The sequence below is a fragment of the Cyprinus carpio genome, chromosome A6, assembly GCF_018340385.1.
Source record: "Cyprinus carpio isolate SPL01 chromosome A6, ASM1834038v1, whole genome shotgun sequence".
Taxonomy (NCBI): Eukaryota; Metazoa; Chordata; class Actinopteri; order Cypriniformes; family Cyprinidae; genus Cyprinus; species Cyprinus carpio.
The window spans coordinates 24,836,233-24,977,876 of NC_056577.1; the positions used below are offsets into that span (position 1 = coordinate 24,836,233).

The window sequence follows — 141,644 nt, forward strand, 5'->3', positions numbered from 1 at the left end:
CTGGAGGGAAATGTAATAAATCAAATTGAAAGTGACTGTGTCTGTGTATTTTGTGTGACCCTCGATTTAGAGTGTATTAGCTATAAATTAGGCTGACTAGCTCCGGGTCTTATTCTTTAGTCAGTGTGTTACGAGTGCTTCTGCATCAGCTACAGGTCGTATATTTGAAGAGCACCTGCAGAGACAGCTCGGTCCATTTGTTTCCTTGGCAGGATGTCTGCTTGGTACCGATAATTTTGTGAGATCCAAAAATGCTTCCTTTTGTGGTTGTTTTCTTGCTGTATTTTCTTTTGGCATGTTGAGAATCTACTATTTCTGTAGTTCTGTGAATTTATGGTGTTTGAGGGCGTACTTCTGTTTGACATGTGAGTTTGACGGACAAGTTAATGTAAAGATTCTGAAGTCAGCATCATCCTGCTTCTTTATACATTTTCTTATTTCTTAATTATTATTAAGAATGATTATTTCTTATTTCTTATTTCAAATATATATATATATATTTGTATTAAATAAGAAGAATATTTTTTATAATACTTAAGCAATACACAGGCTATACTCTTACTTCTTACTTCTCTTACTGTATAACACAATGCTGCATGCAGTTTGTTAAAATTGCTCATAGAGTCTTGAAAAAAGAATACTGTCAAGAAAGACCAATAAAAAGATATCTTAAAATGCCATTGTATTGGGTTGTTAGCTGTGCTAGTAACATTAATGTAATGTTGTCACATTATAAAAGAACATTTTCTGTGCATCTTTGTGGTCCAGTCTATGTCCAAAAGAACAGGACAGAGCGGTATGCTTGTCTACATTTTCTGACAGCAATCTTCATATTATTGTTATAGGGTCTTTCATTATGTTTTAATGTTTATAATGTGTAAAATTATTTTTGTAAATCTTAAATGTTATTGTATAATTTTATAATATCATATGTATAATTTCACTGACAGAAAATATTTTTTTAATGTCAGTATTTCATTAGACAAATATAAACTTTTACAGCATCAGAACCGTAATTACACCTTTAATGCCAGAGCGACCAAATTTTGCATAGCTTCAGGCTTCGCTAATTTTGATTTTTTTTTCCCTTTCCTTCCTGTTCAACCATATTTTCATTCACAAGCTTTATTTTTTTCTCATTGCTCAGTTACTTCCCATCAACCATGTGTTTTCATATTTCTTTTTATGTGTTTTTTATCTTGCAGTCAGCATCTAGACGAGCAGGCACCTGTTGTTCCAACTGCCAGACAGGGACCACCACACTTTGGAGACGTAATGCCAATGGAGAACCTGTCTGTAATGCCTGTGGTCTATACTACAAACTACACAATGTGAGTAAATGTTTATGTCTAGCCTTACCATAACACTTCCTTTATACAGACTACACCAAAATGAATGACAGAATGACATTTCTGCTTACATACATGTTGAATTTCCACTTGTAAGGAGTCTCCATGATGTATCAATTGTTTGCATTAAAAATGATCATAATATTTTTTTAAATGTTGAATATGCTTGCAGTCCATCCTCCTAACATTAAATAGAATAATTATTATATAAATGGCTGACAGTGTTTATATCTTTTTGTGCATTCAGGTGAACCGTCCACTTACTATGAAGAAAGATGGGATACAGACACGCAATAGGAAAATGTCAGGCAAACTTAAGAAGAGGAGAGGAGAACATTTTCAGCAATTTGACAGTTGTGTGCATGAGAAACCATCCACCTTCAGCCACATGGCCAACATGCCCCACCCCTTCAATATGACCCAACCAATCCAATTACATCCAGCATTCAGTCACAGCAGCTTAGTCACTGCTATAGGCTGAGAGACACTTGTAGAAGATACCATACTTAATGAACACATTAACTGCATTCTTCAGTTTTAATGTTCAGGTCGAGGACATTTCATTAATGTTTCAGGCTCAAATATTCATTATGCAAATCTCAAAATTCTACTCATTCTTGATTTAAAATGTTGCACTTTATTTTGTGTTTTTCTGAAATGTGATGTAAACCAACCCAGAATCTGACTGTTGTACACCAAGAGTTTCAACAGCTTATCATGAATAAATATCCCCTATTTATTTAAATATAATCACAATTACAAAATGTTTGTCACCTATAGCACTGAACCTTATGGAACTGAAGTAGAAGCAGCCCTGCATTTAAAAAAATCATAATATAAACCTGTCCCTAAACCATTTGTCATTATATAACTATATATATTTTTTTTTCTAATTTATTTTTTTCTTTTTTCTTATTTTCAAGCTTTAAACTAGTATCCACATCAATATTATCAATAAATCTTTTCTATGCATTAATACATGTTATACTCAAAACACTTTTACTGTATGCTTATTTTAGTTAATAAATGATTTAAACAGTGTTTTCTATGTGAGTTCTTGCCTTATTTGAAAAAAATATCAAACTGAGATGTTACAAGCATATATAAACAATCCAAATGACACGTGTGGCCTTACACTCCAGTGGGCTTGCAAACACTTATCAGCATGCTGACTGGACTGATGCAGTAAATGAAGAACAGGACTCCAGAGAGACAAAAGAAAATGGAGAGAGGAGATAAAAGTGAAAAAGCAGAGAAGGTCTTAAGGGTTTGTTTTTAGGTGTACATCATGTCTGGTGCTTAGATTCCAATATGTATGCAGCTTGCCAATAGCTCAGGCATCTTGTTTGAAATCACTTCCCTAAACTGCGAGTCAGGATATTATACATTTTTGAAGATCTAAAAAAAAAAAAAAAGGTTGGGATGATGTAATACAATAATGCAACCAGAAGCTATACAGCTTGATAATATGAACTATAATTCATTACACTAACTATACAAACATTAAACAAGACAAGTGTTATGCGAACCATGTAAACAAGAGCACAAAGATGGAAACAAGAGTTTAGAAAGTCTTTAAATCCAACACACAGGTAAACATTGACTCACTGAAGTAACGGACGAGACCGTGCCACAAGAACTGAAAAGACAGGAATTAAATACACATTCTAACAAGGTAATACAGAATACTGAACATGATAGCAAATCAGATCAGTAACCAGAGTGACAAGGGTTGAGATGGAGTCGAAGAGCCAGGGTGACACCATTGGTCAGGAGGGCCAAGGCGGAGTCGACAGCTCCTGCAACGGAGGCGGAGGCAGGGATTCCGAAGACTGCAGTGGCTTTTCAGTCACGGTGGGCTCAGACAGACGCTCCATGCAGATGGGTGATGATGGGCTGGGCTCTGGAACTGGCGATGCGCTGGATGCACTGGGAAAGATGCTCTCCAAACACCTAATGATGGACTCCTTTCAGTCAAGTCCTGTGGTGTCTGGGAGGTCTACGGGATGATGGTAATTCACCCGATCCAGAGCAGTGATTTCAGGGTCTCGTCGTCGAACGGTGTGTTGATAGCGAGATGATAAAACCCTTCAAAATAGTCCAATAAATTGTGGCTCATTTGAGTCACAGCAGCGAATTAAGCCGCATAGTCCATTTGTCTTCTGTCAAAGACAAGGGTTAGAAAGACAAACCCTAACCTAACCACATGAAGATGAAGGATTAGAAAGTCTTCAATCCAACACACAGGTAAACATTGACACAACAGTTAAGAACCATCAATAAGACCGGACCACAAGAACTGAAAACACAGGAACTTAAATAAACAGGCTAACGAAGTGACACAGCTGAACATGAAAGCAAATCAAATCAGTACCCAAAGTGACAAATGTAGACAGGGGAATGGTGCAAACAAAAACAGTCCAAACTGAACTAAAAACATGACAACAAGTGAAATCAAATAAATCATCAAATTAGATGCTACAATTTAACAGATCTAATGGAATTCTCTCATTCAATTTAAATCTTTTTCTTTGTGCATGTCTTCACTTTTTAGAGTGTTTCTAATGCAAGGTTTATATTATTTATTTTCTAGGCCAGAGTAAATATCCATGGGATATGAGATTAAATGCAAAAGAGATTGTATCTCTGATTCTTCAGATGTATTGTAACACTATCGTTCTTTCTGTATCTCATCACTCAATCAAAATTCAGCACTGCCATCATAGGAATAAAATATATTTTAAAATATATTAAAATATAAAAAAGTTATTTAAAATAGTAATAATATTCACAATATTTTGATCAAATAAATGCGACCATCGTTAAAAAATGACCTCTTTCAAAAAACATCTTTCCAAATCTTAATAACCCTGATCTTTTGAACACTAGTGTGTATATAGTATATTATTTTACTGTATAGATATTTGTTAACAGCATTAGCACACTAAGTTTGTACAATCTGACCTAACAGATGTAGCTGTTTGCAAACATTCTGTTTGAAAACTGGGACACAACAGAAGCCTCCCATACAACAGGCCAAGCCACATTCAACCCCTTTCAGTCTGTCTTTTCTTCTCCTGATCTTCCTGTATAGCAGGTAAATTAATTCATCCTCTGTCTTAGAACAATCACTTATTTTAAATGACAAACCAACTGTGAGCGCTCAGTTCCCCTCTCCAGGGACAGTTTGTGTGGTGTGAGGTGGTTTGTGTGAGAGTGTATGTGTATTACTGCCATCCTACTGGAACGGGGTAACAGATCTGCTTACTTCTCTTTCCCTGCTCTCTTTCTCCACTCTTTTATTTTCCCTGTCCTATGGTTTTGTGCTGAGAGAAACCTTAGAGGCAGGAAAGTAGGCCGGAGGCAGGAGGGGACTGAGTCTAAATACACTGTTACAAGTTATCAGGCTCAATAACAGTAAATACAGACATACTCATTAAATCAAGAGGCTATGATCAAATTATAACATACTGAAGGCCTGAAATCAATATAGAATGTATTATATCGCAATAAAATAAGCTAAATCTGCAAAAGTTTACATGTCTAATGAAATGACATTTTAAACAAAAATTATTACATTATATCAAGCTACAGTCGTGGCCAAAAGTTTTGAGAATTACATAAATATTGGAAATTGGAAAAGTTGCTTCTTAAGTTTTTATAATAGCAATTTGCATATACTCCAGAATGTTATGAAGAGTGATCAGATGAATTGCATAGTCCTTCTTTGCCATGAAAATTAACTTAATCCCCAAAAAACCTTTCCATTGCATTTCATTGCTGTCATTAAAGGACCTGCTGAGATCATTTCAGTAATCATCTTGTTAACTCAGGTGAGAATGTTGACGAGCACAAGGCTGGAGATCATTATGTCAGGCTGATTGGGTTAGAATGGCAGACTTGACATGTTAAAAGGAGGGTGATGCTTGAAATCATTGTTTCTTTCTTCCATTGTTAACCATGGTGACCTGCAAAGAAACGCGTGCAGCCATCATTGCGTTGCATAAAAATGGCTTCAGGCGTGCAAGGATATTGTGGCTACTAAGATTGCACCTAAATCAACAATTTATAGGTTCATCAAGAACTTCAAGGAAAGAGGTTCAATTCTTGAAAAAAAAGGCCTCAGGGCGTCCAAGAAAGTCCAGCAAGCGCCAGGATCGTCTCCTAAAGAGGATTCAGCTGCGGGATCGGAGTGCCACCAGTGCAGAGCTTGCTCAGGAATGGCAGCAGGCAGGTGTGAGCGCATCTGCACGCACAGTGAGGCGAAGACTTTTGGAATATGGCCTGGTGTCAAGAAGGGCAGCAAAGAAGCCACTTCTCTCCAAAAAAAACATCAGGGACAGATTGATCTTCTGCAGAAAGTATAGTGAATGGACTGCTGAGGACTGGGGCAAAGTCATATTCTCCGATGAAGCCCCTTTCCGATTTGTTTGGAGCATCTGGAAAAAGGCTTGTCCGGAGAAGAAAAGGTGAGCGCTACCATCAGTCCTGTGTCATGCCAACAGTAAAGCATCCTGACACCATTCATGTGTGGGGTTGCTTCTCATCCAAGGGAGTGGGCTCACTCCTCCCATTCTGCCCAAAAACACCGCCATGAATAAAGAATGGTACCAAAACACCCTCCAACAGCAACTTCTTCCAACAATCCAACAACAGTTTGGTGAAGAACAATGCATTTTCCAGCACGATGGAGCACCGTGTCATAAGGCAAAAGTGATAACTAAGTGGCTCGGGGACCAGAATGTTGAAATTTTGGGTCCATGGCCTGGAAACTCCCCAGATCTTAATGCCATTGAGAACTTGTGGTCAATCCTCAAGAGGCGCGTGGACAAATAAAAAACCCACTAATTCTGACAAACTCCAAGAAGTTATTATGAAAGAATGGGTTGCTATCAGTCAAGATTTGGCCCAGAAGTTGATTGAGAGCATGCCCAGTCTAATTGCAGAGGTCCTGAAAAAGAAGGGCCAACACTGCAAATACTGACTCTTTGCATAAATGTCATGTAATTGTCGATAAAAGCCTTTGAAAACGTATAAAGTGCTTGTAATTATATTTCAGTACAACATCACAGAAACAACTGAAACAAAGATCTAAAAGCAGTTTAGCAGCAATCTTTTTGAAAACTAATATTTATGTAATTCTCAAAACTTTTGGCCACGACTGTACATATATAAATAGCACTTTAATCAAATTGATGTGGAACAGAAGTCAGTCAATTACCAGATTTGTGAGCTAAATCAAATTAAATTTTAGCAAACCTCTACGGAAAGTTTGTGCCAGAAGAATACAGAAAAAAAAAAAACATGATGGACAACAAATAAACATGAAGCCAGTGCGAAAGTTAAGAAGAAACTTAACTTAACTTAACGAGTCATGGATAGATCTGTGTAGGCCCGGTGAAGAAAAAAGTAGAAATTAGAAGAAAAAAAAAAAGAGCAGGCAGAGAACAGGCCTGCCATAGATTTAAGATAAACTGGTTGACAGTCAAATATTTGTAAAATATTCAGAGAAAGAAAGAAGATACAGATTTATAGAAAATACTGATACTTTTGAGAAACCAAATAATGCACAAGCAAAATCTGGACACACTTTTTAGACAACACAAAGGCGGCTCTGTCAGTGAGTTGCTATTGTGTCTTTATTGTTGAGATTCAAAAAACCCAGAGGCTTATTGGTAGAATAGGTCTCTCATTGCTACAGTAACCCAAGAGATTTATTGAGTGACAGCTGGGTCATTAGAACATCAACTATAATTAGCATAATTGTGCTACACTTATCTATTAGTTAAAAAAAAAAAAAAGTTTAAATACATGCAGATCCAGACCTCGCAAATGTGCCACAATAATATTTAGGATTTTAGTGTACATTAAATGTAAAATATGTGTAAGGATGGGAAATGGGTTTAAATGGAGAGCTTGATGGTTGTTCTGCTCTGTTATTATAATGTACTGATGTTATCGAACTAATTCAAGCCATTACACATAACACTTTTTTTTTTTTTTTTTTTTTTTTTTTTTTTTTTTTTACAAGTAAATGGAACCATCATGCTCAAAAGTCTGCATGCATTCATAAACTCTTACTCCCTTTTTACCCATCCCACACTTACATTCAGGTAATTGTTTGTTTAGAGACTGTTTCTAATTTAATAGCTGTAATCTAATAGCTGGCTGTTTATCATTAAAAGATAAGATGGAGGGCCTGCTAATTTTATTAGTCTCTTCAGTAAGGGATGTGGGAGGCTTTTACCGCCCTGCTAATTGGAACAATGAGTCGGACAGTGGATGAGCGTAACCTGAACTGTTCAAGACAGAATGACCTCTGTTACTTCCTTTCTTACGGTCTAGCAATTCATATTGAAGTGTCTGTCACTTGTGTCGACAAATTGATCCCAAAACATAAAATGACAGTTTGATGCATTCCTAAACAATTGCATGTAAACCTCAAAGGGCAAAGGTTACAATCTTTAGCCTTTAACACTTATTGGCGGCACACATCTAAAACAATAACTTTTGCATCTACTACATTAGATGGACTGATATTCTTATAAATTTATTATTATATATTTATTATAAGACTCATATGCATCGAATGATCTAGACATACACAGCACACAAAATACCTGTGTGACAAAGTTAAATTCTTCAGCAGACAGTGACAATGCTGCTGACCTGGAAGAAAAGTGCAGAACAAAGAAAAGGAAAACAAGAGAAAGGGAGGTGTGGGATGAAGGTTGTATGGACATAAAACCCCGAACAAAGAAAACATTAAGAATAGGTGAGAGAGAACAACAGGGTGACAGAGATAAAGTGCATTCAAAGAAAGGATGGAAAGTGGGATAATGGACTGGAACAAAGCACCCCTTTGAATGTGAATGTAAGTGAGCGGTTTACAATATCTCAGCCTCAAATCACTTTCTTTGCAGGCTTTAATAAGACCTAAATAAAATATGTTGATGTGTTTAGTTCCTGCAAAAGTGAACCTCAGATGTCAAAAATAAATTATATATATATATATATATATATATATATATATATATATATATATATATATATATATATATAAAAGTGAAATGCACTAAAATGCACTTAACTTTTCATTCACCCAGAGACTTGAGTAAATCTATAAAATGCAGGGACACTAGTCTATGTTCAGACAAAAGCTCAGCTAAGGGAAATTATGTGATTAGTAGTACAGATTTCTCTAGCGGTAGCCCATTGATTTATAGAAGGATTGATGTTTTTTGCTCAAGTGATTGATTCATTGAGAGCTTAAAACCTCTATGCAAAAAAAGACTGATGCATTTTGACAACTGTGTGCCATTACAAATCAAGACTAAACAGAAGATTTTCATGGTTTGCATGCATCTCCATGACGTACTTACATCATCAAGAAGTAAAAACACTGAGGACTGAAAAATCCATACATAATTGTCACAATTAGCTTACCAAATTCAAGCAAATAATATATTTATATGAATTATGAAATATGGATAATTTACAATCAGGTGAATTCAGGTAAATTGGGACACATCTGGAATTTAGATGACTGGGAAAAAATGTCTCAATTATCGTACTATATAATACTAGAATATAACCCACACCTAACAGAAAACAGAAAAGTTTTAACTTAATATAACATGTATAACGACTGGTCAGTTAATAGCTGGGCAGCATGAAGACAATAATCGAGAATTTGTACCCATGTGTTTACATTTTCTGAACAAAACATGAGTTGCTTGCCTGCACAAAAAATGATTGCTGTCCTGTTGCTGTGTTGTTTTGGGTTTCTAGGGCGTTACTAGGTGAGAGCTGGTTACTTACCTACTGTCTTAAGTCAATATAAATTAAAAAATGTGTACAGTATACCTGTCCACCTATAGTAACACTAGTCTGGTCACATAGAAAGGTAATAGCTTAACTCTGTTCAGTTCGCTTCACCATTTGAGGTATCCAGGTACACTGCATGTCCATCGCACAAATACTGAATGGAAGTAGCAAGGAAGTAGTTTCGGTTTTTATTTATTTATTTAATTAAAACGAATAATGACTATGACTGTACTGACTTTGGGTATACTTATGCCCTCTACATGTGAGCCAGTGCTATTGCAGGGTCCACATGAACACTAAAGAGCACGCTTTAGGAGGGAGAGAAAATACTCCTTAAGGAAACAATCCATGAGATCAAAGAAAATAATTAAAACCGTACACACACAAACGCCAACTGCCCATGCTGATGAAGCTGATAATGATAATGTTAGTGGTAAGTCAAACACAGAGCGTGACTTTACCCCTTTTTGGGCTCATCTCAAGCTCAGTGCAGGTCCAGGGTCAGGAAGGAGACAATCTGCAGCTTCTACCTCATGGGAGAGTTTATGTTTTTATTTCCTTTTTTCTCTACTCCCTTTTTCAGTCCCTCTTCTCCCCTCTCTTTCAATTTATGAATTTTAAGCAAGCACTCTGAAAGACCTTTCTGATGAAGGACCCTGATTAGAGAGGTTAACAGACTCAAGCTGTCATATCAAAGGCTTGTACATGCAAGCACTCACACACAAAATAAAAGTCTGAGATTCCTATCTGAGTCACTGAAGGGAGAAGGACAGTAAAAGACTGTGTGTGTGTTGTGTTTAGAGCTCTAGAGTCAATGTCACAAACACTGAGCAGGCCGAACATGGCATAAAAGCCATGTTGTGTTAGACTCACTCAGAGTTCTAATGCCTGCAGCATTTAACTGAGTGTTCTGTCTTTTCCTGCTGTAATTAATCACAGAAATTGGCTTCATTAATATTAGTAAAACACACACATACAATGAACTTCTGATCCTTACAAAGGAGAAATGAGTGGTCAGTCAGTCAGTAGACTGCATCAAGCTATTTTTTTCGGCATTTATCACTGTTCAAAAGTTTTGGGGTCAGAAGATTTGTTTTTATTATGTTTTTGAAAAGTCTCTTATACTCACCAAGGCAACATTTGTTTGAACAAAAATACAGTAAAACAGTAATATTAGAAATATTATTGCCATTTAAAAGAACTGTTTCGAACTGTTTTATATATATATATATATATATATATATATATATATATATATATATATATATATATATATATATATATATATATATATGTTACAAAATGTCTCTATTTCAAATCAAAATTGTTCTTTTGAATATATATATATATATATATATATATATATATATATATATATATATATATATATATATATATATTTGTAACATTAGAAATGTCTTTACTGTCACTTTTGATAGCGCTTTTTACGATACAAATCATTGCAAAGCAACTTTACAGAAAATTAAGTTTCTACAATATTTAGTAGTAGCTTATCAGTGGTGACTGTCAGTTTATGTGCATATGGCAGAAATGTTCAGAAAAATCAATAAAAGACGTAAACAAACAGACGATTAACACTATTAACAGCAATTATGCAATCAAATTTATAGCAAAATGTGGTAGTTCTGTATGTTGTCTCTGGGTTAGCATCATCTGAGGTCCTCTGAGGGGTTGGCATCATCTCTTCTCAGGTGTTCTGGATCCAGACTGGAGCTTGTGTAAATCCTAGTGCCCACGGGATGTAAATCCCGTGGCAAAACAGAGAAACAAATAGAGACATAATTAGCGTAGCTGCTGTTACAGCCAAGTAAAATTAATTAGTTTAACCCAAGTTAAAGAATAATAATGCGCATTTGATCAGATATAACTGCAAGTCCCAAATTATGAGATGCATTATTTGAATGCTTGGCCAAAGAGGTGTGTTTTTAATCTTGATTTAAACAGAGAAAGTGTGTCTGAACCCCGAACATTATCAGGAAGGCTATTCCAGAGTTGGGAGACCAAATGCGAAAAAGCTCTACCTGCTTTAGTGGACTTTGCTATTCTAGGTACTATCAAAAGTCCAGTGTTTTGTGACCTTAGAGAGCGTGATGGGTTGTAGCGTGTTAGAAGACTAGTTAGGTATGCAGGAGCTAAGCCATTAAGGACCTTATAAGTAAGTAATAATATTTTGTAACTGATACGGAAATTAATAGGTAGCCAGTGCAGAGACTGTAAAATTGGGGTAATATGATCATATTTTCTTGACCTGGTAAGGACTCTAGCCGCTGCATTTTGGACTAGCTGTAGCTTGTTTATTGAGGATGCAGGACAACCACCTAGAAGTTGCATTACAATAGTCCAGTCTAGAGGTCATGAATGCATGAACTAGCTTTTCTGCATCAGGAATAGGTAACATGTTTCGTAGCTGGCAATGTTTCTAAGATGGAAGAATGCTGTTTGTTTTTGTAACATGGGAAATATGATTTTCAAAAGACAAGTTACTGTCTAATATAACACCCAGATTTTTGACAGTAGAGGAAGTAACAGTACATCCGTCTAATTGCAAATTGTAGTCTACGAGATTCTGTGTGATGTTTTCTAGTCCAATAAGTAATGTCTCTGTCTTATCTGAATTTAATAGGAGAAAATTATTGGTCATCCAATCTTTTACATTTTTAACACACTCTGTTAGCTTAGATAGTTTTGAAGTTTCACCTGGTCTTGTTGAGATATATAGTTGAGTATCATCAGCATAACAGTGGAAACTAATCCCGGATTTTCTAATGATATTACCAAGGGGCAACATGTATATTGAAAAATAGCAGAGGACCTAGGACAGATCCTTGTGGCACTCCATATTTTACTGGTGATAAATGAGATGACTCCCCATTTAGATAAACAAAGTGGTAGCGATCGGACAGGTAGGATCTAAACCATCTTAAAGCCTGCCCTTGGATACCTGTATAGTTTTGTAATCTATATATATATATAGGATCAGTTTATAATCTAAAAACCCTTAAGAATCTCATAAAGTGACTGACCAGTTGCTAAAATTGCCAATCTGTCCTTTCTAACAAGAATACAGTCAAAGGTACCATACAAATCTATTAAAAAAGCTTTAGTCAGTTAGCTCAACACATCTTCCTTATAGAGTAATGTGATGCTGTAAATTAACCCATGACAGCACATTTGCTAGTCAAAGAAAGAGTGAGTAAGAGAATGAAAGTAATAGGCAGTTACCTGTATATGCACTTCTTCAGTTAATGGCAATAATAATGAAAAACAAATAAAGGCTTTGTTTTTTATCTGCGGTGTCAGGTACGAACAGGGAAGTATAACACAGATGGCATTTAATATTTTAGTACAGCTGCTATTTGTATTCTCGCATATTAAGAACGAATTTGCCTACAGATTCCCCAAGTTGCAACAACGTAACTGGAATAGATATTCAAATCCATGAAGCAAATCGCTAAACAATGATGAGACTTATCATGGCCCTTCTTAACGTTTTTTTTTTTTTTCATACATACATACATAAACAGTGGAACAAACAAATGGAAAAAAGGATATTTATAAATGTAGAGTAACTGATGGTGAGGTGTGTGAAAACACATTTTGCCTCTGATTTGCCAACAGAGATATTTGCCTATACTCACAATGCATTCTGCCCTAAAGCAACGTCCCAACCACTCTCGATATGCCAAACACAAAAACACAAATACTTTCCACACACTCTTGCAAACAAAATGTAAATCTCAAAATATACAGTACACTGCAACTACAGCAGTTTAGCTATTAGAGTTGTTTTATTAGCAGTCATATTACAGCATTTATTAGTCTTGAAGGAATATTCCATCTTTACTTTTTTGCTGTTAGCATTTATCAGGAATGATTGGACTGATAGTCAGGACTGAACCATCTTTTTGTGGGGATCATATATATAGCGTTTGAAGTTCAGATGTATGGTGACTGGTTGAGCGTCGGGCTTAGTTTCCTCCAATTTGGAGGATTCATTTTTTGCCCCACCCTTCCCCTTCTTCTTAGAGGAAGAGGATAGAAGCTGCTTGGTTTCTTCTTTCAACCCCTCTAACAGAAGAGAAATCATGAACAGGTATTCATGGACAATGCCTACACAACATGACTAGACAGAATGTATCCCTCATGTTTTGGCCACACTGTAAAAAATCCAACTCGCAAATTGTTAACTCAGTTTAAAATTATAAGTTAGGTGGACACATTTTTGAGCACAGTGTTGAGTTTACTTATAAAAATTATTTAACTGCATGTTTACTAATGTTTTGTGCAATGAAAATAAACAATTAAGTTGGGAAAACGTAATATTTTGATTTCTTCAGTCGAGTGCTTCACTTACTGTCATTGCGCATGCGCAGTCTGTTTCCCGCGGCATTTTTGCACGGGGGTTTCCCCTCATCAACTGCATTTGAGAAGGGGCTCGATGTTCTCTTGTTCAGGTAAGTAGTTCTTTTAGTTTTATTATCGAAAATAACCTAAATAAATTACACAAATGCTTACCGTAAAATGTAACGTTGTGTTTTGGAAAGACTATTCTAAGGAATGTAATGATTTAGCGATCTTCTAGTTTGCTTCACGTGCTTCATTTGAAGGCGATGTTCAGTTCGCTTTGTAAAATTTGAATTAAAACACAAATAAAATACACGAATTTATTGTGTAAGTTATAGTTATTACAGTAAACTGTATTTAAATGGAGTGTGTTGTTGTGGATGGAGTTAATAGAGTCGTCCAGTAAGGTTATTTTTATGTAATCAAAGAAGCATACGAAAGCCATACTGAACACATTCATATGCCTAATGCGAATTACAAATGCTAAATTGAGAATTAATCTTTCTTTGGATGCTTGATTTGCGTTAGAGGAAGGCTTTAAGACTAAGCAGAATCCTCTGCCTGGTCCAGTCCTCGTTTTGATTTCTGCAAATCGGTTTTGGCAAACGTTAATGCAAAAAACGTGATTATTGTTCGTCAAGCCACGCCACAAAACAGAGCACTAACGTTAAGTTACTTGGAAAAAAAAATCTGAGTGAATAACGTTACACGATTGACAAAAAAAGTCGTCACTATTGTAGTACTGATAAATAGAGGGAAAAACAGCATTTACATTTAAGTTATAGGGTATTCTTAACCTTGTTAACCGTGTGGTTGTTTATGATCTTAGACGTAGAACATAACGTGCTTCACATAACATCTGGTCTAAAACACCGAATATATATAATCATGTTGAATTATCAGCAAATGTCTAATATTTCAGGAGCTTAGTTTTTTTTTTAGCATACCTCTTCTTAGCACTATTTAATTGGTTAAATGTAATTTGGCATTGTTCTTTTGCATTGAATGTGATTTATCTAATATTCTCCTTTTTGTAATACTTATGTTGTGTTTTAAAACAATTCATGTCATTTTAGTTAGAATGTAACACTGCATGTCAAACTGATTTTGTTTTTTCTTTTTCTTAGGTTTGGAATGCAGTGTAAGCTTTGCAAATTTTCCCACAGTAGCAGAGAGGTCCTCTTGAAACACTACAGGCTTCGGCACTATCAAGGGCGATCCTGGCAGCATCCTTGCTTGTATACTGACTGCGTCTGCACTTTTAAAACTGTAGGTGCGTTAAAAACACATTTGACAAGATCACACAAACACACTGCTGCACTTAATGACCACTTTAATTTTTCATGTGAGTTATGTGATTTCAAAGATGTTTGTCAGCCATCCCAGTTTTTAAACCATATCAGAAATCATTTGAGGAGGCATGACACAGTCAGTTGTCCTTTTAAAGATTGTGAGCTGACAACTAATGTCCTTTCAACTTTTAGTAGCCACATATCTCGGAAGCATAAATCTCAAGGTTTTGAAGATTTTAGCTCTTCTGTTACATTGCGAACTGATCGTTTGGAAAGCAATGAAGAGACAGGGTCGGAAGAGTCAACAGATCCTATGCAGAATCTGCAGTCAAATGTTAGTGATGTCACTGTTCCTGCAGTTCCTTCTGAACATGAAACAAACGTGTATTTAGAGCCTGTAGAGTATAGAAGTCTGGAGCACAAACTTGCATCATTGATCCTTTACATGCAGACAATTTTGCATGTTTCAAAAAGTGCAATTCAGGAGATATTAAGTTGGATGTGTGATATTGTTTCGTTGTCTAGGTATACAGCAAAACAATCGATCAGGGATATTTTAAGAAAGTATGAAAGTCACATTGATGAGTCATTGGCAGAAGAGCTTGCTGAATTGTTATCAGCAGAAGTGCTCAAAACAAATCCTGTTTTTACAGCCACTGCAAAGAAGGGTACTCTCTCAACAGAATACAGATGGAATGCTTATTTTAAAGAGCATTTTCAAGTAATTGATCCTGTGGAGTACCGATTTGATAGACTACACCAAAATAGCTTTGTGTATGTCCCGGTGTTGAAAGTTCTTGAAGTGTTGCTGAACAGAGCAGATGTCTTGGAAAAAGCTGTTTTTGTTGAGGAGGATTTACCAGGACAGTACACATCAACTCGTAGTGGGATGTATTACAAAGAAAACCAACTTTTAGGGGTACAAAGTGATTGCATTTCAATGTCGATGTACACTGATGAATTTGAGGTTTGCAATCCCCTGGGGACTTCAAAAAAGATTCACAAAATCACAGCAGTTTATTGGGTGCTTCTGAATTTGCCTGCCAAATTCCGTTCTACACTTTCCTCAATACAACTTGCTATGCTTGGAAAAAGCAGTGATATAAAACAGTTTGGCTATGACAAATTTTTTGATCCACTGTTAAAAGACATGAAAGACCTGGAGCAGAAAGGTGTGTTTGTTGAAGCACTGAATGCACATCTCAGAGGAACGGTGTATTGTGTATGTGCTGACAATCTTGGGGCTCACAGTCTTGGTGGCTTTCAAGAAAGCTTTCAGGCTGAAAACCTGTGTAGATTTTGCCAAGTCAGCAAAGATGACATACAGACACAATATGCTAGTTGTTTTCGGCTTCGAACCGTTGAACAGCACAACTCCATTACAAATGAACTGAGAGACCACCATGAGCTTCAGAGCAGACTGGGTGTAAAAAAAGAATGTGTTCTCAGTAAGCACCTTTCTTTCTTTCACCCAATAACTGGGTTCCCTCCAGATGTCCTCCATGACACTTTGGAAGGAATTGTTCCATCTGAGTTATCAGTGTGCTTAAAAGAACTCATCACAAAGAAATATTTTACTCTTGATACTCTGAACAAATGTATCAAGTCCTTTCCTTACAAGGACTCAGACAGAGTAAACAGACCCCAAGTAATTTCCCGGTCCAGTTTCTCAAAGAAAACCATAGGTGGGAATGGGCATGAGAATTGGGCATTACTACGCTTATTACCATTATTGATTGGTAATCTTGTACCCAATTCTGAGCCTGCTTGGGAAATTTTGATGGACTTGAGGGAGATAGTGGAGTTGGTTATGTCAGTCAAGTTCTCAGAAGCAATGCTATGCTTTTTAGAACGAAAAATTGTAGAACACAGACAACTACTCCAAGACACATTCCCAAACCTGAAATTGCGCCCGAAACACCACTACGTGGAGCATTATCCACACCTGATTCGCTGTTTTGGGCCATTAGTCGAGCTTTGGACATTCAGATTCGAGGCAAAGCACAGCTATTTCAAAGGTGTTGTGCGTGATGTCCACAATTTTAAAAACATTCCACTCACCTTGGCAACTAAGCATCAGCTTATGATGGCCCATTATCTCAATGGTCCAAGTCTCTTTTCGTCACCTTTGTCTGTGCAGAAGGTAAAAACTGTAAGAACATGTACATTGGAAGAACTGCAGAAGACTGCAGTTCGTAAAAAATACCCGCACAAAGAGGTTTTGTCACTTGCGTCTGATGTGCATTTGCATGGAATTCACTTCAGTGAAGGCATGATTTTGTCCTCAGGTCAATGCAGTGGCTTTCCTGATTTTTTCAGAATACTTAGTGTACTTGCCAATGCTAACAAGGTGGCCTTTCTTTGCAAAAGGCTTTCATCATGGTACATTGAGCACTACAGGTGTTATGAGTTTTCTGAAACAAGTGCAATTGAAATCCTTGAGCCAGATGATCTTAATGATCCTCATCCTCTCACGTCGTATACAGTTCAGGGAAGGAACATGATTGCGCTAAAGAGATTCCTTCTCCATTAATTGTTCTTCACAGTCACACAATTTACATTAAAAGTGGGTCATTGTATTCTGATTTGAACTTTAATGTAACAAAGTATGTCACAGGTTGATGGAACTGTTCCCCAAAATGTAAATTACATTTTAGACCTGTATGACTTCCTAATGCAGAAGACAAAAGTGGTTGTTTTAAAGGGTAAGTTCACTCAAAAATGAAAATTCTGTCAATAATTACACACCCTCTTGTCAGTCCAAACCTGTAAGACCTTTGTTCGTCTTCGGTACATAAATTAAGATATTTTTAATTAAATCCGAGAGCTCTCTGACCCTCCATAGACAGCAAGGGTCCAACCACGTTTAAGGTCTAGGAACTGTACCAAGAACATCATCAAAATATTCCATGTGACATCAGTGGTTCAACCCATAATTTTATGAAGCTATGAGAACACTTTTTGTTGGTACTCTCCAAAATGCCACTAGGGTGACGTTGATGAGAAGAATTGTTGAATAAAGGTATTTTTTTTTTGTTTTTTTGTTTTTTGCAAACACAAATAATACTCGTAGCTTTATAAAATTACAGGTGAACCTCTGATGTCACATGGACAATTTTGTCAATGTTCTTGGTACCTTTCTGGACCTTGAATATGGTAGGACCCTTGCTGTCTATGTAGGGTTAGAGAGCTCTCGGATTTAATCAAAAAATATCTTAATTTTTGTTCTGAAGGCGAACAAAGGTCTTAGGGGTTTGAAACAACATGAGGGTGAGTAAATAATGATAGAATTTTCATTTTTGGTAAACTATTCCTTCAGTGAATTTTTGCTTTTTTTTTTTTCTCAATAGAGCCATATATCTAACTTTAAAGATTAAAAAAGACCCGGAAATCTCAAAAGTACTTCATTTTACTTGTGCATTTTACTTGTGCATTATATCCCAAGTTTTATAATGTTTTTGGAACCTTTCAGCAAGTCAGTATACACTGCTGTGTGGTTGAAAAGACAGATATTCGTTCTAAAAAATTTTTTTTTTTTCTTCTGCATTAGAAAGTAACACAGATTTAGAATTATGTGACTTGGCAAGGCTTAGCAAATTATGAGTTTTTATTTTGGAACTACCCCCTTAAGTAATTTTACATGTTACCACATATTAAGCTTTGCCATATACTTAATGTACTTGATTTATTTTTAATCAGAATTTTGTTTTACAGAATATGCGGCTCCGTGTTGTGTTGGCCCCTGATAATATTAGGAGGCTGGATATTTTGGAAAATCTCACTTCGGTTGAACACTTGAAAACAATTCTTAAAGAAAGGCTTGAAATCAAGGATGATTTTCTGATTCAGTTTGAGGATCCTGAGTTCGGAAATGAACTCTGTAACTTGACCAATATAACAGAGCTTCCACCAGAAAGAGCAGTGCTGAAGATACTCCAGAAAGTACCTGAAGACTCAGAACCAGAGACCTCGATTTCCTCTTTAGACACTGCCAGTGTGTCCTCTCCATCTGATAGCTCAAACCAGAGTTTCCCCTTTGTGTCTGTGAGACAGCATGGAAATTCTCAGTGGCCATCTCCTTTCCCGATTCCCAAGTTCTCTTATGATGTTGAGTTGCGGCTTGAGAAAGGGAATGGGAATTTTAAAGAAGATGGAACACTGCTCACTGTACCAAGAGAAATGAAAATGGACATCCTGGACAGCATAGCTCAGGCAATTTTTTCATTCAAAGCTTACCCAAAAAATCAAGAGTTGGAGTCTGTGTCTGCTGCACTGATTGAAAAGTATCCATGTCTAAAGGACCCAGGCTCAGGAACAGGTTATCACAGCTGGACTATGAGCATCAAATATAAGGTTGGAAACTACCGTCAGAAACTTCGAACAGCAGGTTGCTCTGAAGTCACTGTGAACCAAAAAAGAGTGAACAATGACTCTAGATGTTTAAAGAAAGCAAAGAGATGTGAGATAAACTTCCTCCCCGGACAACCCAGTAGGGCAGACAGATTATTCCTTACAAAAGGAAAAAGATGCACTACAGGAGGAAATGAAGAAGAAACATTTCAGCATGGCAGTTGTTGACTCCAAAATGGATCTGACGTTCTCTCTGAGAAGGAAGGAGATAGTTGATGAAGAACCTCTTGTGGCTGATGTTCTAAAACAATGGCCAGCATGGTTTTTTGGAAGATCAGGTGAGTTTATGTATTCGAGATGATTTATTTATTTAAAGATTAATTAACTTGTGTGGTCTTAATTCTTACTGTTCACTCTGTGTGTGTGTGTGTGTGTGTGTGTGTGTGTGTGTGTGTGTGTGTGTGTGTGTTAGGTTATTTGTTTATTTTTACAGAATTACACAAACCAACCTGAAGAGTACCTTTTTGTCTTCTTTGGATGAATACGCATCAAAGATGATTATGTTGTACCGATCACGTGGTGGAGCCTATGGAGATGAAATGAAGACCCTCCTAGACCAACTTGATCAAGTAATAATTTAGCAAATTAAGTAATTCTTTTGTCAAATCATGTAAACATTGTAAAATTTGTAACCTGTGAGTGAGCATAATAGGTTGCCCTTGAACACTCCACTTTTTTGGAAATGGGCTCATTCTCCAACTCCCCCAGAGTTAAAAAGTTGAGTTTTACTGTTTTTTTTTTAATCCATTCAGCTGATCTCCAGGTCTGGTGATAGCACTTTTAGCATAGCTTAGCATAGATCATTGAATCTGATTTGACCAGTAGCATCGTGTTCAAAAATGACCCAAGAGTTTGATATTTTCCCTATTTAAAACTTGACTCTTCTGTACTTACATCGTGTACTAAGACCAGCGGAAAATGAAAAGTTACGATTTTTCTAGGCCGATATGGCTAGGAACTATACTCTCTTTCCAGCGTAATAATCAAGGAACTGTGCTGCCCTACCATTGGCCAGCAGGCGCAGTGATATCACGCAGCGCCTGAAAACAGCCAGATCCTCTTGCTTGCACAGGGAGTGTGTGTTGCACGCTGTGGACTATTTCCACAGGCGCTGCATGATATCAGTGCACCTGGTGCGGCCATGTTACGGCAGCACAGTTCCTTGATTATTATGCCGGAATGTGAGTATAGTTCCTAGCCATATCAACTTTTCATTTTCCGCCGGTCTTAGTACACAATATAACTACAGAAGATTGAAGTTTTAAATAGGGAAAATATCGAAACTCTTTGGTCATTTTTGAACACGATGCTACTGGTCTAATCGGATTCAATGATCTATGCTAAGCTATACTAAAAGGGCTATCCCCAGTCCTGGAGATCGGCTGAATGGATTCAGAAATGGTAAACTCAATTTATTAACTCTGGGGGAGCTGGAGAATGAGCCTATTTCCAAAAAAAGTGGAGTGTTCCTTTAAAGGTAAGCCCTAAGCTTTTGGTTGAATATAACATGCATATAACTTTTTTCTGTGTCATTCAGGCTTCTGATGTGCTTGCTCAAAGAAAAGCTACAGCTCTCAAAGGTCTACCTTTGTTTATGAGGGAAAAGTCTAGAAACTTCCTGGAGTCATGCCTGGTAAGCGTGTTATCAGTCTGTTGTCAACATATACACTCATACCTGAGGTATGACCAGATGCTGTAAAGAGAAAACAGTTTTGTCTGGTGTCCGAAACTAATCTGCTAACTGTTCTCTGAAAGAGTAGAATGGAGGAGACAAAGTGTTGGCAAAAATGTATTTATTGAATAATCCAAGTTGAATCATTCTCAGTGATGAGTCTAACAGCACAAATTAAAAAAGTGTTATATCAAAGCAAACACAATGGAAAATGACCAAACAATATAAAAAACTCTTTGTGGTCCAGCAGAATTTAATCAATTTAAAAATGTGTTTTGATACTGTCTTTGTTGTTTTTTTTTTTTTTTTTTGATGCAGGACACAGACCCAGAAAAAACACTCGCACAAAAGGGATGAAGATGGGTATCTTAACTGTCATTGAAGATGACGTTGCCACCATCCATTCAAACCCAAATGTAAGGTGCCTGTCTGTAGTTCTAGAGGAGCAAGTTGTGTTGGATAATGTTCAAGACCTCCCTACAGCTGTTGCTCTCCTATTTGGCTTGATTTACGCTCTCAACATTAGCTATCCTAAAGAACTAAAATACACTTTTGAAACCATTCAGAAAGTGTTTATCGGCCTTGACCCCCAGTGCTCTGCAAGAGCTCCAGTCCTTCAAAAACAAATTGTTAAAGTTTAAGTAGCTGCAGTTCATATGGCTAATCAAAAGTGCAAGTACTGATTTGTTTCTGTTAGTTCAGTAGCTGTATAACAGTTTTTAACATGCCAAAGACAGTTTTGAGTTTTAATGTAAGGTTTTATGACTAAGTTGTGTTTTAACAGTTGTAATACTTGATACCTCTAGCACATGTTGAAACTCTGAAGTCGTTTATTGCTGCTGCATTTTAAGATTGTTATTCTGGCTCTTGTTTGAGAACAATTTTGTTTAGCACTTTAAGAGCATTTGTGTTGTTTTACTCCAGCACTTTAAAGGCATTTCAAGATTGCCTCTCTTTTTGCCTTTTATTTTATTTAATTTTATTTTATTTTATTTTATTTTGATGACTGGATTAGAACTATATCCAAGTCCAAGTTTTGCATTTCATGCTGACAGAAAATGTGTTGCTTGGCAGAATTGTCAAATAAATATTTTTCTGTAAAAATTAGTCTTTATTTGTGTTTACAGTATGGTTTGCAATCTCTGTGTTTGATTTTTAAAGTGAAGGCCATACAGGAATCTGTGGAAGAAGTTTGAATGCAAGATTTAAAGCTGTAAATTAAAAGAAGAAAATTAAGTTGAACCAACTTAAAACATTAAGGTAATTTGCTGCAAAGCTTTTTTGAGTTTAGTGAACTTCCAGTCTATAGTTCTCCCTATTCGTTTCTTAAAGTTCACTCAACCCCCTTTTTAACTTTAAACAAACTCAGGATGACTAGTTAGATGTACTTACTGAGGAAGGTATACCTAACTTAAACTAGCAGTTTCAATCAACTTTCTACAATGATTTGGCAAAACTTTAATCATGGAAGTTGAGTAAACTCAAAATTGCTTTGCAGCAAATTACCTTAATTTTTTAAGTTAACTCAACTTTTTATTTTTTACAGTGCAGATACAATTATCATATGATTATTTGTTTTAAACAGAAATGAACTGCAGCATAAATCAAAATTTCATGGCAAAAATATTTTAAATCTAGACTGACTTACTTTTTCTCAAGCTTGGCAATAATTTTAGGTAATGTATATTACAAAAATGTTAAACGTCTTTACATGTGTGGTTATGGATACATTCATTCTACTCCATTTCATTGGGCCTGAAGTGAGGGGTGTGCAGTAATGTTTGTGTACGTATATTTGTGTGGCTGAGGTCTACCTACACAAAGCTAGCTTTGAGAGTCAGGAAAAGGACGTGAGCTTTTTTTTTTTTGCACTTATATTTAAGATTCAGCATGCATTTTTGGTGTGTGTAACTTTAAAAGAGAGTAGCTTTTACATGATGTCTATGAATGAATAAATGAGTATATGGATGTATAAATATGTAAGTCACCTGACAAGAAACTTAGAGGAAGGAGGTAAAAAGGGGCCAAGAAAGAAGTAAGGGAGAGTAAAATAGAGTGTTTTTGTCTTTGCTTACCTGGAATTCAGATTTTGATTTTGCCACGTTGGCCGAAACCACCTTCAATGGAGCCCATTTCTCCTGTTGACAGTATAACTTTTAAACCCACAAACAGCTGAAGGTTAGTCTCCTTCTTAAAAAGGTTACGACCAATCACAGTGTAGTCATCTGTCACCTGACCAAAGATAAAAAATTGGAAAAGAAAATTGGCAAAACTGCTTAGCTGGAGCCAGAGTACATGAAGTGTTCAAAAGATATTTTTGATAAAGATAAATATTTGTAGTCACCCGTTCCACTGCTCCTTCTTTCTGCTTGTCTTTGCTGATTTTGAGCCGAGGCAGTGCTGTCTCTGTGTAGTTTTTATCCTCAAAGCCTTCCAGAAGCTTTCCATGAAAGGCAAGCCTGCATGTGTTACCATGGATATCTGAGTGCAGTCATGACCCAATCACTAAGCAAAGTGGTGGACATGTGACTGGTCATTCAAACTCAAGTAAAGCCCATTGCTGTGGTTCCCCTCTCCCACCTTCTGTCTGACAAGTCAAATACTCATCCAGGTGATGAAACTCCCAATCAAATGAGAAGAAGTCTGCTCTTTCCTCTTGAGAGGTGGGGCTACAGTCTCCATTTTCGTTCCTGGGAAGCACTTGATTGAAAAATGAGATACATCTGCACAGATTTGACTTTGCGAGTTACCTGAGGAATAAAAAAAATCTTAAATAAGGAGCTGATCTTTGCATGCATTTTGTGCCGTTGCAAGTATACTACTGTTCAAAAGTCTGGGGTCAGTACGTTTTTACATGGTTATTTTTTTAGGCTTTATTTAATTTAAAAAATCCAATAAAAACAGTATTGTGAAACAATATTGGGAAATAATATTACAATGTAAAATAACAGTTTTCTATTTAAAAATATTTTGAAATATAATTTATTCCTGTGACAGCAAAGTTAAATTTTCAGTAGCCATTACTCCAGTCTTCAGTGTCACATGATACTTCAGAAATCATTCTAACATGCTGATTTGGTGCTCAAGAGACATTTGGTATTATTATTGATATTCAAAGCAGTTGTGCTGCGTAATATTTTTTTGGAAATGTTGATACTACAATAAATAGTAAGATCAAAAGAACAGCGTTTATTTGAAATAGAAATCTTTTGCAACATTATAAACATCTTTACTGTCACTTTCGATCAATATAATGCATCTTTGCTGAATAAAAGTACATTCGCTTAAAAAATCATACTCACCCCAAAATTTTGATTGGTAGTGTATGTATTGTAGAGCTTTGTGTAGAAATACATAAATACCTTTAACGCTGGTATCTCCACAGTATCATTGACACTGAGTGACCCTTGTAGGATGTTGCCAGTAATGACTGTTCCCTGGCCACGAATGGAGAAACAGTGATCTACAGCCATCAGAAGAGAGCCTGATGGATCTCTATGAGGAAAGAAGGCTTGGGCCTTCAATAACTGAACACAAAGACAGAAACATCTTCAAAAATGTGATCCAAACTTGCAAAATACAATCATGTCCAAAGGTCTGAAACCTAAAATCAACTCATTGCTAGTGACTCAAGCTAGTATAAACTTCACAAGTTTGGATTTGGGTTTGAAAATGTTCCATTGTGTGTATTAATGGAAAGAAGGAAATCTTTTGCAATGATCTTTTGTATGGTCAATGTCACAAATTTGCCTAAATTTGAATTAGTTTCCTATATATATTATCTTTGACATCATAACTTTTCTTTATTTAGGCATTTTCAAACTCCTTAAACTTTATTCTAATTTCCATGTTTATAGGGGAAAATGTTTTTCAAGTTTAAGTTTAAAAATGGTCTCAGACTTTTGGATCTTGAATCTGTGCTACTGAACACACCCACTAACTCACGTCTATGAGTCCAGGTATTCCTTGTGGCTCGTCTGTTTCTGGGAACTCAGGACCACCAGGCTTTGCTGCAACAGCAATAATAGGGCAGCCTTTAAATATGACAAGTAAAAAGTCAAGTCAATGTTATATGTATAGCACAATACACATTGTTACAAATTATCTTTATAGAAACTCATGATGTTAATGTTTATTACATTTATAGTATCTTGTGACAGATTTGACCACAATATAAACAATCAAGCAGCTTAGATTTGTTATATATGTTGTAAAAAAAAAATACATAAAAAAGAAAAACATCAGCTGAAGATGCCAGAAGTTAAAGAAAAATGACACTATTTTTTTTTTTTTTGTAAATTTCAATATGACTTTTTCTTTTTTACTTCCAAAAACTGTAAATTATAGTTTATATATAGCATTTATAGTTTTTTTTACCATTAAAATTACAATCATTTTTTACAGTCTGAAGACATTGCAAAATGTGTAATATGTATAATACACAGTTAAATGTGCTTGGCAGTGTCTACCTTGTGTTCTCAAGAGTTTTGTGCATCCTCTTGGTCATTTTATCAATAGCTGCCTGTCTCTTGTCACTAGGCAACAGGTCTGTTTTGTTGAGGATTACGATCGTGTGGGAGCAGGTGAGCTGACCAATCAAAAGACACTCTGCTGTTTGTGTTTGCATACCTTTCACAACATTAACCACCAACATCATCAGATCAATGATCTGAGCACCTGAATGCAAGTATACAGATCAGAGTAAAACATATAACTTCAACAATGACAAACATGACAAAGTACAGTCATCGCTGCTAAACAGTATTACAGAAAGAGAGACCGAAAATAAGAGAAGTAGGAGACTGGGCCATTGCCTTTCCTTTCCTTCTTTTTCTCTCCCTCTCTCTGGCACTCATTCTTTCCTGAGAGATCCCCTCTGGGGGGAGAGAGGAAGTCAAGCTGGAACCCCGAACAGCCCCCTTCCGCCTTAATTTACCACATGTGCCATAAATGCTCACACACACATACACCAGTACCATCAATGCAATTACACTAGACATTCCCACTACACTCTGAGTTCTCTGGGTTTGTTTGGACCTGAAGGTTGACAAAAACCCTCTAGACATTGTTTCTCATCATCTATTTCTTCATACATCCCTCTGTGAACATAATACTTATGAGACTGTATATGCAAGAAAATAAGCCATGTGAGCTTTTAGTATGGAGGAATATTGACGTATTGCATGTATTGTACCCATAACTACCAATTAACAAATATATGTGATTCCACTGTTTAAAAAAAAAAAATTTGTAAATAAGTATGTTTTACAAGATAATACTATTTCAGCATTTCTTCTTCAAAATTTCATGTTTAATTCAATGTAACTTGCAATTTCTTTGTAATTATTTGAGAAGTTTACTACCAATTTTGAAGTGAAAATGGTTTCTCCTAAGCCAGTATTTTTTTTTTTTTTAGTGTGTTAAAGACACTTAATTGTGTTTTATAATTTGGAAGTGCATTAAATGACAGAATCTGATCATGATAACATGTTGACAAAATGCTATTCTTTACTGTAACTGTAAAAGGTGTTCTAATTCTAAATACATTTTTATTTTATATTTTGTACCATTACAAGTCTGTCATTAAAAGCAGATGTCTTTTGAATCGAGAGCATGATTTAACTCTATAAAGCCTACAGTATCACGTTTGAAACCTGAATTTTTAATCTCCCTACTCCCTAAATAATCAAAACTTATGAAAAACCTGTTGTACACTCTAAATGATAGTTCATACTATTTAAGCAAATAAAAGTCCTTTTAGTATGATTCTAAAAAAAAAAAAAAAATCCCACCTTTAGGTAATAGTACACAGGTCTTTTTGATGTGATCATATTCTCCTATATCATACTATCAAATTTGATACAAACATAAAACACACATTCATATTTTAAAGATTTTATTTTATATTTTGTATAAAAGTTCAACAAACTTCCATAAAAAAATCTGACATAATATATCACATTTCAGTCTTTACAGGGTTAATTTGAGCACTTCAAATACTATGCATACCACCTACTGATCAAAAGTGGTAGTTCTGGATAGAGTTTAAAATGCACCGACAGGTTTGTTATTCTTCAAGTAGTATGCTTATGATAAATATATACAGGGTGCGATTTGTGAAAAAAACAGAGGGGGGGATGCTTTTGAAATTTTTTATGAAATGTTTTTAATACGACGGAAATTGTATTTAGTGAGATCTCAGTTTAATAAAAACATTGTAAGCCTACATTAGGCCTATTAATTGTAATGATTTAATGTCCACGGTTATTCAAACAACAAATTACATAGAGAAAGCGAGCAAAGAACACAACGGAGCTTTTGAAACTACGAATCAGTTAAACCATTGCGTCGCAAAATGATTCACTGTTTCGAAGCGCTCCAATCGGATCGCGTATCGCGAATCATTTGATTCAGATCGGGACGTCAGAGCGGGTTTGCATGATGTTTTTAACACGATAACAGTTATAACAGGAATTAAAAGACATTAGTAGTGCGTGGTGAATTATATGATTTATACACTGATTCACGCAAACATAAAACCTGCAGTTTTATTCAGCCAAACTAATAAAAACCAACTTATCTACCCACTCACTCCCGATAATGGTGCGTATGAGGGATGCATGTCCCGTGCAGTCCACCAGAGTGAACTGCAGACTGTCGTATTGTCTGTCCCCGCAGGATTCTCTCAAGTGCTCCGGTAAGGGCACCGTGAACGCACTAAAGCCGAGATCCAGCGTGATCTAAAGCTGCGGTGGATGCAGTGCTGTTCAGCGCACGGGCAAAAGACGTTTTTCCGCTGTCCACATGGCCGAGGACACCAACGTTGAAGTTCAGCGTGTTAGGAGGACTGGACTCTGCCATCACTAGAACAGCGTGACTGCTGGGGAGCATAGAATGAATGCGCAGACTTTGAACTGCTGCTGGTTCAACCAGCTCGATATTAAACTGTCAGTTAACCAAGTGTCTCTATTTTGGGTGGTAATATCTTCTAATTAATTCTGATTTGAGAAATTACATAACATGCTAATGTAAATATTGCTGCTTTTACTGTTTTCAGCAAACTTTACTGAAATTTGACAGTTGCTCTTCCTGTGCTATAAATAAACAATCCCTGTTATAACAACAACTCAACTCATAGGTTCCTCTTCAGAGCATTTGTTCTAGAAAAGGCAACTGATTCATGGGTCAAATAATATATAAAAATGTTTCAGTTGTTTACAGCATGTTTGTTACACAATAAGGAGTTTATTTACACTTCATATAGAATAAGAGTTTTGTGGGCAAAAATTTGTGTTGTTCATGGTCGAGGTGATAAACTGCTCGACACAGACAGACAGACAGGAAGACAGAAAAGATCAAAATAATAGTTAAATCAGCAGAAAAATATCTAGGAATAAAAGGGCTTAGCTGTGAGGTAGTGGAAGAAATGATGGTGGCAGGAAGCACAAGCAATTTTTGTTAAAAGTGGGGTAAGATATAAACTTATTAGTAAAGGGAAAGAAAATGAATCTGTTGTAATTGAAATATGGTCAGGGGAAAACAGAATAAAAATAGCCAATTTTTACAACCCTTGCAATAGATTAAGTACTGATATGTTGGAATTGGTTTGCGGATCAATGCAGGGCAAAATAGTGGTAAGTGGGATTTTAATGCACACAGTACATTATGGGGAAGTAAAAACACAGATATAAATGGATTAGCAATAGAGAAATGTATAGATGATAAGGAGTTGGTGTGTATTAGTGATGGAAAGGGCACACGGTATAATAGTTCAAGTAATACAGAAAGTGCTATTGATCTAACACTAGTGTCAATTGAAATTGCAGGTATTAGTGCATGGGAAGTAATAAGTCGACAGTGGGTAGTGATCACTCTCCAATAATTACTAGGATTGGCATAGAGGTACACCAGGATGGGGAAGTGAAAATACAAAGGTGGAAATTAGCTGACTGGCAGACATTTCTAGAAATAAGTGAGACTTAGTGTATGGAAATACTGAGTAGAGATATAACAGATGTGGAGGAAATGAAAAGTGTAGTAGTCGCAGCCATTATACAAGCAGCAGAAGAAACAATTCCTTAAAGTACAGGAAGGGGAAAAAGCATGCTGTGGTGGGATGAGAGCTGTAGAACAGCAGTTAAAAGAAGAAATAAAGCATTTACACAGCTTAAAGCTCATCACACACTATAAACTTTAATTAGCTACAAAAGGGCACAAGCATTAGTTAGGAAAATGATTAGGTCAGTCAAACCCATGTATTGGCAGTATTGCAATAAAATTGGAAGTGAAACTCAGTTGTCAGACATATGGGGAACAATCAGAAGAGTGAGTGGATTAGATAGAAAGGTGGAAATGCCAGTGTTGTGTAGCAATAAAAAGAATGCAGTTTGTAATGCAGAAAAAGCTGAGCTTTTGGTAGAAACTTTTGTGAAGCTTTTGGTAGAGCTTTTGGTAGAAATCCACAGTTCTGGAAATTTATACACAATAGCAGCATAGGAATCAGACACAGTTGGAAAACCCTGGAATAAAAAAAAGTAGATCTGCATCAGGAGGAGATATGGACCTGCCTTTTACTATGTTTGAATCAAAAAGGGTTATCTTAAATGTGTGACAAACAACACCAGGGAAAGATGCTATATGTTATACCATGTTAGGGCATATGAAAGATGTATCACTGGAGGTAGTATTAAGGCTAATCAATATGATATGGAATGCCGGTAGAATCCCGCTTGAATGGAAACAGGCAGTGATAGTCCCAATACTCAAACCTGGTAAGAATGCTTTAGACCCGTCAAGTTATAGACCTGTAGCGTTAACACCACAATTAGGGAAAGTCATGGAAAGGATGGTAACAGATAGGTTAAGTTACTATATGGAAGGTAAGGGTCTCTTTTCAGCGTATCAGTCTGGATTTTGTAAAGGGTAGGGGGACAATGGACTCTGTTTTGTGCTTAGAAGCAGAAGTTAGGAAAGCACAAACTAATATGGAAAGTGTAATTGCCATGTTCTTTGACGTCGAAAAAGCATATGATATGCTGTGGAAGGATGGACTTATTAAACTTGACAAATAAGAAATAAAAGGTAAATTATTCAGTTGAGTATTAGACTTCCTGGACAGAAGAACAATAGAAGTTAAGGTTGGTACAGAGTATTCAAGTAGCCATATAGTGGAAAATGGTACCCCACAAGGTAGTGTCTGCAGCCCCATACTGTTCAATATTATGATAAATGACATTTTTGATCAGGTAAGTGGAAATATAGGTAAGTCACTTTATGCAGACGATGGAGCACTCTGGGTTAGGGGACGAAATGTAGAATATCTAAGAAAGAAAATGCAAAATGCAATAGAGAAAGTTGAACAATGGACTTATAAATGGGGATTTAAACTCTCAATCCCAAAAACTCAAGTTATATGCTTCTCTAAGTGCCACAAAGTAGTGCCACTGAAATTGTATGGACAAGATTTGGAACAGGTTAAGGTGGTGAGGTTTCTAGGAGTTCTCTTTGATGAGAGGCTGACTTGGTGTCAGAATATTGATAAGGTCAGAAATAAGTGTAAAAAGATCAACAACGTGTTGAGATGTCTATCAGGGCGAGATTGGGGAGTGAGCAGAGCATCACTAATAAACATTTATCAGGCTCTCATGAGAACTGCCTCTGACTATAGTTGCTTAGTGTATATGTCTGCATCGGAATCTAACCTTAAAAAGCTTGATGTGGAGCAGGCACAGGCACTTTGGATTTGTACCAGAGCATTTAAAACATCACCAGTAACTGCATTACAGGTGGAGGCATGAGAGATAGTGCTAGTATTAGGAGGGTCAAGATCATGTTGGCATATTGGACTAATTTACAAGGACATAGTATGGTGCACCCCACAAAAACTGTCTTGCAAGAATGCGCAGAGCATAATAAAAGCAATTTTTACAGTTTCGGATGGGTGGGGAATGCTAAGGCTCAAAATGCAGGTCTCAGTTAGTTGCAAGTAGGACCCACTGTGGCAATATCAACGATGCCACCCTGGAAATGTATAAAACCATCAACAAATACTAAAAGAAAACTCAAAAATAATGCCACAGTGGATAATAGTTCAAAACTATGTAGAGCAGTATCAAGAGGAATTATTCATATTTACGGATGGATCAAAGCAGCCGGAAACAGGCTATACTGGTGCAGCATTTTTTATTCCTCGGTATGAAGTAGTATAGTCAAAAAGAGTACAACAGACTACCTGTCAGTTTACACTGTGGAGTTAGTAGCAATTTTACTGGCATTAGGGTGGGTGGAAGAAAACAGTTTATCAGCATTATTAAGCATTCAGTCTGGGAGAGCGTCATGTAGACAAGACCTCATTTATCAAATACTCCACTTGCTTCTCACACTTCATAATAAGGGAATGGCTGTCTCCTTCCTTTGGGTTTCCTGCCCATGTAGGGGTGAAGGAAATGAAGTTGTGGATATGCTAGCAAAAAACTCTACAAAGCATGAAACAGTACCAATAAGTAGAGCAGAGGTCAAAACCATCATAAAGCAACATTCACTTAAAATATGGCAGGAATATTGGAAAACAGCGGATACAGGATGTAATTTATACAGTATACAAAATCAAGTAGTCACAAGCATGAGGAAGCGCAGAAACCCAAGGGAGGAGATGTTAATTACACATCTCAGAATGAGTCACACTGGTTTAAATAAATGGATGAACAAAGCATGACACTTGAGCATTTATGAGGGAAAGCATCTGGGAGAATACACAATTTATTAATTTTATTTTTGAAAAAACACTGGGTTAAGAGAAAGAATTAAATAGGAATTTTTTTTGGAATGTTTTGTTTTGATTTGTATTTTTTCTCTCCACCTCTCCTTTGATGTCGTTCTAATACCCACACTCCAGTCTAGTAGGTGGCGGTAATGCACCTTTGAGATGAGTTGCCAACCGCCATTAAACCTGAAAGAAGAAGAAGAAGAAGAAGAACGACTAAGAAACGTTTCCAGGGCGGTACTTCCTCAAATCGCCTTAGTTACCCACATGGAAACGCGGGTCTGTTGTGTATGATTTCAACGGCCTTTCGTGCGATAGGCTTGAAATTATTTTCCTCACTTTTTAGATTGTTTAAATAACTAATAAGAAACATGAAGATCGAAGAGGTAAAAAGCACTACCAAGACGCAGCGCATCGCTTCTCACAGCCATGTAAAGGGTCTCGGGCTGGACGAGGCCGGCAATGCTAAACAATCTGCGTCCGGACTAGTGGGGCAGGAGACAGCTAGAGAGGTGACTTAGAGATCAATTTCATATTTTGCCAGTTTGTTAATGAATGCAGAATCAGTAAATTTGTAAATACAAAGTGTCTAATTAATGGTATGTGTTAGGATTCAGGAGCAATATTAAAATGCATATGTGTATTTCACCTTCACCAAGAGTATTTTACTGTGGTGATAACCAATCCTGATTTTGGAGACTTTTAATATTTGTAATATTTTCTGGCTAATTTCCTGTAGTTTAGCTACTTGATATTATTATACTATTTGTTTACAGAGGACAACATGTTGCTGTAAATCCTTTCCATTTTCAAAAAATGGTAAAGATAAACATGTCCTGTATTCTTACGTTCTTATTAGGCTTGTGGCATCATCGTGGAGATGATCCGTTCCAAAAAGATGGCTGGCAGAGCCATTTTACTGGCCGGACCACCTGGAACAGGAAAGGTAAGGACTGACAGCCCTTATTTTTTTTCAGTCATTGTCAATAGTTTCAGAGATGCCCTTTGTGAGAGTGTTTGTGGTTTGATAATTGTATTTCTGTACCCTACAGACTGCTCTAGCATTAGCCATGGCACAAGAATTGGGAAATAAAGTGCCATTCTGTCCTATGGTGGGCAGTGAAGTGTATTCATCAGAAATCAAAAAGACTGAAGTGCTGATGGAGAACTTCAGAAGAGCCATAGGTGAGCTCTCATGGAAAGAACCCATATCTGTGCATCATAACCTGTAAAAATGCATTTATTCATTTCTTTTAAGAGACACTTTTTATAATGAAGGTGAAAAACACATTCAGTTAAATTTTAACTAGTCGTGCTACTAGTTAGTAAATAGTTCCCAATGCACACACACTGTAGCTTGATATTAGTCATTAGAATCAAACCTGTGTGATCAAGTGCGATATGCATGCATGCACACATTATTACAGTGCTGACATAGAAATACACTGGCATTGGCAATTGAACACACACAGGTGAATAGATTCACTGGTATTTAATATATAATGAATTCTGTAGGTTTTTAAAAGCGTATAAGCATATGTTAGCATATGTTCTCTTCATTCTTGTACCTAAAATTAAATTTTTTTGATTGTGCAGGTCTGCGTATCAAGGAGACTAAGGAGGTTTATGAGGGAGAGGTCACTGAACTGACTCCTTGTGAGACGGAGAATCCGATGGGGGGCTATGGAAAAACTATCAGTCATGTCATTATTGGTTTGAAGACAGCAAAAGGCACCAAACAGTTGAAGGTAAGGAAGTGAAAGCGCTTTTCTTGCATACTTATATTTAAAAAAAAAGGAGCTGGGTGGAAGCCGATTTTTGTGTCTGTTTGAAGTCATATCTCATAGCGTTTGTTATGCTTATGCAGCTGGATCCCAGTATCTATGAAAGTCTGCAGAAGGAGAGAGTGGAGGTCGGTGATGTTATCTACATCGAAGCGAACAGTGGGGCAGTCAAGGTATGGACGGATTTCCTTAACTATTCTCTCTCCTCCCTATATCTGCTCTTGGCATGTTGAAGTAGTCTTTTGTCAGTGCAGGTGGGCAAGTAGTCAGGCAGCGGTATAAAGGACAAGATTGTCTTTAATATTATTGAAATAAATTAATACTTTTATTTCAGCGAGAATGCATTAATTTGAAGTGACAGTAAAGACATTTATTATGTTACAAAATATGTTAATATCACAAATATAATATAATGTTACAAACGTTGTTATTTTTAGCTTTAGATTTTTTAAATAATTTCTACAAAAATATTAAGCAGCACAACTGTTTGCAGGAATAAGTTACATTTTAAAATATATTCAAATAGAAAACATTTTTTAATTGTCACTATTTCTTTTTCGTTCTTTTTTTAATGTATTTTTGATCAAATAAATGCAGACTTGGTCAGCATAATAGATTTCTTTCAAAAACATTTTGAACAGTAGTGTACACACATATATGGTTGCACAACTATAGTATTTAAACAAAATCCTACATCACATAAAGTGCAGTCCACTTCCCTTGTAAATAAATGAACCCTATTTAATGGTCCTAAAATCTCTCAAGGCTTTTATTGAGTTCATTCATAATCAGTCCTACTGTTTTTGGTCTGCAGAGGCAGGGACGATGTGACACATTTGCAACAGAGTTTGATTTAGAGGCGGAAGAGTACGTACCTCTACCGAAAGGTGATGTACACAAGAAGAAAGAGATTATTCAGGATGTTACACTTCATGACCTGGATATTGCTAATGCAAGACCTCAGGTATGTGCATACAGACATCATGTTTTCCAGCATTTCAATGGATCCCCATAATGGTGATCCTATGAGCGTACTGTGTTTTCCAGGGAGGCCAGGACATACTTTCTATGATGGGTCAACTGATGAAACCCAAGAAGACAGAAATCACAGGTATCATACTTTATATACTGATAATCTTAACAGGATTTTTAATGAAGCCTTGTTTAACTATCTTTGTGTATTCAGATAAACTGAGAGTGGAGATCAATAAGGTGGTGAACAAGTACATTGATCAGGGGGTGGCCGAGCTGGTTCCTGGTGTTCTGTTCATCGATGAAGTTCACATGCTGGACATCGAGTGTTTTACCTACCTACATCGAGCACTGGAGAGCTCCATTGCTCCCATTGTAGTGTTTGCATCCAATCGAGGAAACTGCCTTATAAGGTGTGTTTTTGATACAGTGGGAAATGCAGTCAATTAAATTAGCTTTAACTTTTGTAGGATATTAAGTAATAATTTTACAGAGAGACCAATAGAGATTACCAATAAATGCTTTGGAAGTATTTTGCAATGTTAATTCATGTTAACTATTGCAGTTAACTAATGTTAATAAATGGAACCTTATTGTAAAGTGTTACCGTTTATTTATAAATATATTATTGTTAATTGTTTATTTCTGTTCATTATGTACATTAATGTTAATTTATACAGCTTGTTAAAAATATATTAATATATGTAAAAAGTCACATTTCCCTACATTAATAAAATTATTGTTCATTGTTAGTTCATCATAGTTTGCTGTGACCAGCTATTAGAATGATCCATTTGATTGCTTATGGAGTTGATTGACAAGTTTACTGTTATACATAATAATGTTTTAGGGGGACAGAGGACATCAGCTCTCCTCACGGTATTCCACTGGATCTGCTGGATCGAGTTATGATTATCAGAACTATGCTGTACACTCCTCAAGAAATGAAACAGGTGTGCATAAACTTTTGTGTCAAAACAAGCTGCTTACAAATAAAAAAAAATTCATTCTAAAAGATGAATTAGACATTTCATGCTGTTTTATTTGCATGTTGCTATAGATCATAAAGATCCGAGCTCAGACAGAAGGAATCAACATCAGCGAGGAGGGTTTATCTCATCTTGGAGAGATCGGTACCAAGACTACACTCAGGTTCTACTTTTTACTGCGTTTTGAAAAACACATCTACTTTTTTAGATTAGAACTGAATTGTCATATTTATTTCTCATTTTCATGCGTTTAAAATTTATGCAATTTGGTTATGTCATTTTGGCTAATGTGTGAGTTTGTGTAAATGCAGATATGCAGTGCAGCTGCTGACCCCTGCCAGTCTGCTGGCACGAGTTCAGGGAAGGGAAGTAGTCGAAAAGGAACAAGTGGAAGAAATTAATGAACTCTTCTATGATGCTAAGTCCTCTGCAAAGATCCTACAAGATCAGCACACCAAGTTTATGAAATAACTGTACAGACTGTTTTAGTGTGCTTTACTGGTGGTTTAGTTCACATTTGTCATGACATTCTAACAGTATGACAGCTGTTTTAAGCCAATTCAACATCAATGCATGGCTACTTTATTGTTTTACTCAATTGTGTCAGTTGTTGTTAGTTCAAAAACAGGAAAGAAAGCATTCCCTATTTAACGTGCTTAGACAACCTGATTTCTTTAGTTTCATCCCCCAGTTTTATTTTCCTGTGAGATAAGTGTTCCATCGTCCTGTCTGCTGTTCTTTTTGTTTTGAAAATAAATATTTTTTTGATAGTAATGTGAAATATAAATGGGGAGTTTTGACATATTTCATTTTCACACAAAATCAAATGCTCAATTTAAAACTAAACCAACACGTTTATTTACTTATTTATCCAATAAACCTTGCAACTTAAGTAGCATTCTAGGATATTTTTCAAAAAATGTATTTGTCAGTTTTAATCGTTAAAATTTTTTAGAAAATTGGAAAAAAGTACATTTAGGTACACATTAAAATGAATAATGACAATGTTCAGAGTTGTTTTAATGTTAATGCTTTGGATTCATTTATAAATACATGTTTTAGCTGTATGGTTCAGTAAAACAGTGGTTTCCTAGTGTTACTTTCTCTTGCTGGGTTTGTTAAAGGCAGTCTCAGATCCTGAGCGAACATTGCTGAAGACGGATGGCGCGACCTTCCCAGCCTGTTCTAAAAGCAGAGACAGAAAGATACTCAGGATACACAATAATACAAACTACGACATCCAACACATCTGAATTTCAGTTACCTCATTACAAAGGGCTCCATTTATGTAAATCATACATGCATGAATTGACAAAAAACAAAGTAATTTTAACTAAGAAGTGAATTATATCCCGCAAAAAAAAAAAAAAAAAAAAAAAATCTCATGAATCATGTGTTTCTTAATGATATACAGTCTTTTAATAGTCTGATGATAACTTGCCGACATTTTCAAATTTAAGGGATCATTGATAAATTGGTACAATGTAAAATGTTGCAGCTGGGATCTTGGAATTGAGATTATAAAAGTCTAGAAAAAAATAAGGGATATCTTTCAGGAATCAGAAACAAATTAGTCAATATAAACACATAAGACAAATTTTAGACAATAAACAACATAAAAAAAGTGATTAGTAGAACAATGTCTTCCTGTGTTTTTGTGTTCTGACTTCCTTCTATATATGGAGTGGAAACATTACAAAAGCCACACACACATACACACGGCTCTTCTTTTTTCCTCTTGGCTCCATGTCAAAAAACAAGGACACTTAGATTCAGTGACATTTTTATTTCACACAGTCTTCTAACTGAATTATTGCAGTTGCTGCTCAACTCACCACATTCCTGCATCACTTCAAAGGTCTTGCTCTTCACCTCTGTTCCAGATCCCAGTTTATCCTTGGCTCCAATTAAATCCTCTGCTTTTACCTCAGGCCTCTTAACTTCTTCACCCTGCTGAAGAGTAACAGAAAAATGAATGACAAAAAAAAAAATAACTTAATTTCTTCTATGGTCATCTTACTTGAGACATGGCCAACTCTGAAATCAGTTGTGAGGTCCCACGGTCTTGCTGAAGATTCTGTTTTATACTGGTCGTAAGTGTATATACACAAACAAACCCTTCCCTTACAGAGTCCAATCCCAGATGGACCATAATTCCTTTGGCCAAAGAATGAGTCACTGTTCCTCCTCCCATTTAATCTCAGTCACTGTTCTGTAGGGATATACAATAGTTATTTAAAGATGACGTCTTCAGTACTTCATTTACTTCCAGCAGTTGAGAAATGAAAAGTTCATGGTTTGTGCCTTGTATCTGCTTTATTGCTCATGCTGGAGTGCTTCTAAATGACTGCATATGTTTATTTGAACAGTTGTGTTTGTTCTTTTGACTGTTGCTAAGTGATTGTTTGTGAATTTTAATTTGTCTCGGAGCAAAGAGATATTCAGGAATGACTTAATGTCCTGCTATTCTTTAGTCTCTCTGTTCTAGTGTTTTCATTTTCTTAGCTCTTTTCACTGATTTGCAAACTCAGGAAATATTTTTACAGCTTCATGTTAGAATCTTTGTTCAAAAGTACAAAAGTTTGGGACTGGCAAGATTTTTTAATGTTTTTGATAAAGTCCTTTATGCTCACCAAGGCTGCATTTATTATATATATATATATATATATATATATATATATATATATATATATATATATATATACACACACACACACAGCAAAAACAGCTATAATGGAAGGTTTGTGGAAGAGATTAATATGGACATTTTCCTGTGGTGCACTGCTTTTTTATGATGTATCGTTCTGCCATGTTATTGAAAATCCAAATAAAAAGATTTGAAATGCAAAAACAGCATTAAAACAGTAAATACTGATATAATTTAAAAGAACTGTTATTTCTTTTAAAAATGTTTTAAAATGTAGTATATTCCTGTGATGACAAAGCTGAATTTTCATGTTAAACATTTTTTCAGTGATACATATTTTTAGGATTCTTCGATGAATAGAAAGTTGAAAAGTACAGCATTTACTTAAAATAGAAATCTTTTTTGATACTGTAAAAGTCTTTACTGTCACTTTTGCATAATAGATATAAAAAAAATCTTGCTGTCCCCAAATATTTGCACAGTAATGTTTGTAAATTAAATTTGGAAAACAGTGCAATCAGAAAAAAAAGTTTTATTTGTTCCCAGATATTATAATAGTAGATAATATTTCCCAGTCTCATCTTGGTACCCAGTATCACTTAAATTTATTATACAGTATGTATAACCATTTTGTACATCATTTATGTAAACAACCATTCATACAAAATTCACCACTGATCTATACACCTACAGTATATCTAGTAGTAACATTATGCAAAGGGTACAATGTTACAAAACATTTGGTCAATGTACATCTCTGGTATGTCATCTTCTGCAGCAAAAAAGCAAAAAAAAAACAACAAAACAAAATATGTTTGTGAAAAATTACACATAGTATTCATTTCTGGTTGTTTATATTTCTGGTCCATGACATGCTAGTGTCAGCTGCACCTCAGTGAGGTTTAAGCATTAGCAGCTTTCAAAGTAAAAGCTCATGTATGTTTCTTGCTGTATTTTGGTAGCAATTGAGTCCTAACAAACTGCACAAGTCTTGTTTCTGTAAAAAATACTGTGACGACCACACCCAGGAGACAAACTGCCCCCACGGCAACATGAACCAGCCTTAGCAACCAGCCACCATCACAGCAGAACATGCTCTGAAAGACAAAATGGTTACAAATCAAATTAAAATTTGCTCATCACAACAACTTATATAATTAAACAAAAAGGCACTGGCATGATACCTCTGAGCAGGCTGTGAGGATGGAGCTCACGCCAAGTGCAATAATGACAGCAGAATGTGGGCGGAGCCCCCACAGAGGTGTGTATTCACTTTGCAGAAAATACCCATGTATGTAAACAATACTGTGAATGATTCGTAAAGCCATGTTACAGCAATTAGCCAAAATGAACCCAATGCCACCTAACATCCAGGTTAGCCAATAAGAAAGGAGAAGAAATGATGCTGACAGACCCAGCATCACCAGATTATATCTAAAAAGAAAGAGAGAAAAGCATTTTGTTTAAACAATTTCATAGAAAAATGGAAAAGGCTTAAATACTTATCTGTCTTAGAAAATAGTTTGTAAATAAATTATATATATACTGTATATAACACTACAGTTTAAATGTTTGGGGTCAGTAAGATTTTTTCAAGAGAAATTAATACTTTTATTATGCAAGGATGCATTAAATTAATCTGTGAATGATTTTTTATTTCAATCAAATGCTGTTCTTGAGTAGCAAATAAATGTTGTTGTACAAATAAATGCATTCATACAAAGAATCCTTATAAAATGCATCATGATTTCTAAAAAAATATAATGCAGCACAAATGGTTTCCACTGTGATGATAAGAAGAAATGTTTCTTGAGCACCAAATCAGCACATTTCTGAAGCATCATGTGATACTGAAGACTGAAGTAACGACTGCTGAAAATTCACTGGAAAAAAAATATACTTTAAAATATATTAACAGAGAAAACAGTTACCTTAAATTGTAATAATATTTCACATTATTACTGTTGTTACTGTATTTGATCAAATAAAAGAAGCTTTGGTTTGCATAAAAGACTTCAAAAACATTACAGACCCCAAATGTTCAAGTGGGAGTGTGTGTGTGTATATATTTATATATATACACACACAGTATAGTAATTATGTGTTGTTCACCTGTCAACCTCCTCTTTGCTCATAGCAGCAAAAACAAAACACTCTGTTACTCCATTAATGGCTAACAGCAGAACATAACAACTATAACACCGTAGAAGAGCCGGCCCTGCAAAATACACAAGCAAACCATTTAAATGTTTACGGCACACATACAAATAAAAATGTATCCACCTTAACTGAAAAGTTAGTCAAATCTAGTATCCACTGTAAGCAATAAGTATTTATATGTTTTACCAGCTCCACTGCTCAGAAGCTCCCCACCGTAGATGTCAAGAGCCAGATGAGAATATGCATAACCAAAAACTGCGATGATCAGACCAATCAAAAGCACCAGCTTCAAAAGACATTCCAGTACTTCAGCTGCCATGGAAACTTCCTCCTGTGGACAAATCAGCATTTTAGAGTTAACCAACCCACATCTGGGTGGCTGTACTACATTAAATTAGGAACATAAACAGACACTGACTTGTTTTTGATGTCGTACATCTCGTCCACGCTCCAGCACTTTAGCAAAGAACACATAGAAACTCTCCTCAATAGGTAAAAAAAGAAATCTAGCCACCATTGAGCCCAGATTGTTTATTATATCATAAACCCCTGTAAATAGAAAGGAAACTAGGAATTATAACATGAATATGCTGTTTGTGCGTAATAGCTTGTGTATATGAATGTACTAACCCACCTTGGTCTCCAAAGTTAAGCACATTCAAAAACGTCATCACATAACGCTCGCCTATAAAATCAAAACCAAATATTTAATAGAAGCATTTGAACATTCAGACAAAAAGAAATACTGCGTAATTAAGCATGATAGGCACTAACCTTCTGTAAGTATCTGTTTGAGAAATGACTGTTTGAAAAAGCTCCAGGTTAGTGTGGTCAACTTCCAGTTTAGCAGTGGCTAAAAACAAAAACAAACAAACAATGTAGTTGTTTCACTGAAACAAAAAATAATGTGGTGTCGTATTATAAAATAAGTCACCTCATGATGCACTCTAGATGGCAGCAGGTCTGTTATGTGACTAACAGGGAACAATTTACTCTCTGCTTCCTCTGAGCCAAGGAAATGGATGAAGTATAACACGTAACAAAGCAACAAAAACCCTGCATAGACACACTGTCAAAAAATAAAACACAACAACAACAAAAAAACACACGGAATCAAGATTAGAAACCAGAAGACAACCAGAAACTACATATGTTCAGTGTGCAAACATATATACCTGGGCAGCAGAGAAGATATAGAGTCCCCATTGAGGCGCTGAGACCACCATCACTACAGTAACAAGACATTTAGCAATCATGGCTAAGCTTTCGGCAATCACCTGTGAATATGTGTCATTTGATCAGATACATTCATTTTATTCAATCTACAATGAGACTATAAAGTGCAACATAAAGCATGATAGGCAAATGCTGACACCTTCAAACGGACAAACATGTGCGCGTGTGCAAGAACCCAGAGGGGTTCGGCCAGCAGCTCTGTAAGTGCAGCTAGGCAAAACAATCCAACTGCGGGAACATAATGCGGGATGGACTGAGGATCAGGTGCCTGGAGCACCCACCACCACACACACACTAACAGCACACCCCACACACAGCCCACAGGAAATCTGAGAGTTTGAGAAGAAGGTAAAAGAAAGAGAATAAAAAACATATTAATTTTAGGCAAAATATTCCTTGAAATTTCAGATATGATCTGAATCAATCTAAATCTCTGATTGCAATTATTCAATCCTTTTATATATTTTCATATTTATATATATAGAGTTCATTAGTGCCTGCCCACGTTTCAGCGTGTTGGTTCCAGAGGTAAGCAAATTGTGGTGAATAAACCTACACGTATTTCTGCTTACGTTAGCCATAACAGGTTGATGACCTGTCTCCAGTTACGCCCCGCCCCTTCGCTGCTCAGACACGCCCTCCGGAACGCCTCCCTAGACAGAAACACCAGTGTAGAATACAGCAGCATCAACCTATAACAAAAGCAAACGTTGCAGTTAGTGGGCCATTGAAAGGAATGTTCGAGTTTATGATTTGTAACTGCAAACCCACCTAACGTTTACCACGCCTATCAGCTCCTTGGACACAAACCGCAAAGTAAATGCATTCAAGAGAAACGTCAGCACTCGAAACATCACCTGCAACGTGAAATATATATCAACATACTGCTTTATTATATGTCTCTAATATAGGTGTATTTGGTGTGTTCACAACAGTAGTGTGTGTGTAGTAGTACCTGAAGCAGAACATTATAAGAGGCCAGTGTTGAAGCACTCTTGAGCACATCTTCTGAGCTCATTGTGAACTTTACTTTTTTTTTAACTCAACTATTGAAACTCACTAACAACAAAATCACCGCCGGTGGAAAATAAACGTTACCTTCGCTTCATTATACAGATATATTACTATGATACTGTACTACAATAGTCTCCTGTTGAATTTGCCATTTGGTATTTAACAACTGTACAAGTTGTCAAATGGAATATACTTCCGTTTCTCAGTTGAAAGATTTCAAAATAAAAGTCCACGTATATCGGTGGCGTTTCTAATCAATAATGACGCTTTGAGGGGAACTGGACAACTCGCGTTATTTAATAATTATTCAGAATGTTCATAAGATTCTGCAATGAGACAAAAATCTATGTTTGACAGTACATTGTAGCACTTTTAACTTGTTACAACTAACAGGAAGTTTTTCTGGAAGGATTTTGATTCACTAGACTCGAATCTTTCGCATCGTGTTCAACAAGATTCTGCAGGTTACACCGCCAGTGTGTGACGAGAATCCTTCTGTGTTATGAACAACTCAATGAATCATTCACTCGATTCATTAAAATGACCGAGTCGATAAAAATGTATCATTCAGCAACAGCACCACTACGGACGTGACCAATGCTAGAATGTGAGCCTTCATTAATTAAGTGTTCAGTAACTTTTCTAATCAATTTTTGTGTTCTGCTGTCAGCAAATATTTTATGTGTGTACTTGGAGAGGGTTGCTTCATCAGAAATGCTCGTCTCTGCTGCACAGAAGTTACTGAGTCCTCGTAAGAAACGTTTATCTCCGTGCACATGTCTTGATGTGACTGTTCAAATAATTGCTGTGGATCTGGGCGTCAAACCTGCGCTTCTTTACGACAGTAATGCAGCATCTCCAGAACAGCTTCAGATGTACCTCAATTATCTACAGGAGTCTGGAGTTGTAAACAATCCACTACGGATTCTGTCCATTGATGATAATACATTCATTTTTAATCGTGCCACTGTTGAGTCCCACCTGGACGAACTGCTCCAAAGCAAAAGTCTCCTTCTGATTGACGTATGTCCCTCAAGAAAACAACCCCTCTTGGCTGGCTTTGAAAAGAAAACTGAGGATATGATCAAAACTCTTTCAGGATTCTTCACTAATGAGCTGGACAAAGGCTCCTTGGTGATTGTATTGGGAGAGGAGTTGTATAATGACTGGAACTTGTGCACTCTTTTTGGCATCCTGTTAGGTTATCCAGCTTCATACTGGTTTGACCAAACTAAAGGATTCGGGAACTGTCTGTGTATGACACCACTGGTGGTGTGCACCGTTTGGGTCAAATGCCACACCCGTGACATAAACCATCGCTGTTGTCTTTACTCTTTCAGTGTTCCTGAAGAGCTCTGGTCAGAAGTACAGTGTCATGTGCATCGGTGGACTGAGCGTCTGAGAGAGAGATTTAACAAACAGACAGTTCTGATAGATCTCTGCTTTTCTAGGGAAACTGTCACTTTACCCTTTGTGACCCTTTGAATAAACTTGATTCATGTTTCTTTTTCATTGTTAAATATGTTTACGTTCATTGTTTATTCAATTATTTGTAAATTTCCAATTTTTTTCATGCATCACCTATTTTCGGTATCATTTATGCTCTTCGTAGATTTCTTATCAAAGCAACGTGTAATAATGTGTGCATATAATAACTTCAGGCAGTGGATCTCAACCTTTTTGACTGCAGATCCTTCAGATTCCCAGTTCCATGTTGGCACTCATTTTCTGTAGGGTTCAGGGCAGGGAACTGGGACAGCCACGGCAGATGCTTCATTCTGTGCTCAGTGACACAAATCACTCAGACATTTTTGTGTTGATTTTGATGTTTGTTTTGGATCATTCTCCTGATGGAAGATCCAAACATGGCCCAATATAAGATTTCTAACAGAGGCAGTCAGGTTTAGATTTTTTTCTTTTTCTGTTGGTATTTGATAGAATCCATGATGCCATGTATCTGAACTGAATAATATTCTTTGGTTTTACTCCTTTTGATGGATGATTAAGGGAATTTGGCCTTTGTGTTCCTCATATTCATAATCCTGTGGAACAGGACGTCATGGCTGGAGAATTTCATGCTCATGTAAACATGAATGGGAATATACAAGAGATATTTTACTCATAAGGATTTCATAATGTGAGCCCCCACCCCCATTCAATTTTTTGAATGAAAGATCAAAAAGATAAACAATGCAGATTTGTTTTCACAGCCGCCATTACTCGTATTTACCAAGGGTGCCAATATTAGTGGAGGGCGCTGACTGTATATCTAAAATTATATACATACATTATACTCAAAGCGATGGATATATATAAGAAATCTTTACTCCTTGATTGTTTATATTGTTTAAAAAAGTAAACTAAATTATCGCCCAGCTCTAAACTTCTCAATGCAATGTTATAAACATTAACGCCATGGTTTTCTATAAAATTGCTTTGAAACAATGTGTATTGTGAAAAGCATGATACAAATACAGCTGAACATGACCTATATTTTCAGACAGAACAAATGATTAACATGTACATTTTTTTATGTTTCAATACATTTAAAAAAACATCCTAGTACATTCACATATATTCGAAAATACATATTTAAATAGCCAATCATCTTAACCAAACTTCTGTTAGTAAATACAAAAGTCATAATGCATACAGCTCTTTAGAATGTCATCATTACCATTTCTATTTCCTACATTGATTCTTGATCAGCTCTGTAACTTTTCAGAGATTAAATTCTAGATGGGAAATGCAGCTGTCCTTATGAACCTACTTTATAATTTTGAAGTATTTAAGCTTAACTCATTAATGCCAGTGCTGTATTCAGTATTGCACTTCAAACTCTAGCTAATGAATGTGTGTATATGTTAAAGTAATTCAGGAACTTGAGGTAGAGATCTGTTGTTTATGTAAGCAGCCTAGAACCAAACCAAATCTGTGTTCCAGTAATCTTGTGACGAGTCGAATGCTGAGGTTCAGAATTGCTTCAAGGAAAAGAGTCCGATTCTCAGAGTTGAATTGCTGGCAGCACTTCTCCACAACATGCACTCACCCTGATGTCAGTAAGATGATCAGCTCTCGTGGGTCCTATATTCACAATGGCTATTGGAAGCTTTCTTTCACTAGCAGCGAGGAGAAACCGGTACCCCGAAAAAACCTAAAAAGGAAAATAAATGCCTTCACCTTTTTCCAAATGTCTTGAAAATGTATTGAGACAAGGAGGAAAAATTATTTGCATTATCTAGGTCAGGAATACTCATTAACTAGTTCAAACTCTGGTCAACACACACCTGAACCAACTACTCAAGGTCTTTGGGTTTACTTGATTACAAGAAGGTGCACTGGAACAGGGTTGGAAGTATTTGTTCTATCAGTGTAATTTTAGTATTACTGAGATACTATTGCGATTATAGTAAATACTATTATAGTATTATAATATATAGTAATGATACTATTATTATAATATTTTTAATCAGTTTAATTTTATTTATTAACATTTTAATTATGTTATATTTTACTTTTATAAATATTTTATTATTTAATTTGTTTATTTTTAGTCGTTTTACACTTCTTTGTTATGTCATTTTCATTAGTTTTTTAATGCTTTTTATGTCTATATTTTGTATTTATTTTTATTTCAGCTTTAGTTTCAGTTATTCTTGCATCAAGTTAAACTAAATGAAAATGAGAAATAAATGAATGCTTATTCCTGCCACAGAACTAAAAAAGTAAAAAGGTAACTGACTTTATCTCACAATACTCTAAAAGTTTTTTTTCTCATATACAGTTTATATTCTGAGACAACAAAAAGTAATAAAATGACAAAATTGTGAGATATAATTTAAGAATTGCAAGGAAAAAAAAGTCGTAATGACCTTTTTTTATTTAATGGTGGAAACAAGCTCCCATAAAATGTTACTTCTGCAACTAGCTGAAATAAAAAGTATTTTTTTCTTTAATTTCAGTTTATTTTAACATCTATTTTACTTCAAGTATCAAAATTCTTTTGTGGTTTTAATTTCAGTTAAATATTATAACCACAAGGATTTTGATTCCAATGCTGTATTTTTAATTGCACTTTTAACTCTAGCTAACAAACTAAGAACATGTGAATATGTAATAATAGTTCTATAAACTGAAGTAGAAATCTGTTGTATTGTTTTTTTACCCAAAAAACTGTAAATGAACAATAATATGTTCTTTGACTCCTTCATGTGCGATACATTGTTACACCAGTAGATGGCAGCCAGTGAGCAGGAATGAGTAACCCTGGTCTAGGTGAATAGTTTGGGTAATCTAGGGTGAGATAACTTTATAATTTTTTTCCTTTTTGTTTTCTCGTTATCTCGACATAACGAAAGTCGTTTTCTCGTTATAACGACTTAATTTTCTCGTTATCTCGACATAACGAAAGTTTGTTTTCTCGTTATAACGACATGAAAGTTTTACTGTTGCTATAGTAACGAACTCAACTTTGACAGGCATCTGATGGACAGCCATGCAGGCGCTCTTACTGTAGCCTATATTTCAGCAAATTTTGCTTCGCCTAGGTAATAATAACGTCTACAATACTGTATAAATAAAGGCTGATCAATCACTGTTGATTTTTTCCAGAGACAGTACAACGAACGTTTTGTTTTTGTAATTAACATGTTTAAATGGCAACACCGCGCCATTAGAACTGCTTGGATTAAACTCACTTTTAATTTTCCCTTTATATGAAATAAAATTATATATAATTTGTAATTTGTAGTAGTCATTATGTGGCAGATATCATGTGTGTTACAAGCTTCTGTTTGAAAAGAGCGTTCATGTGTACGTGTAGTGTATGTGTTTGTGTGTAGTAAAAAAAAACCATTACAACATTACAGAACAAAACTGAATTAAATTAGCCTATGGATTTTACATATACATCACATTTCTCATCAATATGGTTAACAATAAAGATTAGTAATAAGGAAAAGAAGCACATCAGCCTACATCGTTAAATCCCGTCCTACTGTAGATAAACAGAGCATCTCCGCTTATTAACTACCTAATCATTAAATTAAAATTAAATTTAAATTAATCATGAGCCTAAAAGAAGCACAAATATAATATATATTGGTGCAAACAGAATACAGTGATGTCAACCTTGGTTTTGATAAGCAGTTATTGATGAAACAGAATGCGTTGGTGAAACTCATGCATCTAGCAGGAACTTAATACACAAAATATTCATATTGATTCAAGCATTTAACATTTATGAATTAATTAAATGTCAGTAATAAACAAGACTGCACAAATTATAGCGATCACGAGGAAGGTCCGCGTACAGTAAAGTGGATAGTATACAACACCCCATCAGTTATATTCAGGTCTATAGTGCCACCTGCTGGCGCAGTTTTGTAAATTCTTAGAGAAAATTAAGTCGTTATAACGAGAAAACGAACTTCGTTATGTCGAGATAACGAGAAAATTAAGTCGTTATAACGAGAAAACGAACTTCGTTATGTCGAGATAACGAGAAAATTAAGTCGTTATAACGAGAAAACAAAAAGAAAAAAAATTATAATGCATGGCCGCTTAGAACTTCCGTAGAATAGGATTTTAAAAGTGATATTGATAAAATGTTACTCACCTGAAGAGATGATCCAGCCACAAGCACAGTATCAGACTCAGCCAGCTTGTTATGCACAAAGTTAACTGTAGTCCGGTTCACTACATCACCAAAGAACGTCACCTCAGGTTTGAGTACACCTCCACAGGCATCACATGCAGGTACTGTGAAGTTCAGCACCTGCTCGTCTTCCAGAAACACATCTCCATCTGGGGCCACAGCACCTGCATATGCTGCCCAGCCAAGGTTAAGAGCTGAAAAACGCTTCTGAAGCTCGGCACGTGGAGTCAGTTGCCTGCAGTCCAAACACACAACCCTAAGAGCAGACCAGTTTTTTTTCTTCCTCTCTTAGATTCTGCCGATTCTCTCTTAACTCTGTAATCAAATAATCTTCAATCATGTCCTGCTTTACCTGTGTGTAGATCCATGAAGTTCAGTTAGTCCCCGTTGTCCAGCCTTTGAGTGTAATGCATCTACATAATGAGTGACAAGCCAGTGCACTTTTCCTTTTTCCTCCCAGTCTTGTAATGTGAAATGCGCTGAATTCGGCTGGTGTGAGGAGAACTGTGGCCACCCCACGTAGTTCCGTGCCCAATATCGCACTGCGCACAAACTCTGAGTGTTGCATAGGCCGCCTGTTAGTCCGTGAATACAGTCCCACACCTTCTGATCTATAGTCTGGAATTCCAGATTCAGTGGAGAGTCCGGCGCCGCTTATTACAAACAGAAAAACCTGTGACACGAAGGCCTGGAGTTTTTCCAAAGCACTGGAGTCAACTGAGCCACTTGCAGGAACAAATTGTTGTACACTAGCTTGTTTTGTAGAGGCACGTCTTCCCACTGCCACACAACGTGGCAGGGATCTCCATGAAAACAGCATCTACAGGCCTGTTCATACAATGGCAGATAACAACAAACAAAACAACAACAACAAAAAAAAACTGTTCTGGACAATAGTTGGTCTATTATTCAATGACATGTTATAGTCTGAAATATGGTGAACTAAGTTGTTTAATAAATAAAGTTTATTTATTTTGTTATTCAATAAAATATACTTGGAAATGTGTTTCAAATATACTTGAAAAATTACCTATTAATAACAACACCTTATAAAAATCAAATTAAATAAATAAATAAAATATATACATGCTTTCACCTTTTGAGCACAAAGATTGGCCTGTAAATAGTATTCATATCTGAGAATGATATCATATAAACCTTTAAGTGCAACATAAAAACGGTGTATGGTATGTATTATATCGTAACATTACTGAACATAAATCTCGTGCAATATATTTAATGGTATCCGGAGCATAAATTTAATTATTACGTTATAAACATAATGATAAAATAGTCATGTCAGTTAATTCAAGTATGTGACGTCTGTAGGTGGAATATAAATAACGTTACTCACTTGTATAACATGAAATGTACAAGTAAGCTAGGACACTAATAAACATGGCATGGACATTATGCCTCGCGCAAATATACCTATACTTTTAACAAATATTTCAGATGCACAACTAATTGCATTACTTTAATAACGTACCTGTATAAATAAAATTCTCGACACCAAAAGTCTTTCCCAAACATTAGTACAGTAGTTGTAGCGGTCATCTAAATAAGAACTTCCGTGTTGTTACACAGGTGCATGATGGTAAATGTAGTTTAGTTAATGTCCTCCCGTTTTGGCACGTTGAAACATCTCCAGCCAGCTGTGATGAAACCGATAAACTTTCCAGTATTGCACACACAGGTATATATAATATATATTAAGAGAGTATTTATTGTATGTCAGTAATGATACAAAATAAACCATATACATTATTGCATATGCTGTTTTAACAATGTCAAAAATGTTGTTTCATAGATGTTGTTTAGAATATGCTGCACACATCTTGATTGCAGAACTGTAAGATATCTGTCAAAAATTTAAAATAAACAATTCATCAATAATTCATTAAAAACAATAGCCTAAATTTTAAAAATGCATTAATAGTCAGAGCCATTTTATTTATGTGCTTTTTTTATATCAAACTTTTTTAAAGTTCAGTAATTGAATATAAATGCAAACAAATAATTGGTGGGCATATATAATAATAATTTGTTTCCATTTATTCTCACTTGAGTGTGTGCAGTTAAAGATGCTCTCGGTCTGTGAATAGAACTCTTCTCCTAGTATGGTGCGGTAGTCCATGTGACTGGTATGAACAAGGCACTTTGTAGCATCTTTAAAGAGCAGGTCACTCTCTCCATACTGCTGAGACTCAAACAGGTGGAACCCAGAATCTGGACGAGCTGCGATGGTTTCCTATAGCACAAAACACATCAGGTTTCGGATTCTAAAAGACTCTCAAATCAATCAAATGATAATCACTTCAGTGTGCAGACCTGTGACTTCATTAAAAGGTCATAAATGCGAGCTATAAGAACAGGACGTGTCATAACAATATTTGGAGGGATTGCCCCTAAGTTACAGGTCTTCCACTCCGTCAGAGGAGCCCGGCTGCCATCTCCGCAGAGTAACTCAAAGTCCCAAGCGAGCCAACCCTCTGCCCAGCCACTGGTGTTTAGACCTGTCCATCAAACACATCATACATATTACCAATGAGATTCATTCCGATGACATTTCATTGGAGTTTACATCTTACATTCAATGTTCCTCTCCAGATTGTGGTGTTCCATGAAGGCCACGTCTCCGAAGCTCTTTCCACTGGGGTCTCCAACCAAGCACCTGAAGTAAAAGACATTTTAAAGCCTGCAAAGCTGCATGGTTTGCATTATAGTACATTAGTAATGGGAGATAAGACATGTTGTTCTGTATACCATTTTATTTGAACTGTTCAGAACAGCAACTCCTCACCTTAATGCACCCATATTGCCATAGTAACGCTCATTATGGTTGTCAGCACACCGTTTGGTGGCAGCTTCCTCAGTCCCACCCATACACACCTTACATAGACTGCCTTGACTTCCTGGCAAACAACCTTTCCAAAACACCTCAGTGTACACTGAAAACAGAGAGGGTTGCATTAAAGGACTTGTCCACAATAAAATGAAAATTTGCTGAAAACATAGACCCCCCCCCCAAAGCCATCCAAGATGCAGATGACATTTTAACTTTAAAGCGCCGTTTCAAACCAGTCCATAATTCCAAAATAACATTTCCTCCAGTGAAAAAGTCCATCTCACATCAAAATTCACCAACAAATTTATCACTTGTAAAAGGTGCTTGATATGTGCACATTTCTCTCCTGATTCAGCTGAGATGACTTTTTCATCATGGATAGAGGACTCATAAATGGTCTGAAGTTGAAAACATCTTAATGATGGATTTGTTCATTACAAACATGCAGTTTTTCATTTCACAAGACGTTAACTGATGAACTGGAGTCGTGTGGATTACTTGTGGATTAATGTGATGTTTTCATCTGCTGTTTTTATCAGTTGATTCTGACGGCACCCATTCACTGCAAAGGATCCACTGGTGAGCAAGTGATGTAATGCTAAATTTCTCCTAATGTGTTACAATGAATAAACAAACTCATCTGCATCTTGAACGGCCTGAGGGTGAGTAAATTTTCAGCAAATTTTTATTTTTTGGTGAACTATTTCTTTAAAGGATGAGTTCCCAGACTTTTTTGGTCAGATGTAATAGATGCAGAGACGTAAAATATTTACTTAGAGTAACCCAGTGAGATTTTTAATGAATTTTTCAATAATTTAACAACACAATCACTTATGTTATGGTTCTTTGACACCAGTTAACAGTCACATACTGAAACCCTGCATTAAAGGTAACTAATATATTATATTCATACTATTTGATAAAGATACCAAGTAATAGAGAAGAACATAGAGTACCATTATTCGGCTGACATGGGGCGCTGCTGTTGTGCTCTGTGCTGAGCGTGTGTCTTACAGGTAAAACCCAGCCAGCAGGACTGTACATGTGACCGTGGCAGGAGCGTCTGCCGCCCAGACTTCCAAAATATAAACTCCTACTTGTCCGACGTACAACTGCCACACCATACACTGATGGTAATTCTGCATAGATAAAAAATATTGTGTAAAGACGTAATAATAGAGATGCATCATTTTTGCTAAGCTCATTTCAGCCCTTTATTACCATCACTTTCAAAATGGCCTCCAGCTCCTCCAGGATTCTCACATTTCTCTCCTAAATTTCAAATGAACCGGCAAAGAGAAAATCAAAACAAGGTGAGAAGAACGTGAAGACATGAGTGAGTATGTCATGGTATATTAGGATGTTAGATGTTTTACATACCGTAATATTCAGTCACAACAGGGACAAGGCCACATTTCCCAGCTATGAATGCATGAGTGGCATCCAGAGACACAGCATCCACCTCATCCCTCTGTGAAAATGAACAATACATTCTCTTCTAGGCACTGATGCGATTGTTGGTATTAACTAAAATCGTTTCCATTAACTAAAAAAGATTAAATGAAATAAAATATAAATATGAAAAAAAAAAATACGAAAATTAGAAATGTTGCCTTAGCACCTAACTGAAATAAAAAACAATTAAGTAAAAGTACTAAAATGACTAGAACTAAAACTGAATTAAAAAAAATATATATATTAAAGCAAAACAATATATATTTTGCTGCTAGTGAAATAGGGGTTGTGGTATAATTAAGGAAATTAGCACCAGGTGCCAGATTAAAGCCAATAATCTGGAGTTATCTGTAAGTGTTCTCTAATTCATTTTCGAATATTTCATTTAAGTTTTTTATACTGTGCTTCAGAACACAATTCATTTATGAAATATGCTAAAATAAAACTGCCTTTCTACTCCTGTTAGGATAACTTAAAATAGGACTAAGCAGTGACATTGAAATTTAGCAAATTGTAGAGAACCATATATATATATATATATATATATAATTGTAATCCAAGATTACAATTTCTAAAACTGCTGAGGGGAGCATGAGTTCCATCTATACATAACAGTCTGAACTCATCTTTCTCACTTTCTGTTTAGGGAAAAAAAAACAACTATAAGCCAGGATCAAACAAAAAATATATATATATATATATATATATATATATATATATATATATATATATATATATATATATATATAAAAAAATATGTAGATGTTTGTTTAAACATAAATCACAAGTGCTGAAAATATGTCTTACTGGACCTTGATCTTCTCAATGCAGTCACTCATAGATGAGGCTTTCACACACACCAGAGGATCTGATTTTATGCTAAGAGCCCACTGCTCACATTTCTTCTGTTCAGCATGACTTATACAGCACCACCTCACCACACTGTCCTCCAGTGAGCTGCCTAACCACACACACACACACACACACACACACTCACACACACACACACACACACACACACACACTAAAGTCATAAGTTTTTCATTCCCAAGATTAATAGGTACAGAGGGGAAGCAATCTTTTACCTTCATGTCCAAGGCCCTTAAGCAAGGCCACATAGTCCAGTCCCAGAACCTGGCTCACATCCATGTCTTCCATCAGAACTGATAATTTCTCTGTCACATCTTTGAAGAGAAGGTCACTCCCACTGTAGGATGCTGATTCAAACAGCTGGAAGCGCTGACGCTCTCTTCCCCTCAAACCAAATAACATCTTTAAACGAAAACACCAAAAAAAAGAGCAATATTTTTCTCTTATAAGATCCTAAAATCCTATCATTACTTTCAGCTAAGATACAAATAACATTACTAAGGGACATTTGCAGTAACCTGAGGTCAACTTGAGCCTGACAGGACCATCATTCTGTTCGTTAAAGGAACAGTTCACACAAAAATAAAAAATTATACAGCTTTAGAACAACTTGAGGATGACTAAATGATGACAGAAATTTGGGTTCCAACATAAAACATACCTGGGCAGTGACCAAGAACTTTCGGGCAATTTTACGGGTGCTCATTCGTGTGACCACACCCCCTCCAGGGCCTCGTCCAAGATTACAATTTCTAAAACTGCTGAGGGGTGAGTGGGTTATGTGTTTAATTTATAGTTTGAAGTCTTATTTCTTATTTTTTGTTTTCTGTTTAGGGAAAAAAAAACAACTATAAGCCAGGATCAAACAAAAATTTGAAAGAGAGCAAAAAGCTGTTCATCACATATAGGATTTAATCATTAGTTCATCCACACTGTAAAACCATAAATGTTTTTTAGAAGAGTGCATTATTGTGTTAACCATCAATGCTGTCCAGAGCTGTGTGATCTACAAAGGCTACATCGCCTGCCCGTGACTGTAAACATCTACAAGAAAAAGAATGGATACTGTAAGACCCTCCAGGTAACTTGGCAGTGACTCACTGATACAGCTGTAAATAAGAATATTTTAACCTGAGCGCTCCTTGGTTGTGGTAGAATGGTTCACTGTGGGACGTCTCACAATGGAAATTTTTCTGACGAATGTATGACCTTTGACCCTGGCACAAGGAACAAAGGCTGGTTGCCATTGTAGCTGCTCCAGGCACACAGCTCGCATTGAAGAAAGCACTAACCGCTGACAAAATAGTTAAAATATGAGCAGTAGGAATACATGCATACATACATATTTTTGAAAACTTTGTTTGCTTTGGGAGAACATGACGGAATACTTTCTATGCTATGATCCGGATTACCAAGCGACTGGAAATACATAAATAACAACAACAAAAATCTGGGAAATTGCTTCTAACTGATTTTTATTTCATTCTAGACTAATCCTTTTGAGACTGTTGTATAGAGTGTTGTTTTAATATTATTTATATACTAATATAGTACTTATTCATATTTTTGAAATAGCTTTTATGTTTTTAGATTTTTAATTTTAGTTAAAAGGAATAGTTGACACAAAAATGAAAATTTGCTGAAAATTTACTCTAAATTTTGCTATCATAAAAATCCATAAATAATACACACAACACTCCAGTCCACCAATTAACATCTTGTGAAGCAAAAAGGAGCGTGTTTGTGACAAACAAATCCATCATTAAGATGTTTTAACTTTAAATCATCACTTGTGGCCAAAATATGAGTCCATAATAATACTTCTTCCAGTGGAAAAAGTCCACCCCCCTTTTGCTTCACAAGACATTAAATAATGGAATAGAGTCATGTGGATTATTATTGTGACTCTCATTCTGACAGCATCTATTCACTGCAGAGGATCCATTGGTGAGCAAGTGACTTAATGCTTAATTTCTCCAAATCGATGAAGAAACAAACTCGTATACAGTGGAGTTCAAAATTAGAGAACAACTGACAATAAAGTTTTTAATTATATTTCATAAATAAATTGTATTCTGAAACACAGTATAAAAATGTAAATGAAATATTTGAAAAAGAACTGATCAAAATGAATAAACACTTACAGATAACTCCAAATTATTGGTGCTAATTTCCTTAATTATATGACAAACCCTATTTAACTAGCGGCATTCCACTAATTTTCACTGAGATTACAAGATGGTGAGAATCAAAGATTTGTAACGCCTCCTGTTGCAAGGGTTCAGTCACCTTAGAGCGGTCTAAGGTGACTGAACCCTTGCAACAGGAGGGGTTACAAATCTTTGATTTCTAGAATATTGCAGATTTACAAAGGCACTAATTCATTCAAGTCCCCCAAAAAGGCTGGTCGTTCACGTAACACAAATGCATGAGAAGACAGGATAATGCTGAGACTCTCAATGGGGAATCGGTTAACAGTTTTATTTTTGGGTGAGCTATTGATTTAAGTTTTAGTAATTATGTTATGCACTTTTGACATTTTATTGTGTTTTATATATTCACATTTTAAATTTCTTTTTTATTTTGGTTTCATTAATTTTAGTACTTGTCAAGCCATGTTTTCTAATTTAAAATTAAATAAGTTTTTTAATGCATTTTTCATGTTTAATAGTATGAGTTTTAGTTAACACTACCACTGGTCATATATAATTTGTGACCGTTGTCTTACCCTGACTGAGGGGCTCATCCTCTGCCCAGGGCAGGAGGTTTCGAGAAAGGAGATGTCCCAAAGGGAGACTCCAACCTGCAGTCCAGCGAGCTCCACTATGACAACTCCTACTGCCCTGCAAAGAGCGCATATCTAAAGTACTGCTGTTCCTCACCACAGCAACTGCAAGAATACATCCACCTATGAAATGAGGGGGAAGACAAAGTGAAAAAGGAACATATTTACATGTTACTGCTTGCAAAGTTCGAGGCATATGACCTACAAGACAGCATAAACATAGAGCAAGAACTGAAACTACATTAGGTGTTTGTATGATACCATCTCTGTAGATCTCCTTTGCAACTACTGTGAGTCCGAACTGTTTTACTGCAGAGTACACCTCTCCAGCATCCAGAGTCACAAGGTCAGCTTTATTATCCTGACAAGAGAGGATAGCAGAACATAAAACATCTACTTTTATGTCCCAGGGGTTGATTTGAAACAGATTTCAGCTTGTGCAATATCATTTATAACCCACCCGTATCTTATTAATGCAGTCAGCAGTGCCATAAGCTTTCACACATGAGAGACGGCCAAATGCTGTGACAGCCGCAGGTGGAAGTACAGCGACCAGAGCTTTGGCCAGCTCAGCACACTTCCTCTGCTCCGGCTCTGAGACCGTACACCAGCGCATCTTCTTACCTGGAGGCAGATAAGACAGGCATACACTACAAACAGTGATATAATAGGTCACAAATAAAAAAGGTTTCACACACACACACACAAAATATTTCTTTTTTTGTGAGAATTCTTTCAAATGAAAATATTTACAAATGTCTTTTATGTCACAAACACATCTCTTTGCATATATATATATGGACCATAAACTATTTAATTGCAATTACGAAACAATTCTAACTCATAAAAATCGCACGGTCGACAAAATATAAGTAGTTTTTAAGGCATACTATTGTTTTATACTTCATAAATATCGCAAAAAATGATGTAAGTTCTGTAAGTTAAGGTGCGTATAGAAAAAAAAAAAGTATAGACCCCTCTTTTACAATTATTGATAATCTAATACACTGATAATTTTCTAAACAATTTTAAATGTAGGGTAGGTTTATAACACGGTCCCTACTAACTTTGTCTTGTAAAAAAATAAATATGTGCGCCACATTGCATTCATTGCGAATGAAAATTCTGGCAGAGGTCCAGCAACTTTTTCTTCACCAAACGTTTATGTTTATCCCCTAAGCATATTTTAAAACTGTTTCTCTTTTAAAATTATGAACATATTACTGAAATTTTTAAATGGCTAAGAATGAGGAAATGCATGTAAAGAATACAACTGGAAAAGGCAAGCGTTAAATTTGCAGCTTATGTTAGTTTTAACAATCGCGCACTTACCCCAGCTGGTGATGGAGCACAGAAATAAGATAACAATAACGCTCACACGATTCATCATAGTATCAGAATCTGCTCTGGGAAAATGAATCACAGTAACTGTCTACACCGAGTCCTGCAGAGACGTTTCAGTGAAACAGGCAAATCGCCTACTGAAGATCTCACTGTCTAGGTTTGCGTCAGTCTTAAAAAACCTTTACTGGGCAAGCGGTTGTTTTCAAAGCGAATAGTTCTTATAATAAATGCGCGCATATGGAAAATATTACACTCGAACTCTTATGTCACGTGGAACATTCTCGTCCAGTCATCCTTCCTTGCTTGGCGTTGTATGGCATTTCCAGAAAGCGCATTTTGTTCGGAATTGTGTTGGTATTAAATGCTAATGAACATACTCCACTGAAGCAGCAACGCAACGTCCAAATGATGATTCCAAGTTTGAGATCCAACATTCCAACGTCATGCACAGCCAACACAATATTTAACGCAGGTAGGTTACCCAGTTTTTTAGTATGTCAAAATAGATAAGCAATTTCAAAACATCAAAATATAGGTTTTAATGCTTTATTAAAAATCAAATACATATTTACAACAGTGTTTATGAATAAATAACTGAAATAAAAACAGTGTTTTTTGAGTCAAACAATATAGCTTTTTCCCCAAGGGTTCCAAAAATACAATGTCATCTGAAACTGTTTCTGGCGTAAAGTTGGCTTTTTTTTTCTTCTTTTTTTTTTGACTTATATTCCATACTTAATGGGTGTTTTTATATTAACATTGGAGGGTAGTAGTTGGCTCTGGATGGTGTTAACTCTGGCAACATGGCGAATCATGGTGGGTTTCTGTTTGTTTAATCTCAAAGATAGAGAAGAAATGCGACTCTCAAGCTGCAAAGAAATAATTCATGAAATCATTACTAAAATTCTTCTGAAAATTAAATAAATGATTAAAACCAGAGATTAACAAATAGCTACTGTCTCACATGAGTAAAATAGAATATATATATATATATATATATATATATATATATATATTTTTTTTTTTTTTTTTTTTTTTTTTCAGTAATATGTTCATAGTTTTAAAAGAGAAACAGTTTTAAAATATGCTTAGGGGATAAACAAACATATATATATATATTACAACCAACTGTCTAATATCCATAAACACCACACAAAATACATTATACCTCTACATGTGTAATGACAAGTATAAATATAAAAATTGAATTCTAAATTTAAGCTACTCAAATCACTAACATAGCAACATCAGATTTTAAGAATGTCTACAACAAAAAATATTATAATATCTCCAATATGGCATATCATAAGCAAAAGCGATGTTTTATGCAGTCTCTAACCTTTATCTAGTGACACTACACAGCTGGTTTTGAGCATCTCAGATTTATGTTTACGTCAATTCTCTAAAAATATGCGCGTTAAATGTAAACCACCAGTGTTCTCAGTGTGATAGTGCAGCTTGAGGAACCAAGAATGCTTCCTCGTACTGTTATTTGTTATTTTTTTTTACTGTACGTTTAAAGACACGAATGCGTGTATGACAGATTGTAGGAGAGAAAGAGAACGATATATGGATACCTCACGTAACTCCTTTAAAATGCTTTCTCGTTCCTCAGTTTCTCCCTCAATGCCTGTTGTTTCGAGCCAGTTACTCAAGACCTTTTGGAGCTTACGCCATGTCCTAAACAAACAAACAAACAAACACACACACACACACACACACACACACAGGTTTCATTATATTAGTGAAGACACCTCATTAGGGGCAATATTTTTTTATATGAAGCTCAAGATATGTTAAACCCCTTTTGTTAGATCACAAAATGGAAATGCAAAACATTCCTTTCTCTCTAACATGTGCAGAAAGTATTTTCTCCTCAGTCTCTCAAACGTAGCAGAAACAGCTATTAACCCCAAAGGCCTAGTTTCCTTTGTGTTTGCTACAATAAATAACCACTTTAATATGTTGTTTCAGTCAAACTACAGCTGGAGAGTCAATTCACATTTCTTCAGAACAGCTCCATTCTAAAAACGTATTTGTAATGTAGATTTGGACTTTTACTGCAGGATCACTTTAGCTGTCTGTTATATGCTACATATAAACCACTATATATGGATTGAAGACTGAATTTGGTCGCTATATCTGATTGCCTTAAAAATAATTAATAGTTATAATAATTTATTTAATAATAAATAATTCTAAATGCTTTATATTCATCCTATTCAAAGGCAGATTTACTTACTGTAGCTGTTTTCTGTCTTGCTGGTATCGTTGCATTTCCATTCTAATATCTAGTAGTTCTTTTGTGAGATTTTCAGTTTGCTCCACATCTACAGTATCATCTTCCTCATTCTCCTCTTCCTGCTCAGGTATTCTCTCATGCACACCTATAGCCCGGACAAATAATAAGCATAAATGGTCTTTCAATATGTAACTGAACTTCAGACTTGTAAAATTATCATTATCGTTTTATCGCCCAGCCCTACTTCACATTATGAAAGACTAGCTGTTTTTACCTTGTGTTAGGAGAGGGTTGGAAGTGAAATGTGTAGAATGCAGTGGGTGCTCCTGACCTTTTAAGCTTTTTTGCTGTAAAAAAGAAAAGTGCATAATTGATACAATGGAACAGTCTTTAGGGAACGATTAGCTTATTCAAATAAAGAACTGGCAATTCACATTTAAGCCAGAATACGAAGCTACAAAACAAAAACACCAGTTAGTAACCGAATAAATAGGAACTGCCAGGGGAAAAAAGTAACATTATACAAAAGCATTCAAACAAGTGTTCTAACAGCATTGATGCTTACCTTGCCATGTGCTAAAGAGACAGTAAATGAAGATGGAGGAAGCAGTATGTCCTGGCCATGACTGGCGATATATCCAGGAGGGCCAGGTTTGAAAAGGAGGACCTTTGGTTGTTGCACCATTCCAGGTGACTCCGGTGGGTTGTGGGTCAAATAGACTGAGGGTAACGGAGAAGTCTCTCTTACAGACACCCTCTGACTACTGGAACACCATAGATAAAGGTAGTAGATGTTCTTTAGTATGTGAACGTAGTTATTAAAAAAAATTATTGCGACTTTAGGTTTGGCAAATACCACACCTGCTGATCTTGACGTCACGTGGCAGAGGTTTGAATGGGGACTGCAGCAGGTCATCTGGTCTCCTCGGTTGCAATCTAGATGCTCGAACTGACCACCTGATAACAGAACAGGACAAGTCAGTTAACTCAAGAAAGGTCAATCAGATTAATTTCCCTCATTTTTTAAAAACTGGAATAAAATTGTAAAAATTAAAACAGAATTTGATGTTGTATCATACACTACTTTTTCATATGTGTTTTACAATTAAGCAATTATACAATAAATTATAGGAACTTGTAGTAGATTCAAACACAACAAAGCCTAATCCAACTTACTACTAAACCAACAAATATATAAACAAATAAAATCAGAATGACTTTACTCACAGCTGACTGATGATGGAATATTTCTGCCTCTGCTCTGCTGCTTGGCTGCTGATTGGACAAGGGGTAGTGATGGGGGTGTGGTCTTCCGGCAGAAAAAAAGACACACTCTTCGTGGGGTGGCTGTCTGTTTTACCCTTGACAGGCTTACACAGTGCCCGCTGCTTCCATCGTATGGCGCAGCGCCTTACCAATTCCTGCAGGTGTCGACAGCTCTATATGTGACACAGATTGCTTGATATTAATGCAATCGCATAAACAAATCTGTACTCTACAGACCAAAATGCACAAATATACAGTAACTATAGTAACAACACCTGTTCATAGCTGTGCTGGGCAATATTAGTTGAGGAAGCACTCATGTGTGCTGTGTGTGTGAGGATGTGTGTGACACCCTCTCTCAACAGTTCATCTCTGTAAAACTGAGCTGCCTCAGTCAAACGCTTCTGTTTTCTCTGACGCTCTGCAATCCAGAACCGCCACATGCAAAACACCTGAAATCATACAGACCAAACTGTATGAAATTATGCGGTTGCAGGAAACCTGAATTATCAGTAATAAGTGGTGCATGACCTGGCATTACCTTGGCCTGGAGGTTGAGGGACCAATGCCAAAGGGCAGTCTCAGTTTTCTCCGCTTCTGTTCTTCTGGTCTGCAGCTGTATGTCAAAAAACATTAAACCTCAGACATAAAATACTATATAAAAACTTCAAAGAGGCAGTAACAATCAATCATAAGTAGCTGCAGCTCAAAAAAGGAAATAAGGCAATGTTAGCATCTCCAACTACTGCACTGTAAGTGAGGCTATAATAAAACTATAATGTCCCAACTACAGCTATATTTCAAAAACAGGCTGTGCTATATTGTGAGACTTTTAATGAAAAATTGTGCTTAATATTTACATTAAGTGTCATTTGTTAACAAGATGATGAGGCAAAGAGTTTCATGTCATTTTAGCGCAGCTAGAATGTTGTATTGATCAGAATCAGAATCCAGGATTATTTCATAATAACCTTCAAATATGACTGAACACTTTGCTAAGCCAGACCTCACCTGTGTTCTCCAGCAGACAAAAAAGTGCTGACAAATCCTCAACCTATGAAGCTCAATGCTTCTCTTCTCCATTACCTAAAAACACATATACATGTGAATATATAAAAATATATACTTATATTGTGTGTTATTTTTTTATTAAAGATTGTGAATACTTTCGCAATGCACTGATATATATATATATATATATATATATATATATATATATATATATATATATATATATTATATAATATACAAAAGATTATTTCTCTTTCTCTCTTTTATATATATCTATATATATATATCTATCTATATATATATAAAAAATTAAGAAGGACAGATATGGAGGCTTGGACAGGCACCTGATGAGTTTTGAGATGCTGAATGTTACTGGACCATGTGTTGAGGGTTCTTTTTGCCAGGGTTCTGCTGTAGTGTCTGCTGGCCTTCTCATTTGCCAGTCTCTCATCTTTTACCTCTGTGCTTCGCTCTCTCCATCTTCTCAAAGCCACCTGGACACGAACTAACAGCGCAAAAACAACTTTGAATAATTTCATCATTACACAGACTAATAACAGTGGTATTTATATAACTAAGGTACATATATCCAGGTGTCTTCGAGCTTGTTTCAGGACTTCCTCCTGTTGCTGATGGTGAAGATGAGTAGATATGGTTCTGTGTCGCCATGCCAGAAACACCTATCAAACAATTCAAATATGTATTATTTAGTTTATAAATTATAAAGTTGTACTTATAAATAATAGATGCTAGTTTTTACTTATTATACAGTTGTTTTGATATAAGCACCTGAGATAGAAGGTGCTTTTGAGAAAAACATTTTGCTCGGTTTTCCTTCTCTCTCTCTTCCATCAACTGTGACACGTTCATCCTCCATGAACAGAACATTCTCCTGTAGAAAAAAAGAAATAAACAAGTACAGAATAGATGACATTTCTTAAAATAAACACTACAAAAAATTATAATTAATAGATCATAATAATACCCGACAAGGTGCTGCTGATGTTCCTGGTAACGGCGCTCCACATTTTGGCTGATCAATTGAGTCTGCAAATGGTATGACTATACGCATGCATGTACAAACAATGAGTTAATCATCTTCTCACCTATAATCTTGCTATATAAAATGTAAAATACACTACTATAATATAGCAGTATTTTCAGATATACTGTGTCAAAACAAATGTATTCATACCTTCCAGGCTTCTAGAGAATGTCTGAGCAATCTGCTGTTGTAGTGTTTTTCCATTCGTGCAAGTTTCTCGCTCTTCTGTCTTTTGTACTCTACATACTGTTAAACAAGCTCATATTTACTTATTTTAGATTCACAATTTTAAAGCAATAATAACAACAACATCAGCATCATATGATTTAAAAAATATAATCAGGTGTTTTCTTAGTGAATAGAGCCAGCTATGCCACTCTTACCTGATGCCAGTCTGCCATGGCTCTTCTCAGACAGCGCTGTCCATAATGATCCTCTGCCTGCTCAAAATGTCTCTGACTGATCAACAAAACACAAAAAAGCTCAAACTCCATTAAAATTCTCTGCGGCTTATTCAGATGTTCTTCCTGTAGTTTACATTATCTGATTCACACCTGGTCTTTATGTTTGCGATAAGGTTTCTCCACTGGTTCAGGGCCTTGCGTAGCAGAGTGTGTTTGTAAAGTGAGTCGGCTGCTGCTTGTTTAAATCTCTCGTCTCTACGCTTTACAGCACCGCAGTACCACTTAGACCAGGCCCGGGCACAAGACAAGTGCTCGGAATGCAACACAGCCTACGAAAAATACTCAAATTACAGTAATATTCTGAAATATTATTTCAATAAAAAAAAAAGAAGCTGTTTTCTTTCTTTTTTTATATATTTCACAATGTAATGTATTCCTGTGATGACAAAGCTAAATTTTCAGCAGCCATTACTTCAGTCTTCAGAAATCTTTCTAATATGTGGATTTGGTACATTTCTTAATATTGTCAATGTGGAAAATTAGTGTGCTGCTTAATATTTTTGTGGAAACTGTGATACATTTTGTGTTCAAGATTCTTTGATGAATAGAAAGGTCAAAAGAACAGAATTTATTTGATATAAAACTATTTTGGTAACATTACACGTCTTGAATGTCACTTTTGATCATTTTAATGCATCCTATGAAAGTATTATTTTCTTTAAAAAGACATCTCACTGACCCCAATTTTTTGTGGCTGTATATTAATGGATGTCAGCTTACCGTTCTTTCAGCAAGTCTTTGATCTCTCTGTACCTCCAAGTGTCTCCACCAGGTGTAAAATGCCCAACTGCAAGTCTGCTGCCTATATAGAGGACAAATACATGTACATTTTCAGTGCAATACAACACAGACATGCACGCTCTATTTTAACCGCAGAAACTTGCCTGTACTGTTGTTCAGCTCTCTCTTTCCGCTCTCGTTTCTCTGTGCGTTGTGCTGCAAACTCCATCCAAGTGTTTACACATTGTGGGAAGATATGTCGGGCAAAGCAGGCATCAGCACATAGTTCCAACTCCTATGTAAATACATATATATACAGATTGTTTGATGAAAATATTAGAAGCATTTTTAAGGCAAAAATTAGGAAGTGCAGTCCACTATGGCTTATAAGATAATGAGAGTATGGTGGCTACCTGCATCTGTCTGTGCTCTGTGAGACGTTTTCTCCAACTATGAAAGCAAGATCTCCACACAGAAAATCTGTTGATTAACAACAACCATTTAAAAGTCTCACCAACTCATGCTTACTAACAACCTAATATATATAAAGCTATATGACATGCTTCAACAAGCAGACTGTTTCGCCAGCAGTGCACATATTAAACTCATTTAACACGTGACTAACTTGTGGTGGGCTTGTGCAACACTCATTCGGGGCTGCAGGCTTCTGTCCTCAGCCTGATCCAAGCGCAACTGCCAGACTTTCCAACACCTTGTCAGCAACTGAAAAATGTTAATATCCATTTCTGGCATTTACACTTTTTACACAAAAATCATAAAACAATGACTGAAATAGAAAAAAAAGAAAGAACACAAAATTTATAATAATTACTGATAGACTAGGTGACAATAATTGCTCCTTTGAGGATGAGGATGAAGTTTTTAGCATTGAAATGTATCTTTTATAGTATAATGAACTCCTTTATTTAAAAAAAAAAACGAATTCAAGGAAAATTTAATTTCCACTAATATGTTAAAGGAACAGTTTACCCCAAAATAATATTCTGTTATCATTTAATCGCCCTCAAGTTGTTCCAAAGCCTGTATAAATTTATTTCTTCTGCTAAACACAAAAATATATTTTAAAGAATGTGGGTAACCAAAAGTTTCTGTTGTTACAATTAATACAAGTTTAATACAAGTTTAGAACAACTTGTGGGTAAGTAACTGATCACAGAAATTTCATTTTTGGGTGAACTATCCTTCTAATTTTAAGAACGGCTCTGTTATGAGTTATGTTTTTAATGTGCATTTGTGTTTTTCATACAATGTGATGATGATGCTGGACACTAATGTTCTTGTTGAGACGATGAGTTTTACTTTGAGTGACGTTTAGAGCAAGGCCTTTCAAACCCAACTGCTGTGAAGAAATACAAGAACATCATAATTAAACAACAAAAAAAAAAAAACAGAAAGCTATATAATAAAACTTTAAGAACATTAAAACTTCTAAGCACAAGTACACAACTAACCAGAAGATAAAGTCGTCTGTGATGCATGGCAGCCTTTTCCCTCTTAGCCTTCTGTGAGCACAAACTGACATCTACAAGACAGCTCAGGAAAACAACTGCACTAGGTACCATCATGCTTTCACTGACATATTTAATTTCTTCTTCCAGTTTAAAAGTATATGCCCTCATGTTTAACTGTGTAAGCAAAGATACAGTGTCTCCAGTGTGAGAACCCCAGCCGCTGGGAGACGTGCTGGGCCAATTTGTCTGCTCTCTGACCTCTGTCTCTCTCAGCACACCTGGATTTCAGCACATTGTTCCACTGAGACCAAAACTTCTCCAGCACAGCAACACGCCATACATCCTGAGCAATGGCTGCAACACGGAAGACAAATGAAATGCATAAAATAAATGCATAATTGTGACTGAGCAGTTTGCCACTGTATCTCAAGTTAAAGGGATAGTTCACCCAAAAATTAAAATTCTGTCATCATTTACTCACCCTCATGTCATTCCAAACCTGTATGAGTTGGTCTGTACAGGTTTGGAACGACATGAGGGTGAGTAAATTATGACAGAATTTTCATTTTTGGGTGAACTATCCCTTTAAAGTAATTTATGAGTGTTTTTTATTTTTTGTTTGGGGTCGTTAAGGTTTTTTTTAGAGTTTAAAATTTTTGCTAATTTGGGATTCATTTTTTTTATAGAAAATAACTTTTTTTCTGTTTTAATACATTTTAAAATGAAATTTATTCTTGTGATTGCAAAGCTGAATTTTCAGCTACTATAACTTCTGTCTTCAGTATCACATGATCCTTCAGAAATAATTTAATTAGGATTGGTGTTTAATAAACATATCTTATTATTATTAATGTTGAAAACAGTTGTGCTGCATAATATTTTTGTGCAAACCATAATATATTTCTTTTTCAGGATTCTTTGATGAATAGAAAGTTCAAAAGAAAAGCATTTATTTGAAACATAACTATTTATATGAACAGTAGTATATCTCATAAATATAAAATGAATGGCACCTGTTTTCTTGTTCTTAGACTGTCTGTTCTCTGTGTGTCTTATCCATCCATGTAGTACATGTCTTAAGAGCTGAAGACAATAGTGACGATGAGCTTTGGACTCCTTCTCTTTCAGAACACAGGCATGTTTCATCCTGTCTCTCCAGAGCAGCCATGCCTGTGAAGAACAGCAATTTTAGAGATCACAAATTCATCGTACACTGTTGCATTCACACGTTCATACTCACTCTGCTCTGTACAGTGTGAGCCCAGTGTTGTAAAGCAAGATCTTCTTGATGATACTCCATATCCCTGTGCTGTAGTGTCATATTCCACACAGTCCAAACCCACCTTTAATAACCATACATTTTTCACATTAGTAGTTTACTTACAGACCACTAAAAATAGGCCTTCACTGTGACACCCAGGGATCTTTATATTTGTTTATATTAAATAAACTACTGTTTATATTATATAAATGTACCGTTTTTATACTTTCACTCGGCAACAATGCATTAAAAATTGGTCAAATGTGACAGTGAAGACATTTATGCAACAAAAGACTTTTCTTCAAAATAAAGGCAGTTACATTTGAACTTTCTATTCATCAAAGTTTCCAGAAAAAAAATGTATCATGGTTTCTGAAAATTATTAAGCAGCAAAACACTTTTGAAAACTGAAAATAATAATAATAAATGTTTCTTGAGCATTAAAACTTTCTTGAGACTACCAAAGGGATGACCCTTTCAGCCACTGCAAGAGAAGTCGGTCGTTCAAAATCTGTTATTTCTAGAATAATGCAGCTTTACAATGACACTAATTAATTCAAGTCCCCACAAAAGCCTGGTCTTCCATCTAAGACAAATGCATGAGAAGACAGGATAATGCTGAGACTCTCAATGGGGAATTGGTTCAACACTGCAGCTGGAACTGCTCGCCAATTCAGTGCTGAAAAGGGTATGGATCAGTCTCGGCACGTTTAAGAGAAGACAGACTGAAAACGCACTCAGCAGTGACCAAGCCTCTCATCAGCAGAGAGAATCAAAAACTAACCTTTGCTGAGGAGCATGTTGTGTGGAGAGCAGAGAACTGAAATTATGAACTGAAATTCCTAGTCAAAGTTATGACTAGGAAACCCACTACAGTTACTGAACTATGGAAGAGATGGGAAGAAGAGTAGACCAAGATCACACCAGCACTGTGAGAAACTAGTGATGTCCTACGGCCGCACGTGCTGATTCATTGAAAGCAAAGGGCCTCTACAATTCCTACTCATTATTGACAGCTGTAACCCTTTCAAAATTTTAGCTGGAATCTTCTTTCGTGCTACATTGGGTACTGTTCTCTAATACTGATCAGTGTCTTTTCCATAAAATAAAGTTTTTTTGTTGAAATGCCTTGGTTATATTGTCAAACATGTTAGTATAACAATGGTATACCTACACTTAATATTCCTTCAAATTTCAATTTCTCTAATTTTGATTTCCACTGTACACCTTGAACAGCCTAAGGGTGAGTACATTTTCAGCAAATGTTATGTTTTGGGTGAGCTATTGCTATTGCTTTTTTATATTAACATATTTAATTTCTTTCAAAAACATTAAAAATTCTTACAGACTCCAAACTTTTGGACAGTAGTGTACATATATTTCTGTCTAATACTGTTACTTCTTTATTAATATACGTAAAATCATATCAACATATTGACTGACCAGGATTGTAACACTGTATCTGGCTGCTTCACTCTTATGTGACTCTGCAATATTTTTCTAACACCACAGAAGAACAGTGCTCACTTTAGTGCAGCGAGTCTCTGGTGCTGCACTGCTGCCTCCTGCATCCTGCGTTTCATGCGACACATGTCCAGGTACAGTTCCCAGCCATTCCACACACAGCGCAGCTTGTGCTTCGTCTCTGCAGTACAAATATTCAGTTAATAATACCACAACCCACAACATAATCATCCCCAGTAATCTGAGATGAAACTATGAAACTCTATTCACATCCTCATTCAACTCTATAAACTCTATATTAATAGAGTAACAGCCTATATACCAAATCTGATTGCAAGTTGCAGTTTTTTCTTTTCTTCCATCTGGACAGCAACATACTCCTGCCAGGCTTGAAATGTTTTGCTGTACAGCAAATACTTAAATGGGCAGAAATAATACATTATGTTAAAAGCATGTTTTTTTTTTATATTAATTTGCTAATACTTCTATTCAGCAAGGGTGCATTAAATTGATCAAAAGTGACAGCAATTAATTATTGTTACAAAACATTTATATTTCAAATAAATGCTGTTCTTTATAACTTTCTATTCATCAAAAAATCCTGGACAAAATGTATCACGGTCGCAATGAAAATATAAAGCATATTAAGCAGCACAACTGTTTTTAACACTGAGACTAATAAAAAATGTTTCTTGAGCAACAAATCAGCATATTAGAATGGTTTCTGAAGGATCATGGGACACTGATGGCTGCTGAAAATTCAGCTTTGCCATCAAAGGAATATATCAAAATAGAAACATATGTAATGTTTCACAATATTACAGTTTTTACTGTATTTTTAGTCAAATAAATGCAGCCTGGTTGAGCATAAGAGACTTGACTTACGTATAATGGCAATCTGCCCTTATATTTAGGGTCCATTCCTTTCTTGCATGCCACCACTCATCTTTCCAAGCCCCTAATGTCTTCCTCAAGACCACCTTACAATAATGAGATCTGAAAAGAAAACACTAACGTCATGAAATAAAGATCATCACATATCTCACTGCACCACTGCAGTATTTCTTTGTGCATACAGTGAACACATTACGACACTTGACCTGGCTTGTGCTGTTGTTATTCGTCCAAATGTCTTCCGAATCCATAAGTGAAGGAACTTCCGAGCAAGATGCCTAAAAACCCGAAGCAATAGTCAGTTTTGATGACATTCACAACAATGTAAACGAATGGAGGATGCTATTATGCCGTTATTTCTCCAATCTCCTACCTTATCCGCAGCTCTTTAAGTCTACCACCTCGGTTCCAAGTATATCCGACCCGGTAAGTGTTTTTCCATATAGGTGTTTTACGTGCCTTGTTCTTTTCAACAACACAAGACAACTGCTTCCCAGCTTTTGGTCTTGTCGATTGCATCTTTAATGCTTTATTCGAGCACACATGACTTTCAGTCAATCAGCGCACTGTCTAGCTGCCTTAACTATAACGTTACCTAGTTGAAATAAAGCTAATAAAGTAGCTTTTAGGGGTTTATAGATTTAACTTGAGGCTTTAACGCTCTTACAGCTCATTAAAAAGCTGTCAACTAAAACTTATCTTATCCTACTGACAACAACTCACAACAATCCATAACTGCCGCTCTTCTGCGCTGAATATATTATCTTCCGGTAAAATTATGTCACAATAAAAGACCTTTCTAAAAAGGGCAATTTGAACATTTTGATAATGCATTAATGTTATAATTAATAATAATGCAGCTGTGTTAAAGTATTATTAATAGAGATATTTTAAAATAATGCAGGTGTATTACATTGATTTTTAAATGAGTGATTACTGATGCAGCGTTTAGAACTGATCTTTTATGCCTTGCTGTACAAAATATTTTGTGAAATTAATATTGAGATGCATTGATGTTTAAGTTGTGTTTTTTCATTTATTTAAGAAGTCATGACAAGGTTAAGGTCAACATCAGTTTGTGAGATTTCTAAGGTTAAGATATATATATATATATATATATATATATATATATATATATATATATATATATATATATGTATAAAAATAATATATAATTTTCATTATTTTATATATGTGTATACACATACATTAGTCAGTTTTATTACATTCTGTTTTAATCTTATTAATTTATAATAATTTGTGATTATTACATTTTTATTTTTACTTTTTTAAAATACTGTTAAATTTAGGACAATTGCATGAAAAGTTAAGTACTACGTAGTTGACAGTAAACTTAATACAGAATCCATCGTGACCATAATAGAATTTAATGGAATAAATAGCAGGTAAAAACTTTTAACTACAGTCAGAGTAAAGTAAAAAAAAAGAAAAGAAAAAAAAAAAGCTTTTTAAATCCTGTCACGTGACTATAATTTACAATGGGTGGCCACGTTGATTGCCTGAAATGTATTCTTGCTCTTAAATTCTATAACAACTCTTGTCAGCGCCCTTGAATAAAATACACACTTCTAACCACGCAGTTTGGTGTTCTGTGTTATTAGGTTTTAAAATACAATCAAACGTGAGTGTTTGTTTCTTAAAACTTTAAAGAAGGCGTGATTAGGCACTATATAATCCTTGATTGGGGCCTCTCTCAGAACCAGTCAGAGATCTGAAGAAATTCGCCGCTCTGCGACTGAACAGAGACGAAAGAGAGAGCTCAGAGAAAGTACCCCGAGGTACATTGATTGTTGCGGTCAGACTACAAGCTTTAATTATTGGTAGAACCCAGTTATCTGCTGGAATTGGTCCTGATATATGTGAGCTTTAATGTATTGACGCGCTTTTATGTGCGTTGTGCAGCCAATGAGTGGGGATAAGTTTCCTAGCCTGCTAACCCGAGTCACTAGCCTATAAATAAACAAACAAATTCGGAATTTTATGAAGTTTTTCGCTCTCAGAAAAAAAAACAAAAAAATAACCCAAAGGAGAAACAACCCAAACGTATAATTAAACAGCGGAAACGGTGCAAATAGAGCCGACTGTCCATAAGAACCGAAGGAAATCCTCGGCGTCGGCTTGTTGAGTTTAGCCAGTTTGCTAATGAAACGCTTCTCTGACAATTAGCGAATAAATCTGGAGTGACGAGGGATATCCGAGCCTCCTGTCAGGGTTGTCTACAGAGAAACTTTATTTTTAGGCAGAAAGTTTAATTCTGTGTCTGAAATCTGAACTGACTGCAGCATCTCTTGTAGTTTGGTATAGGACAGGTAGCCAGAAGCTAACTGCGGTATCCAGGCGAGGAGAGAGAAGGTTTCTAATATCAGGTGAGTTCACCAGGATGCTGAGAGAGGAGCTTGCTTATTTCAAAACAGACACGTTGTCCATGCGAGAGATATTAGTGCAATGTTCCTTCATTAGACTGATTAGTATGTAGTTTGCTTGTTGTCTGCCTTGTCATTTGCTAATAAAACAGCTACATTGGAGCCAGACATTTACCTGATGATATTAAATCTCTACAACTTCCAATCCTCATTAACAATAGATCCAAGTTAAATTTAATTTGACGTTTTCATAGACTTTACGGGACTTGTTAACTTTATATACTCCTTGCTAAACTGATTACAGGCTGTTTGTACAATCACATTCAATTCTTAACTTTTTTTGGATAGGATGGCTATTTCTTTGGTAGTATTTTGATAACCAATCAAATAAATGTGCACTACATTGTCGCAGCAGTTAAACTAATGTTGTAGAACGTCATTCACAGGTGCCCAGAGTGTCTGATATTGGGGCTTCACTTGAGTTTGACCACCCACCTGCGTCATGGAGAAGGATGAAAATGGTGAAAACATGGTGGAAACAGTGAAGGACTTAGTTGTGACCTCTGCCTATAGATACACCAAGGTGAGAACAATCCCCTAAAGGAAACCTCTTTTGAGAGACAAATTGTCCTTAATCTTTTGATATTATGCTGTGATGTACTTTGAACACATGTTGTAACTTTTAGAGCTCTAAATGTACTACCAAATAAAAGACCACACTTAAAGCCTATGAAACTGGGCTTTAAAGTCATGATGAAATGGATGTAGCAGGAGATCTTTTTATCTGTATTGTGTTGTAAAGTCAACTAAGAAAAATAGAAAATGTAGGGTTCTATCCATCAGTTGTTGATCAGATTTTGAGATGATGATTGGAGAAGTCCTGAATGCATAACCAGAAAGAAAAATATGTAGTTTTCAGCAGCAGATCCAGTTATGACATTTTGATTAAACATTACAAGGTAAAAAAAAAAAGCATACACCAATGATTTGTTCAATAAAAACATTCTGTAACATGCATTTCAAAAATAGTGAATTTTCATTTCATGTCTATTTCAAGGGTGCTTTCAGACTTGGTTTGATTTGATTGGTTTTATTGCTTCTGCTGGATTGACTGTGGTATGTTTGTCATCCAAGCAGCAGCTGTTTAATGTTACCCTTGTTGCTAGGTAATGACACAAAAAGTGACAAAATGCACCTAAAAAAAAAAATCCTGTTTAGTTTCATTAAGTTATCATCTTTTTTTCTAAAGTTTCTATTTATGGGATTTTTATTCCTTTATTATAGAAACAGGACAGTAGAGAGTTGACAGGAAAGCACTGGGTGGAGAGAGGGGAGCGGGATCAGCATAGGACCTTGAGATGGGAATTGAACTTGTTACTGTGAGCACAGTTGCACTGTATGTCGGCGTGCTACCCACAAGGCCATCGTCGCCAACAAGTTTTAATCTTATTAACATTTATTACCAATACTAAAATCCATTTTTTAAAAACCTTATGTTTTTACTTTATTGAAATAATGTGTAATTAAATTGAGTTGTTTTTAGAATGGCATGAGAACTTAACTGCTTATGTACTATGTGTGACAAATGAAATTAACGCTGAATTCATCTTTTCATGTTTTAATTGGACAAATAGCAGGAAAACACTTAACTTTAGTCAAAATACCTGTATGTAAAAAAAATATCAAGCAACACAGAAAATTGTAAATTGTAGTCATCTGACAGGATTTAAAACAATGTGTGAATGCTGTTGTGCTATGATTGCCTTAAACAACAAAGCAGTAAAAGGCGGCAGAATATGTTTGTATCAGCATTGAAGCGTACCAGAGTTTAGTAAACTGCGTTCACATCCCATTGAACCAAACTCTGACATCAAACTCTGAAAGCACCCCTAAATACTTTGGATGTAAAGTGATCTATGAAGTTTTGTAATGCTTATAATTGTTTGTTTTTGCAGGAAGAGCTTATGGAAATCAGAGAATTACCAATTTCCAATGAGAGGCCAGAGTGTCTTTCAGAGAAATATGACAGGTGAACTTTTATTTCGTATTTGTTTGGCAGTTCAGTTTGAATATTTCTGAACGTTGCACCATAATATCTTGCATGAAGATCATAAGAAAATTACTTCAGTGAGATTTTTGTCTACTGTTGCATATCCTCTTGTATACCTAAACATAAAGCTTTTCATAGTGTTTTTTTTAAGCTTTGACAACTAGTATTGTCAGTGCAATACTTTTGTCAGTGGCACTTAACAGACAGGTGCTTTCCAGTATTAGATGATCAAAGAGTCAATTTTCGGCAGTCATTCGTTTGAATACTGACATTACAGTCTATTTAAATTAGCTTATATGGAGAACCTAAGTCTTGTATGTGTTAACGGAACTGTCTTCTTCATAGTGATGGGGTTTGGGACCCTGAAAAATGGCATGCCTCACTATATCCCTCTTCAGACAACAGCTGTCCAGCAGAAGGATACAAGAAAGATTATGTAGAGGACAGAGTTCCGCTAAAACGCAGAATTGCAGGTAATTGGCCAAGAAATTTCTGATTTTACTTGACTATCAAAACCTTGTTGCTGAAACAACCAGAATTAACTTTGTCTTCCCCAGATCCTCGGGAACGTGTAAAAGATGATGATCTTGAGGTGGTTCTAAGTCCACAGCGACGTAGTTTTGGTGGTGGTTGTCAAGTGGCACCCACTGCCCTCCCTCGTCGCCCCATCAGCCCTCTGGAGAACAAAGAGAATGAGTCACTACGTTTGGGGGGAGCACGTCGCATAGGGAGTGGCCGTATCATTGCATCACGTGTATTTGAGAGGGACACACGAGTTGACAAGGAGAGGGAACGAGACCGAGAACGTGAATTTAAGGACAAGAGATTTAGGGTATAGTGCTAAGGCATTTTGACGCAAAGGAACTTTGCTATTATTGCTTTGTTCAAAGAATAAAACTTATTGTTTTCTGTGTTCTACTATAGAGAGATTTTGGAGACAAAAGAGTGTTCAGTGAGAGAAGAAGAAATGACTCCTATGCAGAAGAGGAGCCAGAGTGGTTCTCTGGTGGACCCACTAGTCAGTCTGAGACCATTGAGCTCATTGGCTTTGATGACAAAATCCTGGAGGATGACAAGCGGAGGACCAAACGTTCCAGGAAGAAACCAGAGTCTGTTAAAGAAGGCATGTATTGTACAAATGTAGAAAATTGCAAACACCTTAGAAATGCTTCAGTTGTTTGATAAGTGCATTTATCAAAATGTTTTTTTTTTTTTTTTTTTTTTTTTTTTTAATCTATCTTTAACACCTACAGTTGAATGTAATGGTGGGCTCTCTGGGGATCGTGAAGCAGTTCGAGAGTCAGGAGCTGATCAAGAAGTTCCACATGCTGAGGTTCTTCCCGAGCAAACCCCTGGAGAATTTGACTTCAATGAGTTCTTCAATCTTGAAAAGACCATGCCTGGTCTGGCTTCGGTAAGATATGGGGAGCACTGCATGTGTCTAAGGGTGTTGGTCACAAAATATCTGGCTTGACTTAAAGGGAGAAGGAATAGAAATGTCACACCTCAGGTATTTTGGAGGTTTTGAGATGTTTGGTCAATGTCGTTATTAGGGACTTTCTAGGCACTTTTAATTAGTCTATACTGTACACTATTCTGAATGTAAGCCTTTTTATTTTTTTTAACTCTACCATTCACTGTGCTCCTTATGTTTGTAACTCTTTAATAGTTGTTGTTTTCCAGACAGATTTGTATTGCAGTACTTCTGATATGATTCTCTATAATGAATCTGAATATCTTGTCACTTGTTCGTAGCTTTTTATAAATGTGCCTTCTAACGATAGAACTGAATGTAACGATAGGTAGTTGTGATTGCAGAGTAGTTCAGCAGGCCTGTTTGGGATTCATATGTTGCTGTTGATGACTGGTGTTAGAAATATGAAGTTGTGTGGCATCAAGCTATTTGTTGATTTTGAATTTGTTGTACAGAAAGCTCAATGAAATGCAAATTTATGCCCATCTGACTCTTTAAGGATTATATTGATACTTTTGGAACTTGGGATGGGGGGGGGGTTGATGGAGTTGGGCCAAATTATAATTTAGATTTTTGAAATATGTGGGGATCTTGTAAATGAAACTATTCTCCAAAATGCCCATTTTCGCCCCATTACGCTAAGCAGTCTGCAGACACTCTTCACGTAAGTGTCATCCACTCCCATGGCTGTTTCCTGCTTCTGTGCTATAACAGTTTAAACCAGGGCTTCTCTTGCTTTCCCTCCAGATGATTGAAGATGTCCTTGCTGAGGGTCCTGTCATGGCCAGTCGTTTCAGTCGCTGGTTCTCCAGTAACAGAAGTCCCTCTGGCAGCCGCTCCAGCAGTCTACGTTCCACACCACACGAGGAGTTGGAGAGACTAGCAGGTAACCCTTTCCTATTCCAGTGCACAAACATGGACATTAGTTTTTAAAATCAGTCTGTTATTGGTATTCTTGCTTTTCCTATTTGAACTCATTAGCTTGGTTTAATTTTATTGTTAAATCTAACAAAATCATTCAGACACCAGCAAACAACTACAAAGGTTATTTATTTTTAAATGTTAACTATTTAGTTCAGTTGCTTTTTTTGGAACAATTTTATCTAGTCGGGAAAAAGGTGCAAGTTTTAGATGTGTTGACAGTTGACCACAATTTTTTATTTTTTTATTTTTCACAGCCATGAAACTGTTTTGCGTATATATTAAGAAAGGGTCCCTATGGCTGTTTGAGCCTAAGAAAGTAATTATTTAGCGGTTTATTTTTGTCCGCTTCCTGCAAACCATGCAAGTCATTGTATCATTTGGTTGCATGTATTATGCTGCTAATATACACTACTAGGGGTGGCTCCGAATAGTCAAAGATTCGATGCTTCGATAGAAGGAGCCTGATTCGACTACCAATCTCACTTTTGAATATTCGTGGGATGTTATGATCATGTCATTTTTGCTATATGGGGGTGCTCAAATGTCTGATTTCACCTAGAACTGCTGTTTTTTTCCCAATAAGTTAATATACAGACTATTAAAATAATAATGTAAATAAGAATCTAAAAAAAGTAGCTTCAAATAAATATTTTAACGTGCATGAATAAATCCAACCACCCCTATAGATTTAAGTTTCACTTTCTATAATCTTTGACCGACAGAGGAGCATCTTGGCGGCAGGGATTTAAAACTTTAGGAAAAAGACTGGATTTTTTAGATCAGGTTGGGTACAAGTGACTTCAAAACATTTGAGCCAGTTTATATATATCGTTGTGTGTATATATTTATCTTGTATAAGATGCCTTTGGTTGTTGCGCTGCAGTAAAGCGCTTCATTGTAGTACCACAGTGATTATCTCGTCAGTGCGCAGCACGAGCAGGATAAACAACCATGCAGAATATTAATAACTATGACTGGGACTGTCATATACATAATTATGTGAACAATATTATAATAAAATGCTGTGAATTTTTTGAGTTTAGTTGCTGTGTTTTTGCACGTTGTTGTTGCGTGAAGAATGTGGCCACAAAAGGAGTTAATTCAGAGCTGCACGTTTGTGCATTCAGGGCATTTTGTGCAGATAGCCTTTAAGTCGTAATATTAATGTTATGTTGTATAAATAACGAAACGTATTCTATATGAGATAAATGATGAGTTAAATCCCATTGATTTAAAAACTGGATATCAAATGCTTTTTTACTGGTCATCTGCAGCTCAAAACAGAAATGCAGAACATAAACTACTGTCGTATACATAGCATTATAATGAGAGCACTATTCTAAAAAAATGGGGGCTTTGCTGACGTTTAATGTTAATTTATTATTTTTTTTTTAAACATTTTTTACCCCGTTTGTATATGCGAGGTGTCCATTGCACAATTTCCATGTGTAAACGTATTTATAGCTGTCGAATGTCTGACTTGACTCTTGGTAATGTATTTTGCCCCATCCCCAAAACACGATTCTACTATCAGTCAAATATCGACAAGATTCGAAAATTCCAATTTGACTATCAAAATCCTTAGCTAGGGACACCCCTATACACTACCGTTCAATAGTCTCTTATTCTCACATTAAAAAAACAAACAAAAAAACAGTAATATTCTGAAGTAATATTTCCATGTAAAATAACACTACTGTCCCTTTGAATGGTAGTGTAAATGCTACCTCTGATGAAAAGTGAATGTAAATATGTAATATGGAAAGCAAATCTAAAAAGGTGGCTTGATGCATCAGTGCATCTCTCTCTACTGTACCATTTTGGTGTATAATTTTGTTTGTGTGTGTCAGGTCTCGATCCTCATACTGGATCTCTGAATCAGGGTACGCCTTTGTACTTCACCCCCATCTCTTCAATGGAACGCAAAGAGAAGGTGGATATACTGGAGCTGCTGCATAAAGCCAACATTGACCTGAAACCTCTACTGTCTAGCTTGAATGTCAACAAGGCTCACCTAAAAGAGAGCAGTGAGTAGCATCCTGTATATTTAGTATTTTTATTGGAATATTGAATTGAGTTGTTTTTGTAAATCTATACAACTTAAACACTAGGCAGCAGGCCACAGATGTTACTCATCAACACAGAATATATCAAATTGATACTTCTAATAAGATAATCAAAACAAACTTTCTGTCTTCCACCTTGTAGCAAACTCAGGGGTGGTGTTGTCTTTGGAGGAAGTGGAAGGGAGTCTGAAGGCCCTGAAGGTGCAGCCTGAACCGGCTCCATCATTACCTCAAAAGCAGCCCAGCGGAGGTGGGGGAACTCCCTTCATGGTGGAGCACCTTGAAAAGGCTCTCACGGAAGGTACCGGAGTTGCGTCACGACCACGAGACCCTGACATGTCTGCATTTAATAAGTTAGTGAGCACCATGAAGGCAAGTGGAACCCTGCCCACCCACCCCAAAGCCAGCGGGAGCAGTGTAAGTATGCAGCCATCAGTTGTGTTTGCATGGTTTTGTAAGAGCTTGCTGCATGCTGTTCAGCCTCAGGTAAAGCTGCATGTGTGAGACAGATGCATTGATCGTCCAACTTGTTGCACTCAAATATTACCTGTCTTTGCATGCAAGCAAGCCAGTGCTGTTTACTTGCTAGTTGGTCTGGGCTAGTAAATGAGTGTTTATTTTGACTAGTGATGGGCATAAATTTGTATTTAGCGTTTGTGGCTGACTTGTCTGTGAACTTTTGCATGTTTTGCTTGGCATTATCCTGTTCTGACTACAGTGAATCTTTTTTTTTTAACATGCTTGTTTTTTTTTTTTAATTTTGCTCAAGCTGTCACTAGTATGTAGACGCCATCAGTGTTTGTGACTTTAGCTAACAGAACTTGATGGATCAAATGGCGTGCATTGTATCAAATCTTTTTTTGTCTGGTTCATGTTCCAACTCTTAACATGATCACTTTTTTCCTGCTTTTGTTCAGTTACAGCAGCAGTCAGTGGATCCTGCTCTTGTGTCCTTATCTGAGGCGCAGGTACCCACCTCCCAGCAGAAAAACATCTTTCAGGTGATCTGTCAAGGACATTCTATTTGTTCAAAACAAGTTCTATCAACTAATTTGTACTTGTCAGGACATCAGTACACCGTGATGTGACTGATGTGTACCACTGTAACAAATTGCAAACTGTTGTCTGTAATCCCTAACCTGAAGTTCATGCACACTTTTTTGTAATAGCTGAGGCACTAGTTAATTTACTTTAGTAAATGATATCTGTCCTGTAGTGTTGAGGCAAAACAAAGCAATAACAGCTTTATTAGCTGTGTAGCTGAGGCTCACAGCTTGTTTTTATTGTATTATAACACTGCTGCAGTGAAGTTACAGGTGTTGACAATGACTTTTGTGCTTTAGGAATTGTTGGTTGCCCCTCATGGCCATATTCCTGCCCCTGTGCCTGGCCTCATACACCAACGTGCTTCACCCCCACTCTTCCCACAGAGAGCCCCTATACAGGACTTTTTCCCGGGCATGCCACCTGCAACAGGTAAAATGAGTTGAATTGATTTAAAACCAATAGAGGCATGTTGAATGAGAGCACAAATGTCATTTATTATTTATTCCATGTTCCTCACCCATCTTTTGTTGAATCTCAGGGTTCCCTGCTGGCCCACAAACTGTGTTGGATCAAATTCCAGACTTGAATCGGGCCAGGACTACACCACAGGTAAAACTCAAATACTATGGGCAGATATCAATTTTTTTTTTTTTTTTTTTAATAAAAGGATGCATGTCATTTCAAAAAGTCTACACGTAATCAATTCTGTCTTTGGTTTTATATATTTACAAGTTATATTTACAAACATTCAAAACTAAACATTAAAATGCTTTCCAATTAAAATTCCAGTATTTAAATATCAACACTACTACTGTTCTTGACATGTTTTAATACATTTAATAATTAATATTTGTCAGTGGTTCTATGAATCTACATTTTCTCTTTGTATAATGGCTGTTAACATAAAATGTACTGTTCTTGGTTTTGCATTATTTGTTAATCAGAGATGAATTCCTTATTTTTAGATGAGAGCTTTGCCAATGGGAGTGGACCAGACCAGTCTGGAAGCTTTGTTTCAGCAGGATCTGGCAGCTCTTAATCGCCAACAGTACCAGCAAGGCTACAACAAGCAGGTTCACGATAAGGCATTTCGCAACAGGTAATTTGGATTATCAGAGACCATAGCAGGTCACAGGCAGGCACAAAGAAGGTCTTGCTAATAGTTTCAGCCTCATGAATCATTGAGCTTTCTTAGTACTCCTCATTTGTCAGACTGTCATGATTATTGTTCCTTTAAGAGCTGTAAATTGAAAAGGTGATATTAATCCTGCTTTCATGCATTTATTCATAAAATGAGCAGTTGCTGTATCCATATGAGTAGACTAATGAATGGAAGGGACTGATAATGGTTAGTACAGTGTTTTATTTACATCTGTATCATCCTGTTTTGTAGACAAACCAGGATGAACTGTTCACCTGGGCCTCACCTGCCTGGCCGGGCATCACCTGGCAATACAGTAACAAGTGTAGTAAGTCAAATCTGTGATGTTAAATGTAACAGTCATTGAGACATTTGATCATTCATCTAGGGCCGTGTTAACAAAACATCTTTAGGCTAAAAGTAGCTACTAACTTGCCGATTTAGAAGAAACTCTTACAAATAATGGGCATGTCAGTCCTAATTTTAGGACTCCTACATATCTGCTCTAAGAGTATTTCACAAAGTGTTTTAATGCTAAAATCAGCTTCTAAATCTGTAAAAAGTTATGGGTAGTTGAGGATTCCTAAGTCACTAAGGCCAAATCACAAACCATCCTAAAATGGCTGTTGCCAGCAATCTGCCTCGGAACGTAAACATTTTTAAAGCATTTTACAATAATTTCCCTTTAGTAGAATTATGTCCCTTCTTTTTATGTACAAGTTGGGTAAGAAGTAAACCAAAATAGGGTGATGATAGTATTGTGCATCAACAGTAGTAGGAGATCTCGCCTGTGGCTGATGCCATGAGTCATCGCTGAAACACCAGAGTTTTGTTTAGTGTGTGCACTCGCTGACTGAATTCTGCTCTCGCAGATCCTTTTATCATAAACGACAAAGTGCAGATGTGAGTATGAGATTTATTCATACAGTGTTGATTGCTTCACCCAACACTAAACCATAATGAGCATTTATCACCTATTCCGATCTCAAGCACACATAAAGCTTGCCACAAAGAGATTGACTATGAAGGTGTCAGGAAAAAAATAGTAAGGAGTTATTTAATTGATTAATAAACTTCTGTTTTCTGAGTCCGTGTCGGCTGCAAAGATGAAGGTGATGATGCTGACTTGCCTTCTCTTCAGTACAGTGACGTGCCTTTAGAGAGAAATGCACTTATGGATTACATAATGCAAGTTTTTGATTTTAATTAGTTAACTTAGAAGTAGACATTACAGGCTTTCTGTAGATATTTGTTGTGTGTTAGGCAAGTAGCCTTAATTTTTGCGATGCGCTCCAGTTTACAGAGCCTGCAAAACCGCAGTAAGCGGATCCTGTTTTTCTTTACTTTACAAAAGCACAACATTTTGTTAATATTGTGAGTACACAAGTTAAAAGTAGACCCTATACAGTTTCGAATTATTACTCTTCTGTATGAGCAAACATGATTGCAGATTTTGTTGTTTCCACTTTTATCAGGAAAACATGCCAGTGACTGCGCTGGTGCTTCTGTGCGCTTCTAGCTTCCACACTTCAAACAAACACTTGGATATGTGGTTAATAGCACACATTTATACAAGTTAACGTTGGAGCAAGCGGCCATAAAAAGTTGCTAGAACTTGCAAGTTTTAAGTTTCAAACGACAAGCCTTATTTGAGATCAATGAATGATAGACACAATTACCTCATTCTGCAATATTTCTGTGATTTATAGGGGTCATATGATGCTTTTTTTAAACATCATTTTGTGTATTTGCAAAACTCTGCATTGAACATTCAATAGCAAATACTTTAATAACAAAACATACTTGCAGTAGCTGATTCAGAAGTGCCAGATTGTCTAGCAAAGTCAGAATTACCTCCTCTCCTAGGTTCACGAAACGGTCGTCCATAAAATGCATTGCTGTTCTGTTGTAAGTAATCTTAAAGATTCCTAAATGCATCTACTTTTGGAAGGCCAAATAAAGTGCTTTTGCTTTCGCCTAGAAACACTGCATCTCCCTGACATGGCTGCTTCAACACTAACTGTGGTTACTGAACATTTGGGCGGCATTACGCAAATAATTCCACATAGTGACGTAGATATGTGGGGGCATGTTAGAACGAGCCATTTAGGGGGGCGTGGCAGAGTCCTAACTTTGATAAAGAATATCTCTTTGGATTTGAGACTTTAGTCTTTACAACTGTACAGATCTTCTTTATGCACCAATAGCTTGTAACAGTCCAAAGAGAAAGGAAAAATTGAAATTGCATCATATGACTCCTTTAAAACACTGACAGAGACCCATCCCCTCTCAGCCAATTACTGTTGGCATAGTTAGTAAGTTGATGACATCATCCATAGTAACCAGGTCAGGCTTTGTCTTAGCATAAGATTTTTCCCAATTCCTTAGTAAAAGTTGGTATCAGCAGCTTTGTGAGTAGGTTTTAAGAGGAAACTCTTAGCTAAAAACATTTACTTTTATTTAGGAGAACTCTTGGTGCTAAGATAATGTTTTGTGAATATGGCCCCTGATGTATTATATCAATTTATAAAGGCATTTTATTAAGGAACTTAAATGTCTCTATATAGACCAAAAAACAAAAAAATGGAAACAAATGACTCGTTGTTTGGTGTAAGCAACATATTTTCTCCCCTGCTGCAGTTGTCTCCATCCTTCACTCCCACTTCTGTGATCAAAAAAATGTACGAGTCAAAAGAGAAAAGTCGAGATGATCCTGGGAGTAGACCAGGAAGCAAGGAGGAGACTGTGAACTCCCATAACTCACAGGAGGGTATGAAACAATGCACATACATCAAGAGATTAGAGCAGGATGAATAAACGGAGTAGCTCTCTTTGTCTTTTTCTTATTTCCTAAAGCAGTTTCCTTTCACTTATAGATGGGCCTCCATCACCCAGTTCCTTTCTGGAAGATGTGGACACCAGTGGTCCTCAGACTGGTGGGGTAAAGGCATGCTCCACCCCTGTTCAAACTCAGAGTCGTTATAGTAAAGACCCAGACCGACCCAGGCCTCCTTCAACAACAGGCCACAATCCCACTATGCTGTCACCAGGACCATCTTCTCCCTTCCCCAGACCTCAGATGTATCCAGTCCCTCTGCTTCCCCACGTCCCCTTGGTCAGACCTCCACCCCAGCTTCACCCAGGTGTAATGCAGAGGATGTTGGCTCAGGGCATCCAGCCTCAACAGCTCGGACCCACATTATTACAAACAGGTTGGTTTAACACTTTTTGATTTTCACTTCATACCCTTTTCAGCCATATTCCTGTTGGTAACTGAAAACGGTGTTAGTGAAGTTCTTTTGTTTTTCCTCTGCATGAATAGGCATGTTCCCTCAGGCTGTAGACCTGTCTCAGCTTCAGGGTTTGCCCCCAGCCCTCTTAGGGCAGCCTCTGTATCCCCTTGGTCCTGCAGGGCATCCACTCATGACCCCTAGAGCTGCAGGAACACACATGCAGTTAGCAGTCATGCAGCAACAGCTTCAACAGCAGCAGAGACAAAGTAAGTATAGCACCAGTGTTTTAAAATGACTACATTAGAGTAGTGTTGCACAATATACCGGTACTGAAAAGGTATCGCGATTAGAGGTCGACAGATCTATCGCCAAGGCTGATATATCGGCTGGTATTTGGCATTTTTCAAAAATCGTCATTGGCCGATGAGTTTTTCTGCTTGGCCGATGTGTTCGAGACTGGACTTTTATTTTGACGGCATTGAGAAAGCTGACATTCTTCCTCTTGTTCGCTGTCGTAGTTAACAGTTCTGTCTAATACAGATAGAAGTCTGTATAATAATCAGATTAACGGTTAAACGGGAATTAATGTATACAAAAAGTATTATAACGATTGCTTTTATATTATAAGTAATAGAAAGGCAAACATTACAATACTTTCTTGTTTGCCGTCAACTTTAAGCAGATACACTTTTATGTAATTTAAACAAATCTTTGAATGGCTAATTAACACTTAATTTCACAAACCTTGCAAACTTAGTCGAATCCAGCTGAGAGATCTTGTGAAGTGTGCATTTTTTATCCAGCATGATCGCGTTCTCTGCATGACGGTCGGTCCGTGTGAATTGAATGCTTTACATTACATTACATTTACATTTAATCATTTAGCAGACGCTTTTATCCAAAGCGACTTACAAATGAGAACAGTAGAAACAATCAGATCAACGAGAACAACAACGGTATACAAGTGCTATGACAAGTCTCAGTTAGTCTAGTGCAGAACACGTAGCCAGAGTTTTTTTTTTTTTTTTTTTGGGAATATGATAGAAAAGAAAAAAGGTAAGTACTAGTATTAGTTGGTTAAGTGCAGGCGAAAAAGATGAGTCTTTAGATGTTTTTTTGAAAATGAGTAAAGACTCATCTGTTCGAATTGAGATCGGGAGGTCATTCCACAAGCTGGGAGCAGTCCAGGAAAAAGTCCGTGAGAGTGATTTTGAACCTCTTTGGGATGGCAACACAAGGCGTCGTTCACTTGCAGAGCGCAAACTTCTGGAGGGTGCATAAGATTGAACTAGTGAGTTTAGGTAAGTTGGCGCCGTGCCAGTGGTCGTTTTGTAGGCAAGCATCAGTACCTTGAATTTGATGCGAGCGGCTACTGGTACACTGGCTACCAGTGTAACCTGATGAGGAGAGGAGTAACATGGGCTGTTTTCGGCTCATTGAAGACAGCCCTCGCTGCTGCATTCTGGATCAGTTGTAAAGGCTTGATAGTACATGCAGGAAGGCCCGCCAGGAGAGCATTGCAATAGTCCAGTCTGGAGAGAACAAGAGCTTGGACAAGAAGTTGGGTGGATTGCTCTGACAGGAAGGGTCTAATCTTCCTAATGTTGAATAAGGCAAATCTACAGGACCGGGTCGTTGTAGCAATATGGTCTGTGAAGCTTAACTGATGATCCATCACAACTCCTAGGTTTCTGGCTGTCCTGGAAGGAGTTATGGTTGACGAACCCAGCTGTATAGAGAAGTTGTGATGAAACGATGGGTTAGCTGAAACCACCAGGAGTTCAGTCTTAGTAAGGTTGAGCTGAAGGTGATGGTCATTCATCCAGCTAGAAATGTCACTCAGACAGGCTGAAATGCGAGCAACTACCGTCGGGTCATCTGGTTGGAATGAGAAGTAGAGTTGAGTGTCATCAGCGTAGCAGTGATAGGAAAAGCCATGCTTCTGAATGACAGATCCTAATGACGTCATGTAGATGGAGAAGAGAAGTAATCCAAGTACTGAGCCTTGAGGAACCCCAGTAGCAAGTTGTTGTGACTTAGAAACTTCACCCCTCCAAGACACCATGAAGGATCTATCAGACAGGTAGGAGTTAAGCCACTGGAGTGCAGTTCCAGAGATGCCCATCTTTCTGAGGGTGGATAGGAGAATCTGGTGATTAACAGTATCAAAAGCAGCAGACAGGTCCAGCAAAATGAGTACTGAGGATTTTGAAGCTGCTCTTGCCAGTCGCAGGGCTTCAGTAACCGAGAGCAGGGCAGTCTCAGTTGAGTGGCCACTTTTGAAGCCAGATTGATTGCTGTCCAGGAGGTTGTTCTGTACAAGAAACATAGAGAGCTGGTTGAACACAGCTCGTTCGAGTGTCTTTGCAATGAATGGAAGAAGGGATACCGGTCTGTAGTTTTCTAGAAGTGCTGGATTTAGAGATGGTTTCTTCAGCAGTGGGCTTACCCGAGCCTGCTTGAATGCTGAGGGAAATGTTGCCGAGTGAAGAGAGGAGTTGATAATGTGAGTAAGTGAAGGTATGACTGAAGAAGAAATCGCTTGAAGGAGGTGAGTGGGGATCGGATCCAGTGGGCAAGTAGTAGGATGACTGGACAGGATAAGTTTGGAAACGTCCGTCTCTGAGAGTGGAGAGAAGGAGGAGAACGAGTGAGCATTAGTCGTTGTGAAGTTATACTCAGTCTGCGGTGTGGAGAATTGGTCACTGATGGTTCTTGTCTTATTTGTGAAGAAAACTGCAAAGTCATCAGCTGTAAGAGTCGATTGAGGAGGAGGAGGTGGAGGCGGATTAAGAAGAGAAGAGAAGGTTTTGAAGAGTGTCCGAGCGTCACAACAGTTGTTAATCTTGTCGTGGTAATATGATGTTTTAGCAGTGAAGACGTTTGCAGAGAAGGAGGAGAGGAGAGACTGATACACACTGAGGTCGGTAGAGTTTCTTGATTTAAGCCATTTCCTCTCTGCAGCCCTGACTTTGAACTTTGAACTCGTGATTTCAAATTACGCTGTGCTTTATGCTAGTGTTGTCAAAAGACCCGGTACTTCGGTACCAAGTTGGTACTAAAAAAATGAAAATGTCATGGTACCAGGTTTCTTTAAGTACCGAGTACCCGGTCAACCCGGTTCTTGATGCATACAGCGCTATGATTTCCGCAAGCAGGAAACGCGGACGGAATCTCAAAATCCAGTCATGAAAATGAAACTTCCATTTTAATATGGACAGTCACGGAATTTGTCAAAGTTAGCATAAATTAATCAAATCAAATCTCCATATGGACCAGTATCTTTAAAAGCAGCAAAAGTTGGTAGAAATATGAATCCTGCATGTTCTGCATGTCTCTTTGTGAATGAATGAATGGCAGACGTGCGGTTTTGTTTACTACATAGACTGAAGTGCATGACGCTTGCAGTAATTTCAGCATCTGCCGTCTCAATGAGGACATAAATACATAAACAACATCACCAGAACTGAGTCACTTCACAAGCATTTTACCATTTCATTTGAGTAAAACCAGTATCATTTAAAGGTATTCACGGCAACCCGTCAAAATAAGTTCATTTTTACATAAAGGCATTGTGCTAGAAATATTACTATTATTTAGTAGAATGTATGTGATACTGCTACTACTGTTGAAAAAATTAATAAAACTTTATTTTTTAAAGAAATAAATCACACACTATTTTTTCCATGTTTTAATTTTAATAGCAAATCCCCTTTATTTACCAAAAAAGTTTAAATTTCATTAATTAAAAGACACATTAAATTTGGGTGAAACTTGTTTACTGTTTTTCATAATAATATTACTTGTAGAAAAACGTTAAACACAATTGTAAATAAGTATAAAGAATTGCATTGGTTTTATTTTTAGTGATTAAAAAGTGTTTTTTTTTTTTTTAATTAGCATATTTTTGTTTTGCTTTGGTACAGAGAACCGTGGATTTTCACTGGTATCGGTACCGAATACTGAAATTTTGATACCGTGACAACACTACTTTATGCATTTGCCGAATGTCATATTCATGTCATTTTCACTGTGTGCTGTATGTAAAATGAGTGTTACCCTGTCTTTATTCGAAAAATGATTCCCAATGCACACAAACTTCCCAGAATACTCAGTGCCCTGTTGGTTACAGTGTTTACTTCCTTTTTAATTATATTTGTATTAAATATTTATTTGTGAAAAATACTTTGTCATCTAAAGTATAAGTATGTTTTTTACATTTATTTTTTAATCCATTTTCAAATGAGTTCAAATTTCTTTAATATTAATAAAAAATAAAAAATAAAAATATATATATATATAAAATGATATCGGCCCCCCCCCCGCTTTCCAAGGTATCGGCTGTCAAAAATGACTATATCGGTCGACCACTAATCGCTATACCCAGCTTTTAAAAATGGTATGATTCCTCATTTTACTAGTACCGGTACTTTAAGAATGACAGCGTTTTAATAAGATCCGTATTTCCTGAGTTGCATCGACGTGCAGGACCGTGTGTGTGCGGCGCGCTGCTTCAGCTCTATGCCTGCTCACTGGCCATGCCAAAATTTTTATATCTGTGCAGCACAGCACTGCTTAAAGTTACTGACAATTTAAGAGTGAATAAGAAACATGCATAAATGAAAAAATAAATTGCGTGATGTGCTTGATGTTAAAAGAGGTAAGCACAATAAACCTCGAAAAAGAACTTGCACGCTATCACATACCTGAAATGCATGCATAGAAGTCCTCTCTCACAAGAGCGAATTCAGATCTCTTTCAGCAGTTCCTGTGCTTCAGTGGTCAAATACACACACAATCGTGTTTAAATGCCCATCTTGGTCTATGACTGAAATTAACAAACAGCTGAGAAAGAAAACGCGTGTGTATCAATAAATTGGGTCCATGCAGCTCTTAAAAATGACAGCAGACTAGTATTCCTGCTGCTGTCTGTCTCTACAATGTTAATCAAGAAAAATAGAAAATCACTCACTAATCTGGAATAACTTTACTAGCTTTAAGGATAAATGTATGAATTCTTGAATCCTACTGTTAAATAGACCTACTGTACCTAAAAACAGTTTATTTCATCTGTCTTTTTTTATTGTATTTGTCCTTTTGTTTGTTAATCATCTATGTCATCAGTCATCTATGTTCTTATTATAACAAAAATGACCATATCGTGATATAAATTGTTAAATAAAATTACTCATAGCATTGAAATAATATTTTAAAGCCTTTCTTAGCAATCTTAAATGCTTATGCTGCTTAATGTTTTTGTGGAAAAAAAAAAAAAAATCTGAATTCTTTGAATAGAAAGTTGAAAATTTATTTGAAATGGAAATCTTTTGAAACATTTTCTTTACTGTCCCTGTTTAATGCTACTGTACCGTCTCAGTGGCCAATGGTTGATAATCTGATTTTAATGCAATCTAATGATGATAAATGCAATTTAAAGAATTGCTGATATTAGACTTTATTTACTTGAGTTATCAAAGCGTGTGGAGTTCTGATCCATTTCTGATCATACTAGATTCAAGCTTTTAAACGTGTTTATTACTGATACTTTACATCAGACAGAAGAAAGCAAATAAATATGCTGATTGTTTCTTTTTTTATGGTTTAAAATTGTAATTTTAATGTAAACTTTTTTTTTTTATTATTTTTCTCCACAGATCTGCCAATGGTTCCATCAGGAGGCCCACAGTCACAGAGCCACGGTCCCCATCGGACAAACCATTCCCAGCGAAGAGGGGTCAGCCCTCCTCTAGGTCTGGCCAAGTGGTTTGGATCTGACGTGCTGCAACAGCCCCTCCCTTCCATGCCATCGACTAAAGTAATCAGTGTTGACGAGCTTGAGTTCCGCCAGTGATGACATCCTCTGACCAGTCAGCAGGAGCGAAGCAAGACATCCCTTCCCTTCCCCACTACCCTCTAGTTGGAGAGATATGAACTTTGATTTCTACCATTATGTACAGATGTCAGGGCCCTGTCTATATTTTTTTTTTTTTTTTTTTTTGAGAAGGCCTGAAGTTAAGAGGAAAAAGGGGAAAGACATGTTTTTTTTCCTACCGCTTTTGTCACAAATTTTCTCATAGTTTTTGTTTTGAATTTTCGTTTGCAGTAAAGTAAATAATGTATAGGCCTGAATTTGTACAGATTATGGGAATAGATTTTTCTTTTCCACCTTGTACATAGAATTGACTTTTTTTCCCCCTCTTCTTTTTCTGTCTTCATGTGGGGAAGGTTATCCTGCTAATGAGAAACTGGAAAGTTGCTTTTTCTTTGTCCAGTCACACTGTCTGCACAATGTTCCATGTTTCCCATCTAGGGTTGATCCGGGTGGGAATGGGCAGTATTGCTGATTTGTGGGAAAGGAGATGTTCATGTGTAGCATTTTAATGCATCCAGAGATACATGCCCTTGAAACTTGCTGGAATATTGAAGCCAGGTTCTGCAAGAGGGGACATTCTTCCACCCCAAGAAGTGAATGCTAGTTGTGCCTTTGTTTCCTTTTTTCTTTTCTTTTTTTTTTTTTTTTTTTTTAAAAAGAACCCTCCCATCCTTCCTCCAGCCAGTCTTCTTAGTCACCTTAAGAGAAGCACTGCTCTGAATCACATTTGTTTTAGGGTGGCAGGGGTTGACGATTAAGTAATGTGCTATAAATTAAGTAGCACACATAGTTAATAAATATGAGAAAAATTAAATAAAAAAATTATTCACATAAAAATGTATTTCTGACTCATTGATTTCAAGGTCTTAAATTAAAAAAGCAGACTTTCCAAATGGTTGATTGAGGAATAAATCTTCTGCATTGAATGGATGTAGCTATATTGCAGTGTTGTTTGCTGTTATGCCACAGTTCATTCATATTCCAGTGTAACTAGACAGTCATCTTAGTCTATTCTTGCCAAGTGTATTTCCAAAATGCCAAAAACTGCTGTGGCATGTTATAGAATTTCATAGCTTTGCACGTATCAGGTGTCCTTGGTACATAAATCAGAGTCTGTTCCACTGTAATCCATGCATGTTCAAGCCAAGCTCAAAAACAGTAACTAAATATTGCGGTGTGAAACCAGGGTGATACGTCAGAATCAGAGCTTTATTGCCAGGTATGTTTACACATACAAGGAATTTGTTTTGGTTATGGAAGTTTCCACAGCAGACACAGAATGACAGTGACAAGACCGATAATAAAAGCAGGATGAGTAAAGGGGGGGGGGGGGATATATATACATAAAAAAAATGTGCATTATGTAATTATATTTGATTTAAAAAAAAAAAATTATATTTCACTAAGGTATTTGTACATCTGATTACCACAACTACAAACAATACAGCAGCCAGACACACTGCAAGCAGCTGCAAGCTAGTGTACAGTCTACAACAACTACCTTTTTCTACTGTTTGTGTCTTTGTGATTGAAAAGTACACTAGCAGTTCAGGAGCGCAGCTGACTGTCTAGGCTACAGTGTCCTTTCAAGAGTTTTGACTGTTCACTTTAATTTCGTTCACGTTTACCGTATATTTCCTAAATATGTTACAGTGTAGCGAAAGAGAGCCTGCTGTCATGTATTCAGTGTCTGGTGTACATTTGAGGGAGGGGGCTCACTGGAAAACAAGGATGTGAATTCATAACGCTGCGAACCAGGAAGACGGACACGAAACTTACATTTCGGTGTGTGACTAGTATCCGCGCCTTATCTTTGGATTGAAGTAATGTATTAAACATTGTTAAAAAAGAAAATATTAAACGCGAACGACACCCCCCTCCCTTTAAGCAAAGGTCAAAGTTCACAGGAAGCTGGGGGGCTGCCATTTTTCCCCTGCTAACATGTTAAATGCTAAAAAGGCGAGGAGTGGTGGTCGTTGCTGAGTGCTTCTGTTTATTGGGTGTTTTCCATTCGTTTGCCTTTGTCTACCTCTTCCGTCATATGCGTTAGTCTCGGTTGTTGAATAAAGGCGGCATGGAGAGGACAGAACAGCCGTGGAATTCCTCCTACACGTACCAGGTGAGCAAACACAGCGCCGAGATGCTACACAACCTCAACAGCCAGAGAAAAGATGGAGGCAGGTTTTGTGATGTTATCTTGCGCGTCGGAGAGGAGAGCTTCCCCGCGCACAAGGCGGTGTTGGCGGCGTGCAGCGAGTATTTTGAGTCGGTGTTCAGCTGTCAGGCGGAAGACGACGGCCAGGGCAAGGAGCTGGAGATGCACACGATCAGCCCCAAAGTTTTCCGAGACATCCTGGACTTCGCGTACACCTCGAAGATCGTGGTGCGCCTGGAGTGCTTCCCGGAGCTCATGACCGCGGCGAAGTTTCTGCTCATGCGGTCTGTCATCGAGATCTGTCAGGAGGTCATCAAACAATCCAACGTGCAGATCCTCGTGCCTCCTTCCCGAGGAGGCGAGCACAGCCTGTTCAGGGCCGCGGAGCAGCTGTCATACCCCCTGCCCGTGGACATGTCAAACGGGAGCATGTCCAACGGCGCTGTGTTTACCGACAACAATGACAGCAACAGTGGCGATCCGACGCAGCCGAGTAACAGCTCGCAGCCGGCCGCTACCGGAGCACCAGCAGCCGATCGCTTAGCGGTTTCCCCGTTGGAGTTTCCCAACACCGACGGCTCCAAGCGAGGTAGAGGGAGACCCAAAAAAGAGCCCACAACAGAGCCGATCACTTACAATAACAGCACTGCTCAAAACGAAAACGAGGGCATTTTCTCGTGCGGGGTTTGTGGTAAGATGTTTCCAGACGACGTCCAGTTGAAAAACCACGAGACGCAGCACGGGACGTTCACCGGCGGGGTGAGCACGGGAGTGGAGCTGGTCGCTGTGGACGGCCCGACGATGATCTCTCATCCCCAGTCGAGGTTTCAGGAAAACGGTCTGCCCGCGGACAACCGTAAACGCGAGAGAACGAGACGACACGTCTCCTGTGATCTGTGCAGGAAGGTCTTCCGAGACGTCTACCACCTCAACCGGCACAAACTGTCACATTCGGGCGAGAAACCGTACGCGTGTCCGGTGTGCGGGCTGCGCTTCAAACGCAAGGATAGGATGTCTTACCATGTGCGGTCTCACGACGGCTCGGTTGGTAAACCGTATGTCTGTCAAAGCTGCGGGAAAGGTTTCTCCAGGTGAGTGCAGTCATTTATAAATGCATTTATTACAATTAGAGCATTCGTTTCTGTGTTTGTGTCATCATAAATTGTTTGTGTGATGTTTTTGTAGGCCAGACCATCTGAACGGACATATTAAACAGGTTCACACCACAGAGAGACCTCACAAGTGTCAGGTGAAAAATATTAAACTTCATGTACTTATGTTGTTTAAAATGTGCATGACTTTCTTTCAAAAAGTGAATTTCTGGAATCATATTCCAGGTACTCTTGTCCATATTTTGAAAGTGACTGAGGACTGTCATAATCCAAAATGACAAAAAGCACCATAAAGTACAATAAACATGGTCTATACAAATTATGAAGCCATATGACGTTTTGTGTGAGAAACAGACTTGGGACCAGTTGCATAAACATAGCCAATATCTTAACACTGTTTCTTAAGAACGTCTCCGGTTACGTACGTAACCTTGGTTCCCTAAAAGAAGGGAACTTGATAGGGAACTAGTTTGACTAACTAGCAGGTATCCCAGCGATAATCAGTCTTAATTTTTGGATTCAAATGAGACAAATCTACCTTTTTTTATATAACTGAATTGAAAATTTTTTCTTCTTCAGTGATTTTAATTAATTGCTTTTTAAATCTTTTTAATGAATCAGTTGTTGCAGTTCACAAATTTACTCTCACTTGCTGCGTCCTAATTCTTATGCTATCCATCCTAAATAATATTCAATTTTAGAATTAGTGTGTTCCAAATCGTAGTATGTTGAAATTAGTATTCCAAAGGTACCCTGGTACATAAATTAAATGAACTGAAATGTGGAGTGTGTACATATGAGAATGTTTTAAGATTGACAGTCCATTTTACAGTGAGAGGATGCAAGTAACTATGTGTGACAGAGTGGTCCGTTAAAGACGCAGTAATGACCTGATGGTAGTATTTCCCAAAACTTGTCTACTCTTCTGCTACACACTCAAAAGTATGTACTTTTTCTTAACATAATAGTATACACTTTTAAGGGATAGTATATGTTGGTGAATTAAGATGCAGCAAATGACTCATTCACAAACCAGATTGATCAGGTTCGTTTAACTTGTAGTTATTAACAAGCTACAGTGGGTTTACGGGGTGAAATAACTGTTGTGTGTCATATCTGCTTTTTTGGAGCATGCACACAACAGTCAGGCCAACTGTAGTCTGATTGACATGTATACATGCTGGACAAAGCTGAAGTACAGTTGAATTATCTGTTAGTTTAACTTTGCAAAAACCTGACTGTCATGATTTTAGTCAGACTAAAATACAACTTTTAAAGTGCATGTAAAAACACTGGTGGTCACAGTGATTAGCAGTTTGCTGCAGGGGATGATTATGAGTAAATAATGACTTAAAGTTGGCATGAAACTTGCTATTATATTTTCTATCCTACTGTGACGTATAGAAAAACTTTGAACAAGAAAAAATGGAGGATGGGACTTGATTTTGTCTTCTGAACATTGACTGTATTAATGGTTTTGATTAAAAATACCTCATGAATCATGAATGGGTACATGAATTTAAAAAAGTGATGTGCAGAGATCATTTATAATAAACACTGCAATATTCCGTTGAAAAAGTTGGAATTTTAAATTCATGGTGACATAAAATTTTTGTTGGTTCTTCACTCAAAGCTATAATATAATTTTGCTCCAAAATATTTGTAATATGTAGCACGCAAGTCATATTGACCGTTTTTAGGATGGGATGATCCTTTAATGATGCCTTTTTATTGTTTCGGATGTTATTTTAAGAGCCCAGGTCCTCATTCACATTCATTATATGTAGAAGATTGGAATTTAATATTTGAGTGAGCTCCTCCATTAAATCAACCTTCTGTTTGTGATAACACTCTCAAAAATGATCTCTCGGAAAATGCTTCTAAACCATATCTTGAAATGTCTCAGATTTGCAACGCATCTTTCGCAACACGAGATCGCCTGAGGTCACACCTGGCATGCCATGAAGATAAGATACCATGTCAAGTGTGTGGGAAATTCCTCCGGGCTGCCTACATGACCGACCACTTGAAAAAACACAGTGAAGGACCTCATAACTACTGTGGAATATGCAACAAAGGTACTGGTCAAACTTGCATTTAAATTAACTAATGTTTCAAAAGCTAATATAGACAGCAGAACATGTGCTGTGAATTTGTACGAAATTCCCAGCTAATGATCCATGCTTTTATTGCCAATGACACCATCCTTAATAAGTTCGTTTAGGCTCAATGCAGTAAACTGTCTTAAGGGGAAAAGTCTTGAGTTTTAAACAGTAGTACTGAAAAGGTTTGTGGCATGTACTTTATATTTTTCAAAGCCATAGAATAATCTTATGAGTAATAAGACTGAGTATTGTTCTGCTTTTTGTTTTATTGTTTTTATTTGTTTTTCCTACTTGTTCTTCCGATGGTCTCAGGTTTTTCTACTGCATCCTACTTAAAGGTGCACATAAAAACGCACCACAGCTCGTCCATGCTCCCTTCCTCTGCAGCACTTCAGTTCCCTGAACCTCGCATCAACAGACCACAGACGCACAACGGCGCCCCCTACCACTCAGGACGCCAGTGCGGAGTGGAAGGCAAGCAAGCCTCTCCCCACAGCGTCAAATTGTTGCTCGCTCACTTGCTGTCTTTTTCACTGCTGCTAATCAGATGATGCATCTGCTTGCATAAAAACTCACCCGCAAACACAGATTGTAGCGCTGCTCATCTTTCATTTATTGCAGAATAACGTGCAGGGAATTTGGCTGTTCTGCTCTATATCACACCATCTTTCAGGACTTTTCTCTCAGTGGATGAGAAAGGATGTTTGTTGCTGAAAGTATGGGTTGTGTTTCACTTTTTTAAGAGGAATGTTAAGGGATGAGTTTCTTTCGCTCAGCTAGTAGAGTTGTGCAAAACGAATACCAAAATGGGTAATTGTAATGATACCTTTGTATGACTGATGAAGTATTGCATATGTAGAGTTGTAATTTTGTAAACTTTAGGGTTTTTGATTATAACAGACAGCTGCCAGATGTAAATTCTAAGAACGTTATTCAAAATATTCAAGCTTCTTTTTAAAGACATTATTTGACTGGCAGGAAAAATACTAAAAGGAGACTAAAAAGATTCACTTTTAAAGGAATTGTTCATCCAGAAATGAAAATTTGCTGAAAATGTATTCACCCTTAGGCCAAGATGTAGATTATTTATTTATTTATTTATTTATTTTTTTGTTTATTTTTTTTTTTATTTTATTGTTTGCTGATGATTTATCTTCAGTGAGTGGGTGCAATCAGAATGAGAATGAGTTTAATCATCAGTTAACATCTAGTGAAGTAAAAAAGCCAAATCCATTTTAACTTTAAACCATCACTTCTGGCCAAAATATAAGTCTATAATCTGTAATAATGCTTAGTCTGGATTACCTGTGAATTATTGTGATGTTTTTATTAGAGTTTGGGCTCTAATTCTGATGGCACCCATTCACTGCAGAGGATCCATTGGTGAGCAAGTTTCTCCAGATCTGTTCCAATGAACGAACTCATCTACATCTTGGAAATTTTCATTTTTGGGTGAACTATTACTTCAAGTTTCTTCAGTGGTCTTGATTTAAATAAGATGAATTTAGAGATACAGTTGATTTAAGACATGAGTTAAATAATAGTTGTAGCCCTATCAATCAGCTTTGTCTGCTAGTCACTTACATTGCTGCTGACCAATTTAGCATGGCCATGTGTCCCATTCTGTGTGGCTTACTATCATCTCCATCAAGTGCTGGCATAATGAAAGCATTTTTGATCCTTCATTCATGCATGTCCACATAAGTGCACATGTACACGCTGTGCATTGTTTCTGTGGATTTAATGGACCTTTTTCAAACAATTATTGCCATAAAATCCAGCAGCTTGTGATTGGGAATGTCTTTATTGAACATGATGGGAAACAATATGGAGACAGCATTTTCTTTTTTCTAAAGGACTAAGTGTTCTAGAATCCTTCCATGATTTCTTAGTAATGGAGATGCCAAGAATTATTCAAATTAAATGTTTTTCGTGTTTCAAGTGGATTAATAGGCAAAATGTAATGCGGAAATACATCAGAAAGGCAGCATTAACTTTACATCAGTACAGAATTGTCATTACAGTATCACTCCAACAGTATCATCGAGCTGCTGGCTTGGCATGTAATGAAAGAAAAAGATTCATTCATTTAAAAGTTATTTTTGTCATTTTAGCTTTGAACAAACAATGTTCATAATTTCTGATGGTTTCTGAACTGATGTGAAGCTAGTGGTCATCTGACTGTATTGACTGCGAACTCTCCCCCTTGGCCTCTCTGTCTGTTCCTCTATCCATATCTCTTACCTCTTGGGGCGGTTACTGGCGGTGTAGACCTTTGCACCAGTCGCCGGCTCCTGGTTACCTTCCCTGAGACAGAGGGGTCTTTTCGGGGGCTAACTGGGCCAGTTCTACCCCAGCCCGTCCCTCCGGCCCTGGGCCTGCAGCCTGAGCTGCTTCTGGGCAAGCCAGGTCCAACTCCCTATTTCTGGGAGTGCTGCTCTTCTGGAGCACCAGGGTTTCCACTTCATGGACCTCTTACAGGTCAGTACGGGCTGTTTGGAGAGTGGCAATGTGGTGAGCCAAAGAACTGAGGATGTCTGGATGCTGTAACTGATAAGTCTAGTCTAGTGCATATATCTGCTAAGCACAGTTGACTTGAGAAAAATATTGGTCTGATTTAAGTTCTTACATAATAATTGGCTCGTCAGTATTTTGCTCATGCTTTTGTCTGGTGGTTCTCAGTGCTGCTTGATTTTCATCTGTTTGCTTTAACAGTACCCACTTCTGACCTCTTTTGTTTTTTGTAGTTCATACTTTGGAAGAACTGGACTGTATTTAATAATAGTTTCCAGGGGCCATAAAATGCCCTGTAGCCAACTGGAGTTTAAATTATAATTTTTCTGAGTACAAAATAGTGGAATAGAGTTAAAGAGCCTGGAACTCTGGACCCTTGGTACTCAACATGTTGCTCATAGAGATTCAATGCGTGACTCTTTAATGACAGTGTTGTAGCACAAGTTCTCATTTTTCCCTTATAAGGTAAGAATAAATTTTAAGCCAATCAGAAATAATCTTTGGTCTCATGCTCTGAAGTGTCGCTTTGTTGTTGGCAGCTAGGAGACCTACTTAGCTAGTTCAGGCTAAATTTCAATAATATACATGTGGAAAAAAGCACTAAAGAATATTAAAGAATTGGGACTCAATTTTTCATGGTTGTTGATTGATATGGGGAAAGTGTCTACTTTGTGGCGAAGAATTCTCAAAAATTTTTAAAGGGATAGTTTACTTAAAAACTCACCTCCCTGTTGTTCCAAAACTGTTCGACTTTATTTCTATTTTGAAACTTTAAAAAAGAAATTTTGAGATGTTTTCTTATCCATACGGTATAAATCAATGGGCTCCAATGTTGTTGGGTTCCCAGAGTTCTTCAAAATATTTTCTATGGTGTTCCATGGCAGGAAGAAATTCATACAGGTTTGGAACAACTTGAGGGTGAGTAAATAATGGCAGAAATGTTGAAATCTTGGAAAACAAAAGTAATTTGTCATTTTTGCTTCCAAACTAAAGTTAAGTGCCACTGCTCTAGAGCCTAGAGGTACTCAGCAGACTGAATAATCTGAATCAGAATTATTTTTCCTTCAGGTGCTGTACACAGTAGGATGCAGTTTCACTTAATTAAAGATGCAGTTTCTCTTTTTTAACCAAATTATAACAGAACAAAAAATTAGACAACCCACAATGTAATGTGATAGCTGTTTTTATATTGAAACAGTTTTATATCAAGTAGTTGTTGTGGTCATGAGGGTTCAAGTAAAGGAAATACTTTTATTTTTAGATATGTTGCTAAATGTGAGGCTCCTTCTCTCTTCCTATATATCTCTCTGTCCCCCTCCTTCCCTGATATCCCCTTCCCCACTCTGTGTTTACCTCAGACGGGCAGGAGAATGCTGGGAAATGCCCCCATCAGGATTCTGATGGATCGGATGCAGTTTTCGGTGACCTTTCCAATGGAACGGACCTTAAAGCTGAACAGAAAGTTGAGGGTGAAGAAATGGAGGTGACATCTTTCATCTTCAATGGCCAACCTGAGGATGCAGTGACCTCGCCGGGGGGATCCAAAAACATCCAAAAAGTAGACCAAGAAAAGAAGTTTGCCTGCGGCGACTGCGGCCAGACTTTCCGCACAAAGTCTTACCTCAACAAGCACCATCACCGGGTTCATAAGAAACGTGCTGCAGCCGTGTCTGGTCTCGGTGATCTCGGCTCACCCTTTTCCCCGCAACAGAATATGTCACTTCTTGAATCCTTTGGTTTTCAGATTGTCCAGTCAGCCTTTGCCTCCTCACTAGTGGACTCTGAGATGGGCAGCAGTGGAATCGGTTTAGGGGAGAAATGACCCCTTCAGACATTTCAGACACAGACATTTCTTATAACCTTTTTGGATAACCAAACGTTTGATAACTGCAAGTTTAGTCTGTTGTCTCATACTCCTTGACGCCATATATAGACTACATTCTTTTTTTTGTTGCATTTTTATTATTGTAATGTTTGTTAATTTTTTGACCTTGCCATCTTGGTGTGAAGCAGCTAATCTGTTTATTCCACTTTGGACAAATCCTCAATTTCATTGGTCTATCCTGAAAAAACTAAACAAAATCATTTTACTTTTGACATGTATGTGTATCATGTGTGTCTCTCAGCTTCCAGATGGTGGATTGAGGATGATGTTTGCTTTAAAAGACAAATTGATGCCCCAAACTTTTTTAGAATGTACGTCTAGTGTATCTGTGCCCAGACTTACCTCACCAAGAAGCATAACAACAGCAAGTGTTACAATTTTAACAAAATCTAAACAAAAAAGTTTTCACAATCAGAAAACATTGTCATTTGCGCAACTATTGTAGTACCAATGACCTTTAACCTACAGCATCAAGTCATAACATTTAAATGTTTTAGTCTTTTGCTGAAGGAATTACGTTGACAAATATTTAAATGAATTTAAATCCTTGAAAACTTCAGGCTAAATAATGGCCGTTATCTCTGTAATTTTTTTGTGGTGTTTCTTTGTTTATCATTGGTAGTTTTGAGACAAATGTCCAACAGGGACCAATTTCAGGTTTCACTGTAAGATATAGCAAGAAGCAAAGAATATATTTTATTAACTTATTAATACTGGTGTCCAAGCCTCCTTTATGAAATGGTATATATTGAGTTTTGTTTCGACGTGCTATTGTCTTGAAATATGAAGCCGACAGGAGGACAGCATGGAATGATGACATTTATGTATGAGTACACGTATGTATGCTGCAGTCTCTCCAATGTCCTTTATCTCTAGAATGTAATATAAACAGAGGGCTTTGTAATCTTTTTTTAATATATCAGAGTTTTTCTAAGTGGTTCAGTACATTCCTTAACTTAAAGTCTTGTCACTATACATGACGTATTCATATATATATATAAAACAAATATGTATATATGTATGGCCAATTATATTAGTTTATGTAAACGGGGTTCTTGTATATAGATTTATTAAATGAATGGATTTTTTTTTCTTTCTTGAAAGAGTAAATTTTAAAAGAATTATTTTAAGTTGATACTGACAAATCCATAATTTTGTTGTTTCTGTATTATTATGCAAGTATTTGAGTGTGTGTCTAGTGTTAGACTTATTCTAAATGCAGTGTTAATGTTGGTTTCTTTTCTTTTTATTTTACCCTGCAGGTTATTAGTATAGTGTACAGTAAATGTATTTGGAATGGCAGTTTGTACAGTGTTGCAGAGGTATTGCAAGCGATCACTTATGATGGAAGCTATAGATGACAATGTACACAAAAAAATCTTTATTTTATTACCATATGTACTTGTTGGACTTAATGTTTTCATGTGCAGCCGTAAAATCTGAAGCGGACTGATCTGGGCAGTGGAAAACCTGCAGGTTTTTTGCTTCAGCTTACTTATTTGACTAATCATTGCTAATATAATATAATATAACATCTGTTAATTGATTGCAATTTGATACTCTAATAGTAACAATCATTGTCTGCCCAGTAAGTCCATATTTGCAGCCCTTATTTATTTATACATTTTAAGTTGTAGGGAATTGGTCTGTTATTTTTGTTGTTGTTATTTGTCTTGTATGGTGTTCTGGCTTATTACATCACTGGAGACATTTGTTTGTTTGTTTTCTTGCTTATGTATTTGTATATTTGTATGTTGCAAAGTGCCTTCCCAGTACTGATTGTGAACCGCAATGGGTAGGAAAAATCTGTCAGTTAAAGGACCTATCTTATACAAACCATATACAAACAGAGTTTGATTGACACTTTTGTATAAAGACATGCACATAGAATTTTTGTCTGTTTGGTATTCTACCTTTTTTTTTCGGACAAAATGTTGTTTCTCTGCAATTTGTCGCAACATTGATCAATTTTGGACATTTGGATAGAAGCATACTTTTCTATTGATGTTTGTTTTTGTACACTGTTTTTTGTCTCTGTCTATTTTGCACAGAGATGGGTATAAAATAAAATTGTATTTGAGAATTTTCTTTCTTGTGATGAGCACTTTAGAACACATAATTGTACATTTTATTGCGGTAAAAAATGTGACTGGTAATCTTCCGTGAAAACAATAGTGTAGGTTTTCATTATTTCATACTTGACTGGTGAAACTGGTCCAACATATACATTATATATGTAGAAGATTATTAAGTGAGGATGATTTGGTAAGAAGGCCAAAATATAGCAGAAAACCAAAATTACCTTCACATGCATGCATGAATCTTTGCATGAGAGCTGCCATGATGAGTATTCCAAAGCCAATCTGTTTCCTGCTCCTTGTCTGATTAAAAGTATGAATTATAAAGAAACTCAAGTAAAGGCCCAATAACAAAAGCTTGTTTCATTGACAGCAATTTCAAAAGAGGTAATCTATTCTTCTGAGTAACTTTTGAAATAATGCATTTATAAAGCACAGATTCAAGGTTTAAGGCAACAATGACTGTGGCGATTTCTGCTTCATTAATGAACCACATCTATTTATGCATATGTTTTTCAATGAACAATTCCAGCCTCATATGTCTCTGAAATAAACTATCCACACACCATATTCACATTTTATTAACTTTGGATAGACCCAGTGTAACCAGTGCTTATGGAATGGAATTTTTTTTTATATGATTATTTATTCCTACCCCTAGATAGTAGTATTTTAGTCCTCAATATACATTTGTGTTACATCTGTTCATGATGCAATTTTATGCAATAATGTTCAAGTTCCTTTGTTTTATTTAAAAAAAATAGTAATAATTTTTGACTGTCAATTTACCTTAACATGACAGATAAAATAGGCTGTCAAATTAAACTAAAACTTTTGAATATGCAAAGGCTAATGGCTTTCTAAAATCAAAAAGAAAGCAGTCTAGGCTACTGGTTATGTTTTAAAAAAGAAACCATGCTGATCATCAAACAACCTGAAGCCCCATTTAAAAGCATGGAAAATATGGAAGTGATTCAAACGTGCACACAAAAGCAAACACATCATACTGTAGATGAAACTCTTATTGTGTACCACATATTGTACATTGCACTTCTGTTGAAGTGTTTCAATTATTTACGTTTGCACTTCAGTTGAAGAATTTTAATACTTTAAATGTATGTACTTCTGTTGAAGAGCATGTTTAACTTTAAATTTGCAGTTCTGGAGAAGTGTTTTAATTATTTATGATAATTACTATGATGAATATACTGTATATGAATTCACTATCAATAGCATAATCTGCTAGTATAGATCCATTGGTATAAAGCAGTAATTTTATATTTTGATGTATGTCCCATCATGAGCAAATACCTAAGCACAAACTAGATGAAAATGTCTCATGTAAAAAAAGGCATGTAAAACTGTTAGCATGTTAACTGTGATAAGGATAACACAATAAGGTCTGTAGCTTTTTAACAGCCCGGTCCAGTACAAAACTACATTAAATGAGTCAGCTTGGTAACTGGTGACCCAAAACTGTATGTACCTTCGAAGTTGCCAGAACTTTAGGTATGGTTGCCCATTTGTGCAGATAATCTTGCAGAAATAAGCAACAGATTTAGCAAAATAGTCTTGTTAATCTGTTCTAAACACCAGCCAGAATCACGTGTTCACTATGAACTAAAGCTCTCTGTTGTTAGAAAAGCTTCAGGGGTTCACCACTGTAAGAGTGTTGCGGAGTCACACTGAACTTAAGGAGAAACATTCAGCAGATTTGTTATAACTGCACACCCTCAGTGACCCTGCCAAAGTCAACTTACACAAGTGTTATCTTAAACCATCTCCTGTTTCAATTGTACTAACAAAACTACAAAAAAGATTTTGTTTTTCTTATACTGATGGGAATCATGGTAAAGGGAGCTACAGAGCACTTCCTTTCATTCATTTCTAAGCAGTTAGGTCTATGGTTAGCAATTTTTTTTTATTAATGTGAGATGGTATTGCATGATTAATGGATGAAACAAGTAAGCAAAGCAAGTCGATCTAGTGATGCAGAATATAAAATTTAAGCAGCAAGTACAAAGAAACATGACACGATGTAATCTTTCTTTATGGTGAAGAACAATTAAGACATCATTTTAAAGACATTATTCTAAAACATATTAATTTAACACTCTATAAGGCAGTGGAGTGAAAGATTTCCCCTAGTTGGTACTGAGCTTGCTTTCCTTCTGGATCCATCTTCACCTGTCCACAGTAGCTGAGTCTGTAAAACTCTTTAGTGATCATTGATAGGGTCTTTCCCTTGGTTTCAGGTAGAACCTTCTGAATATACGAAGCAGTTAGGAGGCACACAGCCCCAAATGGCAGAAAGCAATACTGTCCTAAACCGCTCTGCAAAAAACACATACCGAGGACATTCAGAAGAGAAAGAAATCCTATTCTTAATGGGTATTTTGTCAAATTTCCAGTTAAAATATCTAAAAATCATTTAAACCAAAAATTTACTTCACATTTATCTTTACGTTAGAAAATAAGACTTTTTTCCCCAAGTTCTCACCACAAGGAAAGAGAAGATCATTTCAATAATGAAGAGGTTCAGCCATATTAGAGAGCCAGCGGCCATGTAGACGGCAGGACGGGTTGTCTGGTTAAAAATCTCTGTTGGGAGGATCCCAGTCACCCCAGCTACCGTATAAGAATAAATTAACAGTTTTGATAAATGTCAAACCGCAGTATGAAATAACATTTCGGTGTTGTAATTTACCTAGTCCCATGCCAAAGCTGAGAATGTAGGTGAAGATGCAGGTCATGCTCAGGTAAGGCATCCAAGTAACCGTATTTTATTGGGTTAAAGGTAAAACCATAAGTCATAGTTAACCAAAGATGATGTCCATTCAGCTGACAATGAGGTTAAAGTTGGACATTATGTGTCCACTTTGAGGTTAGACATTAGGTTAGACATTAGCTTGTACATAACCTTCCATGTGACTATGTGTGTGTTGGTAAAGGGAAAAAGAGGTAATACAACACTGAATAAAACACACCTCAAGTGAAAGAGCCACAGTGAAGACTACAGCCCATCCTGCCATGAGAACATAGATGCCTGTCAACATCAGCCTCCTACCCAACCTTTCTATCAACAGGTTCTGAACACACACAGATTTCAAATTCATGTGTAACCATGTCATTCGAAAAATATTCTGTATTAAGCCTAAATCAGCCTAGCATTCACTCACACTATGCAAGTGGGAAAGTGGGTCAAATGTTTGCCCATGTTTGTTCTGGGACTGTTACATAATTGATAACAGATGTATGGAAGACTCACACACAGAATGCAAGTGGTGAATTCACACACCCCAGTGCCAATGGTCACATATTGAATCTGTCCTCCAGATATACCCGCTTCTTGGAATACATATGATGCATAGAATCTTTTGGATTTCTGAGTGTGCAAAACACACACCAGCACTTGAAATCCATCTGAAACATTTTGAGTTAAAAAGTGTTAAGTACAGAAGAGATTTATTAAAGCATTATGCAAGGCAAGTCAGTAAGTCATTTGCTGTTTTAGTTTCCTCATTTAATTTACAGAAAAAGATTCAAATGTATTTTTCAAATGTGGTTTTTAACAGCTAACAATTAACCACAAATGTTGAATAACCGAAGGGCATTTACTAAATAATTGTTTCTTTTATCACAATATTAGAAGTGTTTATATAATATTAATATGAAAGAGATTTTTAATCTCAGAGAGTCTTTTCTGGTTAAATATGCACCATTTTTAAAGATAAAAATTCTGTATGTTACCGTTCATGTTTGTAGTCAGTAAGATCTTTTAATGTAATTTTAAAGTCTCTTATGATTTGGTGCAAGAAACATTTCTTATTATCAGTGTTGAAAACAGTTGTGCTGCTTAATATTTTTGTGGAAACTTTATGTACATTTTTTTTCTTTTTTTTTTACTTTATATACATCAAAACATCCTGATACACACACACATATAATATATAAATCATGAGTTTTATATTTTATCTAATATGAAGTCATTAACTAATCTATTTGTTTGTCTGTTTGCATGCATTTTTATCCCCTAGAAGCATGAAGACTCTTTCAGATATTAACATCAGCATGCAACACTTATTCTCGTGAACTACTGGGTGTGCTTTCTTTGGTTAACATTCAGTTTATGAAGCTATGCACCGGTAATCCAGTTACACTTGAATTTCCACCTAAGATCCAGGATATAATGACAGGACTGGACAGAGGCAGGGTCTCACTGAGTCATTACCGCACAATTGCATGGCACTGCTCAGGACTGCCACAGTGATGAGCTGCCAGCAAACGCTGCAGTCTGTGAAGAGCTCCCACGGCTGTTTGGCACGCTCTCCCTTAGTTTCATTCTGTTCCTGCAGAATCTCATCCAGCTCTTCTCTCTGCACCTCACAGCCTTGCAGACGCTGCAGTGCTGTGGAAAAAACATGATTAATGTATATAATCATGTTTGAGAATTACATGCAGATTTCCAAAATATCAGAGATGACGATGAGATAATTAAAGAGAAAAATATTAATTTTATGATTATTTACTTCATGTCATTAAAAGTATATATGATTTACTTTCTTTTGTGAAACACAATATGAGTAATCTAACATATTGAACCCTTTTTTTCCTGTGCAAAAGAAGTGAATGGTTTACTTTCATTGTGTGTCTAAAAGCAGCTTTGACATTCTGGGAAAGAACCTGAATTAACCCATTAAAAGTGGATGTTGTTAAAGTACATATAATGTTGTTTTATCTATAAACTCTTAAAAATAAAGGTTCCCCAAAGAACCTTTCAGTGAGTAGCTCTTAAAATAATTATTTCCCCCTTTCTTTTTATTAATCTAAAGAAGCTTTTCCACTATAAAAAACCTTTTGTGCATTCAATGGATGTTAAAAGGTTCTTCATGGAACCATAGATGCTTAAACTTTTTAAGAGTGTAAGGTTCAGTGAGGCTATCGTACTCTGTATTGCAAAGAATATGTGTAAAACTCAGGTTCTCATACCCATTAGGCAGGCCTCTTTGTCTCCAGTCAATGAGGAGGTAGCGGGGATTTTCTGGAAACCAGGGAAAGGTGAGGAATTGGATGAGGCCTGGGATAGCATTACTAGCAAATAAGTACTGCCAATACGGCTCACTACCTAACAACTCTGAAAAAATAATTTTTAAAATCAGTCATTTCAGTCATACTTGTCTATTTAATTTGGGCAAAAAAAGATAACATTGGCGTGCTATGAAATTCTGTGCAAAATAACGCATTTTAAATGCACCTTATAAAGTACTCATTAAATAAAACATTTACTTCACATCACATGGGGAAATTATAATCGCTCTTCTGAACGGCTTCACAAGGACTGCATTAAATATTTCACATACCTCAGACAGACTACCTGTCCCAACACCAGTCCAAAAGAAGTGAAGACAGTTGAGGAGAGGGACACAGCCCCTCGTAAGTGCTTTGGTGCACTCTCACCAAAATACATGGGTACATTCATACTGATGCCTGAATATAAACAGTGAAAATGGTTTATAATAATACCAGGAAGAAACTAGCAATCTCAGTCTAAAAATACAAAGGGTTCATTAAAAATTTTAATTAACTGTACCTCCCAAAACCTACAGACATTTGCCCTGCTATCAGGGCCCCAATAAAGCTGCCCAGTGAGAAAATGGAAACCATAAAGGTCCATATCAGTGTGACCTCATAAACCCCCAACTGTATTCCCCATCGCTCCATATATGTCTCATTGACAAAGTTCTGAATGAACTGCAGGAAGGAGCACAGAACAGAAAACTGGTAATTGGCCTTAACAGACAAAGAGACTACTAATATGACATAAATGTAAAAATTTTTACTTTTTCACAAACACAAAGCCAATGGAACACTTACAACAGTCGGTCCATTCATTATGGCCAGGTTGTATCCATATTGTAGATTTCCTCCAATAGCTGTAGAGGTCACCATTAATACCATAGTGTATGTATTACCCTGTTTAGACAAATCAACTATAATGTTTACAGGCATTTAATGCACTTCTAGGCTTCAAAACAAACAAATAATCTTCACAACAAAATAACTCCAATTAAATTATTAAATTACTATTAAACAATTAATTTCTTAGTGTCAGTATATGATGTTATGTATGGGACTTTAAGTCCCTTGATGCGGTCAACAAATTAATTTTAAATGTATTTTTTTTTATATAATATTTTACTCAAATGTCATTGTTAGTTGCATTTACATGACTTTACAGTGAAACTTACAGCTATTTATTTAATTTAAAAACAAAAATCAGACTAATGAAAAATAACAGCAGCAATAGGACATAAACATTCTACCTTCTTCATCTTCGTGGTCATGCTGTCCTCTTTATATGTACTAATATTGCTTTGAGAAAATAATCCAGAGGATAAAATCCAAGAATATAGAAGATAGTTGTCAGTTTGTCCTCGCCATTAAATGAGTCAGTAATGCTCTGAGAAATTGCGCAGAAAAGAGTTCGAGACTACGACACACGTCTACAAGTATTACAGCCAATAAGTATCCGCAGAATAGTTCAACCACCCTCTTGACGAGATAAAACAATGTTGTAAAAGATTTTCGAATTCTCTTGAGAATATCTGTTGAATTAAACTATACTGCTCCGTACAATACGTTGGTACTGTATCCACTTTCAAGTCCAAGTCCATTTAAAAGAAATTGAAATCATTTTAAACTATTTCAACTTATCGGAATATAAATATAACTGTAGGTACTGTAAAACAGAATATGTAATATTTTTTTTAATACAAATTATTTTCAGCTTGTTTTACATTCAATCATCACATGCACTTATATTTATGGTATCGCAGTGTAGAACAGGAGTTATAATATTAGGCCTATCCATTCATTCCATTAGGGGGCAGCATAACATTATCATATTTTTGCACTCTTGAAATTTGCGCTATGATGTTGAATTGCAAATAAATAAATTCTAAATAAATAAAGAGTTTAAGGAATAGGTAAAAGCTTGGTTTATGGTTGACCTATGAAATAAATTAGCATTTAACACTTTGGATCAGCTAAGAAAATGCTTAAAGAGATGAGTTTAGGTAACACAAGGAAATGCTTAACTGACCTAAGACCTGGACATTTGGGTTCTTACACATATGTGTTGTTAACAGCAGACCACAAAGAACGATCAAACAAATCAATCCAATCTCGAGGAACCATTTTAACCAGGAAAGGTAATATGCCTACCTGTGGGAGTGCACGCCTCATATAACATGTACAGTAAAGGTAAACACGACAATTGAAATAGAGATCAGATATAGTCAGGTCAGTGTAACCAGGACCCTACCGCGTCTAAAGAAATTACTAACCAATAATAAAAAAAAGAAGAAAAAAAAACTGTATCTCACACATTTTTAGTACACGTTTAACAATAAATTTTACTCACTCTGTAGGTTAGTTCTGAATATCGAAGCAATGTAAAAAAAAAAAATATGCGTACTTTTAAAAATATTTATGACATCACTTATATTAAAAAAATAAATAAATAGTAACGGGGTTTAAACAAAACATGTTACAACACTCCCCTCCAGCAATGCACGCCTCTCTTTAGCTCACACGAGCGCGCGCACGCACAACAGAAGGATGTCAAAGGAGTGGAGAGGGCTCTGAGCTATGAGTGATTATTAGTGGCGTGGTTTTGTAGTTAACAATGTTTTACCTCTTATCTTTATCATGATAGTGAATTAGAAAAAAGTTAGGGCTTTATATGACGTCAGTGGTAAAGGTAATACGGCGTGGCTCAAGTTAGACGTCAAGTTCAAAATACCTGAATCGACGCGTGGCGTCTTTTGTCGAGTAACTTAGGATACACGAAACTATGAAGACAGACGCACACAGTTTTACTCTGCAATTCAGATTTCCTTAAAGGTGCCCAAGGTAAACGTTTTAATATAAGAGACGACGCTGTGAATCCTTCACCATCAAGTCACAGAAACGCCTTATAATGATGTATCGTGCTTTTTGGGATACAATATTCCTTCTCACCGGTGAGTAAAAATATTGGATGTTTTGTTTATTCGATTTAACGGTTACTACCGTTATTTTTATTGAGTAAATATTAGCCTAATATACATCAATTATTGAGGCACGAAAGCAAAATATTAGTTAACCGTTTTAAATATCGCCCTTTACAAGAAAACAACGATATGTCGCCACATTTTTAATACAATATAAGCGAGAGAAAGTTTTAGCATCATAGTTTGACAGTACTCTTATCGTCAATATAAAAAACAATAATATTAGGGCAAGTATCATGTCAAGGGAGTCTTTCCCGACACCCACCGTTTCACTCTCATCACCAGTAATGACTGACTTATTAGTAATGTCCAACATATAATTATTCTGCTTTGTTGTACAGCTTTTTAGGTTTATAGCATGAATAATGTGCTGTCAGTGTTTATCCAAGTCACTGAAGAAGCAGTGGTTTGCTTTCCTTTTTTGTCCAGCAGCTTCTTTGGCTCAGCAGTCTTGCTCCTGTCATTAACGAGGTTAACAGAGCTTAGTTTAAATATAGAGCTTCATCCAGAATATCCATCTTTTATGGCTTTGTTTCTACAATGAAGGCAAGTTCTTAACTCAGCAAACAGTTTCAATGAGAGAAAGTCAGTAAAGTTTAATGAAGCAATTTTAAAATCAGCAGGACATCATGTATTTTGTTGCTTTCTGTGCTTTTAATATTAAGCAAAAGTTAATATGCATTAAATCATGACTGATTTTAAACCTGCCTGATGCTGGATGCTCTGTGGTAAAGCATTGTCATAACAGTACGACTTTCTGTAAAGCTGGTTTGAAACGTGTTGTGATAATCTTTCATATGAATTTGATTCGACTTAATGCCCCATAAAGTAGCTACTTTTAATGACTGAGTGATTGTATCTGTACTGTAAGCAGCTGTTTTTGTTTTTTAAGGATATAGGCAAGGTCTCCTGTGATCAATGTGCCATTTTCTCAGTGATTTTGGTACAATGATGGTTAAGGAACGGCAGATGGTAAGTTAAGCAAACCCTAGGAAGGAATATCCTTGCAATGATAAGAAAGGGTTTGCTTAACTTAAAGGGCTAGGTCACCCTAAAATGCAAATTCTGTCATTATTTACTCACCCTCATCTTGGTCCAAAACTGTGTGACTGACTTTCTTCTATGGAAGATACATGTAAATATTTTGAGAAATGTCTCAGTATTTTTATTTAATGTCCTTACAGTGGATGAGTGGCCTTTACTTAAAAAGAGAATATATATATATATATATAATTTTTTTTTTTTTTTTTTTTTTTTTTTTTTTTTTTTTTTTTTTTGCAGGCTGTCAATCTTAAAAAAAAACATTTATCAATATTATTAGCATTTAACATAAAATCAATTGAGAGGCTTTATTAAGTGTATTTATATAGTAACATCGTTTAATAGAATTAAACACGTTAAATTGACAGCCAGTGTCAAAAATAGATTTTTTTTTTCAAGAACTGATTGTTCTGCATCACTGTCTAATGCCTACATAGGCAGCTGCTTCCTAACCATCATGGAACCTTATGATTTGGAACACACTATATAGACAGCATCTCTAACCCCTATACAGAGAGCTCTCTGCAGGGGTTGCTCGACTAATTGTTTGCAGTAGTTTGGCATTAGTGTGTTGCTAAGCTAATGGCACAATACTCTAATAAGCATATCAGAACTTTCAGTATTGAATAAAATAAGTTTATTTGTAATAAACGTTTTCTTAACTCATCTTAGATTTATTTTCCACTGAGCTCATTGCAATGCAACTCTACGCAAATATGATGCCTTAAAACTCTGTTGCTAGGTAAGTTTTAGAGCAGAGCGATACATTTTGGGATTTGTGGTGGTTTTGCCATTTTCTGTAAATGTACGAGTGAATTAGGCACACCATGACAACGATTCCTCCAGCAGTGTCTTACCTGTTACCTGTGTATGCGGAGAGATCCGCATCACAAATCCACTTTAATTTATCTTAACCCAGTCATTCCCTAGTAGCTCTTAAAATAGTCTGAAGGTCAGAAGTCAGTTTTTGAACTGATGTTCCAGGGCATTTTAATTGATCTCGGAGTCTAAAGCAAGTGGGCTTTAAGTAGCTATTTCTCATTTGCACTGGACGCCACTCAAGCCTTTTTCTCTCTAGTGTGTGATGCTATTGTTCCGCTGTTTTCTCATTGCTGTAGCGGTCATGAGTCTGGCCATTTTTGACTTTGTTGGATCCTCATTTTCACATTTGGGTAAGGTGTTCACAATACTAGATTTCACAGAGGCAGTAGCAGTGACATTTGAATAGTTTTGAACACCTCGTCCTAATCTACTTAGCTGTCCTCAACAATATTAGTTTCTTTGTTGTGCTTTTGTTTTTGAATATTTGCTTGGTGTGTTTGATTTGTAGGATCCCTTTTTACATATGGGCAGGTGCAAGAGAATTCTACCTCAACATCAACCATTGCAACCACCACAACAACAGCTACCACCACTACCACAACAACCACCAGCAGCACGACCTCAACCACTACTACTTCACGTGTCAAAAGTATGCTCTATCTGCTTTTTCCTTTATGCTCAGCTCATTTTGGGTTTCATAGGCCTGAAATCCCATGTATATTTTTGAATTTGACAAATCATATATTCTGTGAATATGAAATATGTTAAATATTAGACTGCAGCCTCGTAGAAATTAGAAAGATAATAATATTTCAAATATTTAATTTATTTAAAATTAACATTTAATATTTAGACTTGTGCAATAATTAGTTTGACTTCTTGAGGTTGTCAACTTTTCTGAATCTAGAAGTCGATATTACATGAAAACTCTATAAATCTATTTTGTAAATGCATGTAATGGAACTTATTGTGAATGATTCATCCATGTATGTGTTTCTTTTTTTTGTTGTTGTTGTTTTGACTTTTTTTTGTCCTAGTAATGTTTAATCAAAGTGTCAGAACTTGATCTTCCCATGAAAATTATAATTTTTCTGCTTAAACACTGCCCCTCAGCAATCAACTGCAATCGTGCATTCATTTTTCAGTGCAACGGCGACATCTCAAAATCTTATCAACAACGATGGATAGAATCAAGTCTCCATCCTACATTTTGTTTTCTTTTTCAATAATCCTTTCAATAATCTGTTGTTACTTCTGTTTCATCACAACTTTAAGTACTTACTTTCATTGACTTTTTATTAAAAAAGATTCTATTTTGTAAAAAATGCTATAAACTTGATTTTTGTTTTCATTATGGAATCACATGTGGTATTAGTGGGCTGCTAACACAAAGACAGAAGGGTTTTAGTCATTGTCCATTACAATTTGCTTTTTTTTTATTTTTATTATACTGCAGACAGTTTTCATCCAATGTAAATACCTTCTGGAGACAAAGCTCACAATGATTAGAAACAGGAATCTGTCAATTTCAAGAAATCCCCTCAGTTCTTGACCGGTAGTCCTGGCTAAGTCTAGCTTTTTCTTGTCTTACACCATGTCTGCTTTTGTCCTCTCTTTAGATCAAAAGTGTGCCTTAGGCAGGATAGAGTCTGAGAAAGATAAAAATCTGAAGGGCTGTGATCTATATACAAAATCTTCTAATTCTGATTGGCTGAGAACTTTCTTTTCTACCTTCCACTTCTTCAGTTCTTCAAAATATCACTAATTTGGCTCTAGCTTTGATGGTAGTAAAGGCTGGAAATGTAATATAAATAGATCATTCTGTTTGTGTTAAAGCAGGGTCAGTAATGATGTAGTAACCTTGTGTGATGTTCACAAATTTATGATGAACTGAGATTCTGGGCAACAGTAATATTGGTCATCAGGCATAACATTTGCAAATACATTTTTAAGGAATTCTTGCATAGATCTTTATATTGTATCAAACAAGAAGTTGTCATATAAAACCCAGGTTCTCTTTATTTTGTTCTTAATTTTGTTTTTGTATAAATTATAGAATTTATAGCAGCCGCTGTCCACTCTCACTTTGATGACTGCCCTGACTCCCATAGCCACTTCTGTTTTCATGGCACATGCCGCTTTCTCATACTGGAGGAAACACCTGCATGCATGTAAGTTCTAAGATTGTCTTTTTTTTTTTTTCAAATTGAATAATTTTGTTTCCATGTATATTTCCTGCATTCTGACTTTCCCTAGTCTGTTAACAGTCTGCATGTTCCCATTAGCTTTTTTCAAATTTGATAATAAAGAACAGTCTGTTTTCAAGCAATCAAAACTGATCTGTATGTTCAAGCAGTCTTATGTTACTATATGTTTTTCAGTCGCTATAGTGGTGGTTTTGTTTTACAAGAGCGGTGCTGCGGTGTACATTGGAAATTTGTCTGTGAGTGCTCACAGAGACTGAATAAGTGCTGTTTTATTTAATGCTATCACTACCAGCATTGCTATGGCACTTTTTATATGAAATCAAATGCTCACTGAGAGAAAAAAAAAGCCAGATTCCAGAAATCCTAATACTATGATTGTAGTTTGGGTCAGATTTTTACATTTATTTTTTAATCTCATTTGTATCTTTTTTTCTTTTCTGGTCAAACAACATATTTTCATATAATTATGGGATTAAACGGCTAAACAGTCTGACATGCATTTTGATTGCTGACTCACTTGGATAAATTCTTTTGGATAAATGCTTACAGCATCTTCGTTAAGCTGTCCTTGTCAAGACAAAAGTGTTTTGTCCTTAGCTAAATTGCATTTCCGTGTATAAATCTGGCACAATAGCAGTATTCAACTCTGTGTTGGTGATTGTGTCTAAGTTAGTATGAGTCCTTCTGTTGTCAAGGGATTTATTGTTTTTTCTATGTCCATATCTGTATGTAGTAGTTCACCACAAAAAGTCAAATGAATTATAGTCAATTTGAATTTGATTGATATTATGAACATGATACTGGCAGATTCCTCATTTTGGAATGAAATGCTTTTACGAACATCTATTGAATATACTCATGTTCATATTTTCATTTTTGGCTTAAGTTTTATAAAGCTCCCTTTTCAATTATAATAAAAATCACTCTTGTGCATGTTTGTGTAGATGTCATCCTGGCTTTGTGGGTATGCGATGTGAACATGCAGACCTCTTGGCAGTGGTGGCATCTAACCACAGGCAACAGACTGTGGCCACCATGCTGGTGTTGTGTGTGGTGGGCAGTGTTCTACTCATGCTGCTGTGCACTTTACTAAAGTGAGTATTATTCATTTAAATGTACTCATTTACCTGTATTTATTTTTCACTTAAAAAAAAAACAAAAAATACAGTAAAACAATAATAATGTGAAATATGATTGCACTTTAAAATAACTATTTTTTATTTGAATACATTTTAAAATGTAATTTATTACTGTGACAGCAAATATGTCATTACTCCAGTCCTCAGTGTCACATAATCCTTCAGAAATCATTCTAATATGCTGACTTAATGCTCAAGAAACATTTCTTATTATTATCAATGTTGAAATCAATGTTGTGCTGCTTAATATTTTGTGGAAACTGTGATACACTACCATTCAAGAGTTTGGGTAAAATAATAATAATAATAAAGAAACCTTTTATTAAGCCAAGAAATATTACATTTATATTCTATTCCAAATAAATACTGTTCTTTTGAACTTTCTATTCATCAAAGAAAAAAAAACAGTTTCAACAACAATATGAAGTAGCAAATAAAATGTGCAACATTGATAATAATAAAAACAATAAAAATTGAGCACAAAATCAGCATATTAGAATTTCTGCAATCATGTGACATACATTTACAGTACAAACAGTGTTTGTATGTAGAACTGTACAAAAAGTATGATCTCATTATAAGCATTTTAGAACATAATATAATCTAATTACAAGTGCTTAATTTTTTTTTGATCTGATTATGAATTCCAGCATATATCATAGTTTCCCCAGAGCAGGTTATTTGTTTGGGTTTATTCTGTTATCTGTCTTTGTTGAATGAACTGTGCAATAAAATTTTTGTGGAAGGAGAAAGAGGTCATTTGCAGACTTCACACATTGTCTTTCTAGTTGTTGGTGGAGACGGGGTGGTTGTGGGCGAGGTAACACCATTTCGTGTTGGTCGGAGAAGCCTAGGAGTATTTTGACGGGTGGGACATCCTGCTGTCATTCAGAAACAGGTATTCTGGTGCTATATTTCCATTTTTACACAACTTTTTGCTGAGCTGTAAAGTCATGTGTTAAGTGTCATGCGGTGTCTAATTATGATCATCAATAGGGGGTGTTTGCATACTGAGACCAGCATATGTGTGATGCCTTTAACTTTTAATGGCCTATGATTTGTCTTTGCTCAAGGGTTTAAGCTGTTAGTTTAGCCATCTGTTGTCACTTTGTCCTAAGACTGTCAATGAACATGAGACTACTGTAATAGTTGGTCATGGTGAAACAAAGGCTAATAAACTTTTATTTTAAATGTGTAGGGCATTAAATGTGTCAGTGCTTTCAATCGGTTCTTTTGTTTAACTCATAATTAAGCCTAATTAAGATACAAAGATTGAAATCTGCTGCCTTATTTTTCTTTAAAGTTAATGTGAAAGACGTAAATGATAAACACTGCCAGTTTAGACACACCTACTTAATATTTACTGTTAGTTTAAAAAGTAGAAAATTAAAATTATATATGTACACAATCATTCTAAGGTTGGGGGGGAATTTTTGAAAGAAGTCTCTTATTTAATCAAAAATATAGTAAAAACAGTAATATGAAATATTATTATAGTTTAAAAAAACGGATTTCTACTTTCATATATTATAAAATGTAATTTAATTCTGTGAATCAAAGCTGATCCTTTAAAAATCATTCTAAATATGCTATTTTGGTGCTCAAGAAACATATATCATCAATGTTGAAAATAGTTGTGCTGCTTGATGTTTTGTAGAAACCATTATACATTTTTCGTTAGGTTCTTTGAAGAATAGAAATTTATTTGATATAGAAATCTTTTGTAACAAACTTTAAATGTATTTACGCTCTACTTTCTTGAACATATTAATGCATTATTCTGCAATTAAAGTATAAATTGCTTAAAAAAATAATGATCTCAAACTTTTAAACAGTAAAACAAATCATATTTCTTTCTTAAGAAAAACATAAACTGTAGAAACATTTTATATTTGTCTAGGTCACACTTTATTTTAAGGTCCAATTCTCGCCATCAACAAACCATTAACTATGACTTTTGCCTCAATAAACAAATTATAGTTAGTAAGTTGGTTGTTAAGTTTATGTATGAGATAGGATTAGGGATGTAGAATATGGTCATGCAGAATAAGGCATTAATGTGTGCTTTATAAGTATTAATAAACAGCCAATATGTTAATAATAGGCATAGTAATAAGTAACTAGATAATCACATTACTAAAGTGTTACCTTTGTCTTCAAAACTATTTGAAAAGAAATCCTTAGAGGGATAGTTCACCGAAAAATGAAAAACCCATGATTTACTCACTCTCAAGCCATCCTAGGTGTATATGGCTTTCTTCTTTCAGACAAATGCAATCAGAGTTATATTAAAAAATGTCCTGGCTCTTCTAAACTTTATAATGGCAGTGAATGGTGGTCGAGATTTTGAAGCCCAAAAAAGTGCATCCATTCATCACAATCATAAAAAGTGCTCCACATAGCTCCTAGGGGTTAATAAAGGCCTTTTGACATGAAGCGATATGTTTGTTTCAGAAATATATCCATATATAAAACTTTATTAACTTAATTTATAAAACTTTATTAAGCTCAGGTGAGAAGTGACGAATGCGGAAGTGTAGAGGAGAGAGCAAAACAAAACAAAACACCAGTCATGAATAAGAATGACAAAACAAAGATTTGCAAACAAAAAAATTTCAATATAAGCCAAGAAGAGACTGGTTTTCCTTTGTATATGGTAATTTTCATTTTTGGGTGAACTATCCCTTTAAGCTTTTTGATCAAAAGTTTTTTAAGAACGAATTTGAAAAACGATTCTTAACTTTAGCTTGGTAGCATATTTCATGTTATGTTGTGAGCATGTGTTCCTTGTCTTAGTGGGCAGATTATGTGTATTCACTGGAGGAACTGAATATCCCCAGACATAATTACGCAATTAGAAATGGAATTGTTGGAATTTTGTCCATACAAATACCCTCAGTTATCACTGCCAGTCTGCTCAACAGTGCTGCTTGTTGACAGAGTATTGCAAACCTTTAATTAGATTTGTCAACAGGACGTTGTCACATAGTTTGTCAGCATCGTCAGGCATTTCTAATTGTTAGGTAGAACCATGCCTGTGTTTCCACAGTAACATATCAATACATTTGCATGTCATCAGACTATAGTGAAACATTGTGTCATGTTTGTCTTACATATGTGTATGTTTTGTCAATTTTCTCTTCCACTTCCATCTTACTGTCTTCTCATCTCATCAGAAAATGTTCCTTACGCACAAGGTATTAATTTGTAAAGTGTTTTGGAGTAGTTTGATCAAACCCCTCTGCCTTTCCTTCTCATAGAATCTTTATTATGTGGAAAAAAGGCTTCTACATGGCTTGCAATGACGTAATCATTTTATTTTTCATTTCTGTCTTTTCCCATGCAGTGGTTTGACATGCGTTTTCTGGAGCTCATGCAGGTGCTCTCTTAAAAATGAGACCAAAAAATCTTCCATCTTACTCGTGGACTTCACTATGACTGCGTTTCTTAAACTACAGACTGGCACAGCTGGTAAACGCAGTACATATTGAGAGCATTTTGAAGTGGAAAGTGAGAGAACTCAAACATGGAACTTTACATTCAGACTGAGTCATTCCTAAAAGGATATTTTTGGAACAACAACAGCAATGACAAGAGTTAAAGGTGGAACTCAAAAACTGAGAAACTCTTAAAGAAGAACTCAGAACAAGCTACATGGAACTCAACTACAGGATCCAGTGACGTAGAGACATGGCCATTTGGAATAAGGTACGGATCGATGGCCCAAAAAAAAAAAAAAAAAACCTGATCTGAAAATGAGAACTTTGAGAGAGGTTTTAGAAAAATCATTATTACTAACAGGGCTTATCTTAAAGCTATAATTATCTTTATAGATGTATAAGACAACATTCTCGCAGTCTTTGTCTTTTAAAATACTGTTAGCATAAAAAACACTAATAATATGCCATTAATGAGATGTGAAACTCACTAAAAAGTACTTTAAGATATACTTTTTAACAAGTATATAATATCACATTTTCTGTATCACATTATGGATAAAGAATGGGAGATTACTTAACATTTGAGTCAGTCAAGTAGCATGTAATATTAAAACTACAATAGACTCTTTTGCCAATTTATTTGAGCTTGATCTCCTTATAATGTTGATTAACAACTTTTCATAGATTAACAGTAAACATGAGACACTATAGCCGGCTCTGAGGGACAAATAATTTATTGTACACATTATAACACTTTTACCGTAATTACATTTTTTATTTTATATATATAAAAAATATTGGAAATGTAGGATGTAAACATTTACAAATATGACATGTAACTTAAAGTTATGCATAGATTCACAAATCCCACAAAAAAATGTCTTCATGCACAGAAAGTGCTTGTTCGTATAATGTGCTATCAAAGATTTGGCAGCATCAGTAGAGTAAATGGATTATAATGGGAGCCTCAGTATGTTCACTATTTTTAGCCGTGGTATGACATCACATAACATCTGCATGTTCACATATGGAATGATTGGATGCATGTCTGATCACATAATTACACACATTTCACTGTGCTCTTGTGCAGTGTACATTTCAAACACATTGTGAATACAGTCACCTTTAAATCTGCACCTATGTTTTTCACGATGGATGTTGGTGATGGCTATAGTGCATCATTATTCACGCACTTGAGGAATAAAACACTTCACTGTATCTTAATTGCTTAATTCACTATTATCATGTTTATTGGGGCACACATATGCATACAGAGGCTCAAATCATTATGATATTATTCAGTTTGATGCACATTGTCCTTATCAACTTGTGCTTATAAAGATGTATGGAAACTTTTACACTGAAATATTTTAATCTGTATGTTTGTTTTGTTCTCGTGTTCTCTGTCCTCAAGCTTTTGCCAATCTCATGTTATAAAACAAATGTTGAGTGACCCTAAAGGTCAGAAGGTTTATGTATAAAATATGCCATTGTAGGTTTTATTCAATCTAAACCCTTCTCAGAAGCTGGAAGAAAAAAAAAAAAAAAAGAATTTGGTGGACTTATATTTGGCAGTGTTACTGAAGTCTGATCACTGTGTGAAGATTCATGAAATATTTGAGATAATTATCCCAAAAGTCATCCAAGTGACAAATCAAATACTTAGACTGTCAGCATAGGCAACATTTGTGAATGATTTTGATCAGCCTGAAAAAAAACAAAACAGATTCAGGATGATTTATCTGTTTATTTATTGATCTACGTGACTGATCCTGATATTTCACTTAATTATAAACATAAGGACTGAATATAAACTTCACAAAAAATAAGTGAATGAGAGTGCAATGACAGAAAAGAAAATGTGGGTGAGTGTTAAACCTCAGATTTTTCAAATGTAATTTTTTTTTTTTTTTTTTTTTTTTTATCTTTATGAGAGGAGTTTGGTTAAAATGGTAAAGTAAGCATTGGGAATTTCAGGCTGAAGAATTTTGTAACATGCAGTCATTGCATAATTTCCATATGTGAAATTGCAGTCATCCATGAAGATGATGATGATGTCAAACTTAAAGACTAACGGATAAATTGGCCTTAGCACTAGAGACAATGCTCAGTGTTGCATCTCTTGCTTTGTGCCAACTGAATCCTGTTTAAACCCAATTAGCTGCTTATTGACTGACGTTTGTGTATGATATAATGTAAACACCATCCGTCGTTCTCTTTAAAATACTGTCTTGTTCCATGTTGGGGAAAATACATTGTGGGAATATTGTTTTGGTTGTACTGTGTATGAAGAATGTGGTGTTCATCAGTCAAGCATGAAGGTAAGAGTTAGATAATTCCAATATGACTGTCACATGCTTTGCTGTATGACATTTTGTTGAGTGTTTTGACCTCTTTGTCTAAGTTTGCATATTTTTCCAAATATCACAAAGTGCAGCAAAATTTTGACTGGACCTGATTCTTACATATTGTAATTTCTCATTTCATCAAACTTTTTATGAAGCATACTTTTCCTCCTTGCCAGTTATAAACCCCAGTCTGTTTATTTATATCCTTCATCATCTGAATATTTTAAAAGGGTCAAACAGAGCCAGAGTGCTCTTTTTGCTGCGGGTAAAGCTCAGCTCCTTTATTTACTTACTCAACAATTTATTTATTTATTTGTTTGGCTAAACCTTTTGTGAGATGGGGGGAAGGGCCCTAGAGATCATGACCTAGAGCAGTTAAGCTTGCACATGAGTGACCACATGAAGTTAAGTGCCTGCATGACTGACGTTGCATGAGTATTTTTTTTATTCACTTGTAAATTGCCATTCACTTTTTGTGGTCATAGCCTATTTTTGCTTCAATTCTCCCCACTTATTTTATTTGATTTATTTATATAGTGCCCCAAGAAAAGAATCCGTACTTAATAAAAAGATGCCTTTTTTCATGGTGGAAAAAAAGTATTTTGATTATTAAAATGCTCTTCACAAAACAGTTCTTTAGTGGAACTGTTCACTGAAAGGTTCTTTGGGGAACCCAGAATGGTTCTTCTGTGCCATCAATTTGGAAAACCTTCTTTTGGAACCTTTATTTTTGTCTTTCTTCCCATCTTATTTGGCATATTTCATCTTAACTGCTCTTAACCTCAATCTCCTCTCCCTTTCTTCTTATTTCACGATCCTCTGTTGATTTGGTTTCCCAATCCCATTAAGGTTTTCAATTGGATTGCAGCACAGCCCCTCATAGCCGACTGGCTGAGCCTCTAAAGCCAGCTTTGTTTTAAGCGCTCTGCTGAGGGAACTCCAGCAATACACACAACAGCAGCGAGATAGAAACACAACAGAGAGGATGTATTCCAGTTGTCGATTATGTGAAGATCGCCTGAGGAAACACTCTGTATAGGCAGATGGAAGTGCACAGTCTGTGTCCTGCTGGTGTTTGCCCTCATTTCATAATCTTCTCATCCTAATGCAAATTCCACAATAATTGAAGAGCGTAAACGTTATTCATGGTTTATTCTTTGCCATTCTCATTTTTGGACCAGTTTTTGTTCTTGGAATGTCCAGTGATAGTTGGTATCTGTGCTGGAGCAGATGGGGAGGAATAAGAGTATTTGGGTATTAGGGTTAAGTGAGCTCCCTCTCCACCATCCATCCACTGTCTCAGCACTGAAACGATATCAGCTCTCTACAGAAACTACCTCTAATGTCTTTAATATTATTGTCTGAACTATTTCAGTGTAGAAAATATTTGAAAATGCTGTACAAAAAAAAAAAAAGAAATCAATTAGACTATATAAAAACTTTTGATTGTTTTTCATGTTATCCGGCCATGAAAAAGGTTCAGTTAGTGCACTACAAGACTTTTACTACAGCGCCATCTGTTGTTTATAGAGAAAACTAAGTAGTTATGAATTTATATATATATTTTATGTATTTAATTATAGATAAATGCATTTAATAATTTATATACACGTTAATCAATGTATTAATTATTTGTTAATTCATCAGTAAAAAAAAAAAAAATTGCTTGAAAACGTATTCTGAGTCAGGACAAAGAGGCCAAATTAACAAACAGGATGAGATTATGTATATTAGAAATATTTAGCAAATAATTTTTTGATTTGAAAATAGAGAAAAGCTGTCTAGGGTTTCTAATTATAATGGATAAATTCTCAATATTTTTTAAGAGCACTATATGTATTGGCAGTCATACATTTGAATTTCGGGACTGATGTCTGAGCAGTATTTTACCAGATACTATATTTACAAAAGAGTGGATGACAACGTAACAATTTTCACAATAAAATATAATTGTTGGCAGTACATTATGACTAAAATACTAAACTGTTAAAAGTACATTTTCAGAACAATTTCCAGTCCTACTTTCTGATGTTTTCGGCTTACATCATACGAAACAAGCATCTGCAAAAAATATCAGTAGCCCCTCACTGCAGAACACAAGATCTAGGGGGCATGGTTGGAGCCACATCTAGGGGGAGGAGATGAGTGGGTTTAGGCATATGTAAGGTGGGAAGAGTTGGATCTCGATCCAACCACTTCCCCTGGATATTGTGTTCTGCAATGAGGACCATCTCAAAAATATGGCCCATTTAAAAATTAGTTTAAACCTGCAGCAACATTACATAATCATCAGTCTACATCCTGTTTTAATTGAGCTGGTAGTTCATCTAGGCTCTGTAGTCTGTGCTGTGGGGGAACATCAGGGTGCCCTTGATGGTCTTGTCTGTCAAGCAGGTAACCTCGAATACCCAATGAGCGTGAGGTCAGGTAGTCGTTCACATAATGGTCCCCAACATGCACTACACTGGAGGCTGGAACACCACACCGCACAAGTGCCTGGTTAAAAATGCCAGGGTCTGGTTTAGCAACCCCAGCTTCTTCTGAGGTCAGGAGAAATGAGAAGTGAGTGAGAAGGCCACATCCCCTCAGGATCCCTTCCAAACGCTTGTCGAAGTTGGAAACAACGCCTTGCTTGAGTCCCAAAGCGGTGCAGAACTTCAGAGTTTTATTAGAATCAGGAAACACCTGATGGTGATACAGTAAAATTAGTTTAAGTTACTTGAGCATAACAGTATGCACTACAGTATGCCTACATTCAAGCTATTTCAACTTGTCATTTTAGCGGAGAATCAATAACTGGCAATGGAGAGTTGTAATGAACGAGCGCCCCCTACAGGGGGTTCTGTTTATTAGTAATTATAACAGCTGAAAATGCTGAGTTTGAAGAATAGCTTTTTAATTTTAAGGGCTAAATATCTGAAAAGTAAAATACCCCTTACCTCCCAGTTTTCTGGTCCACTAAAGTTATGATAGAGGTTGTTGGCTAGCCTATCCAGTAAAGCAGGGTCATCTACCCCACACTGCGCAAAAGTGTCCCTCACTAGTCCAGTCCACCACTCCTGGCTGTTCATGCCCTGAGCTCTACCATAGTTGGGAAATATGCGAGATAGCTGCCGGTAAGCCTGTCTGAAAGCAGTTTCTAGCTGTGCAGCTGGCAGCTTGAGTCCTGCTCGCTCCGCTTCGCTGCAGTACTGCTCTCCAACCGAGCGACGGACCTTTAGCAGTGTGTCCTTCACATCCCATAACACCCAACGCACCGGCCCTCGCATCACCAATACGGCTGAAACCTACATGCCTTATGCTCTGATAAATACAAACTGCACACATAACCTACAGATGGCTACGTAGTGTTAGAAAGCAAGGTGACAGAAGGTAAACGTACTTGTTATTGGAAGATTACTAGTTGTTTTCCTCTGGGGGCGCCTGTCGGCTCAAAAAGCAGAATCCCACATTCGACCGCATTTACATGAATTAATTTTTTAACCCTAAAAACAGTGATCTTTTTAAATAAAATGATTGAAAAGATTTGATAACTGAAAGGATTCTGAAATAAATGGCAAATTCGCGCCAGCAAAGCCTCATCCAGAATACAAGAACAGCTGTGGTTGGTCCATCCTGAGCAGCGGTGAGAAAAGTAACTAGTACCACGTGACGATGTGCTGCTTCAGCAGGGCTCTGAGCAATCATTTACAGCCAAGCAAAGATATTTTTAAAATGTAATAACCGTTATATTGAAATGCATTTTGAAGGGATAAAATAATTATAAACAAGACTAATCTTGCCTGACAACTTATGGGCCCGTCGTTTTGACAACAAAACCAATTTACTTACTTCTAGCAGCCTTTCTACCAACTATTTCTATCAGACCGCCATGATGAAATCAAAAGAGAGCGGCTCCGGTGGGAAGAACCCCGGAAGTTACAGTAAACCACCAACCAGGACGCAGGACCTGCTGCAACCCGAGGAGGCGGTTTCCTCTATCATCGGCAGAGATGGGCATGAAAATGTATTAAAAATACAAAATACTGTGTGGAAAATGTATTTAAATACAAAATGCAGTATACAAATACAGTATTTTGTATTTTGAAAATACACAAAATACATGTGAAATTGGCCATCCAGTGCAGGTATCCCAATAGGCTCTATTTGGTTGCACTACTATATCAAACAGCACACTTTTCACAATTAGGCATCCCTGCTGTATCCCCAGTGCACAGCTGCACAGAAACTGAGCAGACCTGGCATAAGCCAAGGACCTTGGTGAGTCATCTGTCTGTCATGTGAATTGTACCTATGCACATGTAACTATAGTGATGCCATGTCAAAATGTGTCATTGCTGTCAGGGTGTTAGGCCAGGTCCGGGGGGAGACATGGAGGTCCGCAAACCCCAAAATTCTACCGCTGAGACGAGACTATATTACCTTTAGTTTAAGCTATGTGTTGATGTGGTTAATATGTATGCAGTTAATATGCTGCAGTTTTTTTTTATTTTTTTTTTTACATCTTTTCACTTCAACATTTTCAGAAGTTCTCTTTACAAAGCACTGTATGGGGAAATGCCAGATCTTGCCACATTGAGAGTGGCAGTAGTATATAGGGACTTTCCCCCTTTGCTTGCACCTCTGGTGACCACCATGGGCATGTCAGCGGAAGTCCCATTAGTTCAGTCAGCTTTTGGGGCTGTCCAGGCCGGAAGTGTGCTGTCATTTCAGCAAAAACCACCAGAAATATGGGAAATCATCAACATCCCAGACACCCCTGCCCAACCTTCCCATCCAAGGCTATAGGCTTGAGCCAACCACATGCGCCTGTGTTATCAGAGGAGGAACATGTATATATGAAATCTGTACAGGTGTCATTCCACATGGCCCACAGGATTGAAGCTGCAACACGGGAGCAGAGCTCATGCCAGGAATGGCATCGACTGAGAAAGATGCGAGTTACATCTACACGCTTTCACGAGGCATGCCATGTTCACTGTCATACATCAGCTGAAAATCTGGCACACAGAATTCTCAGGGGGTGCGATTTCGAGGTATGTGCGCAGGAGTACATGCTTGTTGAGCGCATACACATAAATGTAGATGTAATGCGTACCATTAGAGACCGAGGAGATCTTTTTTTTTTACCACTACCTACTGAAGTGTTTGTGTGTTTAAGTCATTTCATATTTCAGATGTTGCTTCATTTAATGACTGTGTTAAGTGTGAGTGTGGCCACATACCACTGGTGGTCCATTCAATTACAATGAAATTATTATACAGTATTAAATTTATGGTATTCTATATTTATTGTATTATTCTTATTTAAACGATATTTACATATATACACTCATTTATTGTTACACACTTTATATATATTTATACATGTTTTTCTCATAATTTTATTTTATTTTGTATTAGTTCATCATTTTCCATTATGTAATGATAAAAATTAAACTTTCATATATTTTAGATTCATTGCACACCAACTGAAATATTTCAGGTCTTTTATTGTTTTAATACTGATGATTTTGGCATACAGCTCATGAAAACCCAAAATTCCTATCTCAAAAAATTAGCATATCATGAAAAGATTCTCTAAACGAGCAATTAACCTAATCATCTGAATCAACTAATTAACTCTAAACACCTGCAAAAGATTCCTGAGGCTTTTAAAAACTCTTAGCCTGGTTCATTACTCAAAACCGCAATCATGGGTAAGACTGCCGACCTGACTGCTGTCCAGAAGACCATCATTGACACCCTCAAGCGAGAGTGTAAGACACAGAAAGAAATTTCTGAATGAATAGGCTGTTCCCAGAGTGCTGTATCAAGGCACCTCAGTGGGAAGTCTGTGGGAAGGAAAAAGTGTGGCAAAAAACGCTGCACAACGAGAAGAGGTGACCGGACCCTGAGGAAGATTGTGGAGAAGGACCGATTCCAGACCTTGGGGGACCTGCGGAAGCAGTGGACTGAGTCTGGAGTAGAAACATCCAGAGCCACCGTGCACAGGCGTGTGCTTTTGAACCAGAAACAGCGGCAGAAGCGCCTGACCTGGGCTACAGAGAAGCAGCACTGGACTGTTGCTCAGTTGTCCAAAGTACTTTTTTTCGGATGAAAGCAAATTTTGCATGTCATTCGGAAATCAAGGTGCCAGAGTCTGGAGGAAGACTGGGGAGAAGGAAATGCCAAAATGCCTGAAGTCCAGTGTCAAGTACCCACAGTCAGTGATGGTCTGGGGTGCCATGTCAGCTGCTGGTGTTGGTCCACTGTGTTTTATCAAGGGCAGGGTCAATGCAGCTAGCTATCAGGAGATTTTGGAGCACTTCATGCTTCCATCTGCTGAAAAGCTTTATGGAGATGAAGATTTCGTTTTTCAGCACGACCTGGCACCTGCTCACAGTGCCAAAACCACTGGTAAATGGTTTACTGACCATGGTATTACTGTGCTCAATTGGCCTGCCAACTCTCCTGACCTGAACCCCATAGAGAATCTGTGGGATATTGTGAAGAGAAAGTTGAGAGATGCAAGACCCAACACTCTGGATGAGCTTAAGGCCGCTATCGAAGCATCCTGGGCCTCCATAACACCTCAGCAGTGCCACAGGCTGATTGCCTCCATGCCACGCCGCATTGAAGCAGTCATTTCTGCAAAAGGATTCCCGACCAAGTATTGAACATAATTATTTGAAGGTTGACTTTTTTTGTATTAAAAACACTTTTCTTTTATTGGTCGGATGAAATATGCTAATTTTTTGAGATAGGAATTTTGGGTTTTCATGAGCTGTATGCCAAAATCATCAGTATTAAAACAATAAAAGACCTGAAATATTTCAGTTGGTGTGCAATGTATCTAAAATATATGAAAGTTTAATTTTTATCATTACATTATGGAAAATAATGAACTTTTTCACAATATGCTAATTTTTTGAGAAGGACCTGTATATACACACACACATATACATACACACTTTATTTATTTTTTTATTATTTTTTAAATGATATTTACATATATACACTCATGTATTTATATACACATGTATATATACATATCTTTATACAGCTTTATATTTATTGTATTATTCAGTTATTTACAATAAATATTTACATACATGCACATACACTATATTTATACAATATTTACACATATACCTATCTATTATATTACAGTATATATACACATTATCTTAACAGCAATATATATATATATATATATATATATATATATATATATATATATATATATATATATATTACATTACACATGAATATACATATATCTTTAGATTCTTATTGTTTTTTTGTGTTATGTAATATGAAATTATAATAAAATATGTATAAGGAAACACTGTCTTAGTTTTGTCTGTTGATCAGAGGTATGAATACAGAACAGAGTGTGAAATCCAAAGTATTTACAAAAGTATATGTACTTTATTTATACGAACCTTAGCACATCAAGGATGAGAGTTTTTAGACTCAATGGCTCCATGCCTTGACAAGTGGGCCACATTGGTAGTTGACAAGCAAACATGCCACTGAGAACAGTTGGTTTATGCTACCAGAAATGGACAAGGGGATGACTGTGTCAAACAACTCATGCTCTTTAATGCGACGGATAAGACGTTCAACATGTACCCTGAGCCTAGCCTCAGACTGAGTGTGTGTCACTTCATCAGCTGACATCTGTTTTCCATTGGTCAGGAAAACAGGCCGGTGGATTTTACATGGCACTAGGCTATCAATTAAGAAGCCCTTATTCACCATGATGGCCATGTCAGGGGTAAGAAGGTCAATGATCCCTGACTGTTTGAACAGCTCCCGGTCACTAATAGACCCTGCATACAGTGCAGAAACAAATGTTATTGCACCATGAGGTGCCATTCCTACTAAAGCTTTGAAGGTGCAGTGAGACTTGTAATTTGAAAAGACCTCACTTTGTAGTAGCAAAGAGGAAGGTGTTTGGCAGTGGATCTCTGTACAATCCAGAATAACCTGTGTGTCTCGAAATTGATGGAATTCTTCTGGCAGATGGGCTCGTACTTTCTCTTTTGGCATCCAAATGCACACTGACCCCAGGACAAAGTACAGGAAGTTGGCCCAGGTTGTTATGATGCGGCTTACAGCGGTCTGATCTACTTGAAACCGATGACCAAGGTCCTTTTGCTTGAGGCCCAAAGCAAGATGCATCAAGAACAGGAAGAACTCGTCTATTGCAGAACTCCCCCTCAAGAGTGTAGTCCTTCATATATAAAACAAACACAACAACAGTCTCCATAAAATTGTCTACTACACATCTGTCTACTACAGTTCAGATTTGTTCATTTCTTACTATGGATTCAGAATCAGTTAATGGAAAATATATAGGCAGGCAAATAAAAAGTAAATAATAGAATAGCAGTTTAATGTGAGATGAATTATTACATAATATAATATATAAAATATAACGAGCACTCCGTTTCCTTTCCCAACACCTAAAACTGAGATGGAGATATGAGAGGATTGAGCACAGAGCGCATCCCACAATAAATCACTTGAAAAGTCAAGAGTTGAAAATTTTTGGTTACCTAACACCCCAGAGGAAAAAGCATCCAATCGAGGACCAACTCCGACGTGAACCTTATGAAACCGCGGCCCTGTCACTTCAGAGGAATTCAATAGTTTCATTGATTCATAGTTATGCATCAAATCACACACACACACACACACACACACACACACACACACACACACACACACACACACACACACATATATATACATATACATGTATATATATTTATATATATATATAGTTATGTAAGTATAACTAAGATTATTTGCATTATTTACATGACAAATATGTGTGCCCCCAATTCTCAGCACTGCATTTAAAAATTGTAGTAAAATATAAATACATTTTGGTAGTATTTGTTGCACTGCCTTTAATGCCAATTAAAAAACAAACAAAAAAGAAAAAAAGTCTTAACAGGTTAATTCTTGATTGTTCTAAAGTATGCTTTTTTTATGTGTTCATGTGGCTTAGTGGTAGAGCATTGCGTTAGCAGCGCCATACTGGTAAAAAAAGAAAAAAAAGTGTATAGCCTGAAAGCACTGTAAGTCGCTTTGATAAAAGCGTCTGCTTAATGCATAAATCTAAATGTAAATGTAATGTGACTTAGACATATTTTTTAAGCTTTACCCACTAACCTAGAGGATGGTCTGCCAGAGTGGGGACCAAAGTGGGTGATAATGCGAGATCTCTGGTGCTGCTGCTGTTCTCTCCACTGGACAGAAGCTGGAACTGCACTGCAAGCTGAGGAGCTGGTGGAGGACATTCAGCGCTTCAGAGGAGGATGAGAGGAAAATGGATTGAAGGAAGAGACAGAAAGACGCAGTTTTCAGTTGCATTGATAATCGTTTATCACAATTAAATGAATTCATAATTTATCACAAAGATTATCTATAAGCATTTTCTTTTCAAGTGACACAGACACTACCTTTTAATAAATTGGACTCTATGCTGTCACGAACATGTTTCCAGTGAACTCCATGCAGTTTGTACACAGCAAACAGACCATCCATTTTACGGAAAATACGGATAGCCTGCGCGGCCATCTTCTTCCAGAAACAAATGTTACAAACATCAATATAATATTAGGTAAACGACCAAAATGACTGACAAGTAAGGATTTGCACAATCAGGTCCTGTGCTGAAATTCTGGCGTTGCAGTATTACGGTTGCATCATCGCCCTCTACTGGACGAGATCCTTCAGTACAGAGCCTCCGGGTGAACGCTTCAGTACCTGCTAAACAGAGCGGTAGCATGCTACTGAAATAATTTAGGCTTAATAAACGGGATTCAGCGGCTATTGACAAACGGGAAAGTGTCACAAGGGCTGAAATTGGAATATTTTTGTTGCAAACATACAGGAACTGTTATTTTGGTGGGAAAACCACAGCACAAACAGAATATTTTAGTAATGGATTTTATTAAATTAATGTGACATTTCTTTTGTAAAATTACAGAAATTAGGCTATATCAACATTTCAAAACATTGTTAAACGATATTTTAACATACCTACATTGTGCTAACATTAAATTAATTTTTTTAACTATGAGATTTTGACATTTAATTACAAAAATGTGTATTTCCAGCAGTTTTGCATGTTTTGAACCACCTAATTCAAATTCAAAATCCTTATGAATTAAAATAATTTTGTGAATTCTATCAAAATTAAAATGCTAGTGTAATATAAAATCCAGTCTTATCATTTTTCCTGGAGGTTTAATTGATAAATAAATAAATAAATATGGTCAGACATCTGGTTTTGATGTATTGTTTGAAATATTTGAATTGTTAGTTCACTGCAGACAAAAGGCAGTTGTAGTAAAACTGTTTAAGCAGGTAAAGCAAAGTAAATGTTGAACAAATAAAGTGCATTCCCTGAGCCTAATCGTGACTGTGTCAGGAACGTGGTCTATTCAAAGAGTCTTCTCCATTGTGAAAAACAAAAGCTATGGGAAAAAAAATTAAGCTTTGACCTTTACTTTTGTCATAATTGCTTATTGTACAACACATAGTCAACCTGTCAAAATTAACCCTTTACATGCAATCATTATAAAATAATTAATGGTTTACAGTCTCTTGCATATTGAATATTCTGAAAGTGATCTGAGAGTGCTGATAAAGAAGTGTAATGGGGTAACAAGCATAAATCTTGGTGTGGCTGAACAGTTTATGACCTGTCCCCAATAAAAGAACAGGATTTATTACATGTACACGTTGGCTTACTATGCATGATTGCTATAAGATTGTTTTATCACTGATTTACTGCAATCAAAGCAGACCTGCACAGTCTATTACAGGAAGAGCAAATCATTGAAATTATTATTCTGCTCAAAATTGTATTTTAAGTCAAAATTTTTAATGTTTAAATAATAGGATTATTTTAATTTAAATAAAGTTTATTTGGGCAACGAAAAATCCTCAAGAAATGACAAACCATTTAAAAAGTGGGGGGAGGTTACCAAATCATATTTAATTATTAGTAGCAAATATAAATAATATGCCCTTTACATGGAACATTAATAATCTGACACTCTTGTCATGGGTCATTTGTCTAATGAACTTTTCAGATGAATCAGGTCTATAAGGTTGAACTGACAAGCACTGTTTTAGATTATTCACGGCTACAGCATACAATGTATCAAAAGATGAATTCATCTATTTGTAATTGCAAAAATATTAGAAAAACAGAAAATATATGCAAATGTTTGTCAGATTTCATGAGAAATTTGTAATGAATGTATTATAAAATGTAAATAGAGGAAGACAGCATATACAGGAGTTTCTGTAGAAAGACTAATAATAATATGAACAATAAACAAACAGATCTATATAATCTTTTATAAACTATTATGTAAGTGACATATATGATAATAAAATGATAAAAAGTAAAGGCACAGTATGAATGGGTGTGTGTGTGTATATACATATACATATATTTACACACACACCCTTTACACACACACACACACACACACACACACACACACACACACACACACACACACACACACACACACACACACACACACACACACACACACACACACACACACAAACACACACACACACACACACACACAATTGCTCAGCAGCAGCAGCAACAACAACATAGCAGATCTATTCCACCAAGACCAAATACATTAACATTGCCATGTTACCATGCTAAACTCTCCAAGAGCTGTCATGGCAGAACAAGTGTTCACTGACCAAAACCACAAGGATGTGACAGATTATAATGACCTTTAATCTGCTAATGCCCTTTATTTGCTTAGAATCACTGTATTATGTCATTTTAGGGTGAAGAATTTTACTGGCCAAATCCATTTACTGCTATTACTTATCTTTATTGTTTGTGGGGCTCGAATGTTCAAAACGTGAACATCTGAACACATAAGGGAGTGAGCAACAGGTGTGATTGCGTGACTGAGAACAAAAGCTTATGCCTGCAGAAGGTATTCATACAAGATTTAAACGGTGATTTATGATACGTTCTGACCGGACCATGTCCATGTCTTTTTAGCTACAAATCCCTCAGTCAGGATGCACTACTGCATATTGTTTTTTATGTTTTTTATTATTTTGGTATTGTTTTTTTTTTAGTTCTTGTTATAAGCATTTTTTTTTTCTGCATATTCTAGACCCCTTAGCCCTACCTAATATATATCCAACAACTACCTAACTTATGATCAATAAGCAGTAATTAGGAGTTAACTGAGCGAAAACTCTTAGTTAATAGTGAATATGTTCCGTAATCTATAGTTTTACTAAAAGAATAGTAGTTTTTCCTTGTCATTTAAAGTATCTAGTCTACATATCCAGTTAAAAGGTAACTTTCGCCAAAAGTTCCTCATATAATTCCAGACTGCATAAGAGTCAGTGAAGGAAATATCCATTCATCAACCAATACTGTTGATTTTTGAAATATTAGTTTGTTTGTTTATTAAGAAAGAAAGAACTGAGAAAGATAAAAAAAATAAAAATAATGACCAATATATTTTAACATTTAGTCTATAATTTACTGGTGTTGCTGGTTGCAACTTATTGGTTGACATTTAAAGGACTATTAAAAGTCCATATAGTGTTTGTAACTTAAAGATATTTTGAAGAATATTTTTGTGTACCAAGTTTTTTTTTTTTTATTACTTTTAAAAATATAACCGAGCCCCCCCCCCACACCCCCCCAAATACAGTCATACAGGATGGATAGTAATTGATAACAGAATTCTTATTTGAAGTCCAACTATCCTTTTAACAATATTTGTTTTGACAGTTCACTAAACAAGAAGTTAATGACTAAGTTGAAAAAAGGTGAGATTTGAAAATATTATATTTCTAACAAATAACGATAACCGTAACTTTTTGCAATGTATATGCTAAATCATTTTGCTTCAACTTCAATGAGTGGTATTCACTTGAATTTACTCAACTCTTTCATTATTTTAATTAAATACTTAACTATGTTTTTTTCCCCCCAACACATTTATTCTAAGACTAAATATCAGTGTAGTTTAATCAGATTTCATAACATTGTGAAAGAGGTTTCATCCAGCAACAATATTCTTCTACAAATGGTAAAAGGGTGCTTTTCAGTAAAATCTGTGTTAATTTGTGTTGGGCTCTGACTACGCTGTTAAACCAAGGACTTTTACACAACAGAGTCAAAGAGAGATTAGTTATTAAGTAACAATGAGGTTAGCGCATGCTTTCAGTTTTTTTCAGATAAGGTTTTTTTTTAATTTTTTATATCAGTTCCCACAGTTCCTATCAAATTCTTTAAGAAAACTTTCTATAAATGATTCAACTTGTGATACTGATACATAAAAATAAGAGAGGATATTTGGTCCAATGAAATTTTGAGGTTGTAAACCAGGGTGTGTGTTTGTGAGTATGTGAGCTGTAGTACTTAACTGTGTGTGTGAAAGAGGAAAAGTCAGTGAGAGTGTTATGTGTGTGTGTGTGTGTAATGAGCTGAAGATATACTGGGGAAGTGGGAGTGTTACTTCAGTTCCCATAGGCCCTGGCTGAAGTAAAGGTGTGGAGGTAACAACATTGCACATACCTATCTTCAATATACAGGCACGTACAGGTTCATAAAGAAAGTTCATCTGGACAGGTAAAGAAGAGGGAAGAAGGTAAGACACTTGCTTTCTCTCTGAAGTCTTATTGTTATGTGTCTCTATCTGCCAATCAGCTTTAAAACAACAAAGATTAATTGAAGATCTCGGTTAATAATTGATTCTCTTGAACTTGTACACTTGTAGACTTGAATGAGCATGTGAAGTGTAAACAAAGCTATGACAAATTAATGTGTCTGAAACAGGATTTGACTATTTATCTTTGGCATGCATGAAATGAACTTGTACCTGTAGTGCATATTTGTTTTGTTTCTGGACAGATTACAGATATGGGGATTCAGATGAAAGCTTTATTGGTGGGTGCTGCAATGGCAGCCGTAGCTTGTACAACCATCCTCGCTTTGATTTTCTCTCTTGCTAATCATCAGACTTTGGATCGGCCATACTCAAAACAGGTGCAAAGATGTTCCACTGTCAGTTACAATAAACTTTTGAAATAGATTTTTAATAGATTCATGCAGTGAGTTGTAAAAGTCAACCCTATAGGAGATACCCATCAGAAAATGTTCTTTCTTCTGCTTGCACTGCCTGTTGTTTATTAAAAACAGATCATCTTAACAGGTGTCAATATTTGCTTTATCAGATATTATAATAAATATATATTGGTGTTGGATAACAGTTGTAGGTGTGACTCTGGTCATTCCTACAAATTGTTGTCTTTGAAACATTTAAAAAATAAGTTCTTTTCATGTTAAACTTTTAAAAGGGTCACAGTTTGAGACATGAAGGATTAAAAAAAAAAGTATTCATGACCACTTTTGTAGAGGGCAATCATCGACAGGAAAGTGGAGGGTAAAAGAAGGGAAATGGGAACAGGACATATAAACCTGTATCCATGAACACATAGCTCTTATGCGTAAACACATGCACTAGTTTCACGATAACATTTTGACTACACACAATATGTGTCTATTTGTTTCTAAGACAAGTGTTTATTGTTAAGATATTCATAAATTGAATTGAGATGTTTTTAAAAACACACACTTAACTCCTATTTTTAATCATTTAAAATAAAAACATTCTAAAACAAACTTCAAAAATAAGTGACACTTTACAACAAACTTTACACATTAACATTTCAAGCTGAAATGTATCAGTATTTGCTGAAATTAACATTAACCTAAATTAATAAATTCTGTAACATTTTACAGTTAGGTTCTATTGAAAAATGGATTTCTACATTGACTAATAAAATCAAAAGGTGGTCACACTTTAGTTCTCACTGTTAACTAACTAGTAACTTTGACTTTTGCCTCAATAAACTCCTAATTTGCTGCTTATTAATAAATAGTAAGGTAATTGTTAAGTTCAGGTTTGGGGTAGGAGTAAGGAATCCAAAATATGGTCATGCAGAATAAAGCATTAATATGTGCTTTGTAAGTACTAATAAACTGCCAATATGCTAGTAATAGGCATGCTAATAAGCAACTAGTTAATAGTGAGAATTGGTCCCTAAATTAAAGTGTTACCCAAAAGTTGTATTTCTTAATATTAATTAATTGCCCTGAGCTAACATGAACAATAAACCTTGTATTTTTATTAACTTATGTTTAAGATGAATAAATACTGTAACAAGTATACTGATCATTGTTAGTTAATGAATTAACTAAGGTTAACTAATCTGACCTTATTTTAAAACATATTATTGCAAAGTATTGTTTATTATTAGTTAATGATATCTAATGCTTTAACTAATGTTAACAAATGGAACCCTGTTGTAAAGTGTTACCAACATTTTCCTGCTTGACGGAGAAAGTGTTAACAGACTGATGCCAATAACTTGACTTCTGTAGTAATCAGCTTACCTATTTGTTTTTATTGTTGGAGTTTTATTCACTTTAATATCAGAATGTTAGTGAAAAGAAGAGCAAAAATAAACTTTTAGATATCAGTCTGCATATGTGATGGAGGCACATATGCAGTAAAACAGCTCCATATTAAATGATGTACATACAAAAGACCATAACCCCGATTATGTCTTTCACACATCATTTACACAGTCTGTCTCACAAAAACAAATTAATCCATGGTAAAAAAAAATGTAAATATCATTTCAGACCACAAGTATACCAAACAACCAAATAAGTTCTACACAATTCCTCAACACAAACTATTTTTATGAATCCTGTGGTATAACATGAGTGTTATAGTTACTGTTAAATATTTTTCCTCAGGATGTCTGTGTGTGTGTGTGTGTGTTTCTCTCAGGAAAGTAAGCACACCCAGTTAATCAAGTTTTGTTCAAATTTATGGAACTCTTTGTCTGACTTCCTCAGTATGGGGTTGTGTTTGATGCCGGCTCCACTCACACGGCACTTTTCCTGTACCAATGGGTGGGGAACAAAGAGAATAACACTGGAATAGTCTCTCAGAAACAGAGCTGTGATGTGGATGGTGAGTACAGTGCTGGAAACTTGAGCAGCTCTCTGTTCCCTAACATTAACACTTTGCAGTGATTAAATTATGTCTTGTAAGGTGACAAAGATTAATCTAATGCATTTAGTCAACATTACTTCATTCGCTTTAGGCTTTACAAGGAATAAAAAAATAAAATAAACAGTTTCAACAAGGCCATCACAAAAATTCACGTGGCCTAAATGGCTGGGATCACGGTCCCTATGAGTAGGCTATACAATGTGTACTTAAGTTTTAATTGTCAAAGCATTTTTATTGTTTTTAGGTGCTGGCATATCCAGCTATGTACAGAACCCTCTGGCAGCTGGAGAAAGTCTTAAGAAATGCTTGGATATTGCCAAGGCAGCAATACCAGAAGGAGAGAGGAAAACTACACCTGTGTACCTTGGTGCCACTGCTGGCATGCGGCTTCTTAGGTGACTCTACTTAACAATAATTGACTGATGTGTCATATAAATGGAAAAATAATGATTAGTGAACTGGATTACATTGATTTTAACATTGGTTTCACAGCTTACAGAACAAAAGTTTAGCAGACAGCATTCTCGCAGAAGTCACCAAGACAATCCAAAGTTATCCATTTGATTTTCGAGGGGCCAGAATACTCTCTGGCATGGAGGAGGGGGCTTTTGGCTGGATCACCATCAACTATCTCATAGAGAGTTTTATCAAGGTGAATAATGGCTTTCCAACACTGGTGAAATTAGGACTGAGTGGTTATGAATGCAGAGTTCTTCAAACTTAAGGGTCAGCCCATTTCTTTACAATGATACTATAAAAACCAAACAATGCAACATCAATAATTTTAAACTAAAGTTATTACTTTGTTATCATGTCAGCTATCTTGATTTGTCATTCTTCCTAAAGGCCATTGAACACAGTATACATGTACAGTAATAATAAAATTTTCATTCTTGCTTTTCATGTTGTTTTGACAACACAGACTCAGTAAATCAGTCAACAGTAGAAATGATACTTAATCACTCTTAATCACTTCTCTTTTGTTAGAACATCATGTTCCTAAATACTGCTAATGTTTTTTTTTTTTTTTGAACACACATTTGAGGGCCATTGGATCCACCCAAAAGCAAGAAAGATCATTGGAGCTCTTGATCTCGGTGGCTCATCAACACAGATCTCATTCATCCCAAAAGACCCAGTGAAAACCCCAGATTCATCTTTTAATCTCCAGCTCTACGGGTACAAATATGAGTTGTACACACACAGCTACTTGTGCTTCGGCCAAGACCAGGCTTTGAGAAAACTTCAGGTCTACCTTCACAAGGTTGGTTTTAATTCTATTCATTATCTCTATGTAGGTGTTTAGCACAACACATTTATTGTATGTAGTTTTGGAAAGAAAGTGTCTACCACTAAAAATATTGTCATAACTGAAATGACTGATATGGTGTCTGCTTCATCTAGACTGCTGGAACCTCACCTGTTATCAGTCACCCATGCTACCATGTCGGATATAACCTCAGTCTTACTTTGAATGACCTTTACAACTCCCCTTGTGTGGTCAAACCAAACAATTTTAACAGCACAGCTATAGTCCTTTTCTCAGGAACGGGAAACTCATCCTTCTGTCTTTTTCTAATGGAGAACATTGTTAACTTGACCGACTGTGCATTTTCACCAGACTGTGGCTTCAATGGTACCTATCAGCCTCCGGTCAATGGCGAATTCTTTGTGAGTGTTTCTGTCCTTATCAAATCATCTTTACTAATTACTAGCAGCATGATATTTAAGTTATATGTTATCATGTTAGGTAGGAAATGAAAAAAAATATTATTGTGGGGAGATATAGTTACACAAAACAAAATTTTTTGTGTGTATTTTACATGGCAAAACACAAACATTGCAATAATATTTGAGATATATAACCCTAACCCTAACCCTAATATATATATATAATATATATATATATAATATATATATATATATATATATATATATATATATACACATATATATATATATATACACATATATATATATATATACACATATATATATATATATATATACACATATATAATATATATATATATATATACATATACATATATATACATATATACATATATACATATACATATATATATACATATATACATATATACATATATATATATATATATATATATATATATATATATATATATATACATATATACATATACATATATATATACATATATACATATATATATATATATATATATATATATATATATATATATATATGTATATATACTGTATATATAATTTTTTTTTTTTTTGAGATAACTATAATAACTTATGTTATTATGTCCATCTCAGGCTTTTTCTGCATACTTCTACACCTTTGACTTCCTTGGACTTGTCCCAAAAGCTCCACTGACCCAGGTTCTATCCACTATTGAGACTCACTGCAACAAAAACTGGACCTCTGTGAGTTCACAGATACTAATTGCAATGCTATCATTTTATAGTAAAAAGCCTGGTGAGATGAGAAATGAAAGTGAATCACAATATGAGTCCATTTGATGATGCTGGTGTTATCTTTTGTAATACTGATTCTTAAATTCATTTGTATGACTGTTATTTCTTTCTCCAGCTTACCGCTGAAAATCCAAAAACTAAGGAAAAATATCTGAAAGATTATTGTGCTTCTGCTCATTATATTATGACTATTCTCTTGAAAGGATACAAGTTCAATAACAGCTGGGATCAAATCTCTTTTGAGAAACAGGTAAGGTTTCATCAGTTTAAATTATTAGCCTTCCTTTAACGAAATGAAGCTGTTCAGTAATGTAAATTTATGAATTTCAAGAGCATAGTGGAAGTAGCTCATAAACGGACATCATGCATCATGTGCTCAACCTGACAGTATATCAGATGACCTCTGCTACAGACCTAGGAGGAAACCTCCCACTTCTGGGAATCTCCCTGTAAATGGCCTTACTTTCCCCATCAGTGTGATTTGTACTTATATAAGATTGTATGATGGTTACAGGTAGCAGACACAGATGTTGGTTGGACATTGGGCTACATGCTGAACCTGACCAACATGATTCCTTCTGAACGGTCCAGAGCGGTGACAGGAGTGCCGCACAGTCAGTGGGCAGCTCAGATTTTCTTCATCGTATTTGCCCTCTTCCTCAGTCTACTTATTATAGCCATTCTCTTTGTTCGTGATCTAAGCCAGTGAATTGTGTGTCATGAATGTGTGTATACATTAATATTTATTGCTTATATTTCAGACAACAGATACGAAGATCGACAAACTACTCCTTTGACTACTGTTTGTAATGTGATTTGAGATGTTTTTTTTTCCACACAAAGACCTCACAAATAGTGAAATAATATGATGACAAAATAAGATGACATTTCCTTTGTTTTTCTAACATTCTATACCATTTCTAGCAAAACGTAGCGTTTTGTTATTTAAAGTAGTGTCTTGTTTTTGAAGACTGACTAGCACCTCAATGATTTAGTCTGTGCTAACGAATAATTCACGAAACAATGATTTTTCAAAATTGTAAGAGTATAGCTTTTTTATTTGTTTGTATTCATTTTTACTTACACTCAGCACTTGCAGTTGGAATTAAAGCACTTAACAGACATTAAATAAAGGTATGATTATAGTATTATGTGTGAAATCATTATTTTACTTAGTACATATTTATAAAATACATAAGTTGCATTCTCCTTAAGCAACAAAATATAAGCAGCTTACTTTTTTTTGCCTTTTTTTTTTTTTTTTTTACAAATTGTTTACACATTACCCTCAAAATTTTTTTTTTTTTTTTTTGGATTTAAAGTCTGCTATACTCAGTAATACTGCATTTAACTGATTTGTAAAAACAGTAATATTGTGAAAAATTATAAATTTTTATAAGTTTTATTTATTCCTCTGACGGGAAAGCTGATAATTTATGAGTTTAAAACCATTTTTCCAGGATTCTTTGATAAATAGAATATTAAAAAAAGTTATTTTTTTCTTTCTGTATTGACATAGTCTCTACTGTCATGTTTGTTCAGTTTAATACATAATTGCTAAATAACAGTATTTATTTCTACAAAAAATATCTAACTAACCCAAACTTTTGAATGGTCATTCATGTTGTGTGTGTGGGAGTGTGTTTTCAACAGCAACCAGATTTCTTCTGTGATGGTTCTCTTTTCAATGTTGTGTGTCTCTCCTTCTCTGACTTGCGCTGCACTAACAACCTAGTAGCAACAAGAAATCAGTCTTTATGCATGGACAGAAAACACACGTTGAACATGCAATAATTGTTGTGATGGGTTTTGTTGGTTGTGAGTCTTACTCTGCAAGAGTTCTCATGGATTCTGATACATTTGCGCCAGTTGCAGCACTGCACTCCATGAAATTTATGTTATACTCCTAATGAAGGGAAAATACAACCAAACTTTTAGTAGAAATATACTCAGGCAGAACAATTTTACAATACTTTGCAGGTCACGATGAACTCTTACTCTGGCCAGATCTGCCCCTTCCTGAATCTGGACTGCACGCTCTAAAGAATCATTCTTGTTTCCAAGCAACATCATGATGACATCATCAGGAGCCCTTTCCTGTGTAACATTGTCATAATACAATTTAGGCAAGGGGACATTTCCATATATATTTGACTAAAATATAAGGAACATGAAGGAATGAAAACATTAGATACCTGAGCTTGAGAGATCCAATCTCGTACAGAAATAAAACTATTTGAACATGTGATTTCATACATGAGCAGAAGCCCATCAGCCCTGTGGAACACTTGTGAGGTGATGCTGTGAAACTACAAAGATTTTTTTGGGTTAAATTACACACCAACAACTTTTTTCATCATGTATTAATTTGTTCTGAGGTCTTACCTCTCTTGACCTGCTGTGTCCCATATCTGCAGTTTAACAGTTCTGTCGGGCAGATCAATAGTCTGTATACAGGTGTCAACACCTGGGTGCAAAACATAAAATAACTTTAAAAAAAATAAGCTATTCTCCTTTATATATTTATACATTTGGAACTGATCATTATCATTAGGCTGTCTGTTGCTGCATTTTTTATTAAGAATCAAATCAGCATATTAGAATGATTTCTGAAGGATCACGTGACTAAAGACTGGAGTAATGACTTCACAGGAACAAATTACATTTTAAAATATATTCAAATAGAAAAAGTATTTGAAATTCTAATA

The 141,644-nt window shown here is 36.1% G+C and overlaps 14 protein-coding genes, 1 long non-coding RNA gene and 3 pseudogenes across 21 annotated transcripts in view; 9 read left to right on the forward strand and 9 right to left on the reverse strand.

Annotated features, from left to right (window-relative positions):
• The window catches only part of LOC122145340 (GATA-binding factor 2-like), a 7,286-nt gene extending 4,950 nt beyond the window's left edge, over nt 1-2,336 (forward strand). The window contains exons 4-5 of the mRNA XM_042758648.1: nt 1,206-1,331; nt 1,597-2,336. Coding sequence (XP_042614582.1) covers nt 1,206-1,331; nt 1,597-1,830 — 360 coding nt within the window. The 3' untranslated portion in view covers nt 1,831-2,336. The remainder of the gene's footprint in view (nt 1-1,205; nt 1,332-1,596) is intronic.
• Nucleotides 2,337-13,562: 11,226 nt separating this feature from the next.
• LOC122145421 lies at nt 13,563-19,411 on the forward strand. Its single transcript, XM_042759204.1, has 3 exons — nt 13,563-13,651; nt 14,669-14,810; nt 18,548-19,411. The coding sequence occupies exons 1-3, from the start codon at nt 13,563-13,565 to the stop codon at nt 19,409-19,411; spliced, it is 1,095 nt and encodes a 364-aa protein (XP_042615138.1).
• Nucleotides 19,412-19,678: 267 nt separating this feature from the next.
• On the forward strand, nt 19,679-21,254 carry LOC122145341. Its single transcript, XR_006160285.1, has 3 exons — nt 19,679-19,812; nt 20,781-20,876; nt 21,234-21,254. It is a non-coding gene; the product is annotated as an uncharacterized LOC122145341 (long non-coding RNA).
• Nucleotides 21,255-22,469: 1,215 nt separating this feature from the next.
• Nucleotides 22,470-27,776, reverse strand: LOC109073110 (annotated as a pseudogene).
• Nucleotides 27,777-31,888: 4,112 nt separating this feature from the next.
• On the forward strand, nt 31,889-36,209 carry LOC109073109 (RuvB-like AAA ATPase 1). Its single transcript, XM_042758651.1, has 11 exons — nt 31,889-32,189; nt 32,537-32,623; nt 32,730-32,862; nt 33,274-33,425; nt 33,545-33,634; nt 34,276-34,425; nt 34,509-34,572; nt 34,648-34,846; nt 35,284-35,386; nt 35,494-35,585; nt 35,734-36,209. Exons 1-11 carry the CDS (start codon nt 32,049-32,051, stop codon nt 35,891-35,893), a joined length of 1,371 nt encoding a protein of 456 aa, XP_042614585.1. The 5' UTR covers nt 31,889-32,048; the 3' UTR covers nt 35,894-36,209.
• A 215-nt stretch (nt 36,210-36,424) lies between these two features.
• LOC109073099 (musculoskeletal embryonic nuclear protein 1-like) lies at nt 36,425-37,598 on the reverse strand. 2 transcript variants are annotated; one of them, XM_019089272.2, is made up of 3 exons: nt 37,443-37,598; nt 37,258-37,375; nt 36,425-36,607 (listed from the first exon to the last, which is right to left on the reverse strand). In XM_019089272.2, exons 1-3 carry the CDS (start codon nt 37,572-37,574, stop codon nt 36,519-36,521), a joined length of 339 nt encoding a protein of 112 aa, XP_018944817.2. In that variant the 5' UTR covers nt 37,575-37,598; the 3' UTR covers nt 36,425-36,518. The 2 variants fall into 2 exon arrangements, with proteins under 2 accessions (XP_018944817.2, XP_018944818.2); XM_019089273.2 differs by having other exon boundaries at nt 37,258-37,372; nt 37,443-37,596.
• A 988-nt stretch (nt 37,599-38,586) lies between these two features.
• On the reverse strand, nt 38,587-42,731 carry LOC109073097 (protein RFT1 homolog). Its single transcript, XM_042758650.1, has 13 exons — nt 42,421-42,731; nt 42,237-42,322; nt 42,038-42,157; nt 41,605-41,794; nt 41,405-41,506; nt 41,164-41,298; nt 41,004-41,082; nt 40,864-40,914; nt 40,648-40,778; nt 40,416-40,560; nt 40,182-40,287; nt 39,254-39,503; nt 38,587-39,166 (listed from the first exon to the last, which is right to left on the reverse strand). Exons 1-13 carry the CDS (start codon nt 42,481-42,483, stop codon nt 39,002-39,004), a joined length of 1,623 nt encoding a protein of 540 aa, XP_042614584.1. The 5' UTR covers nt 42,484-42,731; the 3' UTR covers nt 38,587-39,001.
• A 191-nt stretch (nt 42,732-42,922) lies between these two features.
• LOC109073098 (UPF0739 protein C1orf74 homolog) lies at nt 42,923-43,999 on the forward strand. Its single transcript, XM_042758652.1, has one exon. It carries the CDS (start codon nt 43,077-43,079, stop codon nt 43,962-43,964), a length of 888 nt encoding a protein of 295 aa, XP_042614586.1. The 5' UTR covers nt 42,923-43,076; the 3' UTR covers nt 43,965-43,999.
• A 1,019-nt stretch (nt 44,000-45,018) lies between these two features.
• On the reverse strand, nt 45,019-49,699 carry LOC122145342 (annotated as a pseudogene).
• Nucleotides 49,700-49,854: 155 nt separating this feature from the next.
• Nucleotides 49,855-57,837, reverse strand: LOC109073108 (saxiphilin-like). The gene is given in 17 exon segments (XM_042758656.1): nt 49,855-49,996; nt 50,200-50,386; nt 50,467-50,651; nt 50,727-50,809; nt 50,939-51,086; nt 51,940-52,122; nt 52,205-52,255; nt 52,364-52,454; nt 53,251-53,399; nt 53,524-53,710; nt 53,970-54,127; nt 54,288-54,352; nt 54,440-54,602; nt 56,037-56,216; nt 56,355-56,454; nt 56,554-56,717; nt 57,426-57,837. Coding segments are annotated over 17 exon segments (2,196 nt in total). The 5' UTR covers nt 57,484-57,837; the 3' UTR covers nt 49,855-49,952.
• A 132-nt stretch (nt 57,838-57,969) lies between these two features.
• On the reverse strand, nt 57,970-70,041 carry LOC109047186 (protein SFI1 homolog). 2 transcript variants are annotated; one of them, XM_042758655.1, is made up of 31 exons: nt 69,650-70,041; nt 69,483-69,554; nt 69,271-69,378; nt 68,705-68,802; nt 68,446-68,563; nt 66,898-67,000; nt 66,671-66,827; nt 65,850-66,011; nt 65,658-65,728; nt 65,453-65,545; nt 64,811-64,908; nt 64,599-64,665; nt 64,350-64,480; nt 64,186-64,267; nt 63,556-63,734; nt 63,385-63,460; nt 63,152-63,247; nt 62,942-63,018; nt 62,746-62,848; nt 62,540-62,636; nt 62,301-62,461; nt 61,957-62,031; nt 61,487-61,561; nt 61,221-61,397; nt 60,907-61,118; nt 60,541-60,636; nt 60,245-60,443; nt 59,954-60,026; nt 59,680-59,824; nt 59,015-59,117; nt 57,970-58,306 (listed from the first exon to the last, which is right to left on the reverse strand). In XM_042758655.1, exons 1-31 carry the CDS (start codon nt 69,793-69,795, stop codon nt 58,160-58,162), a joined length of 3,597 nt encoding a protein of 1,198 aa, XP_042614589.1. In that variant the 5' UTR covers nt 69,796-70,041; the 3' UTR covers nt 57,970-58,159. The 2 variants fall into 2 exon arrangements, with proteins under 2 accessions (XP_042614589.1, XP_042614587.1); XM_042758653.1 differs by having other exon boundaries at nt 68,705-68,799; nt 69,268-69,378.
• A 932-nt stretch (nt 70,042-70,973) lies between these two features.
• Nucleotides 70,974-90,112, forward strand: LOC109047464 (eukaryotic translation initiation factor 4E transporter-like). 3 transcript variants are annotated; one of them, XM_042758657.1, is made up of 20 exons: nt 70,987-71,075; nt 71,592-71,663; nt 72,107-72,243; nt 73,616-73,689; nt 74,056-74,183; nt 74,268-74,542; nt 74,635-74,833; nt 74,964-75,124; nt 75,932-76,070; nt 77,959-78,135; nt 78,317-78,591; nt 79,092-79,175; nt 79,518-79,650; nt 79,760-79,830; nt 80,187-80,320; nt 80,615-80,690; nt 83,003-83,132; nt 83,239-83,574; nt 83,685-83,861; nt 89,250-90,112. In XM_042758657.1, the coding sequence occupies exons 3-20, from the start codon at nt 72,163-72,165 to the stop codon at nt 89,444-89,446; spliced, it is 2,847 nt and encodes a 948-aa protein (XP_042614591.1). In that variant the 5' UTR covers nt 70,987-71,075; nt 71,592-71,663; nt 72,107-72,162; the 3' UTR covers nt 89,447-90,112. The 3 variants fall into 3 exon arrangements, with proteins under 3 accessions (XP_042614593.1, XP_042614591.1, XP_042614592.1); XM_042758659.1 differs by lacking the exon at nt 71,592-71,663 and having other exon boundaries at nt 70,974-71,075; XM_042758658.1 differs by having other exon boundaries at nt 71,004-71,663.
• Nucleotides 90,113-91,022: 910 nt separating this feature from the next.
• Nucleotides 91,023-101,328, forward strand: LOC109053083 (POZ-, AT hook-, and zinc finger-containing protein 1-like). 2 transcript variants are annotated; one of them, XM_042758660.1, is made up of 6 exons: nt 91,023-92,713; nt 92,808-92,871; nt 94,641-94,812; nt 95,152-95,313; nt 97,111-97,320; nt 98,712-101,328. In XM_042758660.1, exons 1-6 carry the CDS (start codon nt 91,542-91,544, stop codon nt 99,173-99,175), a joined length of 2,244 nt encoding a protein of 747 aa, XP_042614594.1. In that variant the 5' UTR covers nt 91,023-91,541; the 3' UTR covers nt 99,176-101,328. The 2 variants fall into 2 exon arrangements, with proteins under 2 accessions (XP_042614594.1, XP_042614595.1); XM_042758661.1 differs by lacking the exons at nt 95,152-95,313; nt 97,111-97,320 and having other exon boundaries at nt 91,028-92,713; nt 98,712-101,327.
• A 2,086-nt stretch (nt 101,329-103,414) lies between these two features.
• On the reverse strand, nt 103,415-108,096 carry LOC109091318 (annotated as a pseudogene).
• Nucleotides 108,097-108,893: 797 nt separating this feature from the next.
• Nucleotides 108,894-120,461, forward strand: LOC109091017 (protransforming growth factor alpha-like). Of its 2 annotated transcripts, XM_042758664.1 has the most exons (6): nt 108,895-109,340; nt 111,742-111,882; nt 113,290-113,404; nt 114,385-114,534; nt 115,368-115,477; nt 117,926-120,461. In XM_042758664.1, exons 1-6 carry the CDS (start codon nt 109,298-109,300, stop codon nt 117,931-117,933), a joined length of 567 nt encoding a protein of 188 aa, XP_042614598.1. In that variant the 5' UTR covers nt 108,895-109,297; the 3' UTR covers nt 117,934-120,461. The 2 variants fall into 2 exon arrangements, with proteins under 2 accessions (XP_042614597.1, XP_042614598.1); XM_042758663.1 differs by lacking the exon at nt 117,926-120,461 and having other exon boundaries at nt 108,894-109,340; nt 115,368-115,536.
• Nucleotides 120,462-122,295: 1,834 nt separating this feature from the next.
• Nucleotides 122,296-123,767, reverse strand: LOC109091322 (haloacid dehalogenase-like hydrolase domain-containing protein 3). The gene is made up of 2 exons (XM_019105085.2): nt 123,307-123,767; nt 122,296-123,052 (listed from the first exon to the last, which is right to left on the reverse strand). Exons 1-2 carry the CDS (start codon nt 123,634-123,636, stop codon nt 122,657-122,659), a joined length of 726 nt encoding a protein of 241 aa, XP_018960630.2. The 5' UTR covers nt 123,637-123,767; the 3' UTR covers nt 122,296-122,656.
• A 10,072-nt stretch (nt 123,768-133,839) lies between these two features.
• Nucleotides 133,840-139,668, forward strand: LOC109091317 (ectonucleoside triphosphate diphosphohydrolase 8-like). Its single transcript, XM_019105080.2, has 10 exons — nt 133,840-134,031; nt 134,295-134,429; nt 136,311-136,428; nt 136,715-136,865; nt 136,963-137,122; nt 137,504-137,734; nt 137,875-138,141; nt 138,775-138,885; nt 139,052-139,186; nt 139,451-139,668. Exons 2-10 carry the CDS (start codon nt 134,304-134,306, stop codon nt 139,643-139,645), a joined length of 1,494 nt encoding a protein of 497 aa, XP_018960625.1. The 5' UTR covers nt 133,840-134,031; nt 134,295-134,303; the 3' UTR covers nt 139,646-139,668.
• Nucleotides 139,669-140,251: 583 nt separating this feature from the next.
• Nucleotides 140,252-141,644, reverse strand: part of LOC109091313 — a 7,388-nt gene continuing 5,995 nt past the window's right edge. The window contains exons 5-9 of the mRNA XM_042758665.1: nt 141,322-141,403; nt 141,132-141,246; nt 140,935-141,033; nt 140,766-140,842; nt 140,252-140,667 (exon numbers count right to left, since the gene is read on the reverse strand). Coding sequence (XP_042614599.1) covers nt 140,583-140,667; nt 140,766-140,842; nt 140,935-141,033; nt 141,132-141,246; nt 141,322-141,403 — 458 coding nt within the window. The 3' untranslated portion in view covers nt 140,252-140,582. The remainder of the gene's footprint in view (nt 140,668-140,765; nt 140,843-140,934; nt 141,034-141,131; nt 141,247-141,321; nt 141,404-141,644) is intronic.

Excerpts from the sequence above, each read along its gene's own strand:
- LOC109047186 (XM_042758655.1), bottom strand. The coding sequence starts at position 69,795 with ATGCAATCGACAAGACCAAAAGCTGGGAAGCAGTTGTCTTGTGTTGTT. Across the intron at positions 62,849-62,941 it reads CATCAGCAGCACCTTGTCGG|GAGAATGTTCTGTTCATGGA; the intron begins GTATTATTATGA and ends TTTTTTCTACAG. Across the intron at positions 62,032-62,300 it reads AGCATCTCAAAACTCATCAG|GTAATGGAGAAGAGAAGCAT; the intron begins GTGCCTGTCCAA and ends ATGTGTTTTTAG.
- LOC109073109 (XM_042758651.1), top strand. The coding sequence starts at position 32,049 with ATGAAGATCGAAGAGGTAAAAAGCACTACCAAGACGCAGCGCATCGCT. Across the intron at positions 32,624-32,729 it reads GACCACCTGGAACAGGAAAG|ACTGCTCTAGCATTAGCCAT; the intron begins GTAAGGACTGAC and ends TGTACCCTACAG. Across the intron at positions 32,863-33,273 it reads GAACTTCAGAAGAGCCATAG|GTCTGCGTATCAAGGAGACT; the intron begins GTGAGCTCTCAT and ends TTGATTGTGCAG.
- LOC109091317 (XM_019105080.2), top strand. The coding sequence starts at position 134,304 with ATGGGGATTCAGATGAAAGCTTTATTGGTGGGTGCTGCAATGGCAGCC. Across the intron at positions 137,735-137,874 it reads TTCAGGTCTACCTTCACAAG|ACTGCTGGAACCTCACCTGT; the intron begins GTTGGTTTTAAT and ends TGCTTCATCTAG. Across the intron at positions 138,142-138,774 it reads CGGTCAATGGCGAATTCTTT|GCTTTTTCTGCATACTTCTA; the intron begins GTGAGTGTTTCT and ends TGTCCATCTCAG.
- LOC109091322 (XM_019105085.2), bottom strand. The coding sequence starts at position 123,636 with ATGCGAGGGCCGGTGCGTTGGGTGTTATGGGATGTGAAGGACACACTG. Across the intron at positions 123,053-123,306 it reads GTGGACCAGAAAACTGGGAG|GTGTTTCCTGATTCTAATAA; the intron begins GTAAGGGGTATT and ends TATCACCATCAG.
- LOC109091017 (XM_042758663.1), top strand. The coding sequence starts at position 109,298 with ATGATGTATCGTGCTTTTTGGGATACAATATTCCTTCTCACCG. Across the intron at positions 109,341-111,741 it reads TACAATATTCCTTCTCACCG|GATCCCTTTTTACATATGGG; the intron begins GTGAGTAAAAAT and ends TTTGATTTGTAG. Across the intron at positions 113,405-114,384 it reads GAGGAAACACCTGCATGCAT|ATGTCATCCTGGCTTTGTGG; the intron begins GTAAGTTCTAAG and ends ATGTTTGTGTAG.
- LOC109053083 (XM_042758660.1), top strand. The coding sequence starts at position 91,542 with ATGGAGAGGACAGAACAGCCGTGGAATTCCTCCTACACGTACCAGGTG. Across the intron at positions 94,813-95,151 it reads CTGTGGAATATGCAACAAAG|GTTTTTCTACTGCATCCTAC; the intron begins GTACTGGTCAAA and ends CGATGGTCTCAG. Across the intron at positions 97,321-98,711 it reads ACTTCATGGACCTCTTACAG|ACGGGCAGGAGAATGCTGGG; the intron begins GTCAGTACGGGC and ends TGTTTACCTCAG.
- LOC122145421 (XM_042759204.1), top strand. The coding sequence starts at position 13,563 with ATGCGCAGTCTGTTTCCCGCGGCATTTTTGCACGGGGGTTTCCCCTCA. Across the intron at positions 13,652-14,668 it reads CTCGATGTTCTCTTGTTCAG|GTTTGGAATGCAGTGTAAGC; the intron begins GTAAGTAGTTCT and ends TCTTTTTCTTAG. Across the intron at positions 14,811-18,547 it reads GCGTCTGCACTTTTAAAACT|AATATGCGGCTCCGTGTTGT; the intron begins GTAGGTGCGTTA and ends TTTGTTTTACAG.
- LOC109073098 (XM_042758652.1), top strand. The coding sequence starts at position 43,077 with ATGCTAGAATGTGAGCCTTCATTAATTAAGTGTTCAGTAACTTTTCTA.
- LOC109073097 (XM_042758650.1), bottom strand. The coding sequence starts at position 42,483 with ATGAGCTCAGAAGATGTGCTCAAGAGTGCTTCAACACTGGCCTCTTAT. Across the intron at positions 41,795-42,037 it reads ATCAACCTGTTATGGCTAAC|ATTTCCTGTGGGCTGTGTGT; the intron begins GTAAGCAGAAAT and ends TCAAACTCTCAG. Across the intron at positions 41,083-41,163 it reads CATCTAGAGTGCATCATGAG|CCACTGCTAAACTGGAAGTT; the intron begins GTGACTTATTTT and ends TTTTGTTTTTAG.
- LOC109073099 (XM_019089272.2), bottom strand. The coding sequence starts at position 37,574 with ATGGTCCATCTGGGATTGGACTCTGTAAGGGAAGGGTTTGTTTGTGTA. Across the intron at positions 37,376-37,442 it reads CAGAGTTGGCCATGTCTCAA|CAGGGTGAAGAAGTTAAGAG; the intron begins GTAAGATGACCA and ends GTTACTCTTCAG. Across the intron at positions 36,608-37,257 it reads TGAAGTGATGCAGGAATGTG|AACAGGCTGGGAAGGTCGCG; the intron begins GTGAGTTGAGCA and ends CTCTGCTTTTAG.
- LOC109047464 (XM_042758659.1), top strand. The coding sequence starts at position 72,163 with ATGGAGAAGGATGAAAATGGTGAAAACATGGTGGAAACAGTGAAGGAC. Across the intron at positions 74,543-74,634 it reads TTAAGGACAAGAGATTTAGG|AGAGATTTTGGAGACAAAAG; the intron begins GTATAGTGCTAA and ends GTTCTACTATAG. Across the intron at positions 76,071-77,958 it reads GGAGTTGGAGAGACTAGCAG|GTCTCGATCCTCATACTGGA; the intron begins GTAACCCTTTCC and ends TGTGTGTGTCAG.